Source organism: Callorhinchus milii, unplaced genomic scaffold (assembly GCF_018977255.1).
Source record: "Callorhinchus milii isolate IMCB2004 unplaced genomic scaffold, IMCB_Cmil_1.0 Scaffold10, whole genome shotgun sequence".
NCBI classification, from domain to species: Eukaryota; Metazoa; Chordata; class Chondrichthyes; order Chimaeriformes; family Callorhinchidae; genus Callorhinchus; species Callorhinchus milii.
In genome coordinates, this window is record NW_024704751.1 from 14,420,943 (window position 1) to 14,561,676 (window position 140,734).

Below are 140,734 nucleotides of genomic sequence, written 5' to 3' on the forward strand. Positions count from 1 at the left end.
TAAATAGCACCTTCCATGTTGGAAGATGCCCCAAGACGCTGGACAGGCTCATGGATTGACCTTATAACAATAATAATCCTTGCATTTGATACAGCGCCTTATCACGTCTTCTCGACGTCTTGAAACATTTCGCAGAATATACTGTAAAGTGAATTAACTGCATATTTTGTGTGCAAAACGTGGCAGCCAATCGCGCACAGCAGCAATGTCTCGCTGCGTGGAATATACATCAAAAGGGCGGAAAGAAATGGGAACGGATAAACTAGAATACCTCCGCCAATACCTCTCCCCAAAAGCCGCTGAAACCCTGGTCCGTGCCTTTGTACCTCTCGGCTGGACTACTCCAACGCCCTCCTCGCCGGCCTCCCCTCCACTGCCATCCATAAAATCCAACTCATTCAGAACTCTGCCGCCCGCAATCTCACCCGTTCCCCGATCCCCCCCAGTCCTGGCCAGACTGCACCGGCTGCCTGTCCCAGAGAGGATCGACTTCAAGACCCTCACCCTCGTATTCAAGTCCCTGTACTCCTCTGCACCCCCCGACCTCTCTGACCTCCTCTCTCCTCAGCACAGTACCCGTTGCCTCCGTTCCTCCGGGTCTGGCCTCCTCCTCGTCCCCTGAGTCCTCCGCTCCACCCTCGGCGGCAGCGCCTTCAGCCACTACGCCCCGAGGCTCTGGAACTGTCTCGCTCCCTCCTTTCCCATTTTCAGGTCTCTGCTGAAGACTTTCTTTTCGACCGCACCTTTGGTCACCTTCGCCCCCCCCCCCCCCCCCCCCTCCCTCCCCTTCCCCCCCTGGGCTCGGCCCCGGGATCCGTCACTGTAAAGCGCTCTGAGACGCCGTCCGACGTGGAGGGGGCGATATACATCCAAGTTGTTGTTGTTGTAGTTGTAATGAATGGGTGAAAAGAGGAACAGTAAAAAAAGTTTTAAAAAGTTTGCAGTGTCTTAAGCTGTCGGTCCACCCCTCCCACCTCGGGCTGAGTCAAGCGAGGAATCCTATCTGCTTTACCAGTAAATTCCTGTGAAGCAACTCGAGATATCTCGACGACGCGCAAAGGTGCCGTATCAAACGCGAGGATCATTAGGATATATTTCCAAGCCGTTAGAAAAAAAAGTAATCCTGCGTTTTAAAAGTTTTTTTATTTCTTTTTTTTAAAATGTGCACTTTCGAGAGCGAAAAAAAAAAACACAGTAATTTTTGGGGGTTTCTTTTCTTGCCGCGTCTCGCTTTTTAAACGCCACGGTTTCGCGAGGCGGAAGCAACGCACCGCGGTGAACAGCTCGCGCTCGATAGGAAAAGAGAAATTCGCGATTTCTTAATCATTTTCTTTCCTGAACCTCGTGTTAAAGCGACCGATTAAAATTTGCATTTTTTTTTTACAGTTTATTTCAAAACGACAGCACGGTTTTTATTCAGTCGCTCGTTTTTTGGGCGAGGTTTCTTCTTCCCCCACTCCCCCGAATCAAAAAATAAACGAAAAGGAGAGAGAGAGAGAGCGTGTGTAAAGAAAGAAAAACATGAGTTTTTTTTTATCTCCGTCAATGCTTTACAAGTATAATTAACAGATGACAATTTTCACTTCAGCGTGTGAGAAAGTCCTATTATTTTGTAGTATAATTCACCTGTGATGTAAAAAATCGAGATTTTTGCTTTTTTAAAAAAAAAACAACATTGGCCGGTATTAGTGTACAGCGATTAAATGCATAGGGTTTAAAGAGTTTCAACGGTGAAAAAAACACACATCCTCGGTCGGTATATTACACTGAAAGGGCATGTTGTATATTTATATTCAACTGCCAAGCCCTTAATGGAAACTCATCAAAAATATAGTGTTTGATAAACCCTTTTGCCGGTCGGTCTTTAATAAAGTTCTGCTCGTCTCTTTCCTCCGTTCCGGTCCGTTTGCCTCTGTGTGCCATCCAAACCGTGCCCGTCCAGTTCGCTGAAGCTCACTGATGCGGGCGAACTGGACCCGTTTGCCCAGCCGTAAATCGCAGCGTGCCCAGGCTGGGTGTGTGTGCGCGCGCGTGCGTGTGTGGTTGGGTGGGATGGGGGGGTAGGAGGGTGGGGGGGGGGCTCAGTCTGTGCACCTCAGGCCATTCATTTAATCCCTGACTGCCTCCCTGGTCATTTTCCAAGTGCCCCCTCCGCCTCGTTTCCTTTTATGGGGGGGGGAATCAGTCTCACTCTCGCGCTTGAGCGCTTATGGCGTCCCGTTGGTTGGCATCCCAAGGGTCAAACAGACTATTTCTTTGAGTCTGTTCATTTTTTTTTTGCATCTGCTGTCCCCATTAGTAGAGCTTGAGCTTGCGGACTGGCACGCACACGCCTGTGCGTTTGTGTGTGTGTGAGCGCGCGCGTGTGCGTGGGTGGTCAGGAGGGTCGGTGTCACCGCTGGCCATTCCTTCCCCCCACCCCACCCCTCCTCCTCTACCCCCAACCCCCCCCCCCCCCGTATTGACTCCGTTCAGCCCCAGACCACACGGCGCTATCTCGCTTCCAGGCTCTCCAGGTAGTCGAGGGCCGTGTCGTAACAAAAGCGGTATTGTTCCTGTAATAACACAAAGCGGAGGGATTATAAGTAGTGATAGTAATAATAATAATACTTGCATTTCATACAGCGCCTTATCACGTCTTCGACACGTCTCCAAGCGCTTCACACAATATACTGTAAAGTGTTTTGTGGGCGAAACACAACAGCCAATTGCGCACAGCAGTGTCCCGCAAACAGTTGCGGATTGAAGTGACCAATTTTATTATTATTATTTGTTCGAACAAATTATTATTCCCGGCAAAGCGATCCGCCAATCGACTAACGACCAGGTTCCTACTTACTGCTAGGCAAACAAGGTTTTGCCCCCTGCCCGGGAATCAAACCCGGGTCTCTTGCTTGCGAGGCAATTGCTCTAACCCCTGAGCTACACGACTCGGACATTGCTGAGACGTCGCAAAGCCGCTGTTAAAGCGGGTGCGTTCTTAGGTTAAAACTGCAGTCAATTATATCGGCGGAATGGGGGTGGACTCCGCAGTGAGTGTAGAAGCTTACACTCCTTCCGTGCTTCTCAATCAGCTGGTGTCGAGGGGGTTAAAAGGACCCGCGTGATGGCAGAGAGCTCCAGCAATATCCAGAGCACCGCAGTAGTGTGTCAACTTCACACCTTTAACAAGCTTTCTCGCACATGTTGCATTTTAGCAGATTGAATTTCCGCCAAAAGAACAGTCAGGTTTTAAAATAAATGGGCTCAGAAGTCACAGCTTCTAAGAAGAAGAGACACTCGGTTTGATGAGCTCAGAAGCTGCTGTGTGAAATATTTCTTTATTAAAAACTCTTTCTCTCTCTCACACACACACACACACACACTCACTCACTCTCTCTCACACACTCTCTTTCACACTCGTCTTCATCTTTCACTCTTTCTTTCACTCTCTCCTTTTCTCTCACTCCTTTCATTCCCTCCCTCTCTCTTTCTCCTCCTCTCTCTCCCGAAACATTCCCGACACAGGTACTGCCACCACCTCGTGTCCTCTGACGTCCGAGCCCCCACTCCGCTTTGCATCAAGAGCACAAAGGCGTTTTCTGCCGCGTCGAGCGTGAAATGGTTAAACCGTCAGGAGATTCCCCCCCCCACTCCCAAACACACACACACACACAAAAAAACCTTGATTAAAATAATCATGTTCCAGTCAAGGCCGTTGGAACATCAGCGAGGCTGAATGTCAGCATTCAGGCTCCAGTGGGTTTGTGTGGAGTTGGGGAGGACACTGATGGATGCCGCGGTAAAGGCTGCCAGACTCGTTTCAAACTCAATTGCCGTTCAAAATGTCATTAAACAGCGGGGAGAGAGGTCGCTGAGTGTGGGCGGGCTTCGCAGGCCCTCGAATTCTACCTGGCCGAAGCCTGCGTTTCATCCTGACGCTGGAGCTGGTGTTCCCGGCTTGACCAAAGCAAGCCCACCTCCCCCCACCACCACCCCCCACCCCCACCCCTCCACCCACTCACCGGGGACTCCACCATGTTTGGCTTGTTGTTGCGCAATGTCTTGACGGCGTGGAAAACGTCCACCATCTTCTGGTATCTGATCATCTCCTGGATAATGGTACAGGCACAGAGAGTCCCACTGCGGCCCCCTCCGTTCCTGAAACCAGACACGTCACGGGGGTCATCGTCACATCCCGCCTTTCATTTAGTGACGCACAGTTTCACAGACGCTTAGATTTACACAGTCATAGTCACATAGATTCTATTCCATCTACCTCCGGAGTTACTTTCGGTTTATCCCGCAGATAAACCCTTACAATAGATCCTTTTCGAGCTTCGGAGCGCCCAGTTACTCAGGAGGTGAGTTCGGATGAAGAAAGCCATTTGACCCCCATCTGATCTCATCCTTTCACTAACTACCCACCCCTGCCATTCCCCAGCTCGGGTGCCAAGCCACGAGAGAAGCGCTCTGAGACGCTACCCTGTGTGGAGGGCGCTCTGTAAGTGCAAGTCGTCGTTGTATGATCGGTATGCGCTTTGGGACGTCCTCCCGACGTGAAAGGCCGTGTAGACGTCACCGTGTGAATGTCGCCGGTGCTTCGTATTGGGCTGAGGCTGTTAGTTCACTCTCACACTCGGCCACTCACAAGCAGTGAACTATTGTCCTTCCGTCTCCGGATTCCGTCTGCCATTTCTCAACTTGCTTGAGCAGGTGCAGGAACGACTTCCTGGATTCGGGGATGTCCCTGTAGGCCGACCATCGCAGGTACTGGAAGTGCCGGACAATCAGCTGACCCTCCTGTAACTAACCAGGAAGAGACCGGGATTAGAGATTTGCAGCAGTGAGACCCGGCACATTTCCCAATGGCATTGGATTCCTCCCACTCCCCCACCCTTCGCATTGGACGTTCCACCAATTAAATCATTACTTTTCCTGCAAAATACGCAATTCACAGTAAATTTCCACAAAGCCCTTCCACAAAGACTGATGCGGAGCTGAGGATGGTTGGGGGTGGTGGTGGGGAGGTGGTTTGTCGGTCAGGAATCGGACCTTTAACGTTCAGCTGACCGGGCGGCCGGGGAGCCAAGGTTAATGCCAGGTTGGCTGGCTTCTAGCCTCTTTGGTTAGAAACAGGTGGTGGTGGTGGTCTGTGCTTTCGGATTTGTCAGGCGTGCTATAAGTAGCTGTGGCACACAAGCACTTCCTTCCCAGAAACTCCAGGTTCCCAGTCCCTCAGTGAGCGTTACAGTCAGCCAGTCACCCCGCACGTCTCACAGACACATGGCTTTGCTTGTGCCAAGTCGCCAGCCACCCACAGCTTGTGTTTATATAGCGCCCGTCATGCCAGGCGGCATCTCAGAGGGCTTGAATTTCCTTCCACCGGACAGGGCTCTCAATGTCAAGCCAAGTGGTTCTAGCTGGTTCAACTCCAGCAGTTACCCCAACGCACAGACGGGGGTCCCCGAGCCTTGGGGATGAGGTAAACAGGATGCGTCATTCCAGGAACAGGGAGCGCATTCCATTCCAACGATCTATCTCTGGAAATTCCACGTGTAGATGGGAATGCGCAGAATTCTCAGTTTGGTTTCGATACAGTGACGGGTTTCTGCGTGTGTCAGACACCCGGATGACCAAAATTTCCCAATGCAAGTATTATTATTACTTGTGACGATAAACACAGCTCAGTATTAATCTCCTGCCATGGATGTGAAATCACAATGAACTGGAAACCTGAGCTGTGCAAGATCCTCTGTTGCAACATTTGTTAATAAAGAAGGTTACGAAAAGCAACACAGGAAATTTATTTAACACCGCAGGACAGGTGTCAGGCTCGTTTGGTAATACTTTTTGGGCCAGTGGGTTGTCGCCATTAAGCCCCTGGAGTCAAGAAACTTTGAGCTGACAGTCCAGGGAGGTGTTCCGGCACAGTGCTGGGGTGTGGGGAGGAAGCTGTTAGGCGCTGTCCTTTGCACGAGTCGTTAGCCCGAGTTCCTGTTTGCGCCTGAATTATGCGGAGCTCTTGGGTCAAGAGAGTTTCTCTCTCCCGGTGTCCTGGCCAACGATCCCATCGGATAAAAATCAGTCGATTGACTTCATGGCCGTTTGCAGGAGAGGTTGCTGTGTGCAAACTGGCTGGATATTTGTTAGGTCAGGGTATTAAGGGATCCGGGGCAAGGGCGGGTCATTGGACTTGAGGTACAGATCAGCCATGATCTAAAAGATATGGTGGAACAGGCTCGAGGGGCTGAATGGCTTCCCCTTGTTTCCACATTTGTACTGCGTTCACTTCGGGACGTCCTCCTGGGCGTTGTAGAAAATACATGGATTTTTATCAACATTATTACGGTTATTCGCCAAGTCGATCCTCACCCGGGATAAATTCTGAACCCGCAGCAACCGGGTGACAATCTCCTCGTCGGCCGTGCGGGAAATCAACTCCACCTGGATGGGCCCGTGCTGCTGCAGTCCTTGTTCGGGCCAGTATTCCAAGCACGGCTGGCGAGAGGGCAGAGAGAGAGAGGGAGAGAGACACACACACACACACACACAAACGGGTTAATGTAAATAAAGCCATATATTGGCTGCAGGTCGGAACTCTATCTTGTCTCAAATTCCCACCCGGGATCTGGATGTTACTCTGTTTACATTTCGGACGGTCTCAACAGTCTCTCAACTTGGAGGTCCGCTTTTTTTTTTCTCTCTGAGGGGTACTTGGGTGAGAGACAAAGAGAGGAAACCGCTTCACATTAAGCCTGCGGTTTGGCAATTTTCTCCGAAATGAAAGAGGAAGATCGATACTGTTCTGCGAGTGTGTGTGTGCGCACGTGTGTGTGTTTGTCCGGTGAGGGGTGGAGGGCTGCGTGTGTGTAGGACGGCGCGTGTGTGTTTGTCTGGTGTGTGCGTGTGTGCGTGTGTGCGTGTGTGTGTGAGAGGTGGTGGTGGGGGGCGGCTGCGTGTTTGTGCGTGTGGTGTGTGTGTGTGTGTGTGTGTGTGTGTGTGTGTGGGCTGATGTGTGTATGAGGGAGGGGCGGTTGGGTGGGGGTGTTTGGGGGCTGTGTTATGATGTGTGTGAGGGTGTGTGTGTGTGTGTATGCGCGCGGGTGTGGTGGGGGATAACGTACCCAGGCTGAGTTCAGCTGATTGAGCTGGTTAAGCATGATTATTGATGTGCAATTATAATCATACACGAGTCTCCAGAAGTCTGTGGTTGTGTTCTGTAAAGGATGTGGGGTGACAATAAAGGTTGCTGCTCCCCTGTAGCTCTGAGGAGATTCAGAGAGAGAGAGAAAAAAAACACTTCAGTCAACAGACCTTGTTTTTTGGTACCGTAACGCGCTTCTCTCTCATAAAGTGTAGTGACTGCGTGTGTTTTGTAGGCGAACGCGGCAGCCAATTGCGCACAGCAATACCCCACAAACAGCCATGTTAAGAGTGACCAATTTTAGCTGTGGGAGGGGGAGGGGGGAAAAGGGGAGATTGTCGGCCAGGACACCAGGAGAGAGACACCTTTCTCTTTTCTGATAGCACCCTGGGATCTTTGACGTCCAGTTGAGTAGGGTACGACAGGGGAGTTTGGTTTAATGTCTCCTCCGAAGGACGGCGCCTTGGGCGATGCGGAGCTCCCCCCAGCACTCTACCGACGCTTCAGGCTTGACTGTAAGCTCAAAGTCCCCAACGTAGGGCCTGGATCCATGACCTTCTCACTCAAGAGGTGAGAAAGCTACTAAACCGAGCCAAGTTCACACCTCTTTGTAGCACAGAGACACGAAGAACCACAAAGAAGTGGATTGCGATCGTGTGAGGGGGAGAAGTAGGGGGGGTGTTGGGGAGGGGGTGGGGGTGGGAGACGTAGTGTTGATGGGCGTGGGAAGGTTGGGGAGTGCCAGTTTCCTTCCCCATTGTGTGTTTGGCGTCACTAATTGCTCCACTCAGTGGTCAGAGGAAGAACTAACCAAAACCACGTATGTCACTGCACTTTATAATAATAATCCTTGCATAATAATAATCCTTACATACAGCGCCTTGTCACGTAGTTGAGATGTCTCAAAGCGCTTCACAGGATACACTGTAAAGTGAATTGACTGTATATTTTGTGGGCGAAAGTCGGAGCCAATTGCGCACCGCAGCGTCCCCACGAACAGTCGTGGATTGAGTGACCGATTTTATCTGTGTGTGTGTGGGTGTGTGTGTGGGTGTGTGTGTGGAGAGGGTGTGTGTGTGGGTGTGTGTGGTTTGTGTGATTGTATGTTGTGGATTGTCGGTCAGGACAATCGTTAAACGTCCCGATGTCGAAGCGACGAGAACTCACGTCCATCAAGGCAGCGTTGATGTAGTTGTTGCTCTCTCCGTCCACGGTGATGAGGAAGGGGAGGCAGCGGTCGGGAGGCAACACGTCCATGCTGCGGTTCTTCTCCCGGTTGCGAGGGAGCAGAGCGATGCTGCACTCCTCGATGTCCAGGTGCGGCGTCACTGAGTTCAACGTCTGGAACGCACAACGTGGGACGAGGAGGTGAGCTAAGCGGGCGCTTTGGGGCAGCGAGGGCTGGGGAGCGTGACTGAAGGCGCGCTCGGAGAGGAGAGATTTGAGACGGCCCTTGAAGGAGGCAAGGGAGAGGGCAGGGGTGAAGGGACTGTGGGTTGGGAGTTCCATAAGGCGGGGGCAGAAAGACTGAAGGTCCGACCGCCAGTGGTGGGGTGGGCCAGGCGGGGCGGGGGTGGAGGGACATGGAGCAGAGGGAGGTCGGTACAGAACCTGTCTGTGAGAGAAAGAATAACAAATGGTGGAGTGGGGGGGGGTGGGGTGGGAAGTCTTGAACAAGTTTTTCCAGAAACTCACCTGGAATTCTTCCTTCAGTTGCGAGGAGTTGCTTTGCGGGTCTATTTTGACCATTTCCTTGTAGGTGGGCTTGAGCTCACAAGCCGGGATGGAGGTGTCCCCACACAGGCAAGCTTCCAGGATAGCGTCGTGGATGAATATGTACTGTTCCTTCAAGCCAAGAGAGAGAGAGAGAGACACTCATCAGGTTATTACCCAGCAGATGCTCCCCACACCGCCTCGCCGCCCCCCCACTTCGCTCCCTCATCCTTTCCCGCGGTGGGGAAACTACCCCCTCTCGTTCCACACCCGCCAATACCTTCCTTCTTCAATACATTTAATTCCCTCCTCACCCCCATCTTCCTCTCTCTCTCTCTCTCTCTCTCTCACTACTCTCTCTTCCTGCCTCGATTAGCCGGGACAAGCAGGCGGCTGGAGTAAGTGGAGCGGACGTGGAGGTAGTGGATCGGTGGGCGAGTAAGCAGGTCGGAGAGGTAGGGCGTAGGGAGGTGCCAGGGCGTGAAGGGTACGAAGACGAGTGCGAGTTGTTGTGTAAAATGCAAGGATTATTGTCTTCCGTCTGTGTTCCTGTCGTCACGGACGCTCAGTTTGCTTTGACATCCGCTGGGAATAAATAAGCAAGTTCCCCGAGTCTGTCGCCTTCGCCTACCTCAGTCTGAATCATGTTAATCCTCCTCGCGTACAGGGTCTTCACGCAGTTGTAAATGTCCACGACTCCCTCGCACTCCGCCATGTCCAACATCACGTCCAGCACGATGTAGCAGCCCGTCCTCCCGGCACCGGCACTAAGCGATCAAATGCAGGCTCCGAGTCAGAGAGAGCGGAACAGGCGTACACACACACCCCACCCACCACCATCACCGCCGCGCACACCGCACGCACGTCACGACGCATCCCAGTAACAACTGAGTCTCGTAGCGTAGTGGTTAGAGCGCTCGCTTTGTAAGCGAGAGAACCTGGTTATTCGGTTCCCGGACAGGGCCAAATGTTAGGCAAGTTCCCTTACTCCGCGCGTCTCTGTTTACCCAGCGGTAAGTAAGAACTTGGTTGTTAGTCGATTGGCGGATCGCTTTCCTGGGGGTAATAACCCCTCCAAGAGAGAGAAAAAAAAATTGTTCATTAAACCCAAGTGTTTGTGGGGACGCTGCTGTGCCCAATTGGCTATTGCGTTTCGCCCACAAAATACACAGTCAATCCACTTTACAGTATATTCTGTGAAGCGCTTTGAGACTTCACGAAGACGTGATAAGGCGCTGGATCAAACCAAGGATGGTTATCGTTATAAATTGTTGACAGCGGTGGTGGGGGTGGGGGAGGTGGTTGGGGGGGGGGTTCTAGTCACAAAAAGGGATCATGAACACCTTTGGGGCAGCGATTGTGAAAAAGCATTTAGTCGTCTCTTAATATGTTAATACCCCACACATTTAATTCCCGTTAAATGAACAATTCACTCTCCCACGACACTTCATTCTGTTACTGACAAACGCCTGGAGTTCTAATGCCTATAAATAAATAAAAACCTTGACTTCGGTACGTTTCAAAATATGCGGCATCTCTGGCACGTAACAGGAGCTCTGAGCTCGCAAAATGGTCTTAGCGCTGTTCACTCGCTGGCGGTGTGACAGCCTTACTGCAACGTTGGCAAGCTATGCTGTTTTACCCCCGACGCGTTCACACACCCCCCCCCCCCCCAACGCACACTCCGGGGTCACCGAAACCTGCGCCTAATACTTTCCGGAATTAGGTAAGCGCGATGTGACCCTCTCAAGGGAGAGAGGGAGAGAGAGAGAGAGAGGGAGAGAGGAGAGGAGAACGTGGGGAAGGAGATAGGGAGGGAGTGAGAGGGAAGTTTAATGATGGAAGGAGGGAGGGAGGGAGGGAGGGAGAGAGAGGGAAGGAGTCAATACTGACCTGCAGTGGACAACGACAGGGCCCGAGTCGGGGGGGTTCGAGACCTTGACGCATCGTATGAAGGCCAGGAGGCCGGTGGCGTGGTACGGCACTCCGTGTTCCGGCCAGGCCGTGAAGTGGAACTGCTGCACCTCGTGCCGGGCCGAGTAGCCTCTCTGAGCGAAGAAAAGACAACGATAAATGGGCGGTGTGGTGGGGGGTGGGGGTGGGGGTAGGCTTAAAACATGGGAGGAAAAACAGCTCTTAATAGGTTGGATTGCGGTCCGCACCTTGTGTGGGGGGTGGGTCGGGGGGGGGGGGGAGTGTGGGGGTGGGAGGTCTTACCCTTTCCAGTGAGAAGGTCCTGACGGTGTACTCCGCCAACGGCTCTGTTTTGATGAGGGTGACCTTCAGATCGCCGTAAAGCTCGGTGTCGTCGGGCCAGTATTTGCTGCATTTGACCTGTGGGCGAAGAGGTTCGGGTCATCTCACGTCAACTCCCCAACCCCCTCCCTCTCCCCCACCCCCCACTTAGTAACCCCCTTTCTCCCCTCTCTCGCCCGCCCTTACTCTCCCCCACACACCCCCCCCCACCACCACCCCGCGCACACCCACATCACCCCACCATCCCCCGCCACCACTTACCCGCCCGACCTCCACCAGCTTGGTGATCATCACGATGCTGGCGCAATGCTCCTGCCACACCATCCGCCAGAAATCATAGACCATCTCCTGCTTGGGTCCTGGGACGAGCAGAGCGAGAGAGAGAGAGAGAGAGAGAGAGGGGGGCGGGGGGGAACATTATTTTAGGAACATATGAAATCAGGGCCATCCAGCTCGTTGAGACTGCTCCATCACTGTCCATTCCGTGCCCTACATACCTCAACCTTCCCTACTCTAGCCTCCGAGCCATATACCCCACCCCACCACCCCCCAACACCCTCAGCTATCTGGCTGTCTTGCTTTTGTTGTTTCTCCTCCCCCAGATGTGTGCAGTGGAAGATGGTGAGATATTTTGGCAGGTATTGGGATTCAGGTTCGCTTTTCCTCATCCGATAAGCCGGTAGAACAGGCTGGATGGGCTGAATGGCCTCCCCCTCTTGATCCTGGCTATCTCTATCCTTCCTCGAGCCGGGTAGCAAGTGACCCAAAAAAAAACACAACAGAATAATCTTGTACCTTGAGTTGCGATGAAGTGATTGGCTTTGTGGTAACCCTGTCAGGAGAGAGAAGAAAGATAGCATTAATCAACAGGACTGTGCGTGTGTGTATGTGTGTGTGTGTGTGTGTGTGCGCGCGCGCGCAGGCTGTAAAACATGGCTCAGAGCGTGCTGAGGGATGTGAGGCATGCAGACTTAATCCACTTTAGCCTTTGGGATGGAGCTAAATTGGGGGGAGTGGGAGGAAAGTGGGGAGAACGGGGTGGGGGGGAAAGGAAAGGGGTCATTACACCACACGCAGTGGGTTGCATGTGAACTCACAGCTCCAATCGTCGGGTGGCTACATTTTAGGTTTCGATAGATAACCTTTTTTTCCCCCCCGAGGTAAGTCTCCTGTCTAACCCGGTTTTCTACTCTGCATCGTGTGAAAACAGGAGCCAGGCCAATCGTCTTGTCTCGGGCTAATTAGGAAGGGATTTGCAACACAGCTTAACTCACAGCGGTTCCAGCCTTGGACTAGGTGCGTGGGGAAAGTGGGGTGGGGAGTTGAAGAGGGAGGGTTTCACTGAACTCTATCCATTTGAGCTAATGAAAGACTTGAATCAGTGAAACGTTTGAAACGTCAATGTAATTTGTCCTGAGTGAGTTTCTGTCACGATGGAGTAGAGGAGATACTCCGCATGCACACTCCAGCCAGGCAACAGTAAGGTACAGAAATGCAGACGGCAAAACAACACCCAGATGCGGAACAGTGCTCAAGGGACTCACACGCAGGCTGCTCCCAATCGCTTCGGAATGAGTGGCAGCTCTCGCCAGCTCTCGGTGATCAATACGAGAGATTTTGGTTTGGTGCGGGAAATGTTTCACGGGATCGGAAATATTTAAACGAATGGGTGGGGAGAGGGTGAGGTGGAGGGAAGAGGGAGAGGGGGGGGGGGGTGTCCCGTTTTGGGGTTCTGTAGAACTTGGATCGCCTGCTCACGACGGGCTGACTGGTGACCAGAGGCTAGAGGCCCTGAGGTGACTTGAGATGGCTTCCCCGAATCACTGACACAAGTCCACCTTCTCGAAAGGATGGCTCAGAAGTTAGCCAATGTTCGACAGTGACATTCAGAATGATTGGCAGCAGCCTTACCATTCCCGTTACAGCCCCCGCACCACCCCAAACTCCCACCCCACCTCCACCCCCCCCCCCCCACCACGAGACCCCACGATGGAATGATATTAAACATGTGCCAATTTCCCAATTCGACATGCAACATCGATCCCAAATGCTCCCATTTGTTTCCCGAATGTGATGCTCCTGGGCAGGAGAAGAACAACGCAAACACCAAAGAACGGGCACGAGAGGGATCTTTAAGCCACGGAGACGAGGTCAGGCCAGCAGAGATGTACTTACTTCTCTGTTAATCTGTATCTACACTCCACATGAGGAAGAGTTTGTGAAAACCAACAGAGATACAAGCATGTAAGTGATAAGCAAGAGGCAGACACGAATACAGCTTACAGTAAGAAAGGTTCTTAGAAGCAACATGCCTCGAGCTGGGTGCCGAAGCTTAAGTGTCTCTCAAAGTCTTATCCCGAGAAATCTTTACGAAAAAGGGAAGCACGGACAGCGAGGCAAGGCTTAAGACCTTCCTTAAGAAGGTCTTAAGGCTTAAGAAATTCAGGCTCTGTTAGGATCGCTCGAAGCCCCAAATCAGTGTGGTTCTCTGGGCTTCCTTGCTGGTGTCTGGAATTTCTCATGGTCCAGGCTGACATTCTAGCACAGTACTGGTGGGAGGGGTGTGGGGGGAGCGCTGCATTGTTGGGGGTTCTATCTTTCAAACGTTAAACCGAGGTCCTGTCTGTGCCCCGTTCAGCGGATGTTGAGGCTCTCAAGACACTTTTCGAAAAGAGGTGGGAGTTTCTCTCTCTCGGTGTCCTGGCCGACAAACCCCAAGATAAAATTAGTCACCGACTCCGTGGCCGTTTGTGGGATGTCGCTGAGCGCAAATTAGCTCCCGCTTATAAAATACCGAGTCAACGCACTTTACAATACATCCAGTGAAGCGCTCTGAGACATTTTGACCACGACAACAACTTGCATTCGCACAGGCCCCTTCACGCGGGACAGCCCTCCCCGGAGCGCTTGATAAGGTGCTGCGTGAAATGCCAGGATCGTGACGTGTGACTATCCAGGTTTGCCGAAGGGTTATGGCGGGCATCGGGCGGGAACCTGCCACTTACATCGATGTAGCTGGCATTGACGTAATCTGAACCGGGATCTCCCAACAGCGGATGCAACTTGACCCGATGACGATCGTCTGTGGAGAGAGCATTACACGTGTGGGTTTCTGGTGTCACACAGAGTTTAAGCAGCGCTGAGACAGGCTCGTCTACCGTTAAGGCAAGGGTTGATGACGTGGGAGTGTTTGGGGTTGGAAGTTCCTAACAGGAAATGAGACTGTCCAAATTTAGAACTTCTAAATAATAAAAAAATACTCCCCTCCCTCCCTNCCACCGCACGGCCAACTTCCAGGGCGTTGGGCCACTGCTGACTTCACTTCCTTTTCGAAGTGACTTTTTGAATTTGTTGATCCCCTACCTCTCCCGCCCCTCCTCCCCCGCCCCCACGCTCTCCTCACTCACTTACAGGCGATAATGTTTTCATGCCGAGTTTTGGTCCTGTTCTCTTTTTTCTTCGACGTCTCGCGGCACGAGGTCTGGCCTTCAAAGAAACTCTGGAGGAACAGCAAAGGACGAGAGGTCAGGGCAGGACGCGAGGTGCGAGCTCCCAGCCACCGCAGTGACAAGACAGCGTGCGTTCAACTCAGACACTGCGACTATTGGGGTCTCGCGAGCTGCTTGATATCCCGCAAGGCACGCTGAGATTCCCCAGTGAGAGAGGCCGAGTGAGACGTCTCACGCGTCTCACACATCCGCCACGGCAACAGGACAAGATGGCGCAGGTTATACAGAGTTGCAGCGTGCGATGACCTGCAGCAGGACAGAAACAGGCCATTCGGCCCAACTCGTCCGTGCCAGTGTCTATGCTATACTCCACACAAAGTCCTTCCACCGATAACAAGGGGTCAAAGCTGTGGAGGGCAATTTCAGGCACGATACCCAATAAGTATGCGTTATTGCAGAGGGGAATTAATTGGCTGGAAACAGGGTTAAGAGGAGGAGTGGTCGAATCGTCAAGGGACAAGTGGGCAGGAAATGGTGTCTGAGGTGACCCGATGCCTAGGAAGTTGGCCATTTTTAGAACGCGAGACCTCCGGTCCAGTGAACGTCATCCAGGCCCTGTTTGCGTTAGGAACAAACCCACGCGGTGACGGCGACAACTGAATGGTAACAACTGGGGGGGAGGGAGAAAATTGTTTTTTTTCTCGCCATTTTCCTGTTAATCGCACCTCGTACTCCTGCTTGAAGCCGTAACCTTCCGCCGTCTTCATCTGGTTGATGTGCTGGAGGAGATCGGCCACTCGTACGGCGGGGTGCAGCTGGCCTGTCTGGTACGGAGACCCTGCTCGTCCTCGGGGGCTTCGCGAGAAACTGCCCAACAAACTGCTCGACTCGTTCATCACACTGCGCTGGTCATCTGCGGGGGATGGATGGGGAGGTGGTGGGGTGGGGGGGGTTACAAGAAAACAACAACAACAAGCAGGAAGGTCAGAGAGCAGGACAAGCAACCTTAGTGTAGTGGTTAGCGTGCTCGCCTCGCAAGCGAGGGAACCCGAGTTCGATTCCCGGATTAATTAGCAGGAAATAGGAACCTGGTTGTTAGTCGATTGGGGGATCGCTTTCCAGGGATAACAAACCCCCCGAAAAAAATTTGGTCACTCAATCCACGACTGTGCGCAATTGGCCGCCGTGTTTCGCTTACAAAATACGCAGTCAATTCGCTGTACAGTATATTCTGTAAAGCACTTTGAGACGTCGCGACCACGTGATTAGATGCTGTAACCGATCGCACGGATTATATCTCATTACGAGCGCGAACCGGAACCTCAATTGGCCCGAAATCCCAGGCCGGAGCAGCTTGGTGGAGGCGAGAAGGACGTTACCTTTGTGGGATGACTTGCACCTGGTGCTGCAGTTGTGAGGGTCTGTGAAGGTCAGGCCGTGACGCTCGTCCTCCTGCAGTGTGCTCTGGTCAGTGAAGCTCCTGTCCATCGCGTTCATTATCTGAGCTTTCTCGTGACGGGAGCTGATCACCGTCTTCTTCATCTGCGTCGGTTTCCTGAAAGCGGACATTGTAAGTCTCGTGGCTTCTCACGTGATTTTTAGCTCTATATACGCGACATGTTTTTCTGCACGTGAGGTATAGCACTGTGCGGTACTGTATGCAGGAAGGGATGGGCTGCCACTGCTTTGATATGCGTGGGTTAAACATGGTACAGCAACCTTGCCTCAATATCACCAGCCAGTACAGCACTTGTGTATTTATGTGTTATTCATATGAAATCTGACTTATACATAACTCTACATAAGTCATACATGATATGACTTGTGCATGTCTGCCGTAACTCATACTTTGCATAAGTCATATTAAATATCAACTGATACCACGTGTGCGAGTTTTACTGCATATAGGAATTGCTAGATGAAAAAACACAGACCGAGATCCATCTTGTTGGCCTTCTACCATCCTGGTAGTCGCATGCTACGGCAACGGAGATGTTGATAGCAATCAATTAATTCTGTATGGATCAGTCCGCGACAGAGTGAAAAGCTTTGGGAACCTCGGATCCAAAATTGCCTGGTTCTTTCAAGCCATATTATTACCCTTACTATAATGTCATCTTAAATTACTCATACACTGAATCCCCACAATATTATTTTCTAAAAGAAATCGATGTCATTTGCATTTGAATGAAACAACACTTTCTACTTCCACCGTCTCCCCGGGGAGCCTGTTTCATAGATTTACATAGATTTCCATATTGTAACGATTACATAAACACCCACAACGGGGATCTAACTTGCGACATTTCTTAAGAAGAAATCAGGGACTTATGCGCAGTTAGGAAATCCTTACGCCGCAGGGATTAAGACAGTAAAAGCGTCGTCACTGACCACTTACGGGTAATATGAATAGGCATAGTAGCTCCTCCTGATAAAGGAGAGAGATCCGGGACAGCGGAGGGAAGAGCAGAGATAATATCAGTGCAAAGATTCAAACACTTTGGAAAAGTTCCATTAGTCTGAAAATTCATCAAGTCAAACACAGGTGGCATTTGCTATTTTTTTTTAACCATAATCCACACTTGATCCCAGTGCTTATTTGAAAATGAAATATTCTTTTGTATTTGATACAGCGTCTTATCACGTCGCGAGGACATAATGAGTTCATGAAGTGAATGATGAATTTTATCGGCGGTGGGGGATTGTCGGTTGAGACACAATGTCCCTTTTTTTTTCCCTAATAGCATTGAACAAGGACACAGCCCGGACGAGCTCGGTCACCTCCAAAACGCAGTCACTGCACTTTACAATAAAACCACGTGCCTTGCTTTGAGATGTACCCCTTTCCTTCCACACACCCACCCCCCCCCCCACCACCACCACCACGCGAGCCCCTGTATCAAGATACATGTCCATTTTCCCCTCTGCAACGACTGACTACTCTGAATCACGGAATCTCTGCCCCTTATCAGGATCGAATCAGGAAAGGATTGCGCTAGTACGACTGTGTCTCCAAGAGTGATTGCCACTCAGCTCTCGGGTGCTGCCTCCCCTTCTGATACAGTTTGATTTCTGCTGCAAATTGCCGACAGCCGATGAAATGCCTCGACACGGTGACCTTTTCCCCTGCCAGAACAACAAATGCAAAGCTAGCAATCGAGAGAAATGTAATGGACCAGCGGGGAAAAAGAAAAGCATTTAGATTTGCAAAACACACACACGTTATGCTGTGTGCCCGTCCAGTGGGTAATGAAGCTCATTCATCAAATCTTGAATGACGTGTGATAACTGGGAAAGAGGAAAACAAAACTTCAAAGTGCATATTTCTCTCTCTCTCTCTCTCTCTCTCTCTTTCTCTGTCTCTCTTTCTTTCTCTCTGAGTGAACGAACCCATTGGGCGTTCTCCCAATCATCTGTAACTCACGGCTATGAAATAGCGAGGCACAAAATTCCTCTCCCCCCCCCACCCGATGGAAACCAATTAGTCTTAGAATTTAATTTGTGCGGAATCATGGAAAAATCCTAAATTTGGAGTGTTTGTGGTTGAACACGATAGACCCCCCCCCCCCCACCCCCAACCCTTACATTTGATACATCGCCATTCACGTCACAATAACGTCGCAAAGCGCTTCGCAGGATACGCTGTTAAGATGGACGTTAAAGATCCCACGGCACTAATGGGAAAGAGAAGGGAGTTTCTTACTCTCTCGCGGTGTCCTGGCCTGGCCAACAATCCCCCAAATAAAATTGGTCACTCACTCCACGGCTGTTTGTGGGACATTGCTGGCTCCAGCATTTCGCCCACAAAATACAGTCAATCCACTTTATAGTAAATCCTGCGAAGCGCTTTGAGATGACTCGACGATGTGAAAAGGCGCTGTATCAAGTGCAAGGATTATTATTATTATTATTAATAAAAATAACGGCATCCGGATACTAAATCGGGTCAGAGCGGCAATCTGAAGTGCCGCCATTCTGCTTTTTCACTCCTTCAGGAAGCACTTTGGAAATGGTCGCAGGTCAGATAGTGAAGCGCCAGTGTGTGAATGAGTGAGTGAGTGAGTGAGTGAGTGTGTGAAGGAGAAATTGAGTGAGTGTTGGAGCGAGCGAGTGAGTGTGTGAAGGAGAGATTGAGTGAGTGTGGGAGCGAGCGATTGAGTGAGTGTGGGAGTGAATGAGCGATTGAGTAAGTGAATGATTGAGTGATTGAGTGAGTGAGTGAGTGTACAGCGAGGCTTCTTGTTTTCTCATTTCGCGCTTTACATTTTATTGACCTGTCGTTCACGGGTTCCAAAGGAATCCTGCTCTGTGGGCTGGAGTGAAAAGGCAGGTGCTAGTTTCAATTTTCTGCTTGGAATCCCCTGAAGATTGAAGGGCGAGTGAGCGGGGGTGTGGGAACAGGGAATCTCAACGGCATTTTATATCACATAAAGATATAGGGACTTAAAAAAAAACCATATTAATAGGGTTTTATGTCAAGGTGATCAGGTGCTCAATCCCCCAGTGTGCTGAGCTGACAATCTCGGTTCCCTGCTGTGCTGAGGGGCTGAGGACCGAGTTCAAAGCGTGGTCTCTCCCCATTCTTCTCTCTGTTTAGTCGTGTCGACATAACCGAGAACATGGCAGCTCACCCGAGCCTCTGACCTCGCAGAATTGGGAGGAATTAGGAAAAGGAGGAGAACGACCAGGGGCGTGCTGCCGTGGCTCAATTTGAGCTGCCCCAACCGATGTGACGAGACGCTGTATCAAATGCAATAATAATCATTAATATTAATAATTACTAATAGTAATAATTATTATCACAAATAATATTTGATCCCCATTACAGAATGCGTGCGTTCCAGAAGCGAAAACGCAGGCGGGTGAGAGAGAATTCATACTCCCAGCAAACGGTCGTATGGATCAAACTCCACAAGCCTTGGTTTACTTGTTAGTTGATTGACGCATTGCGGAGTGACGATGTGTCAGTCTCACACACTTGGCTGCATCACATACACACAACAGTGAGTGACTCAGTTAATGCTGGAAACGCAATGGTATATCGGATCAAACCGATATAAAGTCAGTACAGTTGATACAGACAGGAGGACAAGAGCTCATCAACCCACAGTTTAGATCTAAATGAGCAAAGACATGTTTTCTAAACACTTTGTGTGTGTGTGAGGGGGGGGTGTGGGTGGTGGGGGAGAATGAGGAGTGATGGATATCTTTGCTGAGCGAGCACCCCTGGCCTTCCTGAACCTGCTCGATGCCTCGTGGTCTCAGCAACTTCTTAAACCTCAGCCAGACTTTTTTTTGTTGCTATTGGCCTCTCGAGGCTTCCGTTGGTGTGTAAGACTCTCACTGCTGGTTTGACTCTGAGCGCGTAATCGTTCGCAAGGTGCCCTGGTGCGGTTGTTGCTTGACAAGCCAGTGATCATCCTCGGGGGTGTTTGAAATGACGTCCTGTGGACGTTGACCGCAAGACGAGGTCTCGGGAGTGGCTGTCGGGCTCTTACCCTTTCTTGACGAAGACGAAGATGGCCCCGAGGATGAGGATGAGCACGGCCAAGCCTCCCGCACAGATTCCCAGGATCAGCCCCATCTCCTCGGAGCGCTGGGCTGCTTCCTGGCTCCTCTTACTCTCCTTGCAAGCAGCTGCTGGTGAGACATGGAAAAGGTGGGGAAGGGAACAGAAGGAGGAAAGGAGAGGGAGGGAGGGAAAAGCCAGGGAGAGAAAGGCGAACGAGAGAGAGAGAGAGGAAGGGAAAGAGAGAGGAGCGAAGGAGAGACAGAGTGAGGGAGGGAGAGAAAGGGGAAAGGAGAGAGGAGCGAGGGAGGGAAGGAGAGAGGGGAAAGGAAAAGGCAAAAAAAAAAAAATTAACTGTTGAAGGATTCAACCTCCAGCATCAAGGTCTGCCAACACTGAGCTGTCAGCTCAGACTGTGAGCTCAAAGTCCTTGTTGTGGGGGCTTGAACCCGCAACCCCCTGACTCAGAGGTGAGAGCGCGAACGACTGAGCCAGGCAGACACCTAATGGGGTAATTGGGGGGGTTGGGGGAGAGTTGAGGGGGAAGGGTGAGAATGGAAGGGAGGGGCGGAGAGGGTGGAAAAAGGTAGGTAAATGGGACTGAGTGGAAGGGGCTCTTCCATAGAGCCGGCATGTGGGCACGATGGGCCGAATCGGCATTTTATTGTGCTGTTAAGTTTGTCAGTTGTAAGATATAATGATAAATAATAATCCTCGCATTTGACACAGCGCCTCATCACGTCGTTGAGACGTCTCGAAGCGCTTCACAGGATAGACGCTAAAGTCGGTTGACTGTGTATTTTGTGGGGGAAACGCGGCAGACAATTTGCGCACGGCGGTGTGGGGGGGGGGTGTGTGTGGAGGGGGGGCGGTGGGATTTGTCATCCGGGACACCGGGAAAGAAAAAAAACTCCCTTCTCTTTCAAAGAACGTCGCAGGATCTTTAACGCGACCTGAACAGGGAGACGGAACCCCAGTTTAACGTTTCACCCGAAGGACACGTGGAACAGAGAGGTGGTGTGTGTGTGTGTATGTGTGTGTGTGTGTGTGTGGTGAGGGGGGTGTGTGGGGTGTGGGGGGGAACACGGAAAGGATCTCACCTTTTTTGGCAATCAGGACGCAGTTTATCTTGGTTTCCTGCGAAAACAGCCAAAATAAAGGCAGAAATAAGAACGAAACAAAGCGCTGGATGAGAAGCCGCAGTTCTTTCCCGCAGATCGTTGCAAATCTTCAAGTGAAAAATGCCGAACGGCCGTGCAATAATTCTGCGGGATTCACGCTGAGAAACAGCCACGTATTTATTGCTGAGGGGCTGCAATTCGGAGCGTGGAATGCATAATAAAATCCCCCCCCCCCCGCCATCGTTGCATAATATTAATATTCAAATTAGTGTGGAACAACCAGGCAGATATTTTTCAGGAAAGCGGTAATTTCTTTTCCTGTGGCTCGACGATGTCATTTCACAGTCTCACAATCACATGTATTTATCTTTCTTTCTTTTTTTTTATTGAACGAAATAAACACTTGTTGTTAATTACTTCATTACCTTTCTTTCGCTGAAGGGTGTGCCGCCATGAGCTCAACGCCGTCTCCGTCTCCTCCGCTGCGCGCGCACTCTAACTCGCTCTCGCGCTCGCTCGCTCACTCGCTTGAACTCACACTGTCGGTCACTCGCTCACTCACACGCACACTTGCCCATTCTAATTCACACTCACTCACTCACTCACTCACTCTCTCACACACACACACTGACACACACTCATTCACACACTAACACACTCACTCACTCACTCACACACTCATTCACACACTAACACACACACTCACTCACACACTCACTCACACACTAACTCACACACACGCTCGCAAACACTAACACACTCACTCTCTTCCCTGCGATCATGCCTCATCGACCTTGTGTAGTTTTTCCCGACGAGCGATCGGACTCCAATCCACCAGAGACCAATATATCCCTCCCGGCCAATAACATGTGCACAGCGGACAACCAGCCCAGTGATTTACAGGGCGGGGAGAGCTTACTGATTTGTGTGCGTGTGCGATCGGCGGGGCGACACAAACACATTAACTTCACAATTTACACACTCTGCTCAGTCCCCGTCTCCTCCGGGAGGAGTTTTATTTTTTGTTTTTCTATCCCCCTCTTTAGAAAATATTGTTCGTCTCCTTTTAATGACTTTATGCTCCTCTCTCGCTCGCTCGCTCACGTTTAAGCCTCTAAATCTAAACAATTTAGTGAGTATCTCCGCATACCGGCTCATCCAAGCCCCCCCCCCCATAACTCTGAGCCTCCCCTGACAGTGGCCCTCGCCACCTACTTTCTTTTCCATCCAAAACAGCTCTGGTTTCCCTAACCTCCTCCATAAGAAATCCCGTTAAGAATGATCACAAATTAGAACCCCCCCATCGACTCAAAGTCTTTTCATTGCACGTCGATGTGGATTGCATTGAGGAGTACCTGGTAAGAGATTAATTGAATTAAACTAAACTGGAGCTGTTCTGGTGGATGTTAAATATCCCGTACCACTATTTGAAAAGAAAAGAAAAGAAAAGGGAATTTCTCTTTCCCGCTCTCCCGGCCAATATTGCCCCAAATAAACTTTTACAGTGTATCCTGCGAAGTGCTTTCGGACGTCTCAACGACGTGATAAGGCACTATATCAAGTGCAAGGATTATTATTATTATTAATATTATTATGATAGTTAAGCCTGCTGCACATGACATATAGTAAGTGTAAAATGGCTTGGAAGAACCGGGCAACTTTGGATCTAAGGTTCCCAAAGCTTTCCAGTCTGTTGTAGACTAATCCACATAGAATGAATTGGTGTTAACATCTCCATTAGTGCAGAGTGCAACTGCATCGATGGTAGAAGGCGATCGAGATGGACCTTGGTCTTTTCATCATAGCAATTCCTATACTCCCCCACCCCACCCCCAACCCCCGTGGTGCCCTTTAATGATCTCCCCCCCACCTACCCCACCGCACTCCCTACCACTCACCCCTTTGAAGAAGCTCACAGCCTGAAGGTATATGTGGTAGTCTTTCTTGGGCTCCAGCGGAGCGTTCCAGTAGCCATTGTAGGTGTTGTTGTTGCCCACGGTGAAGGGCGTGGGATCGGGGAGGTCGCTCGGCTGCAGTTCGGCGCTGTAATAGTGCTGGGAGCCCTCGTCCGCCGCGCTGTCCCGGGTGAAGGCGAGAGGGAAGCACTCGTTGGTCTTCGCCGCTCGCCGGGCTCGTTGCAGCCCAGCCTCCTCCACCACCACCTGGTAAACGCTGCAACACAGGAGGGAAATCAAGACGCTTTGCTCTGCCCCAAGTTCCATCCGCCACCCACGTCTCGTTGGCCACCCTTTCCTCTCATTGTCGCTGCTTCACTGACGCTACACACTCTTCGTTCAGAGCCCAACTGGTTTGTGGGATAATTCCGGAGGGGGGCGGGGGGAGGTGTAGGGGGGAGGGGGGGCGCGGAAAGGAGAGGATAATAATAATAATGATCCCTGCATTTTGATATAGCACCTTATCACGGCGTTGAGATGTCTCAAAGCGCTTGTAAAAGTCTCAAGTGTAAAGTAAACCGACTGTGTATTTTGTGGGCGAAACGCGGCAGCCAATCACACACAGAAGCGTCCCACGAACTGCCGACCAAATTTGTGTCGTTATGTTTTTTACGGAGTGGATTATTACCCCCCGGAATGCGATCCGCCAATCGACTAACAACCGGGTTCCTGCTTACTGCTGGGTAGACCCGGCCCGGGAATCGAACCCAGGTCCTCTCGCTTGCCAGGCTCGGGCGCTAACCACCGCTCTACAGGACTCCACATATCCTGCCAGGTGTGAGTCTGAGTTCAGGGCAGGTTCATACACTGAGAAGTCTCCGACAGCTAAATTAGCTTAGCAGGAGCATTGCACTGAGCTGTCATTAGTGTTGTCTCTCAACAGCTTTTTATTGCGAATCTAAGTTAGAGCAAAGTGTCAGATCCCCTAACCTGCCACCATGTCTCACATTAATCCTCTGGTCTTGCCGTACATTTCATTTACATGTTAACTTGCTCCAACGGAATGCATCGCTCTCTTCTGCGAGCTTAATCATCTAGTCGTTGCATCAAAATTGACTCAACCTTTGCGAGTAATTGAATACATCATTTTCCCCCACTGCCTCTCTCTCTCTCTCTCTCTCTCTGTGTCTTTCTATCTCTCTCCGTCTCTCCCTTCCAGGTAACAGCTGCTAAATAAGTCTGCCATCACCATTTTTTGGACCGAGTCTTTTCAGAGCTGCGTTAGAGAATTACCCGGGGTTGGGGGGCGGGGGTGGGCAGACAGGTGATTCTCATTCCACGTTCAACTTCTAAACGCTGAGTCCTTGAGGGAGATTTCCATGCGTCGTAGGCCTGGAACTCTGGAACGTGGAACTCTGGTTTGGCTGTTCTCCCAATGACAGACGCGGAAGCCCATCATTATTGGCGGGACGATCTTTGCCCTTTGATCCTCCCTCTCCTCTCCCCTCTGCCCCCCCCCCACCCCTTCCCCCGCTGCCCTCTGTCCATCTCACCTGACTGGAGCTCCTCGGCCCTTTGCTGGCTTCAGCTGGACGGTGATGGTGGTCTCTGTTTCGTCCAGGGGAGGGAGAATCTCCCCATAATCGAAGGCGGGAGCTGTGTGGGTGGAAGAGAACATACAAGAGTATTTCACACCGAGCGTATTCATTTACAAACTCTCCTCCTAATCCATCCCCAACTCCCAACCGCAACCCAAGCCAGACTCCGGTCACTGACATACTCAATACCGCGGCTACCGTTAATTACACGTGAGGCCACTACAATGTCTGTCAGGCCCGCACAGGAACCGCACCATTGGTTCAGAAGCTTGTGGATCCAACCACCGCCCCCCCGCCCCGTTTCCCCCCCGCGCCCCCCCCCCCCCCCACACACGCACACATTGGGGTGGGTGAGGGGCAAACACCTCAGTTGCATCGCTGCCTTTGTGTCTAAGGCGGGGGATCAGTCAGTCATAACTCAGAACAAAATCTTAAGAGTGATGGAATGGATCGTGGATCGGAATATCCACCCCCTTTCACGCCCCACTGCTCCCGCCTCTCTGTCTCCCTCTTCTCCGATGTTCTCTGTGATTCCTCTCATCAGCACCGAAGATTAATTACCAATCTATCTTATTCCCTTTCCCCCCCACATCCTCTCCCTGAAACCTATCAGGCACTGACACTACAACAAGGCTCTGTCAACACTTTCTTCCCCTCTGTCTGTCTGTGCGGAGGATATTAATAAACAGATGGTGCAGATTAAAAGCAATTAGCATAAAATACTGTCGTTAAACCCCTCAGCGCTCTGCTAGCTTGGCCGCATCTGGAGAGCCAGTTGTCTCGTTCCGCAAAGATCGGGGACGGACGTGTTGGCGTTCTGAGCCATGTTTAACGGTGAATTCCTGCCCAATTCCCCCCCTGTCCATCCCTCCGACGATCAAGAGGAATGAGCAGATAGCTCTGCAGTTCTGCAGCCTCTGAGACGAGAGGCTGAGGATGAGTCAATGACATCTTCTCCAGAGGGTCGCAGGGCCAGATAAAACCTGCGGTTATTATTATAATAATAATAATCCTTGCATTTGATATAGCTCCTTATCACGTTGTTCAGACATCGCAAAGAGCGTCACAGAATATATTCTAATGTGGATTGACTGTGTATTTTGTGGCCGAAACACAGCAACCAATTGCGCACAAACAGTCGTGGATTGAGTGACCGCATTTATTTTTGGAGGTGTTATTGGGAAACCATTCACCGACTGACTAACGACTGGGTTCCTACTTACCGCTAGGTAAACAGAGGCGCGTGGCACAAAGAAACTTGCCTAACTGTTCGCCCCGCCCGGGAATCGAATACGGGTCCTCTCGCTTGCGAAGTGAGTGCTCTAATCCCTACGCAATAGGACTCCACCTTCTGACCCAGATCCGAGCCGTGCTAACCACTGAGCCAGGCTGACACCCGGCTCTGCTGTTCCGGGATTGGATACTTACCCGAGATGTTGGTAGTGATTTCCGTCTGTGCGGTCTGCCCGAATCCTTTGCCCGTGGAGGCTCTCACTGAGAAGAGGTAGGTGGTGCCGGGGTCCAGGTTAGAGAAGACATGGTAGGTCTCGTTCCTGGGTTTAGACAGCGTTCTCCGTGGGCCAGGGATCCTCAACGTGGGGTCGGACGACTCTATGCTTTGGTAGCTTATCTGTCGATGAAGAGAACATCATTAGAATGGAGTAGCGGAGAAGCCCATAGTGTGTATGTGGTGTGTGTATATGTGTGTTGCGTGTGTGTGTTGGTGTGAGTATTGGTGGGTGTGTGTTTAGGTGTGTGTGTGGGTGTGTGTGTGTGCGTCCGTAAGTGTGTGTGTGTGTGTGTGTGTGCGTGAGGGTGATGAATGTGCTGTTGGTGGTGAGGTTATTGTTATATAACTTTCAGAAAAGCGATGAAATCAATCATTGAAGAGTAAAGCGTTAATTCGGACGCAAATAACACGTTCAATAATACGAGCAAACAGATGACATCCTCGGGACTATACAACATGCATTTACACAGAGTCTCTCTCACCTCGTACTGAGTGATGACCCCGTTGGGCTCCAACGGCTCTTCCCATTTCAGAAAGATCATGTCTTCGAGGGGGGTCCCGCTAATGGACTCGGCTGGTATCCCACCGGGCACTGAAGGCGAACAGGGACAAGCCCATTAGCTCCCGAGACGAATATTAAAACAAACTCCTGTTGTCACGCACTCAATCTCAAGATACAAGTCTCAAGACTCTCGGTCTTGCTGTGCTGGCACTCCGAGCGTTCCCACACTGCTCTCTGGCTCATACAGCGGCTTTTATAACCGATCGACTGCTGGTTTCTACTGCTTGAGAGAACTTGGGACCTGGCCATTTTTAACACTAACTGGAGCTGTGTTAATAGGAGCTCGCTAGGGACGGGGATGGATTTTTGCTCGTTAGTTAGACAGATGATGTTATTGGTAAGATGGACTACCTGTGCAGCCCCGAGGGCCAGCACCACTCTGTTAGTAGTGTCATAGCTCCTCTTTGTGTTAATGCTAAGCTTCTCTACAGAAAGGATTTATTGTTGGATTTCTGTCTGTTACCTGATGCAGCTTCAAGGCTTAGTAAGTTGAGATCCGGACCTGACCGGACTTCAACTTCGATTTAAGAAGGAACTTGGTGCGGATGCAAAGGAGAAGGGAATAGAGAGAAGGGTCTAAGGTGAGGGGGTTAGGAGGGTTGGAGGCTCGTGTAGAGTACAAACTACCAGCAAGGACCGGTTTCTGTGCTGTTTCGCTCTGCGTGACTCGATCTAACTTCACCGTGGATCTGTGGTTGGCTTGACCACGTCCACTGGCTGGTTTCCCACACGCAGGAAGTGAAATCAGAGGCTACCCGATGGCCTAGAAGTTGGTCTTCGGGCTTCTCCGCGAAAGGTCGACTTCCAGGTCACCAGGTTGGTGCTGACATCACGTCCAGAGCGCCGCGCGCGCAGTGTAAATGTTTATCATAAAGTGGATAGATATTTGTTAGGTCAGGGTATTAAGGGATACGGGGCAAGGCAGGATAATTGGACTTGAGGTACTGTTACAGGACCTGCTGGGAAACATCACCTTGGCGAGTTATATCAAGGAGAACAGCTTGATAATGAACTGTCTCCATTGGCACGAGGAGTAAATTAAATCAACAGCAGTATTACCCCAGAAGACAGTGAGAGATGTACACATTGCGGGGGGGGAGTCACTCGCTCACACGACATTCAATGACCACTGTAAACCCCACAAGTCTCTGCTTATCCACAATCACACACACGGCCACGAAAACCAGCCTCAACTCCTAACATTGTACGATAATCACAGTCTTTAGCGATGTTCAAATCGTTTTGATAACAGCTCTCGTAAAAGCAAGGAAGGTCTAATTTGCGCTGTTTCTTGACGAGGTGAGTGGGAGGTGGTGGAGAAAGCGAGTGGGGGGTGGGGGTAGATGGGTGGGGGGGGCGGGGAGGGTCGCGATTTCGGGTGGGGAATAGGTAAAACGTACAAATTGTTGAAACAATCTTCAATTCTGTCTTATTTGGAAGCTGCCCTCCCCGGCCCTCGGTCAATCAACCGATCGATCCATCGACCCATCAATCAAGACGTGGTCGAAGCAGAAAGCCTGAAAGTATTTAAGAGGAAGCTTGAGGTACTCGTGAGGGAGAAGGCTGATAGAGAGTGGGGGGTGTAGGAGAGGGGAATAATCAGGGCAGAGGCTCGTGTGGAGTATAAACCCTAGCACGTCTCAAAGCGCTTCACAATATTTTACCGTGAGGTGCGGTGACTGGGTGTTCTGTCGGCAAACGCGGCCACTGGTTTGGCACACAGCAACGTCCCCGAAAACAGAAAGCTCAGGGTTACCGAGGGGCGCGGAGCTTAACACAACGGGAGCGTTTCTGTCCACCATTGGACGTGGTGGCAGAGGACTCCTCACCGAAAGAGCAGCGAGCGCAAGTGACAGCAGGAGACAGAGAGGTCTGATCTCAGCCAGGCTCTGGCCTCGGGGCGCACAGAGCCACACTGAAGTCATCAGGCAGTAGACCAGCAGGGATTACCGCATTAAACCACACAAGTCAGAGCGCAGACTGGCCAACATTAGGAGGAGAGGATAAAACTTTTAACGTTTTAAGTGTTCAGAGGTTTTCACTCGTTTAAAGAAGCTAACAAAAGAGAATTCTGTCAAGTTGAACAGTGTTGTTGCCAGTGGCTCTACACTGGCTCATGAGGTACTTCATCACTTAATGAGATACTCTATCACCTAATGTCCTGTAACAGGAGTTTAAAGGCAGAGAAAAAAATTGATGCGGGGCATTTTACTGAAGGTCACTGCCTCCAGGGGTAATGGGATCAATTCTCGGAAACCCGGAACTTTCGGTTGGAGATTTGTTTTCCGATAAGAGCTTCAGGTTTGGAAGCGAGCTTTCGTGCAACGGTGATAACTCGCGGTTCGCCTCAGAAAGAAACGCCTTGAAGCGCTTCGCAGACTATAGAAAAAACAACAACTTGTCTCAGAGCGCTCAGCAGAAGATACTGTAAAGTGGAGTGACCATGTATGTTGTGGGCCAAACGCGGCAGCCAGTGGCGCACAGCAGCGTCCCACAAACAGTCGTGGGTTGAAGTGACCAAATTACTATTGGAAACGGTCTCGGTCTCAGAGCTTCCCTCAGTCGTCCATGACCTCTAGTGTCTGCATTGATGTCTGTGGGTGGAATAAGAGCCACCTCCATAGGCAGGAAGTCCTCTTTCCTCGCTTGCTCGCTGCCCGGCCCTTTTGGTTGCTCCAAGGAGTGCTTGTCAATGAAGGCATCGTCCGGCTAAAGAGATAAAGAGGTGGTCTTGGGACTCTCTAAATCTCACGCTTTTCTCTGCCTGGAGGAGAACATGTCCTATTTGCACACTGTGACCTCGACTGAGATTGGTGTCTATGCCTGGGTGGGGGAGCAGTCATCAACACCTGAGATGGAGGACGTGAAGAGGATTTGGATTCATCGGAAACAGCAGCTTTGTTCTTCACGCTGAGTTGCTCTCTGCCTGACTCTCATATGTAATGATGCCTCTTTATTTACCGCAGACAGCTCCAGCTTGTCCTTCTGCCCCGCAGGAACCTTTTATTTCCGCTTGGGAAACACTTGCAATGGCCGGTGGCTTGAAACCGGTGCTCGGTGCCGGAGATCTCACGACTATATTAATTTACACTCTGTGACCCCTTGGACCATAATAAGTCGCAGACAGCGACGTTACCCCAGGTGTTCTGTCCGGAAAATGGGGCCGTCGCGAGTGACATACCAACTGAATGGACTGCGCTGGTACTTGGGAGGCTGACGCTGGTGAGAATGCGCTGGGGGTTTCTATCTCCCCCCAACGCCCCTAAGCCAACAACCTTTTGGGAGCCTGGAAGGGTGGTGTGAGGCGGTGGGGGTGGGGGTTGGGGGGGTGGCTGAACTACTAACAGACTGTGATTCTTTTCCCTCGCATTTCGCCCACAAAACACAGAGTCACTCCACGTTACAGTATATTCTGTGAAGCGCTTTGAGATGTCTCAACAACGTGATAGGGCACTGTATTAAATGCAAAGATTCTTCTTCTTCTTCTTCTTCTTATTATTATTATCATTGTTCCTGTTCGACTGCCTCCCTTTAGCCCTGTAAACCAAAGTCCCAACAAGTAGTGTGATCTGAGCAGCGGGACGCTTGCAAGACAGTGCTCGGAATGGGCAACCTATACATTTTTCTTTTTGGCTGGTCGAACCTCAGCAGTTTACCTAACCCCAACTAACGAACGCACATCTCTGGGACTCGTCCCCCACCCCCACACTCCGCACCAAGCCTTGGCAGGTGCCAACCTGTGCCGCATACTCTCCAGAATTAGGTGAGAAGGGTGGGTCCCCAGTCACTCTTTGCTCATCCTTTGCTTCAACCTTAAACCCGAGGAAGTCTTAACCTCCCTCTATCCTCTTGTGATGGGCGACTGGGTCACCTCCCAATGTCCATCCTCCATTGAGAAAGGGTTCGGGTTAGGGTTTCACAGCTGAAACCCAGGAAGAACAGTGCCCTCGAGGGGTGGACGCTGGTAATAATAATATAATAATAATAATGGTAATGGTTACAACTGAGCATCACTTGCCTCGGAGACTCTGCCGAATCGACTGAGTAAATTAAAGAAATTAGATATTTATATATTAAAAAAAAACAAAGCAAGGCTTTGCTCCCCGTAAGGTTAGAGAGTGATTTCTTTCAATTGAAAATTACACAGCGCAAGCAATTTTCTTTAATAAACGTAAACCTGAATAATTTTGATTTATAAGCTCATTCCACGCACTGCTTGCAGCGAGTGTTTGAAGATCAGTGGGATTTAGATCACATTGAAATAAGATAAAATTGGCGGTGAAAGAAAAGCCTGGAATGTATAATCACGACGCACCCTGTAAAGTAATTACTGCAATTTGTTTTCCAAATGCATTGTATATCGTTCGCCTGTAAAACACACGGTCACTACACTTTACAGGGAATCGTGGGAATTGCTTTGAGATGCTCGCCATAACCTTAACCTTATGAAAGGAGCTGTATCAAATGCAAAGGCTATTATCACCCTTATTAATGTGTTTTTAATTATTAATAGTAATAATTGCATTTGGTGCAGCATCTTATCAGACATCAAAATGTCTTAAAGCGCTTCACAGGGTTTAATGTAAAGTGTGGTGACTGCGGGCACTTTCCAGGTGAACGCAGCAGCCAATTTGGACAAGGCAACAAACAGTCATGAAGTGCGGGAATGATTTTATCTTGTGGCTTAGGGTTAGGACACGAGGAGAGAAACTCTCTTCTCTTTTTTAGTATTGTGCTGCTGGATCTTTAACGTCCACCTGAACGGGCAGATGGGACCCAAGTTTTAATGTCTCATCCGAAGAACGGCATCTCCGACAACATTGTGCTCCCCCCACACTGCACAGGAATGCTGTCCCTCCTTCCCCACCCTCCGGTCGTGCCTGAAGACCTTCCTCTTCGTCTGTGCATACGGTCACCTCCCCCCAACCCCCCCACCCGCCACGTACGCAGGCTCCTTCACCCTGCCTGAGGGGCTCTGAATAAATGCAAGTTGTTGTTGTTGCTATTGATATATGTGAGTCTACGTTCTTCAATAACTCTATCGCGTCACCAAACACCCAACTGACCTCAGAAATGGCTATCTGTTGTTTGCCACCACCCCACCCCCAGCCCCCAACCCCCAACACCCCTCGTTGTTTTACTCTCGACAGGAAAGGCGCTGTACAACTGTGACTTGTTGTCGTATTTGTTGTTTACGCTCGGAAAGAAATGTCTTTGGAGAAGACGGCATCGGCTCGAGCGGAGTTAAAGTGTGGGCGTGAGGGCTGTGATTGAACCGAAGCGAGAGCTGCGAGCCGCAAGCCAGCTCCCTCTTCCCCGGTTGTGACAGCAGAAAACATTTAAATTACAGTTGTGGAGTCAGTGCGCGCACAAGAAAATTGCAGCCCCCATTGTCTGGCACAAACGGGAAGGGAAGAGGCACTGAAGAGAAAACAGAGCGGAGATACAGGTGTATTTTATTTTAAAAAAAAGCTATCCGTGTTCTTAGCTGGTTGAACTCCAGCTCCAGGGGTCGAGACTTGAATTGAGGTAGACCCCCTTTATAAGTTGTCCCCATCCCCACCCCACCCCCCCTCCATCACCCCCATAACACTGGGCCCCAGCGTGTTAAGGAACGACACGGCGATATCACGTCCTGCATGGCCATTTTTTTTTTAGCTGATAAACGTGACCCCTTATAAGCCCTTTGCGAAGCCAACCTATCTCAAGAGCCCTCTGTGTGGGTGGGGGGGGAGAGGGGGCGGAGGGAGGGGCGAGCGCAAAAGCAGGTGGGAAGACAGGAGAGAAAACAAAATAGCTTCGAAAGCCAACAATGCCCTTACCGTCCTCGTCGGTTTGAAAGATGGTTTCCTTATTCTCTTTCTTTCCTTCGGGGTTGGAGAGGATGATCTTGACGTAGATGTTTTTGTACGGCAGAAGGTTCTTGATGGTGAGCTCGGAGCTCCCGACGCCTGCTTGCAGGCAATCTCTGAATGTCCCGTTGTGCCCGGGGCCAAACAGGTAACGGTAACAGACAGAGACCAAGTATGAGTGGCAACGGGTGATGTTATATCCCAGCGGCTCCCACTGCAGTGTTATCTGCCGCGGCTTGATCTCCGCAAACGTCAGCTCCTTCGGTGCTCGCATGGGCTCTGTGGATAATAATAATAATAAGAAGAAGAATTAATAACCCTTGCACTTGATACAGCGCTTTATCAAATCTTCGAGTCGTCTCAAAGCTCTTCACAGAATATACCGTCAAGTGAATTGACTGTATATTTTGTGGGCGAATCAGGGCAGACGAAGCTCGGGTCCAAACCCTCGACTGTCCGGAGCCCTTGGGACATCCTCCCAACACGAAAAGGCTCGATATCAACGAAACTTGCTATCGTTGCATTTAAACTCCCTCCACCCCCTCCACACCCGCCAACCCCACCCGCCCAGCCCCTCGCTCGATGATCCACCCCTCACCCGCTCGCGCTGCCCCATCCATCCCACAGGGAGACCCGCTCACGAGAAGGCAATTCATCCGCCATTTGAAGAGCGTCGACGAAAATAACGGGGAGGAAGAAAAAAAGGCCAAAAGAAAAAAAAAAAGCAAAAAAACATCAACAGATCTATCTGCTCGTTTCCCCGAAATGGAAACATCTGCAGAAGAGTCTCTCTGTGAACTGCGGGCAGATAATTAAAATGGCTACAAAGCCTACTGGAGCGGAACTGAAGATAGGAGCCATATTCAACAGAGAAATTCAAAACAGATTCCTGTTTTCCCTTCTCGTTTTAATTTGAAATTGCATCTGCTATCGGCGACACAAAGGGGTGGGGGTGGGGGAAACGGAGGGGAGAGACTGCGGAGCTTCCGAAAAGGCGTAGATTGCGAGGCAGAGATGAAGAGCGTCCGCTGTGGTGGCACTGTAAACTGGCAATGGGCTGTGTCTGACGAAGAGTGACTTGTCCTTGAGTACCGATACTGTTAACTTGTCGCTCTCGACGATTAAAAAGCAAAAGTGCCCGCCAAAGCGCTTCGCGTAGTTTTCCCGTCGAGTGTGGTGACTGTGCATTTTGCACGCAGCGACACCTCGCAAATATTCCTGACAGCCTGGAGCGGGGGGGGGGTAGGGCTCAGGCCTCTGACTCAGAAGGTTGTGGGGGTTCAAGCTCCCGTGTCGGGACTTGGAATCACACGGTCTAAGCTGACGCTCCAATGCAGCGCTGGGCGCGTGTCGGAGGTGCTGTCCTTCGAATGAGACGTTGAACCGAGCTCCCGTCCGCCTGTTCCGGTGGATGTTAAACACGCCATCACGCCAACTGTCCGACAATTCAGCCCCCGCTCCACACACCCCGCCCCCCACCCCCAGTATTGCACTGGAGTGTCAGTCTAGCCCAGGACCTCCATGTGAGGTTTCAAAACCCCCCAATCCTCTGACCCAACAGTTGTACTATCAAAGCCAACCACAAGAGCCAGAGGAAAGCTGGAGCGTGCAATGGTGTCTTGCGAAATTACTGGCGAACGAGAGAGGGGGAGAGAGGGAGAGCTCATTAAATCAGACACCAGCTATCGATGAGAATTACGGTAATTAATTGAACATTCACTGCTCAGCCATGCTGCGAGCAGGTTTTCCATGCCTCTGATCAAAGGCTCCGGAAGCTTCTGTCACGACGGCGATCGGGCATGTATCAGATATCCATCCATCCACGCGAGGCCCCAGATTCCACTTAGTCTTAGCCACTTGGTCTCAGAATTTGAAGTCAGGCAGAATGGTCGGAACTTCTCAAATCCGCCCTTAATTTGGAAGCTGTTTTTTTTCGCCCTCCAAACAGAATTTTCCGCCATTTTTTAAGTCTGAAGGCAAAACGGCCCCTCCCGTTAACCAATTCGCTACAGGACTCCGCACAGGACCATAATATAATAGTAATAATCCCTGCATTTGATGTAGCGCCTTATCACGTCTTTGAGACGTCTCAAAGCGCTTCACAGGATAGACTGAAAAGTGTAGTGGCTGTGTGTTTTGTGGGCGAAACTACGTAGGTGGAAAGTGCCTTGACGTGGGTGGGTGGGAGTTGAGGGGGCTTGAACCCACAACCTTCTGACTCACAGGTGGGCGTGCTAGTGACTGAGCCAAGCTGACATTCCTTGTCCTTTTGCCTTGGCTTACACAGTGAGGAGAAACTCCATTTTGAATCCAAAACACTGACGCAAATCATCGCCCAGGTGAGTTCGGTTGAGAGTACATTCTACCTCAAAGCAGCGTGTCTTTCAAGAAATAAATCAGATGTGGAGGGGGGTAAGGAGGGATAGGGCGGGGTGGTGGGAGGAACTGAGAGTGAAATTTATTCCCTGAAAGATCAACGCAAAGCGAAAAGTAGTTATTTTGTGATCAGAGGAGAAGTTGCTCTTCTTTTTCCACCAGAGAAGTAAGATGTGCGTTTTGAAAGGGCTTTGAGGCTGACAAGCCTCTGTAAGAGAGTCGTCAAGACGTGTGCAGCTGATAAAATCATCAAAGCAACTGCGAAGGTCTTTGAAACTGTCAGACGTGACTTGCGAATACGCCACAGGACTTTCAAATTGGGCTTTTAACGCTGCTTTCTTCGCAGAAAAGCTCTGGCAAATACCGAGTCGGACGTAAGGCTCCAAACCAGACACCGATATAAACGTTATGCTCCGTAATCCGTGGAGGACATAAATCCAAACCCATTCTGATGGCTGGCAACTGTGTTGGTGACCAGGGGATGAGTACACCACAAGCAATACCACAAATTACTTTTCAGTGAATTCTGCGAAACGCTTTCAGAGAAACTGGGAGAGAGAATCTCCCTTCACTTTTCCAATAGGGCCAATTGTCTTTAACGTCCAACTGAACAGGACTCAGACAGGGGAGCTCATTATAATAATAATAATAATAATAATAATAATAATAATAATAATAGTGGAAATAATCATTGCATTTGATATCCCGCTTTATCACGTCGATGAGACGTCTCAGAGCGCTTCACGGAACATATTGCAATGTGGATTTAACTGTGTATTTTGTGGGTGAAACTCGGCAGGGAATTGCACACAGCAGTGCCCCGGAAACAGTCGTGGATTCAGTGAGTGACCACATTTTTTTTTGAGGGGATTATTATCCGCCAATCGACTAACAACCGGGTTCCTACTTACCGCTCGGTAATCAGAGGCGTGTGGAGTAAGGGAACTTGACTAAGGTTTCACCCTATCCGGGAATTGAACCCGGGTCCTCTCGCTTGCGAGGCGAGTGCTCTGAACACTATTCTACGGGACTCCACGATGCTCCCTCAGACTGCGAGCCGAAGTGAATCGAGTCTGACTCATTTTTAGAAACTGGCTAATTTTTTTTAATATGTCAGATTAGCATAAAAAAATTAATTGAGTAGTAATTTTGATCGTCGGAGGTAAAGAGGGAGCCATACTGTGATATTCAAGCTCTATTGATTACGCCGACAAGACAATTAACTCTCCAGTCGTAAACCCACCTCGTAACCTAACAACACGAATGCAAACAGAGAGGGGTTAAAGACAACATCTGTACTTATCTTTATTGTGTTCACGTTTACGATGGGTTTAGGTTTGGATGAGCTATTTTAAAAGTCTTTTGTAAAAAAATCTCTCTCTCTCTCTCTCTCGTCGGTAACCTGGCCGATAAAAAGCGGTCAGAGCTGTTGGCGGGACGTTGCTGTGCGCAAACCGGCTGACCCGTTCGCCTACAAAAATACACAGTCACTACACTTGGGAGTAATGAAGCCTGCGAAGCCCCTTGAAACATCTCGTTCATGATGAATACGGTGCAAGGATTGTTATCGTTCTAGGTAATTTCATGTCATCGTTGCCCCTGCTGCCCAAGTACCAGCATCAGCGCAGACCTTGAGCTCAAAGTCCCACCCCAAAGTGGGGGGAGGAGGTGGGGAGGGTGGGGGTCAAACCCTCAACCTTCTGACATGGAGCGGGAAGTGTGGCCTAACCCTAATGCAATGGAGTAAATCTAGACCCAGATGGAAATTCTACCCGTGCATCTTAAAGTATTACCGCAGTGATCTTAACTTACTTAAGTAAATTCACGTCGCAGTATATCCTGTGAAGCGCTTCGAGGAACTGGGTCCTCCACACAGTCTCGTTCGACACCGCGGCAGTTCCAAACGGCATGGAAGGATTGCAATTCTTTCGGGTGCACCGAGACAGCAGAGCAAGAGGAACGCTGGCTTTTAGAACTGGGGTGATTTCGGAACAGGCACCAGGAGATAAGTTGCACTTCCTTCCTACCATCGGTGGCCGTGCTTTCAGCCACTGCGCCCCAGAACTCTGGAACACTCTCCCCCCCAAAATCCTCCCTCCCGATTTTTAGGTCAAGCCTCTTGAGGACCTTCCCTTGAGATCGTGCCTACCCCCACCTCGACTGTCAGTGCGGGAGGGGGTGCAGTACAATTCCAAAGTGTTTTGTTGCGATGGGTCTATACACTTGTTTGAAGCAGAGGAATTGGAAGAGTGACAGCGGATGTGGCTTGCAGCCTGGCAGGCGACGCTGCCATCACACAGGTCCTGTCATTAATGTGCCACACGCTCGGCGGGCAGATTAAAATATGCAAATTGGGTCTTCCGTTCCCACCCAAAGTTGCAATTTTTATTCAGATCCGCGTAATTAACTAATGAGGCTCACCCCTGGGAACGCAGGCAGTCACGTTTTAATAACATCTAATTGGATTACAGTCATACCAAAGGGACCCCATGTTGGCTCTGGGGTCAAATAAAAAAATATAGAGTTCCCTCCTCAAGCTCGTTCCTCACGCTCTGCACCCCCCGCCACCCACACCCTCCCCCCACCCCCAATCTCTTCACTTCGCTATTCTCCCCCACCCCCTTCAAAACCCTCTTAAAAACCTCTCCCGTCTATAAATTCCCTTAAATTTCCCCTCCTCCCTATCGTCTCTGTTAAGCACTTTGACGTGTCTATCCTACATGATCCGAGCTGTTTCAGCGAATCAGTAGTTATCGATTTAGACTCTCAGCACTGAGGGAGGCCGTTCAGCCCATCGTGCCTGTGCAAGCCGTCTATAAGAGCTCTCCATTTAGGCCCTGGGGCGAGATAAGAGTGGGGTGAGACGATGGAGAAGAGGGAGAGACTTCCAGAGTTTAGCTGATGACAAGGGAGTTATTATCTAATTAACAAACCAATATTTTTCATTGTTTGATAATTGCATGATTAAGGGACTTATTTTTGGCAGTCGCAGTGCCAAAAGGGCAGTGATTGGCACTCGATGGGGGATCTTGAAGAGAGAGCTGCCAAACCCTGGAACAGACCCAAACTGGAACGGTTCGAGACAGCCAACGATCTACGCAGATGTGTTAAAAGTGGAGAGAGGGCCATCCCTGCGATCCTAAACTGGGAACGTAAAACATGGATAAGGGGAAGCGAGGAATGAGCTGTGAGACTGTGAGACTCGCTCGCCGTACGTACACCCTCTTAACTCAAGAACCCCATCACGTCGTTGAGACGCCTCGAAGCACTTCACAGAACAATCGACTAACAAAACTGGTTCCGACTCACTGACACGTAGACAGAGATGCGTGGAGTCAGCAAACACGCCTGAGGTTTTTGTTGCTCCTCCTGGGATTCAAACCGGGGTCCTCTCGCTTGCGAGGCGAGGGCGCTAACCACTACGCTACGGGACACCGAGTAGAGTCAATGTGGTTCGCCGAGGGACTCCATTTTTTTAACCGCGTTCTATAACTGCGCGCAACTCTTGCGTGCAGTGTTAACTAAGGCACGAGCAGTTCAGGGGGAAAAAAAAAGGTCAGGCAGTCTCGCAATTAGATTGCTCAGCGGTTAGGAATTTCTTGATTCGAATCCAAGGCAGCCACATCAGCGTTCATCAGGCTTTAGCCGGGAGATTAAGATGAAGTACTGAGCTCACTACCTTATAAACCACAGGCGAGACAGGCCTCAGTGTAATAAAGGGCATTAGGAGATCATTAAACAGAGGCAAATGACTGGTGCCCCACGACCCCTGTGTTAACCTGATTGATTCTGCAGGATTGATGGGAGGCAGTTCTAATAATAATAATAATAATCCTTGCGTTTGATACAGGGCCCGCGTCAGGTCTTCGAGGCGTCGCAAAGTGCTTCACGGGATACACTGTAAAGTGCGGTGACTGCGTATTGTGTGGGCGAAAGGCGGCAGCGCAAGTCAAGCACCGATCACTTGGGACATAAAGCAGAGAAAGGGAGAGAGGGAGATCGAAAGAGAGAGAGAGAGAGAGAGAGAGAAAGAAGGAAAGAAAGAGAGAAAGAGAGAGAGAGAGAGAGAGAGAATGAGGGTGTCTGGCTGAGACAGAACACTCTTTGCGCTCAGGCTGATGCTCCTCTGACAGAACTCCTAACAGATGCAATTTAGGCTGATTTCCAGTGAGGGCAAATCACACGTTGTTGACTCACACTCGGGGGGTCACTGTTTTTGACGCTGACGCCAATCACTTTACTCATGATTGAGAGCGACGTGTCGGCGCCTTAACCTCGTCTCGCAGACAGTCACAACGCTGAGGGGAGACCCTTGCGGAGGAAAGGCATATCAGATCAACTGATCAGCTCGTAGGTGTGCGGCGGATTCTCTTAGGCTGCAGTTCGCCAGCCTGTGGCTCTCGCCTCCCAGTCAGAAGGTTGTGAGGTTCTCTGAGCTCACAGTCCAGCCTGATCCTCCAATGTAGGGTTGTGGGGGTGGGGGGTGGGGGGGAGAACCACATTGGATCTACTCAGTGTCCCGTGGTGTAGTGCTTAGCGCGCTCGCCTGGCAAGCGAGAGGACCTGGGTTCGATTCCCGGGCCGGCCGAAATCTTAGGCAAGCTTCCTTACTCCACACGCCTCCGTTTACCCAGCGGTAAATAGGCGCCCGGCTGTTAGTCGATTAGCGGATTGCTTTCCAGCCGGTAATAATCCATCCCCCCCCCCCCCACCCTCACACCCAAAAAGTAATAAATAATAAATAATAATAAAAGAGGAAACGGCAGCTGAGAATTCTGAAAGTCAATTCGGAACTGAATTGAAAGGGACATTGTGATTCTGAGAACAAAGCAATTCTTTCTTTTCTTTAATTGTTGGGAAATGTATTGGCAGCGCCCGGTAAGTGCTTTTTAATGATATCATATTTTTTTTCGTTTCCGGAGAGCGGCTGTAAATAGCCAGAATATTTGCAGCGATGCAGTATGTTGCGCTCGGCTTCACATCACAGTCGTACGGAAATAGTAGTAATAATATCATATAATAATAATCCTTGCCTTTGATATCGCGCCTTATCACGTCTTCGAGACGTCTCAAAGCGCTTCGCAGAATATACTGTAAAGTGAATTGACTGCATACTTTGTGGGCGAAACGCAGCAGCCCTTTGCGCACAGCAGCGTCCTGTAAACAGATGGATTGAGTGACCAAATTACAGTATTATTTTTTTGTTATTATTTATTTTGAAGGGATTATTACCCCCGGAAAAGCGATCTGCCAATCGATTGACAACTGGGTTCTTACTTATCGCTGGGTAAACAGGCGTGTGGAGTAAGGGAACTTGCCTAAGGTTCTGCCCTGTCCGGGAATTGAACCCGGGTCCTCTCGCCTGCGAGATGAGTGTTCTAACCACTTCATTACAGATCTCCACATAACTCACGGAAAAGAACCCCAAACTACTGCTCGGTGTTTACGTGCCGACCGGTCACAGGCCGCGAATGATCATCTCGTGAGCTGGTGAATTGTGTGTTGCTTTGCAGCTATAAAGAGGGCGATTAGTCCATTGTATCTGCGCTGGCTCGTTGAAAGAGGGATCCATTTGGTTCCATTTACTTGTCACTTTGCCCCCATTCCCCCTCCTCCCCTTGCAGGCGACTCCTTTTTCAATGCCCAACTACTCCAATCTAATCTGGTCCTACTCAGATCGTCGCACGGAGGTTGGGAACTGAAGGCTATGTGAGTGACACAGTACTCAGAAACACACGAAACCACTTACCACTTGGGTTCAACATCCGTGTACTTTAGAGCCGAATGCGGCAGCCAATTCGCGCACAGCGACATCCTGCAAACAGCCGTGAAGTGAACGGAGGTAAAAGGGGCGAGGGAGGGGGAAGGATGGAGGATGGGGCTGGGGGCGGAGGAGAGGGGAGGGGGAAAGGGGGTGGGGGTGAGGAGAGAGGAAACATTTGCTCGAATCCAAACGTTGCTGTCGTCAAGATTAATAAGCAGGTCCTAAACTAATTGAACAGTTCTGCAGATATATACCTGTCTGAGTGCTAACTGCGATACAGTCTTGTAATCCGTCATGAAAGAGAGTCTCCAAGACCGTCTTAAATTGATTAAACTTTAAAAACAAAGTGCGTGCCGTAATGAGAAGAAAGGAATAATTTCTCCCTCTCGGAGGTGATAAAAAAAAAGTGAGACTTCTTCGTACAGCGAATGCAATTAGAGTGAAAGGTGTGGTGGACAGACCGCCAAGATTAAATTACTTTACACAAATAAGTTCCCTTGGCTGATGATTTATGATTTCGGTATTAACACTTACAGCGTTATAAAGTGCTTGTAAGTAACGCTTCACTTTTGTAGATTGAGGTAGAATTATCGCAGCACCTAACTGCATTTTGCAGTGCATTGGAAACCCCAATCACATGTTTCTCTGCATGTCTAAATGTTTATGGGTGGAGATGATTAACTTTCTCCTGTCCAGTCACTTGTTTCAAGGTAGGATTCCTTTCATCCACACGCTGAATAGAACGGGCTCTCACCGTAGTATTGTTATAAGAATAAGAATAATATTAATAATAATCCTTGCATTTGGTATCAAGTCGGAAGGACGTCTCAAAGCGCTTCACGGGGTGTACTGCAAAATGGGAGTGACCGAGGGAGGAAAAGCGAGAGAGACAGAGAGAGTAGGAGAGAGAAAGAGAGAGCGAGAGAGAGAGAGAGAGTACAGATATCATTTCCAGGTACAAGAAGCTCAGTTCACGGTTAGCTGAATGGAACATACAGTGAGGACATTGGGGGGAATGCGTACTGACTGCCAGATAGATTGCACACTAATGCCCTGTGCACATTCCTTCCAATTCTCATTTAATGCTGCCTCCAGTGGCCATAAAACCAATTCCGTTTGCAACACAGTACATCCGACGCAGCCTCGCTGATCAGCGGCGTGCTGAGGGGAGGCCGTTCGGGGAGCACGAAGCTCGGCAACATCACATCTGTTTTTGCGGCTTGTGCTTTGCCTCTTCGCCAGCGAGTCTCACTGCGTGGAACACAGGAGGAATCCAACAGGATCCCAAATTAGAAAACCTCTCACATCTCACTGCAGGTCTCACAGCTGAAGACCGGATTTTTCTCTGGATTCTTAACAGGGGCTCTCAAGCAGAACTGCTGACTTGTAGGTCTCACCACACAGCTCCTTACTGTCCACTTAAAAGTCGCTCTCTGAGGAGTATGAGGGGCGCTACCTAAATGCAAGTTGTTAACTGCGGTTGTTGTTCCCCTGGGTTGGGCCGCTAACAGAGGGGATGGCTGTTAATCGCGCGTTGAGCGTGCAGAAAAAAGACTAAGCGCCAGCCACCAGCCGGCTGGTGCGTTCAGACACACAGTCACTACACCCGGCAGGAGCATTGCTGCTCTCAGGCGCCTCGAACGGCCCCGGCGAGGTGGCACGAGACACATTCCCCTGACAAAGCAGTGCTTCGAGCCAGCTCAGGTTGTCACGGCATCAAAAAAAAACCTTGGCGTGTGTGCAGTTTGCTTTCACACCGTCAGCAGATTCCCCCCTATTTCCGCCCCCCCACAACCATCCCCCCATCACCACCACCATCCCCCCCCCCCCTCTCCCCACTCCAAATTGAGCCACTGGGGGAATTTCTTAAGACCTAATATCACCATTGCTCACATCAATTGCTCGGAGACAAGAGAATTTGGGAGAAAAACACAAACACACACAGCGTTTCAGGTTTACAGAGTCACCTCAGAGGGTCTTAACTCTTGAACTTTCTTTTCCTTGAAGGAAAAAGGAAAATAATCGCACCCTGGAAAATAAAAGCCAAGGGTGGGTGTTTTGTCGCCGGCAATGTGTGTATCATGAGGTTGAACATTGATGTATGCAGGTGCCAATGCTCATTATGTTGATAGTGAGATGTATTTATTATTCCCATCGCAACGGTTTTCGAGTGTGTCTGATAGAGGTAAGTGCTGATAACAGCATCTTTTACACTTCACAGAGCTCAGAGACATTCGGTGTAAAACCGTCACTGTAAATATCATTACAGAGAAAGGTGGTGGGGGGGGGCGGTGGGGGGAAATAAGCAAGATTAATATTTGAAGGCTGCCTCTGACAGTAACCTGTCATTTACCTTGGCTCCGTTACAGCCCGGTTCCACTCTCAGTAATAAATATTAATTATTGGATATTGTGCTAACTTTATGCTTGGTTAAGCTTAAGTGAGATTGTAGATGCAGAAAATACATTTTTTATGCCAATCTATCAATTTCAGAGGAACTCAATTTAATATATATATATACATTTAGTTTCTCCAATTATAATTCCGATTTTCTCCCCCGCTGGTGTCTGCCTCTCTATTCCTGGTCTGGCCTAATCTCATTGGTGTGTGGATTCGAGTCGGCGCCTGACCTCAAAATGTTGCCTCACACACACACACTCGCACACATAATAATAATCCTTTCATTTGGTGTAGCGCCTTATCACGTCGAAAGGACGTCTCAAAGTGCTTCACAGGGTTTTACTGTGAAAGGGAGCGACTGTGTATCTGTAGGCGATTGCGCACAGCAATGTCCCACAAACAGCCATGAAGAGAATGTCCAGTTTTATTGGGGAGATTGTGTGGCCCAGGACACCGGGAGAGAGAGAGAGAGAGAAACCCCCTTCTTTTTTCGAATAGGGATCTTTAACGTCCACCTGAACAGACACAGACGGGACCTCGGTTTAGGAGGTCATTTCGGAGGAACAGGCATGCAGAGAGCGAGATAGAGACTTACGCCTAATTTCACTATGATTAAGCTGGTGGGGAGTCTGACAGCAACTGCAGTCAAATGATCAAACCAGGAGAAATCATTGTCCAAAAGATCTTTGAGGAGCCACACTCTCCAATTAGGCAGAGAGACGGAGAACGCACCCTCAAATTAGACTAATCACCCCACTCACGCATTGCCCCACACACAGGAAGCCGGGCTCTTTAATCTTTACATTCATGGCTCATTTGGATGGGACCTGCCCATCCTGAAATCCTCCCCATCCCAGTCCCACAGAAGGGTGGAAATGTATCAACAAACAATTTACTGGGATGAACTTGGCGCGGTATGAGATTTCACATCAAGTGGTTAAGCAGATAACTCACTAAACTAAACAGACCCGGCCCAGTCAAACACAGGCTTTCAGTATTCGACAACTTGCGTTTATACAGCGTCCGTCACGTAGGATAATGTCTTAAGTCGCTTTGCAGCGGTGAGGTCAGACTCCAAGCAAAGGGGGGATGGGGGAGAGGGACTGGGGGGGGGGCTTTTCAGCCTGGCTCAGTCGGTAGCATCTTGCTTCTGGGTTCGACGGTTGTGTGTTGAATAATAATAATAATCTTTGCATTTGATACAGCGGCTTATCACGTCATTGAGACGTCTCAAAGTGCGTCACAGGAGAGAGAGTAAAGTGAATTGACCGTATATTTTGTGGGGGAGAACGCCAAGCTGCCACGAAGGTACTTTGAGCTAACACACAACTGACAAAGAGAAACAAAGGCCACCGTGAAATCAATGAATGCTCATTTGCACAATCCTTTCTGCGCTGGATATTAACATTGAATGTTTCTCTTCACTCACTGGGTCGTAACAGGATCTTTTCCCAACACCGGCCAGGCTGGGGAGGCATGGATTATTTTTTTGGGGGCCATCACGTTCCCTGCTCTCTGGAAATCCCTTCACCTCGCTCATTTCCCCACCCCCATTATCTTCAAAGCCCTGTCCCTGACCTTTCTCTCTTCCCCCTCAGGGCTTTGCCCGCCTTGCTCAGTGTCTCCTGTGAGGAGCTTTGTGAGACATCGTCGATCTGAAGGGCTCCGTGTAACTACAGGTTGTTATCGTTGCTGTTATCTTCGACCTCGTTTGTGGCTTCCTGCGCTGGGATCAGCCTTGATCTGTCTGCTGAGAGGGACAAAAAACCCTCTGGGGCGGGTGGGGGGGAAAGAGTCCCTCCTTCCCATTTGAGATATCTCCTTCCCTGAAGGGACGTTCCCAGCCTCTGTCAACCATCTCTTTCTGAAGGTTTGGCTGGAATTTGGGCATTGAGTAAGTGCCAGCATCTCACTGCGTGGGAGAGGCCGGGGATACTGACCGATGCTAAACAGAGGTACTCCCTCCCCTCCCTCCCCCCCTCTCTCCATGCTATCACACACCATTAACATCTTCCTTTTCAATCTGACCTCCACCAACGTGCCTTGTCTTCTGCTTTAAGACGTCCTGAAGTTGGCCTTAACTCTCTGAGCCCCAAGGTTGATTGGAGTGGCGCGAGCGTGAGGAACGAGAATAAATGGAGGAGGACAGCAAGGTGGACACGTCTCTCTCTCTTTCTCTCTGTTTTTTTTCTGACTTCGCTGTGTCGCAGATTTTCGACCAGGATATTGGGAGAACTTCTTTCCCTTCTCCTCACGGACTGGGCTTGCGGGAGATTTTTTTTCACATCTGGCCAGCGGAGCAGGGCACAGACAGCCGGGAGCTCGGTTTAAGGTCTCATCTGAAGGACTGTGCCTCCAAATGCAATTACCCCAACACACATTTTGGCCGCCACCCCCCTTCCCCCCCCCCACCACCCAAGCCTTGTTTTTTGCCAACCTGCGCCTAATACTTTCTGGAATTCGATGAGCAGGATGCATCCCTCCAGGGAGAGAGAGAGCGTAGTCCATCCAACAATCTATCTCTGGAGTTTCCATGTGAAGGTGGGATGAATTCTCAGTTTGGTTTCGATACTGTTAAGCACGGTGATGGATTTCCACATCTATCAGATACCCAGTTGACCACCTCCACCGCCCCCCTCCGCCCCCCCGCACCCCCTCACCACCACCACAAAAAGACCCTGTTATCTATCCTTTGTCCTGTGATAAGAGGAGAGTTTCTCATCCCTGTAATCTGCTAGGATTTCTGAAATGTCTCCTAAACTGTATCCGATTGATGAAACCATAATCCCCACTTCACCCTCAGATTTACAACTGCTCACCATTACTTTGCATCATATAAATAATAATTATCAATCAATCATGCAAGGCTAAATGAGGATTTGTAGCACGCATCAAGCCTTTGTATTTAAGGAGATTGTAATTAATTTAGCTCCGGGCAAATTGGTGAAATAAACACTCTTATTGGCACTCGGCGATCTATCATCATGGTGACACGTCAATCAAAATCTTCAGCTGAGGCTTGAGGACACAATAAGATTTTGCTCGCACTCAAGAATTAATTGCTAGGAGTGGGAGTTGGAGCAGAGTCAATGAGGTGAGCGGCGGTGGGGGTTGGGGGGGTGGATATGGGTTCGGAGGGACCTAGATAAGCACAGGAAAGAGAACATTTACCAGCATTGAGCCCAACAGTCTTGGGGCATCCTCCTGATGTGAAAGGCACTGTGCAAATGTAATTTGTTGTTGTTGCTGTTGTTGGTTCTTCCCAGTAAACCACTCAGAAATACTTCCCGGTGCCCGCACTCCACCCCACCCAGTCTTAGCCTGAGATATGAATAATAATAATCTTTGCACTTGATGCAGCGCCTTATCAAGTCGTTGAGACATGTCAAAAGTGTTTCACAAAATATACTGTAAAGTGTATTTTGTGCATTTTGTGGGCGAAACGCAGCAGCCAATTGCGCACGGCAGTGTCCCACAAACATTTGTGGATTGAGTGATTGAATTAATTTTTTGGGGAGGGGAGGGAGGGACTATTACACCTGGAAAGTGATCTGCCAATTGACTACTAAATTATTATTAATGATAACTAATTATTATTTATCCAACTAAACTACACAGAGTCTTGTCACAAGCCTTTTGCAGCCAGGCGGGTAAGTGGTTAGCGCAATTGTTGTTGCAGTAAATTAGAGCCAACTCATATTGACCAGATCGCTTTCGGTCAATCCGCAATCCGATTTGTAATTAAAATGCTGGATAGTTTACAGAAGTTTACATGAGCCAGTGGCTGGGTTATTGAGACAGATAAGGCAAATATACGTTGGGAGTTTTGTAGGAAACAGACTTGAAGCACTTGAAGAGAATGAGAATACATTTACAATGTGCCGTTCACATCGTTCCCAAGTGCTCGATTGCTCGGAGTCAGGAGGCTGTGGGTTCAAGCCCCAGGTTGAGTTTTTGGACTCCTAGTCGAGGCCGATGCTCCAGTGCAGAGCTGAGGGGTGGAGTGTGGCACTGATGGATGTACCATCCTTCGGATGAGATGCTAAACTGCGCCTGTGCCTTTTCAGGTGGACCTTAGAAGATCCTGTGGCGCTATTAGAAAAGAGAAGGGAGTTTTTCTCTCCTGGTGTCCTGGGCTGACAATGCCCCAGATTAAAAAAAACCAGTCGTTCGCTTCACGGCTGTTGTGGGACATCGCTGGGTGCAAATTAGCGTTCCTACAAAATACACAGCCGCTGCACATTACAGTAAATAATAATAATCCTTGCATTTGATATAGCGCCGTATGACGTCTCAAAGCCCTTCACAAGATGTACTGTAAAGTGAATTGATTGCAGATTTTGTGAGCAAAACACGGCAGCCAATTGCGCACAGCAGCATCCCACAAACACTCGGGAGTTGAGTGACCAAATTCTTATTTATTTACCTTCAGAGGGATTATTAGTATCCCCGGCAAAACAATCTGCCAATTGACTAATCCAGCAAAATGCTTGGAGACATCCTCCTATCACGAAAGGCTGTTTGTATCAGATGTAAGGATTATTAACATAGAATTATTATACTCCGCTGTGTATTATTTTTCCAGCCGCCCTGAATATTAAACCCTCCTTAGAAAAACAGCGGTTTTGCCAACAGCCTCAAGTCTCCTCATTCCCTCTATGGTCTCATGTCGAGCTCACAAGGCGATCGATCAGACTCTGTACAAGTGGCACAATTGTTGCTCGATCAACGTAACGGTTGCAAACAAAGATGGTCTTTTTTTTCCCCCCTTATCGAAATCTGCATTTAAGAGCATGAAAAGCACGCAGCAGTTTGATTCACGCTATTATTTGCTGTGTGCTTTCCCAAAACGTCTGCTGATAGGTATTGTAATGTGCCGGAGTCCTAATTAAAGCAGGAAATGGCAAGCTACGGGGAGGTATTATGTGTATTCAGAGATTTAAATGGGCTTCCATTGCCTGGAATTGATAAAAATGCTCTCGGTGTGTGTTGAACATACAGAGCACTCTCTCGCCTCCCCTCACTCCCGTAAATTGCACCTCACAGCGCTGGTCTTCGCAGCATGTAATTGGAAGAAAACCATGGGCGTTCATTAAAGAACTCGCTAAGAAAACAGCACAAGTTAAGAGTCCAACGTTGCATTCATACTAAGTGCTTCTCTCTCTTTTCGAAAAAAACACACACACACACACAGTACTAATCCGTCCCTTATTCCTACAAATGAATCCTAATCGTTTGATCCATCCAGTTATCATCTCGGCAACAGTTTGCTAAGTATCGCCAGACTCGAACCCTTAATATTTAACCAGCCTGTCTGTGACAAATAGCTGTTTAACTCTTCAACGGCATCGGCATGAATAATGAAAACGGGTTTAATGCACAAAAAAAGGCTGGAATAAAGCTTTAATAAACTAGGAAACATTTCAGCGTGTCTGTGCGGGCTCTCTGAAAGATCTCTCTGTTTAGGCCCCCACCCCCCCTCTCCCCCACCATAATAATAACCCTTGCATTTTTGATACAGCGCCTTATCACATCTTCGAGACGTCTCAAAGCGCTTCACAGAATATACTGTAAAGTGCATCGAGTGTTTTATTTTGTGGGCGAAACATATGAATTGCTCGACAAAAGAAGACCAAGGTCCATCAGGTGCGCTAATGACCACTGAGCCTCCGACTGAACGCTCCACAGGATGTTTTGCTTTATTACAAGGTTCCCCCCTGAAAGCTGCTCAGATCTCATTGCGTTGTCTTTTGATCCCTCCCGCCGCGCTGCTTCTGTGACGAGCTGTGCGATTTGCAACGTGTCACTCCTAATTCCCCTTCCAACGGAAACGACCTTGTTACTCCGCGTTTGAACCGGACTAAAGCACGACTCTCGGCCTGCAAGCATTCCGCACAGCACCTTTCCCGTTGGGAGAGCGTCCCAAGGCGCTGGACGGGCAAGGGTGTGCACCCGAGCTGGGGGGCGGGTGTTGGGGATCAGGAGGGATGGAGGTCAGGGAGGGTGGAGGTGTAAGCTCTGCAACCAAGCAAAATATAACTGCGTTGTGACTGTATCTCTCTGTGACTGTGACTGTGTCTGTCAGTGAGTGCGAGTAGTACCTGCACATTTAGTCCTGCTGATGAGTGGAGGCCCCGCTCCGCCTGTCCCACCATCCCCGGGTCTGGTTAGCAGAACGCTGATCTGGTACTCGGTGTCGGGGTCCAGGTGCCACAGCTTGTAGGTGGGGTTGTTGACGGCGTGAACCTCCGACCACAGCCCCGATGTCATCTGGTATTCGATCTCCTTGCGAATGACAGGCCCGTCCCCGTTGATGGCGTTGGTGTTCAGCTGCACGATCAGGTAGGTGGAGCCGGCACGGACCAGGTGCGGAGGAGACCGAGGCGATGGAGGCTCTGAGGTTTGGTGGGGTGGGGAGGTGGGGGGGGGGAAAGGAAAGGGAATAAAATGATCAGGTGTCACAGCAGAGCCATTTCCTTTGGTCGACTGGGTGTCCGTCCAACACACGCGGAAACTCAACCCATCAGGAGTCTCCGAACCAAAACTGAGGGCTTCACACACAACAACAAATTACCACAACAAATCACATTTGTGCAGCGCCTTTCATGTCGGGAGGACGTCCCAAGGCGTTGGAAATTCCTGCGTTTGGGGTGGAATGTGCGATTTCTCTCTCTGTAGTTTCCCCCCCCCCCATCCACCCACCCCTTTATTTATCTGATCCTCACAGCACGAGCCAATCTAATCCCATTCCCCCAAGGTCCTAAATTCCAACTAGTCTTAGCACTGATGTTTTTTCTCTCTCTCTCTCTGTGCAGTTCTTAAAAGAAACTTACGCAGAAAACAAACACACTTCAATAATGAAGGTGTTTAAGAATTTGACAAACGGATGCTCCAGGCGATACATAAATAGAGTAGAATTTAATCCTGGGGAGAGAATTACTCCCCCATTAGTACTTCAAACGGTAAACAGCACCTCTCTCCTTGAAATGTGGGCGGATCATTCCGCTCATTCCGCTCGCATTTTACGGTGAATCTGCGGGATTTGTGTTGTGCGTGTTTGTGTGTGTGAGCGGGTGTGTGCGCGCGTGTGCGTACGTGTCCATGTGCGTGTGTGTGCGTGCGTGCGTGAGAGAGAGTGTGTGTGGGTGTGGGTGTGTGTTGTTGCGTTCGTTCGTGGACTGTTAATAGAATTTCCCAAACGTAATAATTGACTGCGAGTCGAGCTGTACTGTCTGCAGGCAATCAATTTCGCGAACCTGATAAGACTTAACGTTGCCAGGCAGAGGTGGGGGTGGGAGGGGGTGGTGGGGGGGGGGGGGGGTTGGTTGCACGGGAACCGCTCCCGTCAACCGAGGCACGGTCTGCGCCGTTTCACACGGAGACGTCCAAGTCGGGGGAAAAAAAGCAAGGAATAAGTTTTTCCGCCGCAAAACAAAATACGCAAAGATAAGCTCCCGAACTGGTGCGGGGAAGGGAGCCGTCGTTCACGTGCGTCAAGGTTGCTTAAAAATACACACCTTTGTTTTTTTTTTGCGGCGGGGGTGGGGTGGGTGTGCGGGGAGGGGGGGGGTGGGCTTGGCAATCCGTCGAAAGAGTGTGTTAAAAAAAAAAGGCAGTAGAGCACACACAGGCTCCGGCACGATATCTGAGGATGGAGTCCAACTCCTCTTCCTCTCACTTGCCTGCAGTTATGTGGGTGGACTCCCCCTCTGCCCGATCCCCCTGCCCTCGCCACTATCTCTCTTCCACCCGCCCCCCCCCCAACCCCCTCCGCTTACTCCCCATTTAAAATCTTATTCTGCCGCTGCGGCGTTTTGCCCGTGAAGTCAGTCCACTCTGCGGTTTATTCTGCGAAGCGTTTTGAGACGTCTCGAAGACGTGATGAGATTGTCTCCACACACACATCCCCCCCCCCCCCCGCCCCACTCCCCCCCCACCGGCCAGTGATCTGCTCAGCGAGATGCGATCTCGGTCGGCATGTTTACAGTCAGACCCCAAGGAAAACACACGCACACTGTAAGAGAGACAGAGACACCGGGAGAGAGAGAGAGAGGGGGGGGGAGGGAGAGAGACAGACAGAAAGGAGATAAACCGCACGTTACTTCAATGCGAAGCAAATGAAAGGCACCACAATAGACGCTTTAAGCTGTCAGCGTGTTGAGAACAACAAGGCCCTGATCCGAGGGGGTTGAAGGCTCATAACTACAGATTCCCGTCGCAAAAGCTGCCGGCAATTAGGGACGGCGATTCGACGGGAGGATTAAACGCGAGGGCGCCGGGCTGACACACGGACCCGTTCCTCCGTCTCAGGGTTTTGAGTCACACTTAGCGGCGGTGGCGCTGGGGGATTAAAACGCCGGGCTCGCCAGGGGCTGGTTCCCGCGGAGGAGAACGCGGGCGTTGGCGCGGGAACGTGGGAATGCTGGACGACAAACGACCCAGGTCCAACGAGTCGGAACCCCCCCCCCCCCGTCGTGCGGCGGTTAGCCCGCGCGCCTCGCCAGCGGGAGGGAAAACGCAGTAAAGTTTGCTTACTCCGCACGGCTCTGTTTACCGAGCAGTCAGTAGGAACCCGGTTGTCTGCGTATCGGTAGAGAAACGCGATGATGATGATAATTATAATAATAATAATGATGATGATGATGATGATGGTTTCGCCCCCCCCCACCAAAAAAAACCCCAGTCTATCCACTTTATAATATATTTACAACAAATTCTGCGAAGGGCTTTGGGTCTCAACGACTCGATAAAGTGGCTATAGCTGACCGACCACAAGGATCATTATTATTATTATGATTAATAACAGTAATAATTCTTACGTTTGATCCCTCGCCTTTCACATCGGGGAGGGGGCAAGCGCTCAACACGGCAGCCCCTGGGTCCGAGCTGAGGTGGTGGAGGGGGGAGAGCGAGAGAGTGGGGGGGGGGTGTTGTAGCGTGTCGGAGCGTTCAAGCCTGAAGGGGCGAGCGTTACCTTTGACGATCAGCTCAGCGAAGTTGGAGACACCGGCCCCTCGTCCCGACTGCGTGACGCAGCGATAAAGATCCTGATCTGGCAGCGTGACTCCGTGGAGCTGAAAGGTAGCGAGGACCCGCCGGGGGCTGGTACGCGTGACCTGTGTGGCCGGGATGCTCGCTCCCCCGCTCTGCCTCTGTGGAAACCAGACCGGGGAAACGGACGTGAGAGCGGCTTTGAGTGCTTGTGTGCGCGCGCGCGTGTATGTGTGAGCATGTGTGTGTGCGTGCATGTGTGCGTGCGTGTGTGAGTGTGTGCTCCGTGAGGGGAAGAGTGAACAGGGCGGGCGAGAGACATCACAGAACTTTACAGCACAGAAGTCGGCAACTCTCTTGGAAAGATCAATCCAATCAGTCCCACTTCTAGGTCTCCCTCCCTCTCTCTCGTGCCGAGTGAGAGCGTTGGGTCTCCTCTGTTGGGTTGGGTTGGGTGGACGGACCCACGTGGATTTGGCGGTCCAGTGCCAACACCCCCCCCACCCTCCCCCACCCGCGGCCCCCACCCCGCTCGCTCACCTGCAGAATGAGCGTCTCGGCCTCCGTGGCCCGTCCAGCCGCCACGCACTGGAAGGTGGCGTTCTGCCCCCTGTTGGTCTCCACGTCCCCCAGGCGCAGGAAGTGCGGAGCTTTGACTGCAGACAGCACGACACGGTTCACGTCAATCGCCGGCAATAACCCGAATAACCCTCGCCTTCTGACACAGCGCCTTATCGCGGGGTTGAGACGGCCCAAAACGCTTCGGGGCACACGGATGCTGTGGGCGAAACGCGGCAGCCAATTGCACAAACAGGCGCGGATTGAGTGACCAATTTTTGGTAGGGATTATTACCCCCCACCCACCGCCCCCGTTCCTACTTATCGGTCACTCACTGTGTGGCTGTTGGCGCGGACGTCACTGTGGCCAAAATTTAGCTGCCGTGTTCACCTACTGAACCCGCGGTCGCTACACTTCACGGGCGACGCCGCGAAGCCCCTTTGAGACGGTTTCCCGACGTGAAATCAGAACCCGGGGATTATCGTTGCTGTTAAGATCGAAAGCCACGTCTGCACGGTTATCCCGAATAAACCACGAGTTGGGCTGGCGAGCGGGGAGAGAGAGAGAGAGAGAGAGAGAGAGAGAGAGAGACGGCAGCTTACAGCAGGGGTAGTTGAGGATCAGCAGGTCATCGATCCCGATGTAGCCTTTTCGTTCCGCGGAGACCACGGCCTCGAAAATAACCTGTCGATTAACGGAGAGCAGGGCAAAGAGGGGGTTAAATACCATGATAATAGTCCTCGTGGGTCGGCAGACACACAGGTACACACACAGATACGTAGACAGATACGCAGAGAGATACGCAAACGTACACAACCAGATACGCAGGATACGCAGACAGTTACACAAACAGATACGGAGACAGATATGCAGACGGATACGCAAACGGATACGCAAACAAGATACACAGACAGATACGCAGACAGATACTCGGAAACACACACAGATTGCCGAACGAACCGCACAAGTCCCAGGAACGTGTGACACAAACGCAAGCCCACTTGGCCCATTTTCCTGCCTCGACGTTTGCTCCTTCATCCCAATTCCCCGCTCCCTCCCGGCCCCCCCTCTAATCCCCTTCCTCTGCACGTGCAACTCCAACTCCCCCTCAAATCCTCTCGGCCTGATCTGGAGGACCCATCTGCACGGTGATGGGTCAGACGCCCGGCTGACCAAAACCAAAAAGTTTTTCTCCGGCTGGAAAAATGGTGACTGAGCGCGGCATTAAAGGTGATTTGCTTCGTGTTCAACAGACTCCTCTTATGGAGGACTCCTTCAACAACTAAAGATGTGTGTGTGTGTGTGTGTGTGTGTTTCTGACATTTCTGAATAGATTGGTTTTGTTCATTCAAACCCTCTTTCCTTTTCATCCCCAGAATCTGCGAGGCAGCTTCTCCAGCCCTGATAACAGGGTCTTTAATTACAGCAATTATTGTATGAAATTAGATTTCAGCTTCGCACACTTGACATTTAATTATGCTTTTGTAAAAAAAAATCTTTTTTTTTTAAAAAAAAACTCTGCAATACGTCTCCTTTTATGAGCGGCTTCACTCTGCACTCATCAGACACGGTGATGGATGGTGAGAGAGAAAGAGGGAGATAGAGAAGGAAAGGGAGACAGAGAGATGGAGAGAAAGAAGAGAGACGGGGGAGAGAGAGAGAGAGAGAGAGTCCTGTGTGCGCGTGTGTGTGTGTGTGTGTGTGTGGGCACGTGGGGCTCGGGAGCGAAGCTCTGTGTACATCGCAGTGGAAAATAATAAATAGCCGATTAATTATTAAGCCCTCGACTGTGGCAATAAGGCAGCTCAGCAAACCCGAGCGCACGGCGACCGATTTCAATGGAAAACTCGGGACAACTTCGGTGGGAGAAGGAATATTACATTCAATACATCATCGGCTGGTTTGCCGGAGGGAAGATTTGGTGGAGACTGTTTATCTTGCGTACACACGCGCTGAAACATCTCTCACAGATAATTAAAAACAAGGCACCTTTTTTTGGGGGGGGATTGGTTTAAAAAAAAAACAAGAGGAGATAAATAGACAGAAAGTGTTTACTCCGATGAAAAATGATTTCGCAGCCCGGCGTGGGCGAGCTATTGCGCTGAGAGACGGGGGCCGATCGCAATGTGATAGATGCCAGTTAATTAGCAACAAATTGCTCTATAACAATGATTACTGGTGAGATGGGGTGGAGGGGGGGTCAATTTGATCCCTTTCCTTTCCTTCGCGCCTCCCCCCCCCCCCCCACCTCAACTCGTGTCCTATCCACTCAGCCAAACAACCCACGTTAGGGGTTTGGAGTTCACTTTCTAGTTGATGCTCCATTGCAGTGCTGGGGGGTGGGGGGGGGGGGTGGGCGATGTGCGTGTGTGGGTTGGTGTGTATGTGTGTGTGTGTCTGGTGATGGGGGGGGTGGGGTTGTGTGGTTGGAGGGGGGGGGGCTACTAACATGCACTAACATGCCAAGCTCGCTGTCTGTGCCTGTCCAGGTGAAAGTTGTGTGTCAGCCTGGCTCGGTGGTAAAGCTCTCGTTCGGAGTCAGGACCTCGTGGGTTCAAGCCCCACTTCGGGACACGGAATCACATCGTCTAAGCCGATGCTCGATTGCAGCGCTGGGGGGGGGGGGAGTGGGGGGAGGAAGTGGGGGGGGGGGGTTGTCGCAATGTCGGAGGTGCCGTCTCTCAGATGACATGTTAAGCCGAGGTCCTGTCAGGTGAAGGTTAAAGATCCCGTGGTGCCATTCGAAAAGAGTAAGGGGTTTCGTTCACAAAATACAGCCACTCCACTTCACAATACATCCTGTGAAGCGCTTTTTGAGACGTCACAACGATGTGTCCGAAGAGCTCGGACATTAACTGCTCAAAACCCCTGAGCACCCCCACCGCAGCCCCACCCTCACACAGACCCCGCCACCCCTCCTCCCACCCCACTCCCTCTCCGCTCCCCCCGCAGCTCAGTACCTGATACTCGTTGGGCCAGAAGGTGCTGACGGCCAGCTCCGCCTGCAGCCACTGTTTGCCAAATGACCGGGACATGTTCCAGACCGGGCTGCCGACCGGACCCCCGTTGACCCGCACGTACACTGCCAGGGACCCCGGGGCTCGGCCCTCTCTGCTGGATAGGAAGAAGCTGAACTGGATGCAGTGGGTGTCGTTCTCGCTCAGGCTCGGCAGGATGAAGTGAGCTCGCTGCCCCGCGCTGTGCTTAGAGGAGTTCACCAGCATGTAGGAGCCTGTGACAAGAGCGAGAGAGAGAGAGAGAGAGGGATGGCGGGGTGGCGAGAGGTGGGAGAGAGGGAGAGAGAGAGAGATGGGGAGGGGAGACCGAGGGGGGAGAGGTGGGGAGGGAGAGAGAGCGAGAGAGAGAGAGAGAGAGAGAGAGATAGGAAAATCAGCTTTTTTTCACCCAACGCTTTCCATTCCTGTCAGTAATACATTGAACTCCCAATAACTCGTTGCACCAAAGGAAAAAGGTATCTCAGTGACCAGTTAGGCATATGTATGAATACATCAATAAATGCGTCGGGGATATTGTCAGCACGAGGACCAAGTTATCGGAGCAGGATTGCTCGCCGGAACCCCGGAAGAAATTCCCCTTCCCTTTAAGTGCGGCGGGAACCTTGACACCCACCCTGACCGGCAGACACGTCGACAAAAGCAGTCACTACACCTGACTGCGATCGTGCGTGGCCGGGTGAAAAGCTCGCGGACTTTGCGATGCGAGTTTCACGGCCAAATTCTCCGCCAAAGTTTCCGCCGAAATGAGCTCTTTCTCTCTCTCGAAGAAGAAGAAATCCCAAGACTTAGCAAAGACATCAGTTGCCGTCCAGAGCTGAGTGTGTGTTAACAGGGGAGGAAATGAATCCAAGGCTCAGTTGTTCCCGGAGAAACGGATCCAGCTGTGGCTTTCTTGGAATATCACCTGGATTCCTCCATTCAACTCCGGCCTCGTTGCTCACTCAGCCGCGCCACGGCAAACAGTCAGTCTCACCGCGTAACCAAACGCGGTCAAATAATGGGCACAGAGAGCCACCAATCACTGCTGGTGCTGTCACTCGACTGTGGTACGTTATACATAAAAACCCTCGCACTTGATACTTGACGACGGGAGGACTTCTCAGAGCGTTCGACCGAATTTACTGTAGAGTGCAGGCACACGAGACAGCCCGTTTGTGCACAGCGACCGACCACGAGAGGCGGACACGCTACCGACTGAGCCAGGCCGCCACCTCACTACGCAAAGCATCACAGGGTTTTCGAACCAGGCTAAGGGAGGGCTCTAGCTGAAGGATGGAATAGGTGGTGGTAATAACAACAACAACAACAACAACTTGCATTTATATTGCACCCTTCGCACCGGATGGTGTCTCTTTGACAAGAGTGACAGGAGATGTGCGCCAGGGGTGGTGCAGGAGTTAACAAAATATAGCTCACGAAGTAAAACAGACAGAGATTTAAAGAGGGAAGTGACACCGATCAATAGGTAAAAGGATAGAGCCTGAGATAGAGAGATGATAAAGATAGAGATTATCACAGCTATTGATTCTGGGATGACAGAGATACTGATAAAGACATAACCATGAAAGAGAGAGAAAGAAAGTAAGAGTGAGAGATTGAGGGCAGAAAAATGCTATGTCAAGTGCGTGGATTGAAGCCCTCACAACGAGCCTGAAATCCTCACTAGCCTCGGGCTTCGTTGCGTCGTGCATTGGATGTCCGCACGGACTAAAACCAGCTACTCAAACGGGTCAGGGGTTAATGCCACGCTCATAGGGGGAGTAATTCCTTTACGTTTATTACGAGTCCTGGAGCGTAGCGGTTAGCGCGCTCGCCTCGCAAGCGAGAGGACCCGGGTTCGATTCGATTCCCGGGCCGGGCGAAACCTTTGGCAAGTTTCCTTACTTCGCGCACACACCTCTGTTCACCGAGCTGTTAGGAACCCAGTTGTTAGTCGATTGGCTTTCCAGGGGGTAATAATGAGTGAGAGCGAGCGAGCGAGAGAGCGAGAGAGTGAGAAAGAGCATTGAGACAGAGAGAGAGAAAGGGAGAGAGAGAAAGAGAATGAAAAAGAGAGCAAAGAAGGAACGAAGGAAACGTAGGAGAATGAAACAAAATCTGCAGCCAGCGTCGAAGGCAGTGTGAGCAGGTATCTCTCAAGACAAATGGGATGCAAAATTTGTTTCGCGTCGAACCAAGAGGTTTGCTTTCAAAACAACATATCTTCAATGTAAAGTATGTTTCCCGCAGGCAGCTTGGATTTGGGATCAGGACAAAGCGAGGAGATTAACGCTGACAGCACACTCTCATCGCTTTCGAAACTTCTTACTTCTTTAACTTGTTTTTTTTGGGGGGGCGCGGGGGGAGGGGGCGGGGGCGGGGGGGGGGGGGAGATTCACAGAGAAAAGCTTGAGGCAGCAGTGCTGCGATATCAACATCACAGCAAAATGATTCTCAGGAACAGACACTTTCCCCACAGCCCTTTCAGCACTGAGCTGCGTGCAGCGAGGAAAGGGGGTGGGGGGTGGGGGCAGAAGGTGGGGGAGCGTAGTGGGGAAGATGGAAGCGCTTCGAGGCAGGGTGACTGGGGAGATTTTAACTCGTCTGGAAGGTAATAACTGCGCTCCGGTATAAATAGTCAAACGTTACCTGATTCAATCACCGGAGGCGGTCATGACGTAGACAGCAAAACACTTTACCAAACCGCAAACACAGTCACTGATACTGCGTACATCATCTCCCGGTTACACTGACTGCATCCCTGGACCTCTGCTCCGTCTCTGAGACCCCCTGATCAAACTCCAGCCCTCCCCCCCCCATATTGTTTCCCTCTTCATAAATCCCCCCTCCTTCCCGTTCCCCTCACCCCCCCACCCTCCGCCCACAGGCGTAATCCTCTCAGAAGCTAATCAACGACTGGAACAAGGTTGCCAGGACAAGTGGTTGAGGCCAAGACACCGGGGACTCCATTATAAAGCGGTTTGATGCTGTGATGGGCGGGGGGGAGGGGAAACGGTTGCTGTTGTTGGATGAGATCAGACGGGCCGAAGGGACCTCTTCATCCGAACTGATCTTGTGATCGACTCGCAAAGTGCCGTGTCAAACACGAGGATATATATATTTTTTAAAATCCTGTGCTAGGGGGAAGGATAATCTGCTGCAGCGTTAGATGGACAAGGCAAAGCTCCCAGGCAGAGAAGGGAATCAGTGCTCGATCGATTCAGCGCTGATTAACCTTTCCGTCACAGCCCTCGGTCTGCTCATTGCCACGTACCGTCACCAAAAACAAAGACCCCCCCATTAAAAAGCAATCCACACGCCACGCGGAACAACAAGTGCATGAGCACTTTAATGTGCGATGATTAATTCTTGGGATATTGTCTCGTCTTCATTAGCTGTGTAAGGTTCGCTCCTCCGATCATTAGGTCATCAAAAGTCTCTCAATATAATTGCATCTCATTGCCAGATATCTATTGTCCCACATTTATTGCCTTTACACCCAGTCCACGCAGCTTCTGAGTGACGTCTCCACTAATTACCTACAAAAGAAAATCATCGCTGCTCGCTGATGGAGAGGAAGGGAAGGGGCAGAGTATCACAGCGCCGTTCGGTTCGTCTCCTGGTTGACAATTCCCCACCGCCATATAAAAATCGGTCACTCGCTTCATGGCTGTTTGCGGGGAAGTTGCTGTGCGCAAATTGGCTGCCGCGTTCGCCCACAAAAGACAGTCACTACACTGTACAGCACTTTGAGATGTCCTTACGACATGAAAGGAGCTGTACCAAAGTTAAGGATTATTATTATTATTATTATTATATTATATATTCTGATCCCATCTGGGGGCCAACAGGGGCTTTATAAGGGGATTTGATAAAATAATAATCTTTGTGTTTGATGTAGCGTCTGCAAAGCACAGACCTTTGTGCTGATTATGATATAACAATAATCCTTGCATTTTCCTCATGGTTGAGACATCTCAAAGCGCTTCACAGGTGGATTGATAAAGTGCAGTGACTGTGTATTTTGTGGGCGAAACGCGGCAGCCAATTGCGCACAGCAGCGTCCCCACAAACAGTCGTGGATCGAGTGATCATTTTTTTTTGGAGGGATTATTACTCCCCAGAAAGCGATCGCCGATTGACTAACAACCGGGGTTCCTATCTACTGTTCGGCAAAACAGAGGCATGAGGAGTAAGGAAACTTGCCTAAGCTTTGACCCCGCCCGGTAATCGAACGCGGGTCCTATCGCTTGCGAGACGAGTGAGTGCTAATCACTACGCCACGGGAATCCATGTAATTACTGTTAACTGCTGTGACCATGGATTTTGCAGGCAAACCCGGCAGTCAATTTGTGCACAGTGAGGTCCCGCAAACAGCCATGAAGTGAACAACCAATTTAAATGTGGGCCGGGACACAGGAGAGCAACTCCTTCCCCTCTTCAATTAGTGTCAGAAGATCTGACCCTGAGCTCCCAGCAAAGATAAGACCCCTGTTCTAAGGTACTGAGCCACCCACTCCCTTGCTTGGTTGAAGCTGAGATCCGCCAGTAAGAGTAATAAATCAGTACATTAGGCATATTTTAATGACAACACCTCGAGGCTATTAAGCCCTTTATCCAGTTATTTCTATTAATCAAACGCTGCCGAGACTATGGGCACTGAGGAAATGTTTCCTAAAGGATGGCCCCATAAATAGAGAGTCTATTAACTCCCAGCACTGCATTAGGGACACATTAACTGCAGTTCCGAGAGGGCGTTGTGAAATTGCTGTTATAACAGTCATGAAATACTTCCAGGGCTTCTGCAAACAGTCAGTCCACTTTATAATTGATATCTGACACCAGTATTTTACTCCAATCGCACCCTGATCCTGCCTCCCCCTCTGGCACAGTTGTAGCAGTAATCTGTCTTGTGTTTCACAGCCGTATCCATAATAGTAATAAATAATAATGCTTGTATTTGATGCAGCGCCTTATCACGTCATTGAGACGTCTCAAAGCGCTTCACAGATCATACTGTAAACTGGATTGATTGTATATTTATGGGCAAAACGTGGCAACCAGTTGCGCACGGGGGTGTCCCGCAAACAGTCCTGGATTGAGTGAACCAAACGAGTGGAGGATTTTCCATCGGGTGGATTTGCGTGTAAGTGGTGCTGACTGTTGGTTGGATGGATGGAGCCCAGATCACAAACGAGACAAAGTGTCCTGACGGAGCCCTGAAGTTTGCAGGGGGCAATGCCTCGGTGTAGCTGGCAATCTCCAAGATTATTTCACTGGGAGCTCGGGCGTGATTAACCCAGACTGATACTTTGTCAGATTCTGCCTGAAACAAGACAGAGCGCAGCACTGCTGGCGTCTAGCGAGGCCAGTACGCTTGTCACAACCGGTCCTTCTTGCCTTCCACCCAGGCTAGAGGTGACAGAAGTAGCCAGAAGCTAATCCCCTTTCTCCACCTCCGTCGCCCACAATTGATTAAACTTGACAGAAAGAAGCAGCCAAGTTGCTGCAAAGTGACTCCAGCCGAGCTTACAATTTGTTGAGCCTTTTCCTGACCTCTTTCATTCCTCCTTACAAGGCATGGCTCAAGACGCCTTCCTCTTCGACCGCGCCTTCGGTCACCCTCCTACCCTCTACCCTCCCTGCCCTCCATCCCTCCCGATCCCAACCCCCAGCTCGGATACACAGCCTCGAATGTCCAGCGCCTTGGGACTTCCTCCCGACGTAAAAGGCGCTGTGTAGATGTAATTTGTTGTTACCCCTTGAGGGGTAAGAAGCCTTCTGAAAGCTTGAGGACCTCAGGACATCCGTCTGACGTGAAATGAACGTAAAGTTGTATTTGTACTTGTGTTGGGAGAGCTCTGTGATGGCGTTCCAGAGGGTGGGGGGGCGGCTAAACTGGGAAGTTGGAATAATAATAATAATAATAATAATCCTTGCATTTGATATAGCGCTTTTCACGTCGGGAGGACGTCCCAAAGCGCTTCACAGAACACACTGCAAAGTGAATTGACTGTATATTTGTGGGCGAACGCGGCAGCCAATTGCGCACAGCAATGTCCCACAAACAGTCGTAGATTGAAAATGACCAATTTATTATTGTTTGGGGTTTTGGAGGGATTATTATTAGGCTCTGTGTGGAGTAAGGAAACTTGCCCAAGGTTTCGCCCTCTGCCTGGAATTGAACTCAGGTCTCTCGCTTGCAAAGCGAGTGCTCTAACCACTGAGCTACAGGACTCCACGTGAGCTACAGGACTCCACATCTGGAATCTTTCCAGATGCAGCTCGATAGTGTAGCGTGAGGACAGGAAGCGGTGGATTTGTTGGGAGTACGAGATCAATTGGCCAAAGATCTCTTGGCGGTTGTGCCAAGTCCCTGCCAGGTTAGATCTGCGTTCCAGCCAGCGATTCAGATAGGAGTTGAGAAATAACATAACAGCCAACAGAAGGTAACTGGAGGTCAAGCACATCCCCTGTCCCGTGATGACTCTTAAACAAGGGAGCTAGGAACCGATGAACAAACATCATTCATTCAACCCAAACAATGGGCCGTGGAGTTTAATCCCAGATTTCCTGCATTTTCAACCCCACTGAATTTCTGTCATTTTGAACAAAGGATTCTGCAAACTGAAGCAGACGCTGAGATTTCAGCCAAGAACTAACTGTGTTTGCACTCGGTAAAGCCAGGAGCAAAGTTTTTGATCAGCCACTACAACCACTACGCCCTGAAACTCTAGAAGTTTTTGCCCGCAAAAAACATGCAGTCAATTCACTTTACAGTGTAATCTGTGAAGCACTTTGGGGCGTCTTGAAGATGTGATAAGGCGCTACATCAAATGCAAGGATTATTATTATTATTATAACTCTCCCCCTTAACCCCTCCACCTTGCCCTCTCCTTCCCCATCTTCAGACCTTCCTCTTCGACCGTGCCTTCGTTCACCTCCCCCTTCCCCACCCCCACCCCCCCCCCCCCGGCTTGGTGTCGTGCTCACTCCGTCACTGTCAAGTGCCGATGCACGGACAGAAAACTGCAGTTTCTATACGAAACACATGGTTTATCACACACACAAATATACATTTACACATGGATGAGCGCGCGCACACACACACACACATGCTGACATTCGCACACGCTCACAAACACACACATACGCTCACATACACACACACACGTGCTCACATTCGCACACATACCTCTGGCGGCGCGATAGTTTTCAGAAAAGAACAGTCTTTGACGCCACAAGCCCTGATGTAGGAACAGTGGAATCAATGCTACAAACCTGATGGATATTAAACTTACCCGTGTGAGAGCTCAGAGATAGCAACACCTTGGATTTACAAGCCGTGGCTGTGGTTTTTTTTTTGCTGAATTAAAGTCCTTTTGCTCACACTGCAACTTAAGGGTCAGAAACGCAACTACTACTTATTGCTGTTACACGCTTGAGACAATTCCTGCACAGTCCAGGCTCGGAAAAGGGACAGACGACGACAACAACAACTTGCACTCACATAACCCTCTCCACACAGGGTAGCGTCTCAGAGCGCTTGAGTTTGACGATAGACTTTGGGATCCCGACGATCACTAAACCTTACCGATTAAGAACTCTGGGTTTGAGATATTTTGAGGCATTTGATACAGGGGATATCTCACCGCCCTTCCAGGGAAATCCTGTAAGGTCTAGTGATCAGGTTAATAGGCGATACGGCAAATAAAATGTTTGTAACAGCAGATCCCTGCTATAATGCGGTGTCTGAGATCACTGGACCTGGAAGAGTGTATCATAAAGGACTCGCTTCGTATAAACACTCTGACAAACACTTCAGACTCCCCGGAGAAAAGTATTTCAAAAAGTATTAGGAAATAGGAATCGAAATTCAAATACTGTTTGCCGAAATAATTAATTGGTTGCAGTAAAAGGCAGCAGTAAGTGATTATAGCAGTGCCAAGACTGCAGACTGTGTATTAGATTAGAAACCTGAATAAATATCATCCACTGGAACATTAATCAGGAAAGGTGGTCAAGGCCACTACCGAGACTTGTTTAAAATGCAATTCGATAGAGGAGATAGCGTTCTAAATCCCCGTCCTCGCTTTCAAAGCCCTCCACAGCCTTGCTCCTCCCCACCTCTGTACTCTGCTATCTCCATACTAACATGTCCACTCCCTCCACTCCATGTCCCCCGCCACACCATCAGCGATCAAGCATTCAGCCTTTCTGCCCCCACCCTTTGGAACTCCATCCCACAGTCCCTTCACCTCGCCACCTCCCTCGCCTCCTTCAAGGCCCATCTCAAGACCCTCCTCTTCAACTGCGCCTTCGGTTACCCTCCTACCCCCTCACCCTCCCTGCCCTCCACCCCTCTTGATCCCAACCCCAGCTTGGGGGTGACTCCTCGACCGTCCAGTGCCTTGGGATGTCCTCCCGACGTGAAAGGCGCTAAAGAAATGTCATTTGTTGTTCTGGTTGATAGGGGGATGGAGGGGAGGGAGTTCTGAAGGGATAGGATTGGATGCGCATTCTTTATCCAAACCAATCTCATCCCTTCAGAGGAGAGAGTGAGGATCCATTCGCATTTTCAAGATGGAGGCAGATAAGCATTCGTCGTGTCAGGGTATTAAAGGATATGGAGCAATGGAGGGTGACTGGACTTGAGGGACAGATCATCCATGATCTTATAAAATGGTGGAACAGTCTCGAGGGGCTGAATAGCCTACTCCTGATTCTACATATATGTAACTGCGTGCAGGACAGGCGACCACAGGCCCAGTATATGAGACAATCTAACCGCACAATTACACACAGGAACAGAAGTGTTTCATTACCAAGCCACCAGGGAACTAACAAACGACATAACACGACAGGTGAAAAGAGAACTGCGATGTTCTACAATATTTTTCTTTCGGGGTAAATCACCCGACATCCCCAGTACTTTCGCACGGCTTAAATAGCGGCAACGCATTACACAGTCTTCAGCTCAACACTGCGTCGCTGACCCTGCGAGACTGCAGGTGATCTTTATGACTCAAAATAAGTATCACTTCCCTCTTGTGCTCATTGTTTGGCTGCCGCAGATTGCGAGCGAGGGAACGAGCGAGCGAGAGAGAGAGAGAGAGTGAGAGAGAGAGGCGTTCGTTCCATTCAGAGGGCGAGGGGAGCACTGCATTGTGCCAGGCGCCGTCCTTCAATAAGATATCGAAGTGAGGTCCGATCTGTGGCTACTCGGGCGGACGTTATTAAAGATCAATCAAACCCCACATGAAGCTCGTTCACCTCCTTCTATCGTTCACCAGTGTGGCCGGTGTTTAGAATTACCGATTTAAAAAGCGATTTTAAATCGCTTGGCGCATTCCTCACTGCTCGCTGAAGCGGTGATTGCAGCTCAGCCGTTGCGTATAATGTGCTATTGATCTGCAGGAGATATCTTACAGGCAGTCGGGCATCCTTGGAATATTTCTCATCGATCCCGAAGCTTATTCCGATCAGTATCCCCGGTCAGGGAAGGTCCGTTTGTCATGTCTCAACACGGGTCCTCATTGACCTGTCAGCCCTAACCCAGCGAGACCCGAGCGAGTGTTCTGCGAGGCTTGAAAATTAAGTGTCATGTCAGTAAATTAATTTAAGGGCAATCACCAATCACTTGTGCATTGGGGATTGGTGGTGAGGGCGGGGGAGGGAGACGTGTGGGTGGAGGACGAGGGAGAGAGGGGGAGGCAGTGGTCAGAGGAGTGGAAACAGAAGGAAACATGTGGAGACAGAGGCAACCGTCCTTTAACACCCTGCCGACAGAGCCTCCATAAGAGTTGGTTTCTTCTGCTGCCATCTGCCCCAACCCCTCCATCCCTCCATCCCGCTCGTTGAGACATCTTCTATCGAGACTGAGGAGAAGTCTTTAGGCCGACTGTGGTCATGGCATTGCATTGTGGTGAAATAGGCTTCCTGTCCCCTCCCCTCACACACACACACACACACACGCGTGCCCAGACACACCCCCCAAAGTTTCCCGGTCAGCGCTCATCTGCCGCGGGATGTGAAGGTGCTAACCTGTCAGTTGGGTGAAGCCATCGGCAGATGGGACCTGCATGATCCGAAGCGGAAACGAAAGCCATCTGAGCCTCGACAGTGAATAGCGAACAGCCCTAAGAGCTCAGGAGCAGAGCAGAGAAACACAGCCCGAGATAGATACCGAGAGAGGGACCAGGTGCTGTTCTGCCCCCGCCTTTACCCTTGGCATGATGGTCTCCCAATCCTCCCCCCCCCCACACACTCCGCACCCAACCAAAGACATCCAGCTACTCAGATAACCTCAATCACCCGTGACTTACGCTGCGTTCCTAACTTTAAATCTGGATCTAATCCCAAGAACATCATAACTCAGCGGCTAATAATTAGCTCCTCTGGGACGCAATGAAACCAACAGAAGCAAACTTCTGTTGTGCTCTATCAGAACAGGTAGCCCGGCCATCACTAACACGCAAACCGTCTGCTGCGTTTCGCCCACAAAATACACAGTTAATCCACTTTACAGTACATCTCTGAAGCGCTTTGAGACGTATCAACGACGTGAAAGGTGCTATATCAAATGCAACTATTATTATTATTATTATTATTATTATTCATTGATTGCGCAGAGCAGAGCAGGAGACGAGGGGTGAGAGACGAGGGCGAGAGGCACGGGTGGTTTATGTCCCTGTAACCCCATCAACGTGCGAGTGTCTCACATCAGCGATCACAGGCTTATTACACGTCTGTCACAAAGTGCAGAGACTCCTAGAGCCAAGAAGTGGCTGCGGATCAATAATCAATCAAAACTGAATTTGCAAGAATGCGGAGTTCGAGATTTAACCAAAAAAGCCATGTTTGTTCCCGTCACCGCCTCGCAGCCCTTTTGGGATTCATAACCTTTGCGGCCGCAGGTTTACACTGCGCCACCAGCTGCGTTTGACTTAATGAAATAATGAAACGCTATCTGTGAACCGAGCATTCAATATTAATTTCTCTTCAACGCTCGGCTCACCGCAGTTCATTTTCAGGTTAGGGGGAGACGAGGGAAAGGACTTTGCACGTCGAACAAAAAAAAAACCCTTCTGCGATTTTCACGGACACAGAAACCTCTGTCGGTTCACTCCAACAGATTGTTCTTAATTGGCAAAAGGGAAAAAAAAGGCTTTGTTCTGTTTGAGCAAACAAACAGCGCATTCCATCTCTGCATTGTGGTTTCCCGACAAAGCTCTGCGTTGTTATTAGTGATTAATTCACCCCCACTCCGCACACACACAAATAAAATTGGTCGCTCCCTCCGTGGCTTTTTGCGAGACGTTACGAGGCGGGGGGGGGTGGTGGTGGGGGAAAGGCTTACAACAGTGCATTTGCAGATTCAATAATGCCCTTACACTCCCGGATTAAGCCCTCGCAAAGCGAAATTATTATTATTGTTGATCGTATTCGTAGTTGGTCCAACAACACCGTTTGAGGGACGTCATTAGATTTTCTCCTTTCTCCTAACGTGACGTCTCGCACCCCACAATATTATTATTAATAATAATACAATAACGATAATAGTCATCACGTTTTAATCGTCGAACCGTCTCGAAGCTCCCCGCAGGCTTTGCAGCAAAGTGTAGTGACTGTGCTTTCGCAGGCGAAAAGGCAGGGTTGCGATCCTTCAGGTGGAAAAGATACCAAAGGGCTGTCGTTCGCCCTCTTTCGCCCCTTGCACTGACATGTGATTGCTGTTAAACAACTAATTAGCTTTATTGCCATAAAATAAAGCATTCCGCCCATCCCATGCTCAAATTTTATTAGACTGTTGGCAGATATATTCCCCAAATTGCAAAGTGTATTATTGATTATTCGACTAAAGGCTGTAATGAAATAAAGATCAGTTGGCATTAAACATTCATCAACGAAGAACCTTAAGCCTGCAACAGGAGAGGGGTAATTTGATTCCTTAGTAACAAAAGCTCTTCCAGCTATGTTCACAGCTAATAATTACACTGCCAGATTTGTTCAAACCTTAGCACCTCGTAGAAAGTGACATGTAAAAGGCTTCTGAGACCCAAGATTCGTGTTAATCACAGAAACGTTAACCCAGACCCTCGAAAACTTCACGTAAATTATTATTACCAATCTCCTCGCGTTTGACACAGGCCCTTTCGCAACCCTCCAACCCCCCCCCCCCCGCACCCACCCCCTCCCCTACATGGCACTGTATCGAACGTGTCGGCCCGAGGTGCTGTGGGTTGGGGGCTCGAACCCCCAAACTTTCAGATTTCAGAAGCGAGAGCGCGACTGACTGAGCCAACCTGACGCGTGGCGGTCAAACTATACACTTACATTAGGGCTTGCAGGATGTCACTTATTAATAATAATAATAATCCTTGTATTTTGATATAGTGCCTTTCACGTTGTTGAGACGTCTCAAAGCGCTTCACAGGATACGCTGTAGAGGGATTTTTGACTGTATTTTGTGAGCGAAACATAGTTGCGCACAGCAATGCCCCACAAACAGCCATAGAGTGCGCGACCAATTTTATTTGCGGGGAATGTTGCCCAGGACACCGGGAGAGAAAAACTCCGTCTCATCCGAAGGATGGCACCTCTGACAATGCAACACCCCCCCCCTCCCCCCGCCCCCCCAGGACTGCATTGGAGCGTCGGCTTAGACTATGTGATCCCAAATCCTGACGATGGGGCTTAAAAACTCCCAACTTTCTGACTCAGAGGCGAGAGTGCTAGCACTGCGCCGGGGCTGACACAAATTGGCTGCGGCTGTTTGCCAACAACTACACAGTCGCTACGCTTGGCAGAAAACAGAAAACTGTGGCGCTTCAGCGTGACAAGGCGCAGGATCAAAGGCAAGGACGTTTCTCTCGGATTTAATCTGCAGTGAGCCCCGTGACCAGCACAGGACACGGCGGGCGACTCGCGGTCTGTATTGCCGCTGGGGGTTTTGGACCCAGTGTCAAGTGGTTGAGTCTGGTTACCTGTATCAGACAGGCATCTCGTGACTAACTCGCCGAGACCGGGCTGAAGGTTGCCATGGAGTTAGATACTGCAGGAACGGCTTTGCTCGTCTCCCTCAGGGCACCAACGGCGGATCTTTTAATCCCAATGGCACAACCAGTTCACCCTACACCTTAACACCCCTCACGCCTGAGTATCTCCAATACGGTATCCAACTTGAAAGGCGCTATATAAGTCAGTTTTGTGCGTGTGTATCTGTGTGTTTATGTATATATATCTGTTTGCGCACACGTGTCTGTGAGGAAGCATCTGTATGTGTGTGTATATACTTGTGCTGGGTGTAAGTATATGTATATATTTATGTTTGTGTGTATCGATGTGTAACTGTATATGTCTGTGTATAAAATTGCTGTTTGTGGGACACTGCAGTGCGCAAACTGGCTGCTGTGTTTCACCCACAGACTACACAGTCAATCCACTTTCAGTAAAATCTTGTGAAGCTTTTTGAGACGTCGCGATGATACATACCTGCGTGTCTGTGTGTGTGTGTGTGTATAAGGCATTGGCCGGTCTGATCGCACTCAGCGTTTGAATGAAAAGCTGCAGCAAAATCCTTCCCATTTCATTCGGAATTTATTCTCCCGCATCAGCAGTTTGAAAAAAAAACCCCACAACATCCACAGGAGTAAATCCCCAGCGAGGTTCTCCCGCCCTGTATAACTCACTAATCCAATCCACGAGCCGTGGCAGCAAAACCCACAGGAAGTATTAACAACACTAAAAAGCAATAATTTTTGAATGTCCCAAATGAAATCAAGGATTGCGCAAAGTAACTATGCAAATGTCAATCTTTGGATTCGTGGGGGGGTGGGGGGGGGGGGGGGGGGGGGCGATAACCTGCCTCCTCAGAGTCTAAAATGTCAAGGTTTTCACCTCATCACTGCGCTGGTGATCATCAGCGAGGGAGGGGGAAGTTACATAGATACATAGACATAGAAACAGGAGAAGGCCATTCAGCCCCTCAAGCCCATTCCTGTGATCTTGGCCGATCTGTATCTCAACTCCAATTACCCGCCTTTTGCCCCCCTTATCCCTTGGTCAATCGGCTGCCGTGTTTCGCCCCCCAATAAAGTACACAGAAGCTCCTCTTTATGACACATTCTGCGAAGCGCTTTGAGGTGCCGTAAACGACGCGATGAGGCGCTTGTATCAAATGCAAAGAATATCATTGTTTGTCGGCACCGCGTTCAATGGAGACCAATTCCTCTGGTCGGCAACAGCGCACGTCACGGGATTTCCCGTCGAGTGTAGTGACTGGATATTGCAGGCGGACGCAGCAGCAAATTTGCCCACAGCGGGCTGTGAACCAATCTCGCTCCCCCTCTCACCCCCACCCCATACTGCCTCCCCCCTACCCCTCACACCCCCCCTCCCCACACACACACACACACAACTCTCCGCCACGTAGCACCTATTCTAACATGATACACTGATATCGACCAGCCAGAGCAAGGCTCTGTGCATAAGAAAGATTCAGCGCACTTCCTCAGTCACTTCAGAATTTCAGCATCTTAGAGCATCAATAAGGACCGGCCACCTCCCGAGACTGTGGATTGATTTGTGTAATGTTATTCATAATCGCTAGTTTTTTTTTGGCAACAACCTGGATAATGCAACCTCATCACTGAGACCTCCCCGAGATCTCCATCAAATGCCGGCGCCCCCCCCCCCCCCCCCCACCCACCCTCGCCGCCCTCACCCCCAGTCATCCTCCCGTTCAAACCACATGATGTAGCCGCTAATTCGTGTCTATGTGAACAGCCGAGAATTGATGTCCGATAAAAAGCAACGAGACGGAGACAGGACCTCGAGCGAGAAAGAGAGACAGAGACACACACAGAGAGAGAGAGAGACAGAGAGAAACAAGATGTTGAGAGAAGAGAGAACCAAGAGAGAGAGAGAGAGACTTCCTAAATAATTGTTTCTCAATTGTTTCTGAGCGTAAATTTAAAGCAACTTTCTTTGTATTAAATGACCATAATCACTCTAACGTTCCAGGACTGTTCCCACTTGTTAGCGATTCTATTACTGACCCTGGGGCAGTGGGAATATGTAGGGACTTGTTGCCCGTATTGACAGCTTAATCAGACGATGTAAATGCAATTAAGAGGAATCCAGACACACACACGAGGGAGAAGAGGCTATAAGGGTACGGGGAGGGTGTGGGGAATGGGTTTAGACTCCTGTGGCCTGGTTGGGCTGAACGCCCTGTTTCCGCGCTGTACATTCTGTGCAAATCCATGTAAATCCCTGCATCGGGTCAGTGGCAACACTCTTGCCTCCCTCGGAGTCAGAAAATTGTGGGTTCAAGCTCCACATCGGGCCATGTAGTCTAAGCCGACGCTGCAGTGCAGTGCTAGGGGGGGGGTGTTTGCATTGTCACAAGTGCCGTCCTTTGGATGAGAAGTTAAACCGAGGTCCCGACTGCCTGTTCAAGTGGACGTTTAAAGGTCTCGCGGCGCTATTCGAAAAGAAAAGGGAGTTTCCTGGCTGACAATCCCCCCCAAATAAAATTGGTCGCTCACTCGTTTCACGGCTGTTTGTGGGACATTGCTCCGAGCAAATTTGCTGTCTCCTTTGCCTACAAGTACACTGCAATACACAGTGTTTACTATGAAGTGCTTTGAGACTTCCTACTGATGTTATAACACAAATGGATTATTATTATTATTATTATTAGGTTCAGAGCCTCAGAGTACCTCTCGGGAAGATTTAAACACAGGCTCCAATTACACTGGAGAGTGAGAGAGACATACTGTCAGTGGGAATCAACGAGAGAGAGAGGAGAGAGAGAAAATATCCACAGGACAGGTAGGTCTTTAAAGAGATTTACAGGAACTCAGTTGAACCCCCTCACTGAACAAGGGAGAGGAGGAAGAGAGGGGGAGAGGGGGAGATGACTAAAAAAAAAGCATTCAAAGGGGTGAGATTCGAAAACCACTTAATGTGCTCTGTTGTGGACGAAAAACACTGTGGCAAAGATCGAAACTAAATCGAAATGATCTTGAATTGAATGAACAGCAATATCCAGATTCCAAGGACTAAGGGAATAATAGCGTTGGTTTGGAAAAGTGCATATTTAATAAATCAGGATTACGCTAGCGATGTTTTAATGCACTGGGATTTATTTCGCTCCCGCTCTGAGTCCCCACCCCCCACCCCCCCCGCCCCGCGTTTTAAGGGTGAGGGGTTATACATTTTTAAGTGAGTGAGACAGGATTTTTTTTTGCGAATAATCTGATTTAGATAATGCGAATTTCTTTCGAAGCGATTTGGAAACCGATCTCGTAAATTCTCTGAGTAAAGCTCTGGGGCCGGTGTGTCAAACGTTAAATGCGCCACAGCCCCTGCTCTTGTCTTGCTATCACTGCGATACTCTTGCCAGTTGGTGCAGTTTATTCCACGCAGTCAGTGGGGGAACTGAAGATTTACTCAAATCGAGGAGTTTGTGGGTTCAAGCCCCCCCACTCCCCCCCATTACATTTGAGCTCACAGTCTAGACTGATGCTCCAGCCCACTGCTGGGGGGGGGGGGGGGGGGGGGGCTGGACATTGCTGTGCTTAAAATTGGTTGCCGGGTTCACCTACAAAACGCAACGCCCACAAAATACACAGTCAATCCACCTTACAAGCTTTTGTGAGGGGCTTTGAGACGTCTCAACGAGGTGATAAGCCGCGATATTAAATGCAACGATTATTATTATTATCATTATTACAGTCACTACACGTGAGACGTCCCGCAGGCGTGAAAGGCATTGTATCGAACGCGAGGATTTCATATGTATCTATCTATATTTTTTGCTGAAATGGATTTAAAAAAGACTGGACTGCAGCGCGCTACGTTTGCAACCTGTGAACTCTCAATAATTCTGGTTCTCATACGTGCTGCGGGGAAACTGTGTCCCCGGCCACAACTTTCATCCAGTAAATTATTCATCTGCTCTCGTCCCTGCTTCGAAATTGATTGCACTATTACCGAGCGATAGAAAAACAGTTTTAAAGATGCTAATAAGAGAAAATAAATAAACCTGCTATAACATCTGACTCATATATATATATCTATATATATATTATAGTCTCTGTGCTTGTATTGCTGCACTTTTGTTTTATATATGAGGCATAATTCTGTCTGCAGCTTTTTTTTTTAGCAAAACTACTTTGGAATATGAAAAGAAATCCGATTGAAATGAAGATTAATTCCACGTCATTTTTTTCAATAAAAAAAAGGATCCGATTTTTAAATCACTTCTTCGCATGAGAAATCGTGCGCTCTTGATTCCGCCCAGAAAATACACACTCAATCCACGTCGCAATATATTCCGTGGAGCGCTTCGAGACGTCTCGGCGACGTGATAAGGGCGCAATATCAAATGCAAGGATTTTATATTATTATTATTATTATGTCATGTGGGGGTGAGCGGAGGGATATGATAATATCTCCCCTTTGACAGCCAGGTGCTCTGTAACTGACCGAGCTGACAGCACATGAGACACTATCAGACCATCAGATGAATGTAGCGGGCGGTTTTACTGGACAGCTTGGCTCGCACAGAGGAATGGAATGAGCTACAGTGGACATCACTCTCTCTAATGGGCCATTCAGTCATGCCCGTCGCAAATGCTTACCGTCTGCCTGTCACGCAGTCAAAACCTCGGGGTCAACCCAACTGCGGAGTGACGCGCGCACACGCGCCCGACACACACACGCAAAGACGCACCACACACACGCACACGCGCACGCTCACGCACACCCACGCAATCACCGAATGAAAACAACCAATAATAAAATCCTCGCCACCTTTCACGTCGGGCGACGCCTGCTTTGAAGCGCAGGATTCGCTGTCTTATTTGGTTTTATGCGGAGCATAGGATTTCCTCCACCCCAACATCCCCCCCCCCCACCCAACCGTTTGCTCTCCACCCCTCTCTGACCCCCAAACCCGCAGCTCGGGGAACGAAACCCCCTCATTATCCAGCGCCTTGGGACGCTTGAAAGGCAGCTGGTTAAATCCAATTTGTTGTTGTTGTCGTTGTTGTTGTTGCTGCTGCTTTTGTAAAGTGTAGTGACCGAGCGTTTTTGCGGGAACCAAACCCCCAAAAATAAACGATCTCGAACACACGAGAGCCACGGGACGTACGATGAGACGTCTTCGCGCCAGCTTCAAAAGCTGCCCGAACGCTTTCACTTCTTCGGCTGTTCGGAGTTTCCCGCGGCTTTGATGTACGAAGCCTTTAAACTGAGCCACGTCTCGAATTTTGCTTTGGAGATGTAAGATTTCAGTTCAAACGGAAGAAGACCCACGTGAAAGGGAAGCGTCTGAGATCGAGTGGTGGGGCGCGAGCGAGCGAGCGACCTCGGGATTCAACATGAAATGCACTCACACAATTCAATTTTTACAAAATTCATTAAGTAAACTCGTCTGGTACAATTCATCAATTAGTGTCAACTACCCTTTCCTCTTGTGGGGGGATTTGAAGTTCCAGCTGTAGATGAGGCCCCTTTATTTCCATTTATTTTTGTAAATCAAAGCTTGTCTTTAACGTGGATGAGTTTGACCCTCTCTTCTCCCGCTCCCAACTTCCCCTTCCCTCCCTCCACACACACTCTCGACCACCCCCCCACCTCCCCTCCCCTCCACTCCCCTCCCCTCGGCAAAACACGACTCATTAAGGGTTCCAGCGAGGGAGCGAGCACCAGCACGGACACGATGGGAGAGAGAAAGAGAGAGAGAGAGAGAGAGAGAGAGAGAGAGAGCAGGGGATTGAACGGGAGTAGAGAGCTCCGGGGGTGTGGGGGAGCGAGCACCAGGGGAGAATGAGTTATCAATGCGAAGAACAGGATAGAAATGCAAGTTGCTGTTGTTACGGGCAGAAGATTAAGGATGTGAGAAATGTTCCTCTTAAAAAGTCCGAACCGCCGCGTTCGGCTTTGAAGCTTCCAGGTGATTCAATGAGATTACTGAGCAAAGAGCATGAAGGATAAGACAGCAGGTGTCACTTCCTCTCCAGGAACGAGCTGCTGATGAATGCCTTTTGCTCACTCGTATAAGCGCCTGAGAGAGGAATTACTCTGCTTCTAACGAGACTGATCTGTGACTGACGGACAGCTCGCCGTCACCGTTGTCCACAGTCGCCTACACCCGGCAGTCGTCGATGGGAAGAACCCTGACACGTCTCAACGAGATAAGGTGGTATCGAGATATTTTTTTTCCTTTTTTCTCTCTCTCCCACCTTCTCCCTTCACCTCCTCCCTCCATCTCTCTCTCTCTCTCTCTCTCTCTCTCTCCCCTTCCATCGCGCTCTCCCTCCTCCATCTCTCTCTCCCCCTCCATCTCTCTCTCCCCCTCCTCTATATCTCTCTCCCTTCCCATCTCTCTCTCTCTCTCGCTCTCTCTCTCTCCCCCTCCATCTCTCTCTTCCCCACCTTCTCTGTCTCTCCCACTCCTTCTCTTTCCACCTCTTCCTCTCTTTCTCTTGGTCTCTCTCTCTCTGTGTCTCTGTTAAGACACCCCATTTTAATTCCAGTGTCCACCTGAACCCTCTTTCCCCCACCCCAGAAACAACAGAGTTAACTTCCAAAATACAAACATTAGCGAGCTTTATTGTCAGCACATATTTTTATGCCCACAAACCTCAATATTATGACAGTGTCTGTTGATATCTGTGCCCTGGATGGCAGATTTCACGGTGGTAATAAGCTTCTGAAATTGGACACACAAACTCAAGAGTCCCTCTCCAGTAATAAGAGACTGAAAATGACACAAGCTGTGAACATCTGTGTTCTGGGACTTTGAGCTCACGGCGCAGGTCTCTAATAATAATAATAATTGCATTTGATGTAGCACCTTATCGCGTCTTCGAATATACTGTAAAGTAAACTGACTGCACTTTGTTGGCGAAACACGGCAGCCAATTGTGCACAGCAGCGTCCCACAAACAGACGTGTATTGAGCGACCCAATTATTATTACTATTTTTTTAAGGAATTATTATCCCCGGAAAAGCAATCCGCCAATCGACCAGCAACTGAGTTCCTACTTACTGCCAGGCAAACAGAGGCGTGTGGAGTAAGGAAATTTGCCCAACGTTTCGCCCTGCCCCGGAATCAAACCCAGGTCCTGGTGAGACCACACCTGGAATACTGTGTGCAGTTTTGGTCGGCTTATTTGGGAAGGATGTACTTGCCTTGGAGGGGGTGCAGTGTAGATTTACTGGGTTAGTGCCAGGGATGAAGGGGATGAGTTACGAGGAGACGCTGACCAATTTGGGCCTATATTCTCTAGAATATAGAAGAATTAGAGGGGATCTTATAGAAACCTATAAGATCATCAAAGGGCAATGATAGAGTAGATAGTGGGAGATTGTTTCCCCCGGTTGGAGAAACTAAAACCAGGGGTCACAACCTGAAAATCAGAGGCAGCCCTTTCGCACTGAATTGAGGAAGAACTTCTTCACTCAAAGGGCAGTGAATGTATAGAACTCACTACCCCAAAGGGCTGTTGACGGGTTGTAGATTTCTTATTGCAAAAGGGATTAAGGGAAATGGGGATAAGGCAGGGTTATGGTATTAGCTGGAGTTAGATTAGAAGATCAGCCACGATTGAATGGCGGGGCAGGCTCGAAGGGACGAGTAGCCTCCTCCTGCTCCTACATATTATGTTGTTATGTCATCTCGCTTGCGAGGCGAGTGCTCTAACCACAAAACTAAGCTACAGGCTTGACCTTCCAGTGCAGCCCTGGGGGAGGTGAAGGAGGTAGAGTGCGCTGCACTGTCAGAAGCACTTGTCCAGCTCCGAGTCTGTGCCTGTTCACGTGGACTTCAGAGATTCCCCCACGATGCTTGCAGATAAAAACTAGTCCTCCGCTACACGGTGGGTGTTTGTGAGGCCTCGCTGTGCCCCGACTGAGAAACATACAGTCACTACCCTTGACAGCAATTTCCCAGTCAAAGCACCTCGGTGGGTCGCTTTCCGTGGGGTAATAATCCCTCCAAAAGAAATCAGTGAATCAACGACCGATTGAAACACAATCAGCAGCTGTGTTTTGCCGATTGCTGTGCGCAATGGGCTGCCGCGTTTCTCCCACAAAATACACGGTCAATTCACCTTACGATATATCCTGTGAAGCGCTTTGAGAGGTCTCAACAGTGTAACAAGGCGCTATAGCGGACGCGAGGATTATATGATTATTATTATTATCATCGCCAGAATTCCTGCTGTGCAGTTAGGGAAATGTTTTGAAAGCTTTGAGCAACACAAAGTCATCGGGTTTCCGTTGCCTATTAACTTGCCTATTAGACTGCTCTTCTATCAGCTGCTGCGGAGACGCCAGAGATTACTTAGACACCTGTGCGAAGAGGACGGAACAGTGGGGAGGGAGGTTCCTGCAATCTCTCTCTAACAATAATAATACTAATAACCGTTTGCAATTGATATTACAATTGACTGACGCTGGGGTCAATGACGAAAGCAGAGCGAACCAAGTCTTCGGGAGGGAGGAGGGGGGAAACGCACCCCCCTCTCATGTTAGGAGCTCGTGCGGGGCGCGGCATCCATTAAATTGCACGCCTGATCGGGGGAGATGGGGGAAGCGTAAGAGGAACTCACCGCGGAGCAGGTCAGCGCTCTGGTGAGGTCCCCCATGAGCTCGCACCAGCTCCCAGTCGAAATCGTCATCGGTGCCTTGGACGTAGTCGCACGGTCCCGCGTCTTCGTCGAAGGTGCATTCCTCTGCGGGAGAAGAGAAGAGACACGGACGGGTTTGAGGAGCTGAAAAAAACGCACGGATTCCACGAGGTGTGTGGAGTTCGCTGGCTCAGGAGGTCAGAGACGCAGACTCTACCGGAATGTTTCGAAAGGGAGCGAGACGGAGAGAGGACCGGGGTCAGAGACAGCATTGCCCTGAAGTTTCCACGTGGTTTACACGTGGCGCGCAAGACCCTTCGGTCATGTGCCGAGGGAGCACTCCGAGCCCGAATGAGGTCACCCCGAGGCTCCCGGCTCCACGCTGACCCAATCACACAACTGCCGAGACAAGTAATTTGCTCCCCTGGCGATCGAGAGCTCTCAATCACAAGCCGCCACTGGAGAGAGGCACAGGGAGCTTCTTCAACACAATCACACACCAATCATCTCAATTGGAACCAATCCATTGACCTGCCGATCTCAGGCAGGAAAACCCAACAAATGTACGGATCGCTGATATTACAGACGCACAACAGCTCCCTGATCGACTTGTTCATGGCTGCGGGGAGTTTGCGAACAGGCAACGAAGGTGCTTGAAATCACTCACTTCACGGGTGTCTGGGGGTGGGGGGGGACACACGTCGTTGCGGTGCGCGCAAATCGTCAGCCTCTTTTTTTTGGTTTGTTCGCCCACAAAATGCACAGTCTCCGCACTTTACGGTAAATCCCGTGAAACGCTTTTGAGATGTCACCGCGGTGGGGGGGTCTTGGCTCGACGCGGGCTCGATATCGATTACAAAGATTATTATTATTAGGTAAAACGCACCAGTTAGATTTTTACTTGACTTTCCCCTTCTGTCTTTCACCGCGCTGGGCAGCCTTGCGTAGCGGAGTTGACTGGACTCCGGGAATGACAAACAGCGAGCGGTCAGCCACTGCGATAAGCAGCTGCACATCCATGGCTGGAGGCTTTTCAGTGGAGTTAATTTAATCTGAACAAGACTCTCTGCTTTGACAGTCAGCCAGGCCTCGCTGAATGCAGGTACAGTGTTATGACTTTGCACTAGCGAGATAGCAGAAACAAACCGACAGATGTACGTAACGGTTCACACTCACGATCCCAAACTCTGTCATACTCCCCGAGGAGGTTAGAGACAGAGGCAGAGACACGGGAGATAGTCGTTCTGCCTGGTCAACTCTATTCCATCACGTCAGATCTTTTAATTCCGCTTCCCTGCCTTTTCCTCTCCTCTCTCCCCCATTCACACCCCTTGACTCCCACCTTTTTCCTGTTCCTAACAACTCAGCTCAAGTGAATGGTCAATTTCACTTGGGAGGGAAGGGGTGGCTGGACTGTCAGCCGGGATATCGGAAGAAATTTCCCTTCTCTTTACGGACAGCGCTGTGCGAAGTCTGTAGCATCTGGCCGGCTGAACGGGGCACAGGCGGGAGTTTGGTTAAAGTTCTCATCCGATGGACAGTGCCTCCGACAGAGCAGTTACCCCAACACCCACTCTGGGGGTCCCCCAAGCCTTGGCTCTTGGCCCCCACACCTAATCCTCTCCGGAAGAGTGAGCGCATTCCACTCCGATAACCTATCTCTGCGATCTCCGTGTGTAAGGTGGGATGCACGGAATTCTCGGTTTGGTTTGGATGCTCTTAAGCAACAGCGATGGGTTCCCTCCCGTGTCAGACACCCGGACGAACCCCCCCATAAAAATATACAGAGAGCCAGGCAAAGAAACCCGACCCCCAGAATAGACTTCCTTCTGGCACGCAACGGAGAGAGGAGGAGAAGCTGTGAATGCGCACACAGAGGCAGTGTGGGCTGTGAGCGAGGACAGGAGATCTGGCGAGGGAGGAGAGCAGGTGACAATTACAGCCCACACCATGTGAGCTGTGCAGTATCACATCATCGTCAGCTAAATGTCAGGGTCACAGCGAGTTGACACGCGATTTCTTATCAATTAGCCATTATATTTGTTTTAACTCCCTTTTGTCATTTGTTTCCCGAGCTGCCGATGCTTCTCCTGCTGACGCGAGGCGCTGTAATTATCTGCTTCCCAGAATTTAGTTAATTGCGCCAAGACACTGCCCACTGGTTGCCGAGAGGCGGGTGGGCATGTCACGGACATCTGATGAAGCTCAAGGACGTGGGTTCCAGTTGGTGAGCTTAAAATCCTCATCCTCCCCTTTAAAATCTTCCACGGTCGTGCTCCCCGCTACTTCTGTGACCTCTTAACACCAAACCCACCTTCCTGCTCCCTCCACTCGGTGGGTACTGACCTGCTCCGTGCCCGTTCCACCATTGGCGGCCGGGCCTTCAGCTTTTCTACCTCCCCCCCCACCCTTTGGAACTCTGTCCCTGAATCCCTCCGCCTCACCCCCTCGCTCACCTCCTTCAAGGCCCATCTGAAGATCTTCCTCTCTGACCGTGCCTTCGGCCGCACTCCCCCTCTACCCTCTACCCCTCTTGATTCCGACCTCCAGCTTTGGTGCAAACCCTTAACTGTCCAGCGCCTTGGGGCGTCCTTCCGAAGTGCGAGGCGCTGAATGAATATAACTTGTTGTTGTTATTATTGTTGGATCATTCGATCGAAGGGAGAGAGGAACGTGTTGTAATCTGTCCCTCCCCTTTTCCCTCCCTCCCTCCCTCTCACCAGTTAACAGAATTCAGTCTCCGTTCGGCAAAACAGAGGATCAAAGAGCTTGTTAAACAAATTGCAAACACCACAGCTGTCTCACAACTACCCATCCAGTGAGGGAACAAAAAAAAAGGGAGGTGGGCGGGAGGGTGTCAAGCTTGAAATAAAAGCACAATTGGATGCCCGCTGCTGTGAGAGCGAGCGCCGAAACACTTTCATGCCCGTTCACAAATTTCATGTCTGAGGAATCAAACGGCTCATTCCTATCGCCTTGACACACAACAGCTCCCGACTGATTATCCTCGTGTGTTATTCTTGTCCTCGTCCCCTGTGGAGTAGGGTCCTCGCCGTTCTGCGGCACCTCCTGCGCGTCTTGTGGTGTCGGTACCAATTGGGAGCCCGTCGCGCCAGTTATCAAGCTGCGCGACGGGTTGGTCCTGTTCATCAAAAGGTACTTGACAAGAACAGCGACTTGCATTTATACAGCACCCTTTAAGCGTCTCGGGAAAGCTTAACACCAACACATACAGCCAGCGATTAGGCGATGGTACCACACCAACAACTTGCATTTACATAGCGCCCAGGGTTTGGGTGCGCTTAAGACTGGTGGAGCCTGATGCCAAGCCGGACTGGACTGGAGTGAGCCAACGGTCGAATGGACTGGGTTTCCTAGTGCTGAACGCTGGACGTCAGGGAAGTGCACAGGTAAAGGTCGTGTGAGGAAAGAGAAGAAGATTGGGGTCAACTGCATTATCTTACGCCACTCGATTTACAGGTTAACACCACCTCAGCACAAATCAGCGTCGTTACAAGAGAAAGGATGATTGAGCCGGAAAATTGACTGGCTGGAATTACAGAGTAAGTTACTAAATTAATTGACCACTCCACAAAGACACTGCTAGATTTGAATAATTCAATAAACATCTAACTGCGTTGGGGATGGGGGGGGGGGGGAGACAAAAAATACACTGACTTAGTTTTTACATCTATTTACAAGACCGCCTTCGCTAAATAATTCAACTTCGTGGAGGTGAATAATGAAATTAGTGGCTACTTTTATAAATTATTTAATGAGCCTCTCACACAGCCACATTATTCTGGAGTTCCGTAACGTAGTGATTAGAGCGAGAGGACCCGTGTTCGATTCCCGGGTGGGGCGAGACCTTGGGTAAGTTTCCTTACTCCAGACCCGGTTTCCGTGGGTATTTTATCGCCCCCCCAACCCCATCGCCCACCAAAATCCCATGGCACTACCCAAAAAGACAGGTGAGTTTCTCTTTTGTTTGTGGGACATTGCCCTATGCAAATCGGCTGCCACGTTTGCCTGCAAAATCACTGCACTTGACTGTCCGTCGCTTCGAGACGTGCTCCCGACACGAAAGGGTCGATATAAACCTATTATTATTATTACTGTTGCAGTATTCACAACGCTCCAGGTAAACCTTGGCCGTTTGCGGGGCCGATTGCTGCCGCACTCGCCTACAGCAAACACACGCAGCCACTCCCGGGAGCGTCTCGAGATGCCTCACGGATATGAAGGGCTCCGCACCAAAAGGAGGGATTATAATATAAATTGTACGGAATTATTATGATAGATTACAATAACATCGCTCGGCACTCACCAGCTAGCCTCCATCTGGGAAGCCCGTTTGTATAAATAGATTCCTGCAGCAGCGATAGATAAGGTAGAAACATCCCTGGGAAGGAGCTGAGTGGGAATGTGGGAATACCAAACAGTTGTCAGTGGGAATTTCTTTACAATCACAAACTCCTCGCAATATTTGGCTATTGTGCTCGAACCATGTAGCATGCTAATCAGCTGTCAGGTTGTTACAGGAAAAAACATGCGGCTAAAATACAATCCTATCACTGAGAAAATGTCTTTTATTAACCTCCCGCTGAGATAATTTTCTCGTGCAAATGTTACCAGCCAAAATGGCTTTAGTTAAAATATTACAACTGGGAAATCAAAGCGAGACAGTTACCTCGGGTCTCTCTCTCTCTCATTTTCTCTATCTCTCCCTTTTTTCTCTCTGTGATTCTGTCTCTCTCTCTCTCTCACACACACACACACACACACATACAAAAGGACAGACACACACACACACTTAAGCGGGCTTAGTTTCACAGCCCTCTTTGGATCTTGTTGTCGCACCACGTTCCAAAACTCACTGACTTTGTACCGTATTTTTTATATATTGCTATTACCCCCGTAAGTCGGTTGCACTCTCGCCTCGGATTTCGGAGGTCGTGGGATCGAGCCCCCGCGCTGGGGCTTTACGCTCACACAGTCTAGGCTGACACTTCAATGCAGTGCTGGGGGTAGGGGTGTTGGTGGGGGGCGGGGGGGGCGGGCGCTGCGCTGTCGGAAGTGCCGTCCTTCGGGTGAGACGTTAAACCAAGGCTCGGTCCATCTGTTCAGGCTAAAGATCACACGACGCTAGTTTCCTCTGGTGTCCTGGCCAACAATTCCCCCAGATAAAAAAAACCTTCGCTCCCTTTACGGTCATGGCTTTGTGCTTAGGATGAGCTCCTGACGTGAAAGGCCCTAAAATAAACGTGAATTGTACTGAAGGTGTTTGTTGTCCACAATTTGACTATCAAATGCATGGCTTATTGTTATTATCTGTCGTGTTCAAACCGTTGCCATTTTTCTGGCGGATCTGTGCTGAACGTCAGTTTTCAGTTTGGCCAGATGGCAGTTTGTATATTTTTTGGAATGAAGGAGGGAGAGAAGCTTGTGTGACCAAATGGCACTTGTTTGAGGGCTTTTTACATCCTGTCAAATTCATATGTCCACAGAGTACGTGCCCATGTCCATGGACAGGTTGTGGAATACAGAGAAAGACAGACACAGAGAGGAGAGAGAGAGAGAGAATACAGAGCCACAGAGAGGAGAGAGAGATAGTGATAGATACAGAGAGGAGGTAAACAGACAGACCGGTGTCAGACACAGAGCGACAGAGAGAGATGATTCTGGACATAACATGGACAGTGCGGGTTAGGAAAACATCTTTCAAACAAGGTATTTACAGAAAATGACTTCTTCGTCAGCAACAAGAATGTGACCGATGCAGAGGTGACACACGACTGAAAAGTTAATGACATTCATTTAAGTTGAAAGACTTTCACGAGGACAACGTCACGTTCCTCCCGGAAAGACCCTCAGTCGGTCAGGACAAAGACACATTCTTCTTCCAGACACGCCAAGGCCAGCGAAGCTTCCACAATTCAGATTCATAGAATCATAGAATCATTCAGCACAGAAGGAGGCCATTCGGCCCATCGTGCGTGTGCCTGCTCTTTGAAAGAGATATCCAACCACTCCTACTCCCCCGCTCCTACCGCATAGCCTCGCAAATGTATTGCTCCCAAAAGTCTCCCACTGAAACCATCTTTGTACGTTTCTTTTATTGAAAATTATACCGTCTCCCTCCCTCTACCCCTCCTTGCCCGCACTCCTCTCTCACACTCACAACCCCTTCAAGCAGAGAGATCCCGTAGAGCGCTTTGGAAACGTCTCGCCGACGTGATGAGGCGCAGTGTCGAAAGTTATTGCGGTGGTGTTGTGTTATTTTGCGGCTACGCAGGCACTGAACTCACTTACACACGGAACATACAGAGAGAACTGACCTCCGACCGAATAATTGCAGTGTCGACACTGGACATGCACTTGCCAACTTTTCTCATTTTCAACTGCAAACTGCTGTATCAGCAAAACAACTCACCTTAGGGAGTGAATACTGCTGCGTACAATACAATCCCTTCTCCATGCCCCCCCCCCCCCCACGCCCACACAAACACACACACGTGCACACACACACACACACACACACAGCCGGCAACCCTCCACACACACACACACACACACAAACACAGCCCCCACATCCTCCACACACACACACGCAGCCCACACCCGCTCCACACACGCGCGCCCCCCACCTACCCACACACACACACATACATACACACACAATTCCCTTTACTGACAGGAGGCCATGACAGTGGGAGAGATTGATAAGCGAAGGACAAACATTGCAGAGGAGAGGGCTGTTGCTTTTCACAGCCGGGTGTGAGAAGCAGTGGCCATTCTGGAGAGAGCTGCGGAGCAACGCAACACATTTGCGAGGTTCTGCCACGGCTCAAAATCAATCTTATTCAACATCAGACTCCTTGTTGTCCATCTCTGCTCGCTCAACCATACACAAAAAACTCCTGGGGTACAACTAGACACACACAGAACAGCCCCCACGCTCTCCACCCCGCCGCCCCACCCCCTCGCACGCTTCCCAGCGAGCTCTCGACTCCCCATTTAAATAAAGGAATGCGAAATAGCGTTTGTGTGAATCGTGCCTCGTCCGGAGTGGTGGGAATGGCAGGGAGAATGCAGAGGGCGCATTTCAGAGAGCCTCCTCTCACCGGCTAAGCGGCACGAGGGGAACCAGCTTGGAATTGCTTTACCTTGGCCGTTGTTCAAAAACGAGCCGCTGCAGCACATCGCATTGGATTCAGAAGGTCGTAACGAGTCGCGTGTTGCGAAGACGGCAGGAGAGGCACGCGCAGGGGCCAGGGTAACCGTGACGCTAACCGACTCTGTCCAAAGCTAACCCCGTCCAAAGCCGTGTTAAAATCCTGCACCAAGTGAATCGACTGTACGTTTTGTGGCTGAAACCGGCAGCCAATTGCGCACGACGGCAGCGTCCTCACAAATGGTCGTGGATGGAGCGATCAAACGATTTAGTTGCCTGAAGGGGTTATTACCCCCGGAAACCCCGCTCGCCTCGCAAGCGAGAGGACCAGGGTTCGATTCCCGAGCGGGGCGAAACCTCTAGCCAAATTTCCTGACTCCGCGCTCCTCAGTTTATCCAGCAATGGTAGGATCTGGTAAGCAGGAACCTGGTTGTTAGTCGAGTGGCGGATGGCGAGAATTATGATTCTACATCGACGGGCGTTTCATTATTTCACCAATGGGGCTCGGAAACATACAGGCAGTTTTTTTAAGCATTTTGTTTCATTCCAGGCTGTGGTGACTTATCACACTGTGCGATTGATCATTGCACATGGTTGGGGGGGGGGGTGGGGGAGGGAGGCAGTGGGGTAGTGGGGGGGTGGAGGGAGGAGGGTGAACGCACTCCAATGAAAACGCTTGGCAATGTCAACTGTAGTGTTGCGTAGACAAAATCCCAACCTAGAGGACAACCTGGAACATTTCTAAGCATTCTGAGCAGCCCCAAAGGCAACTGTTAGGAACGAGCCCGAGAAACCTAAACACAATGTGGATACTCTCTGCCAATTCATTCCCTCGGGGGCCGTGTGCTGTTGATATCAGCAGAACAGGAGGGTTCAATGAAGGGCAGGATACAAAGGTTATTGTACCTAGAGGTCCCTGGTGGGAAAAACACACACACACACACACAGGACACGGTGACTGTTAGCTTCAATCACTTAGAAACCTTCATTCCCGTAAATTAAACATTCACTGTTTGGGGGCAGAAATTATTATAATAATAATAATAATAATAATAATCCTTGCATTTTTTATAGCTCTTTATTAATTGGTTGAGACGTCTCAAAGCGCTGCACAGAATATACTGCAAAGTTAATTCACTGGGTATTTTGTGGGCGAAACCCTGGGTAAATAGAGGCGTGTGGAGTAAGGAAACTTGCCTACGGTTTCGCCCCGTCCGGGAATCGAACCCGGGTCCTCTCGCTTGTGAGGCGAGTGCTCTCACCACTGAGCTACACGACTCCGACCAGGTCTAGACTCACTCTATCGGAGTGAATGGGACCTGGCAAACACCGCCTTTGTTTCGTAGCCTTTTGATCCTCTTCCGTCAGTTAAAAAAAAGAGAGAAAAACGGCTTCGGGTTTCACCACCACCAACAATAACTTATATTTATATTGCGCCCTTCATCGGGGGGGGGGAGGGGGGGGGGTCGTGTCCGAGAGCCTTTGGTTCTATTTCTATTCATTCAAAATGTGGACCCTTGGAGCTACAATGGAGAGTGCAGGTGGAATATCTCTCCAGATGTGCCTTAATATTATTCTTCACTCTGGATTGATTTTCCAGTAAGTCGAGGGGGCACAGTGATTAACTACTGCCACAAAACTCAATACTCTCTAACTCGGCAGCTCCTTGTAATGCCGTTGCACAGCAGTCAATGATCTCATCGACGGCGGACAAAGGCATTGTCTGGGCAGCCGCGGCGAGCTTTACAGTCAATGGTAACGTGCCAGGGAGGAGGGGGAGGAGGACTCTTTTTTTAGCTCAAGGGGTTCATAGGATATGGAATATCTCACAGCAAAGAGCTGTCAAACCCGGCACAGTGTTTAAGTGGGAGTTGTGGCGTGCACTACTACTCCCCACCCTCCCACCCCCCCCCACCCCCAAGCTCACCACACTAGCGAGAGGACAAGGGGTTCGATTCCCGGGCAGGGCGAGACCTTAGGCAAGTTTCCTTACTCCACACGATGGGGAGAGAGAGCAGGGAACGGGATTCGCGCAGAGAGCTCTTAGTTGGGGAGCGAGCCCCAGCACGGACACGATGGGGGGAGAGAGAGAGAGAGAGAGAGAGAGAGAGGGCAGGAGAATGGGATTAAAGTAGAGAGCGCCACTTTCTTTGGACTCTGCCTCCGAGTTGGGAACTGACGGGCAAATAACAATTTTGCAAACGTGCGAGTTTAAAAAAAAAACAGTCGCGATTCGGCGAGGGAACAGCGGTGAAGATAAAAAGGCCAGTGACCGAGCGACATCTGATGGGGGGGGGGGGGTGGGGGGAGTGGGGGAAAAGACTTGGCAGAGTTTATTTTTAATTAAGAATAAATAAGTAGATGCCAAGGATCTAGACTGACATTAGAGGTGGATTACTCGAGTTTGCCTCAAATTAACTTGAGTAATTCTCAGGGCTCTTGTGTTGATCGGAATGAACGTTGGATTTAATTAAATGGAACTAGCTCCTAAATTTGCTGTCAGGCTCTTAATAAGAGCTAATGGCTTGAGGACCCAGTCTGTGCCCAGGCTTGTTCACCGTAGAGGAGTAGCGAGCTCGCTCACCTCGCAAAGCGAGAGGACCCGGGTTCGGTTCCCGGGCGGGACGAACCCGAAGGCAAGTTTCCTGACTCCACACGCCTCTGTTTACCCAGCAGGAAGCAGGAACCCGGTTGTGGATCGATTGCTTTCTGTGTATGTGTGTGTGTGTGTGTGGGGGGGGGGTGGGGGTGGGGGGATAATAACCCCTTCTAAAAAAAAATTGGTCACTCAATCCACGACACTGCTGTGCGCGATGGTATGCTCCAGCAACAGCAACAACTTGCATTTACACTGCGCCCCTCGCACCCCTGCGTATATTATAAAAAGGTGCTCCCATCCACCAAACTGATGGGACACAACTGCTTTCCCTCTCCCCACCACACCCCCCCCCCATTAAAAGAGCAACGTTGACTCTTGCGGGAATCAATGACTTGTTAATCTGTCTCCCGGACCCATTGAGCTGTTTAATCAGATTTGCCAGCCCCTGTGCTGCGGCTCGGGGATCACTTCTCCGGTCTGAATGGCCGCTGCACAAAAAGGGGATTTGCGCTGGTGCGAAAAGCCGCTGATTAAGCGGGCGTCTCGGCGACTGACGTCCTCCCGGCCACGCTTGGCTCGCTCGTGCGAATTTTTAAGCCGTCTGCCCTGGAGTCAGACAGAATTTTGTGCCAGTCAAAGCTTTCACCCCCGACCGGCAGCATTGTTTATGTACATACGGATTAGCAACGTGTTGTTCCGCTGGCTATGCTCCGTCGACCCCTGCCTGCTCGCTCAGATCTGCTCCAAGGCTTTCAGGCGAAGCCAGTGAGTAGGTCCACCCCCCTACCCATTCCCCCACCCCGTCCACACACTCCCCCCAGCCATTGAACCGAGCTCCCCCTCCCCTGTCCCGTTTAGGAGGACGTTAAAAGATCTTGCGGCGCTATTGGGAAAAGAAAAGGGGGTTTCTCTCTCCCCCTCCCTCCCTCCCTCCCTCCATCCCACCCCCTCATTCCCCCCCACCCCCCCCATTCTCCCCCCACCCCGGACCGGTGTCCTGGCCGACAGACATTCCCCCAACACGGGTTTGCCGTGCGCGTATTGGTTGCCGTCGTTCACCCTGCAACGCACACAGTCACTACACTTTGCACGGAAAAGAGCTTTGCTCCTTTGCTACCATGAACGTTGACGGCAGGATATTACGCGAGGGGTTAAGCTGATACAGTCTTCGCACAAACAACGGCACACCCAATAGAATCAAATCGTTTTTTTATCCCTTCTCAGGCCGCACAGCACGATAAACAGTTGAATAATATCTCCAAGTCTGGCTTCCCCTCTGTTCCCCCGGGAAATATCCCCTTTTCCTGACTAAAGCTTTAAAATGATGTCCTGTCTCTGCCTTTCACAGTAATAACAATAATAACAATAATAACGCGTTGCGTCGGACACAGCGCCTTATCACATCATCGAGCGCTTCACGGGATACACTGTCAAGCGCAGTGGCTGTGTGTTGTGTGGGCGAAACACGGCGACTAATTTGGGCGGAGAAAAGTCCCGCAAACACAAGTGGAGTCTAAGTTTAGGTTGGTTTAACGTCTCATCTGAAGGACGGCACCTCCTACAACGCAACACCCCCCCCCCACCCCCCACACCCCCTCACTCGCCTCCCCCGCACCCCTCACCCCAGCCCTGCTTTGGATGGTCAGCTTAGACTAGGTAAGGCTCGGCGAGACTTCTGCACATCACTGAGCCAGGCTGCTACGTGAAATCAATCAAACCAAAACAAATACATCCAGCAAAAAGAATAAGGTGGGAGGGGGGGGGGGTGTATGTGTGTGTGTGGAAGGGGGCAGGAGACCGGGGAGTTGAGAAACTGTGAAGATGAACAAGGAATTTATATGAGTTCAGCACAGGAGCAACAAAAATAGCTGTCAATGTAAGCAGAGGAAATGTAAGAGGGGGAAAAGGGAATTGAAGCTGTGGAAGTCACTAAATCAGGCACTGTAACAGTCTGACAGTCCCGGCAGGACAAAAATTATATTTTAACTCAATAGCTGCTCCGAACCAGTCCAGAAACACTGAACCCAGACCAGCGAGAGACGGATGACAGGACCCGTCAGTAAAGCAGGGCCCCAGCTGTGCTGGAGGAGTGGGGGGTGGGATGGGGTGGGGTGGGGGGGGTTGGTCAGTCGCTCACTCAACTTGGCTTCTATGTGAGACGCTGGACAACGTAGGGTGGGAATCAAGAGGGGCGGAGGGTGTGGGTGTTGGGGTGGGGGTTAAACGAAATGTTACACCGAGCTCCCCATTCGATGGGGGAAGATTCCTTCCCCCTCCTCCGCTCCCCCATGCCCCCCTGCGCCCCCTGCCCCCGCCACCCCTAACACCCCCCCGCCCCCACCATCACCAGATAAATTCACTTGAGGGCTGTTGGCTGGGACATCGCCGGCTGCCGCATTTGCCTCCAACACACGCAAGCAAGTCACTTCTTCAGCGAATCCCGTGAAACCCTTTGGGACGCTGACAGCAGTGCGATGGGGCGTGATATCAAATGCAAGGATTATGATTATCTTCCGGAGATGCATATCTGCGGTGGAGAATACAACGCACGCACTTGTTCCCCCGATCGTGCAGAGCAACCCAAGTGGAGACAATTATTCTTTCTGTTGCACAGTATCTATCTCAATTACGGGCAGAGGAAGAGCAGAGCACGGAAGGGATAGAGCTCTCTCGCAGACTGAACTCGAAGGAAATCAGCCCTAATCACACGCGCGCGCACACACGCACACAGACTGAGCTTGGCCTGGTGCGAGCGCACAGGACATGGAGATGAGAGAGAGAGAGAGAAAGAGCGTGAGAGAGTGTGTAACCGTACGCCTTCGTGTTTCACATTATGCGAGGACTGCACGGTTGAGATAACAGCGGGACTTTGCATTGCTCGCTCGCCTCTACATATTGAGGAGCGAAGCCAAGTTCGCGGGCAGCAGCGTTGCAGACCAACACAATGGCCAATTTAAGCTTCGTCTGTGTCTTAGCGACCGGCCCTCCCCCCCCAACCCCCATTCCCGCCGTGATTGTACACTCGATATTAATCGGCCGCACACAACCGGCGCTCGTTAAGATGCAAAACGAGCTGGTTTCCCCCAAACGCGCCGAGCTCATCAAAGTTCGTGGCAAAGGTGGATCGAGGGAGAGTGTTCCAGAGCTTTACAGCGTAGCGCCTTGGGACGTCCTCCCGACGTGAAAGGGGCTACACAAATGTAACCTTGTTGTTGCTGTTGTTGTTGTGGCTGAAAAGCGCAGCCACCGCTACTGGTATGGAGGGTACGGGGGGGGGGGGGTGACACACGGGAGGCCGGAGCCATCCGAGCGGAGGCCACAGGTAGTGGGGTAGCTGGTCGGCAGGTCGGAGAGGTAGGGAGATGCCAAGGGCACGGATGGATTATGATCATAACAATTTCAGCGGGCAGTTAAGTGCCCAAACTTAGCTCCTGTCAGCCTAGCGATATGTACAGTATTGTTACAGTACAATTTGCCCATAAAACAGGCAGTCAGTCAACTTTACAGTACATGCTCCGAAAGGCTTTGGGCATCCTGCTGACGTGAAAGGCGCTTTAGTAAATGTAAGGCTTAGTGCAAGAGTTTCTCCATAATCCATTGTCAGGCTGCAGGTTGGGGACCTGTGACTATAGTAAGGCGAGGTGGAGCACTTCCTCACATTCATGTCCAATTTACACTGAACAGCATCACTGCCTTTAACCCTGAGCCCACTTTCCTTCAATACCGCCAATGTTCCTCTTGCCGTGCCCTTTCCTTCTCGCCTCACCCCTTCCTCCCTTTCACTGTTGACTTACTCCCTCCTGCTTTTCTTCTCTGCTCTCCGCTCAGCCGTCAATCTCCTCTCCACGCGTTTTTGCTAACACTAAGGAATAAAAGAATACGGTCCTCGAGTTTTGATACGCACGGTCACTACACTTCCCGGTAAAGTCCTGTGAGGATGGTACGAAGGATTTTACTGTGAGGTGTAGTGTGGTGACCGTGTGCATCAAACTCGAAACGTCCTCCAGATGCGAAAGGCACTGAATCAAATCAGTCTTAAAAGTGCTTTACAGGGTTAACTGTCAAGTGTAGTGACTGGGTATTTTTGTAGGTGAACGAGGCAGCCAATTTGCGCACAGCGATGTCCCCACAAAGAGCCGCGATGTGAATAATCACCTTTAGCTGCAGGGGCGATCGATCCTGTGACCTTTGACGTTTGACATCTGAACAGGCAGACGGGACCTCAGTTTGACGTCCCAACCGAAGGACGGCACATCCGACAATACCGTGCTCTGCCCCTTCCCCACCCCCCCCCACTCGCTGAGATCTGAATCGGAGCGTCAGTCTGGACCTTGTTAGTTGAAAGTGCCCAACGTGGGCGGAGGAAGGGGGAAGGGGGAGGTAAGAGAGAGGAGGGCTCGAACCCACGACCCTCTGACTCAAGTGCAGTCCTGTCTTGCGAGGATTATGAAATGGACGACGGCCGCAGTCAGTGGCCAACGTGAGATGAGACCCTGCTGTTCAGCGACACCAGCCTAGTCTGTCTGAGCTGGGAGATGACACTCACTCACTCACTCATTCGCGCACAACAACACACACAACACACACACACACACACACAGTCTGCAGTGACTCTAAGTTGGCTGCCAGCCAGGACCTGGAACAGCTGGCGATTGGCGCTGCAGGTGTAACTGTTGAAAGCCCCGTTGGGAAACGTTCCGTTGCCGCAGATTTCATTCCAACGCAGCGGAGCAGATTAGCCCACGCGCTCAGCCCCGGATCAGGAGAGCAACGGCGAGGTTATGAGGACGCGAATCCCCAAGTCATCCCAACGTCTCCGTCAGCGCCACCCGACTCCCGAGGATAAAAAAAACACACACACACGCGGCGATGCAAAAGAGAAACACAGGAAAGCCGGGAATCAAACTGGGAAACGAAGGCAGAAAAACGCAACAGGGAAAGGCAGGCAATGTCTCGGAAGTGCTTCTGCGTCACAAGGAGTTGTTGGATGAGAGATTTAGGAAAGTTTAATAATAATAATAATAATCCTTGTATTTGATACAGCGCTTTTCACGTCTTTGAGACGTCTCAAAGCGCTTCACAGACTATAACTGTAAAGTGAATTGACTGTATATTTGTGAGCGAAACGCGGCAGGCAATTGCGCACAGCAGCGTCCCCACAAACAGCCGTGGATTGAGTCACCGGATTATATATTTTTCGAAGGGATTATTACCCCCAGAAAAGCCATCCACCAGTCGACTAACAACCGGGCTCCTACTCGCTGCCAGGTAAACAGAGGCGTGTGGATGGAGTAAGGAAACCTGCCCAAGGTTTCGCCCCGCCAGGAATCGAACCCAGGTCCCTCGCTTGCAAAGCGAGCGCTCTAACCACTGAGCTACAGGACCCCATGCCAATGCTAGTAGGGTAGCGACTGGGGAGGATCGATTGTCCCCAAGGCTACATATAAGGAGCATCAGATACGACCCACCGTGTTGATATCTCCTACTTCGACTTTCGTTGCGAATCACGGCCATTGAGAAGAAAAGGCCACACCGTCTGTTACAGTGAACGACTCGGCTTGGCTTTAAAAGCAACCAACAACAAACAGCTAACTAATTGCAATTAAACTGCTCATAGTCAATTGGTCTGTGGATGGCTGCCCAGCCTTATATTTTTTTGATCTCCCGAGTCAAAGGAGGCCTGCTGATTCCAAGCTAATTAGACTTTTACACACATTCCTCTCACAGGTATCAGGAGAGCACCGCGCATTTTTTTTTAAAGAGGGTGGAAAAAAAATGCTGATGTCTAAAGGTTTCACGAGGGCACAGATGATTTTGAAAGGAGCGATTTCTTTTCGCCTGAATAATGCATCACCTTAACACATTCAACAACAACAACAAATTACATTTACACAGCGCCTTTCACGTCAGGAGGACGTCCCAAGGCGCTGGTGGTTGGGATCAGGAGGGGTGGAGGCCGGGTAGTGGGTATCTGGGTGACCGAGCACGGGGGGAAGAGGGGGGATCTTGAGACGAGTCTTGAAGGAGGAGTGTGTATTTATCCGCCTTCAGGTCTGGTCTCAGACGCTGTTCACTGTGGTGTCCACCCAATGGCAGAACAAAGGTATATTTTAGGCCGAGGGTTAAACAGAGCAGAGGAACTTGTCTTCTTTGAGAGCTGCTGAAACCCGGCTTCCGAACTCAAGGTTGAACCGAAGCATTTTCTCCCCACCGTCCTGAACGTTTCAGGCAATAAAATGGCCGGGCTCGCGGGCTCGGACCAGGTGGAATTTGGGGTCTCTGGACAGATTCGGTCAGCCCTCCGTTACTCCGCCTTTTGCTCGCGACTGCGGCGAGTCCGACAGGTAACGGAAGCAGAGACCAGCCGCACAGAGAGAGAGAGGGAGAGAGGGAGGGAGGGAAGGAGGGAGGGAGGGAGGGAGAGCAAGAGATGTGCTGCCCTTTTCCTGATGTCAAATCAAGTACAGCCGAGGATTAAAAGGCTGGCATCAGCACCTTGGGATGTGCTTCCAATGTGAAAGGCACTATATAAATGTAGTTTTGTTGTTGTTGTTGGGGTGAGAAGGGACCCTCTACAGCTGGACAGGGCTCAAGACCAACCCCCCCCTCCCACCACCCCTCACCCGCCCAGGATTGAGACCTCAACGGGAACGGCATCTCCTCCACGTCTCCGACAAGGGTTTCTGGGCTCGGTGCTTTTTTTTTGTTCGCTCGGAAAGGGCTTCTGAGAAGCAAGGAAGTAAGGAGGCGTTGCAATCATCAAGAGCAAGGCGTTAAAGCTGTCTGGCTGGAGTTCAGAGAGCTCTCAGTAACTCTCGCTAAACAGCATGGGTCAGGACCTGCAAGAGTGGGCGTGCGAGCGGGCGGGCGGGCAGGCGGGCGAACGAAATTGCCGAGCGAGGTTCTGTTCGAGATTAAGTGTTGTCGTGAGCGAGAGAGAGAAATAAAGAGAGAGAGAGAGAGAGCATCTCTTGCCAGAGAGCACGGAGTGCATCGACCCCAGACAGGACAAGAACGAGGCAGTAGATTAAGGCCAGCGAGCGCACTGCACTCCACGTCTGTGCAGGGTCACAGACAGCACCCGAGCTACTCATTTCACAGACTACTCTCTTACCAGCGAGTTTCTCATTCAATCCTCCTGTTTATTGAACATAAACGGAAAGCAGGTTACATTAGGTATCTTCAGTGAGAACTCGTATCGTCTCCGTGCCTTCAACATGTCGAGCGAGCTCACAGCGCTAACCTACTCTAATCCCACCGTCCTGCTCCTTGCCCCAGTCCTAGCTCCCTCATTGGGTTGTCGTTGAGACGTCTCAAAGAACTCCGCAGAATACACTGTCAAGTTAATTGACTGTATATTTTGTGGGCGAAACGCAGCAGCCAATTACGCCCAGGGATCGAACACGGGCGAGTCAGGGCGAAACCTTAGGCAGGTTTTGGTTCTCGCTCGCTTGCGAGGCGAGAGCTCTAACCACACTACCCTACGGGACTCCACCATTGTCTCGGTTCATCCTAAAGCTTCCGCTCGATAGCGCTGCGTGGTTCACCTCGGTCACAAGCTCTCTCGTGCAAAGTTACTTTGACCCTTGCGTCCTACCAGCGACTGCGAACTGCAAACTCAGCATATTTAATGGGCCTCGCTATCGGACTAATCTACCAACTAAACGAGCGCAATCTTGTGACACGGGTGCGTTGAGTTGATCGTGGTTGCACGTTATTAAGGAAAGCAATAGACAAAAGTGCTGGCTGAAATCACCGCCTAATAAACTGAACTCCAGTTAGAGTTAATTGGACTGAATTGTCCCAATATCCTTCACAAAGAAGCCATCAATAAGGCTCCTGAGGCCCACATTAAAAAAGAAAGACCTTGAAAGATATTCAGTTGGCAAACAATTGTCAAAGGCATTTTTATACATTTTATATTTATATATAAATACTTATTATTGTTCGTTAATAGTGACGGGACGGCCTAACTGCGAGACACAAATCAACAACAAAACAAGGGGGGAAAGCAGAACGTTACTCCAGAACACAGTCACTTTAAACTAATCGTTAATAAAGGACTGAACTGACCAGAAATCGTAATTTGTTTGAAAGTAACGATCGCTCAATGTCGTTCTGAATTTCGGCCCAGGAGACAAACGCTACAACAGTTCCGGGAGAGAGGGAGCGCGAGAGAGAAAGAGGGGAGAGGCGGATAGAGGGACAGAGACGTTTTAAAAGGATTGGGAATGCGGAATGCCCCGCCAATAAGGTGGTGGACGCAAAGTCCATTGTGGGTTTCAAACGGGGATATGAAAGGTAGAGGCATGAAGGATTATAGTGTAGGGCAGGGCAGTGGGATTGAACGGACAGCTTGCTCTAAAAATCCTTTATTAGACTCCTGGGCACAGTAAGGTACAACACAGTACAGTACTAAGGCTAAATCCTTCTGCTCCTGAAACCAGACTGCGATTTTATTACCGTGATCGGTTCCAACAATCTGTAGCTCGAGTGATAATTAACAGCTATTAAATGATGGTTGCGGTGGTGAAAAATGATTTGATTTTAGCCGCGTTACTCGTTGAGAAGCAGATGGCTCTTGTGTGGGTGACTCTCGAGCAGAGAGCGAGCGATGTCCTCAGCTACAGGACTCCAGGAACCGTAGCGCAGTGGTTAGCACGCTCGCCTCGCGAGCGAGATGACCCGGGTTCGATTCCCGGGCGCGGCATAACCTGAAGCAAATTTCCTCACTCCGCCCGCCTCTGTTTATCAATAAGCAGTAAGTAGAAAGCCGGTCGTTGGTCGATTTGCTGATTGCATTCCGGGGGTAATAATCCCTCACCCCCAAAACCAAAACATTCGGTCACCGAATCCACGGCTGTTCGTGGGACACCGCTGTGCGCCATTGGCTCCCGCGTTTCGCCCACTAAATCCACTCGACAGTGTATCCCGCGCAGAGCTTTGAGACGTCTCAACGACGTGATAAGGCACTGTATCAAATGCAAGGATTATTACTACGCTTAAGAGCCGAACCTTTAAGTAATCCACACTCTACGCAGACGGGGGTCAGTGCTCCAATGAGAGGCTCTGAGAAGCCTCTCCTCTCTGAGAAGCTGTTTTATATGCAAAGGCCATTCTGATCCTTGCTTTAAAAGGGTCTCAAAGCTCTGTCCTGACTCCAGCACCACCATTATGCAGAGCTGAGCACAATCGGTACTGTACACAGGATGGATTAGTCACGGATTAGCTGTGTGTGCATTTGGGCGGAGGGATTACATTTTTTTTTACATTGATTAGTCCTTTGTGAACCTGGAGAGACTATGGCATTGATACCAGGGAGAGAGAAAGAGAGAGAGAAAGAGTGTGCGGGGGAGAACAAGAAAGAGGGTCTGTGTGACAGAGAGGAAGATAAGAGGGAGAGAGAGCGAGAGAGACGACTAGAAAGAGTGTGTAAGAGAGAGAGAGAGAGAGAGAGAGAATGAGAGAAAGGGGATGTGTGAGACAGAATGTGAGAAAAGCGATAGAAAGAGTGTAAGGGAGGGAGAGAGAGTGAGAGAAGAATGAGAGAAAGAGAGAGGAGGGAGAGGATGTGAAAGAAAGAGAGAGAAAGAGTGTGCGAGAGAGAGAGAGAGAGAGAGAGAGAGAGAGAGGAGAGAGAGAGAGATAAGTGAGAAAAGGGAGAATTATTACAAAGTTAAGTCTGTAAGTGACAGTTTTGTTTACGCGAGGTTTCCAACAATGTTTAACTGGTCCTGTTTGAACCTCAGCCGTGACAGGCGGTTGTCAGCAAACAAGAGACAATTAGCCCAAAACGCTTCCACAGACAAGCGCTCTGCACAGCTCACTGACAGGTCGGAAATTGGGGTGAGGTGGGGGTTGTTGGAGGAAACATCCGAGCAGAAAGAGATGTGGCGTGTTGTGGTTAGAGCGCTCACCTCGCAAGCGAGAGGACCTGGGTTCGGTTCCTGGGTGGGGTGAAAGCTTAGGCATCCAATTACGCACAGCAGCGTCCACAAACAGTCGTGAATGCAATGACCGCATTTTTTTTAATAAGGGATTATTACCGGATTACTACCCAAATGGGTTTAGTCTTAGCCTTCGGGGCAGCAACGACGACAAACAACAGCTCGGATTTACACATCGCCCCCTTCGTGTAGGGTAATATCTCATAGGGATGATCAAGGAGGTGGTGGAATGGCTGAGATCCCGTGACCTCAAAGTCCCCGACGTGGGTGTGGGGGGTGTGTGGGGCGGTGGGGGTTGAACCCATGACCACTGACCCAGAGGCGAGAGCGTTAGCGACTGAGCCAGGACATTCAAAGTTGCCACTCGGCCCATTTGATCCACCGAGATCTACCCACACGCGGACACCGAGAACGCAAAGACAAAGCAAGAGAGTGACTAAGCTTCTCAAACCTCCGCACCAGTCACGGGAGAGTTTGGAAGCCGGGAGCTGATGGCGTCGTTAATTACAGGGCAGAGGGAAGGTTGCTCATATTTACCAAATAAGGTGTTGCAGACAGATTACTGTGGAACACACGCAATTTTCATAATTAGTGGTTACACCGAGACAAGCCAATTATTTGCATTGCGCCACCTTTAACACAGCGGCCAAAGAAAACGGAATCGCACTTAAATAATAATCCTTACACTTGGTACAGCGCCTTTCATGTCAGAAGGATGTGCCAGAGAGCTCGAACGGATGTAGTGCAAAGCGGTGCGCGATTGTTTCGTGGGCGAATGTGGGAGCCAATTTGCACACAGCAGTCGCCCCCCCCGCAAACAGCCATGAATTGAATGACCAGTAAAGGGCATCGCTCTCTCCACCGGTGTTTGTCAAACAATTACTCATTCTGGAAGATCTAACAAAGATTGCCCTGTGTCACCCCCCCCCGTCGTAACACAAGGAGGTGGGCGGAGGAGGAGGGGAGGTGGAGTTTGAGGAGATAAAAGGGGATGGCAGGGAGTGGATGGATTTGCAGGACTTACTTTGACATCGATAATAATAATAATAATAATAATCCTCCTTATATTTGACATAGCGCCTTATCACATCATTGAGATGTCTCAAAGCACTTCAAAGCATACACTGCAAAGTGGAGTGACTGTATTTTGTGGGAGAAAAGCAGCAGCAGAATCACACAAACAGCCACGGAGTGTGTGACCGACTTTATTTGGGGGGGGGGGGGGATTGTTGGCCAGAACACTGGGAGAGAGAAACTACCTTCTCTTTTCGAATAGGACTTTAAAGTCCACCTGAACGGGCTGACGTGACATCTCATCCGAAGGGTGGCACCTCCAGCAATGCAACACCCCCCCCCACCCACCCTCCCCAGCACTGCATTGGAGCATCAGCTTAGACTATGCGCTGGGAGATGCCCAGACCAAATTCTTTCCTTTCAGACAGAGAGGAAAAGTTGGCAGGATTTCGTTTGCATAGAAAAACGACGGCTTGAAGCTTAATATGAGGTCTGTTACCGGCGAGACAATGCAGTTACAATGCAGCAGCAAATCCAATCCAATCCTGTTACCGACCAGTGTCTAAAGAGCGAGAAACAGACAATAAAAGCTTCTCTCTCGGCCTTCAAACCTGATTAACTGTAAAGGAAATGTTTCACAATTCAATTTCCTTACGCACAATGTGCTTTGCTCCAGCTCCACTATGTGACGGCTTCTCGTGTCAGGTGATTAAAATCCGTTCCCAAGTCAAACCCTGTGCAGAAAGGAAGGCTCTTTGACTCATTTAGTAATAATAATCCTCGCATTTGATTATAGCACGTTATCACGTCCATATAAATGCAACTTGTTGTTGTGGCGGTGGTGGTATGAATGGCCCTGTATCAAATGTGAGGCTACCGGACGATTTATGTCCCACCAAACCCACTCCCTCCATCCTCCCACAACGGGACGTGCTCGCGTACGGTGACTCGCGTAAACCGCTCACACGCGAGCTGCTGAGCAAAAAACACCTGCCCTTCACAGACACGCAAAATAACTATTTACCGCTCGATAAGGGAAAGGCTTCCGTCCCTGACTGACACTGACAGATGAGGCTGAGCCTGCACGATGTGCGATTTCACTCAGACATGTAACCATGTGATTATATCTGTTTGCCTGCTGACAGACTGCAAGGCTGGAGGGTGCAGAAGTGTTTGTGGTGACACACACACACGCACACACACCCACACGCACAGGCAAACAGCACACGGACACACGCGCGCACATGAATCCGCACGTGCGCAGACGGGCCTGTGCGCACGCGCGCGCACACGCTCACCCGCGCGCGCTCACACGCGCACACATCCACAGACACGGACTGACCTGCACACATACCTACACACTCGCGCACACATACGCACGCAGACACACACACGCACAAAGGTACCAAATAACAACTAAGCCTCTGTCCAGGGCATTGATGGTCAAGCCGTTCAGGCACCGTGTTCTCCCTCTGGAACTCTCTCCCTCAATCCCTCCGGCTGACTTCCTTTCTCCTTCCCCCTCCTTCAAATCCTGTCTAATTCCCCCCACCCCCCCTTCTCTGTCTGTCCGCATCTTTGACCACCTCCCTCCAAACCCCTGGTTGCTTATCCAACTCAAAACAGCAGTAAAGCTTTCTTTTATTTCTTAAAAAAATAATTACTTGATATATTTATCGCCAAATTTTCCCGACGTTCACCGTCAGATTATTAATGCGGGTCCAGTGATGGTGAAAGGCCATTAGACAACTCTCGTTTCTCTCAGTTAATGAAGCCTCTTGCACAGGAAAGTCGCAGTGTGCTGCCACCGCAATCTTATTTATTGGGAGCGAGAGGACACTGAACGACACAGATTAAATCGCTGTTAAATGTACCCTCTTCAACAACGGCCAATGAGCCAGTGGAAAGCATCTGCATTCCTCCTGCTTTAATTGGGATTAATTTTACGCACAAATTGATGTCCGTTACTCCTCCATCAACACCTCCACCATTCCCCCCTCCCCCTCATCCCCTCTCCGCCCGCCCCCATTTTCTTTTCTCCCTCCCTCCCAAACACCCTGGGGAAAAAAAAATAAGAATTTTGTCAGCTGGGCGTCTGATACATGCGGAAATACATCACCATGCGTCCCACCTACACATGGAAATTCCACAAATAATTATTTGTATGGAATGCGCGCCCTCTCTCTCTCACTCTCTCTCTCTCTCTCTTCCCCTGGAAGGACACAACCTGCTTATCTAATTCGGGGAAGTATTAGGCGCAGGTTGGCGAGAGCCAAGGCTTTGGGGGACCCTAGAGTGTGCATTGGGGGGGGGGGGGGGTGAAGGGGGGTAACTGCTGGAATCTAACCAGCTAAAACCACGTAGATTGCCAGAAAATATCCCTCCAGAGAGAAACCAAGACCACTACAACACTATCTGGCATTTATCAACCTCCTAGTCTGCCTTAGAAGGAATTAGAGGGAGAAAATTGGCGAGAGAGAGAGTGAGAGAAAAAAATTGAAGGTTGATATTTTTTAAGGTCGTTTTCTTTCCCACCAGGACAAATAGGATTTTTTTCTCTCTCTCTCTCTCTCTCCCTCTCCTCGAGATACTGTATTACGATAAAGGGATTCATTCCCATGCAGTGACAGGTTAGACAACTTTCACGTACACACGTTCGGGCTCAGAGGAAGTGAGATATTCATCTCTTTAATAGTCTCTCCGTCCGCGCTATCATCAGTGTCTCAGCCTTCAGTAATTCCATCCCTCCACCCCTTCCTGAACCTCTGACACCCCCTCTCTATCTTTAAACCTCCACCTGAAAGAGAGATGGGCAGAGAGAGGGAATAGAGGGTGGTGGGGGGGGGGGGGGCGGAGGGAGAAAGAGAAAGGGAAGGAGAGAGGGGGTAAAGCGAGAGACGGAAAGAGAGAGAGTGGGGGGAGAGAAAGGGAGAAGAGGAAGAGAGAAAGATAGAGGGAGACAGAGACAGAGGGACAAGGGGTAAAACAAGCTTTAAAAAGATGACAAGTGATCGATGATCATTTCGGACCCACATCTAAAATCCGAATTTCTATGATTTATTTCACTGCGGGAGCCACTTCAGTTTGTTCACCCGAGATCAGCGTAATCTGTCACATCAGAGCTTGGAGAGAAACTCGTGGCGTTTCAATCAATATCCTGCCTGATTGATGGCCAATCACCCACACGTTCCTCATTCTATTCAACGTAAAGTGAAAAATAATATTAACTGAAGGGCAAAGACTCCCCACTTGCCCCCTCCTTCCCCCTCACACAACACCGGGAATAATGCGATAGGCCAGAGGCTGTTTATAACGTTTCGATGAGCAAGTGGTCAGGCCTGAAGGCTGGTCCAGTGCCCATCTTGCCCGACGGCTAGACCCCACACGTCCAAAGTCAAAGACGTCGAATTCCACTCCTTCAAAGAACACGTTGGACTTTCTCATACAGGCTCCGTCACGGTGATATCGTTCTCTTTGCCAACCTTTCCCGAAGAGGTTCCAATTCCTTTTTTTTTCCTTCAACCAGGGTACGGGTTGAAAGGAACCTGGCCATTTTTGGTGCAAGAACGGGGAAGGAAGGGAGTTTGGTGGAGGAGTTTGCTGGTCAGCCGGGTGTCTGACACTTGCGGAAACCCATCACCTTTGCTTAAGAGTATCCAAACCAAACTGAGTATCCCCGTCCATCCCACCTACACATGGAAATCCCAGAGAGAGATTATTGAAATGGAATGCCCTCTCTCCCACCCTCTCTCTCTCTCTCCTAATTCCGGCAAGTTAGCAGGATGCGTGGTGTGGGTGAGGGGTGGGCGGTTGGGGGGGGGGGTGGTAGAGAAGTTAGAGACGGCCCCAAACCTCTCCTAATTTAACCCCCCACACCACCCCCCCCCAGGCGATGGGGCCTGCGGTCACATTGGCTGAGAGAAATTGGCTCAAGAGAGAGCGAGGATTGAACTCGCATCTCTTTGTATGAACTCCCTCAGCCACATGGGAGCCAGTGGCGATTGTGCAGTAACTCATGTCCGGGCTAAATATTTGTGTTCCGGGCAAAATACATTTGCAAAACAACTGTGGCTTGTCTGAGGAACGCACGCCAGTAATTTAATTACTGAGGTTATGGCTTATAAATTATAGCAGCTTCACAACCATCATTGCTTGGCTGATTTTAAGTTAATTAAATCGACTTGAAATCGAGAAGCTTGAGCTCGTAGAAGAGAGAGAGAGAGACGCCGAGAGCTTAATCCTCACCACCGGCCGTAAACGGACACACCTACGCTCCCACATACACACACACACACACGCCCGCGGACGCACACTCGGGACACACCCCGGTCACACGCAGTCATCATCGAAACAGCTCAAAGCAATTTCCAGCCACCTGCCGTCCTGTGCAGTGAAGTAAGTGACTGAGTATTTTGTTGGCAGATGCAGCGGCCAATTCGCACCTCGCGGCCGTCGGCGGGGGCTGAGAGGGACGGACGCTTTGAACGCATCTTAGTCGAGATTCACTCTTCAAATCGACTTGAAACAGGTCCCAACCTCTCAGCCCAGGACAAGTGACCGGACACAAGTTCCCGAGCGCAGGCTGGAGGTCACTGCAAAGAACTCTTGCCAAACCGCAGAGCGGGGGGTGGGGCCAAGGCGATTACTCAAGAGAAAGCAAATTAATTTGTCTTTTTTTTTACGTCGCCCGAGTAACTTCAAGCACACAGTAATTAATATCTGCCCTCAACCATTCTGTGCGCAGCAAAGACACACACACAGACACAGACACACACAGACACCCGCACAGCCACGAGAGGAACGACTGTTTTACCTGGAGGGGGATTGTCAGTCAGGGAGTCGGGAGGGAGAAACTCTCCTCTCTTTTCAACTAGCGCCGCGGGATCTTTAACGTCCACCTGCAACACCTCCTCCCCAAGTGCTTCATTGGAGCATCAGTGAGCTCAAAGCCCACTGAGAGTGCACCGGCTGACACCGGCTTCCTCAGAGAGGAGGCGGCTGACTGAATGAAGACATCCATCATTGAGCGAACGTAAAGAGCAGCGCTGTAGCCAAACCGCGCTCAACTCATCGGCCCTCGTCCCGCTGGGTCTCGTCTCTCTGTTAATAAGGCAATAAAGACACCCAGACAAGTTTTGCTACTCTAATTATTAATACTAATCGAAGGCAAGGAAAAATTAGCACAGGCATTCGTCAGATAATCCATATATTAAGATCTATTTGAGCACTTGATAGCTCCGCCAGGCAGCGTAATTAGGGTCTGAATCATGTATTAAATAATGCTGAAACCAAGTGTGAAATAGGTCAGTTATCAACTTCATTCAGTGGAATAAGAACCGAGGTGTAAAATAATGATAATAATCCTTGCATTTTATACAGCGCTTTTTATGTCATTGGCAGGACATTTCAAAGCGCTTTGATTTACTATTAAGTGTAGTGGCTGTGGGGGAGGAAGAGATTGACGGCCAGGGAATCCCTCGTCTGTTTGGACAGAGCCAACAGGGATCTCGAACATCCACCTGAAGGCACGGACGGGAGCTCGGTGTAACATCTCATCCGAAGGACGATGCCTCAGACAACGCAGGACTCCCTCCCTCCCCCCCCCAGCACTGCGACGGAGCGTCAATCTGGACTGCGTGACAACGTCCACGACTTGGGGCTCAAACCCACAACCTTCCACTGAGACGCTAGCAGTCGAGCCACTGGGCGGGTGGACATTGGACGAGGGCAGAATTGCTATGACGTCTCCGCGCACACTCACACCTCTCCGGGTCAAACACCAACTTTGGCACTCAGGAGGGACGATCACACGTGAGCCGCTGACCACTTGGGGTGAGAACCCAGGGGGCTGGTCGGGGCCAAGAGGGTGTGTGGGGGTGGGGGGGGGGGGGGGGGCGGAGAGCTTGGGAAACGTACCTCAGTTAAATGAAACAAGCTATTAATAATAATAATAATCCTTGCATTTGCTATAGCGCCTTATCACAGCTTCGATTTGTCTCTGAGTGCTCTTGATTAAAAGAGGGTGAGGAGAGTTGGCAGTGAGCAGTCATGTTAGCCTCTGAAATTGCAATACAACAGCCTTTCAGTGTCCTAACATTGACTCAGTCAATTAGTGTCAGCGGGAGAATATTACCGGGCAAACAAACCAGTGTTTGAGAAACTCCAGCGTTCTGAATGGCAAACGACTGTATTTCTTTCCTTCTCCTTCTTTTCTCTCTCTCTCTCTCTCTCTCTCTCTCTGTCTCTCTCTCTCTATCTCTCGCAGATTTAACAATCTCTGTAACTTTGCTCTGGCCTCTCGTGACAGGATTACAGAAATCATTTCGCAAGAGAAAGTCATCGCAGGTCACCCCTAGCAATGGCCTGGAAAGGCATCAGCCGTTCTGTTCCACTCCCGTTCTGGGGTGGGGGGTGGGGGGGGGGGGTTGGTGGAGGGTGGAGGGGTGGGGGTCTAACACGTCTAATCCTTTGAAATGGAACAGCGTGAAGCTCCCGACCAGCACCGGGAGCCGGAGACGATTCCGGCCGGCGCTGGTGACAATTTGAGCCGCGGTTTTCCGCGGGAACCGTTGAAACAAAATGATCGGTTTAGCCACCACTGCGCAGTAATCTACGAGGACAAACTGGGCACCTAATACGCGAAACAATCACCGGTTATTTGTCATGGTTTAATGGGGAGGATTGATTTAATTAGGTCGGGGTTTGTTGATCATCTGTGCCTTTCGGCACCTCCCCCTCGGCTTCTTGAAACGGATTCTCGCACGGCTTTCTACCAACGCAAAGTTGGCAACGTGCTTCATTGCCTGGCCCCGGCCTGTGTTTTGGGGAAGAGGGCGTGTGCGCGCGTGTGGGGTGCGTACGTGCGTGCGTGCGCGCGCGGAAACAGCAATGCACTGTCAGAGGTGTCGTCCTTTGACACGAGACGTTAAACCCGTCATTGTTAACCATCCCATGGCACCGTTCGAAAAGACAAGAGGATCTCTCTGGAAGTCGCTGTGGGTTCGCGTAAGGCAAGGGTGGGGGTGAGGGTGGGAGTAGGTGGGGGTGGGGGGGGTGGTAGGTGTCCATTTGCACTACCTCAGTCTAAGGAATACACAGTCACTACACTTCACAGTAATGTGATAAAGAAACAGTGGTTGTCGGTTGCCTCGCAGTTTGGGTTTTCCTCTGGGAAGCACATAGCAGCCCTTTTCTCTCCCTCTCTAACCCCACCACCCCTCCCCTGCTGTTTTCCAGCCTGACTCTGGAACGAGCGACAGATCTCTCAGCTCATCTCTGCTTTGAAACGCACTCATTAGCTCCGTTTGCACTTTGGGAATGTAACAGCGCATTACAGATAGTAATGGCTCGTACAGAATGAATAAGACACTAATTTAATCGGAGATCAAATGACATTCGTAAACCACTCGAGCTTTGCTCGTCGAGATGACATTATCGGCGTCCTTCAATTAAAAACATTTCCTTTATTGGTCAACCCCCTAATTATAATCCCACACCAGGCTCCCAAGAACTCCTCAAGGCTGAGAAATTCCACCTCACTTTACAACAACAACAACAACATGCATTGCTACGCAGCGCCCTTCACGCAGGATAGAGTCTCGGAGCGCTGACTAGCGTGGGGAGTTGGATGCTGATTGACAGAGAACAGTTGGCCTATTGAGGTATTTCCATGATCGCATCGCTTCTACTCAGGCATTTTCCTACAATTCCGCAAACGCCTGCCTTGAAAATTACAGACAAAGTGGCCCATCTTCTGCTCTTCCCTCATTTCGAGCCTGAGAGAGGATTTAAGTCAGACAAGGTTGGGGCCGGATGGAACGACAAGTCAAGGTCTTCTGGATCAATATTGAATTATTACTCCGAGGTATCCCGAGTACACACAGACCAGACCTAATTCTCTGCTACGTGTTCAGAATCCTCAGTCTCTCGCTGCCCACTTTACCCACCGAGCAGCAAATTTGCAGAAGTAGGAGCACTGTGTGTGTCTGTGGTGTGTGTGGGGGGTATATGTGCGTTCTCTCTGACCGAGTCTAGCCGAACAGTGTAATAATAATAATCCTTGCATTTGATATAGCGCCTTATCACACCTTCGAAAAGTCTCAAGTAATAATATGTGTTTCTCTCCCAAGACCCAGCCTGACCATTTTAACTGGCTCACCAACTCCTAGAGAGATAACAAGCTCACACTCTTCTCTCCTTCCTTCAAGACAAATTGGACGCAATGGGATATGGTGCCTTCAATTTCCTTCCTCCACACGCTGTTTACATCTCAGTAAGTAGAAACCCGGCTGTTATTCGATTGGCGGATCGCTTTCCGCGATAATAATCTCTTCTCCTCCCCCCAACCCCACTCCCCCACTTCCCCCCCAAAATAATAATAATAATAATGTGGTTACTCAATCCACGACTGTTTGCGGGACACTGCTGTGTGCAATTGCAACTGCCGTTTCACCCACAAAATATAGTCAATCCACTTTACACAATATTCTGTGAAGCGCTTCTGAGATGTCTCAACCATATGATGAGGCGCTATATCACATGCAAAGATTATTATTATTACACGGCTTGGCTAGACTTGGGCAGAAAGGAGACAATGAGTGTTTTAGCGCCGTCAAGATGGAACGGTGTCTGAAGATATCCCTCTTCGAGCTCACAGCGCGAGGATGAATGAACGCATTAAGCTCTACAGCTCTAGGTTCTCTCTGCCATTTCATCAGGGGAGTTGATGTTCACTGCTTCTTGCGATAAAAGGATGGGGCGAGATGCTGAGAGATGGGGGGGGGGCGAGGGTGCGTGTGTGGAAGCGAGAGAAAGAGTTTGGGGTGGGGGGGTACGTTGCGTCAAAGAGCTGAATTTCCATTTGACAATGGACAATATCTGCCCCAACCCAAGGCAGTCCAACAAGCCAAGGTTAGCGTGTTTTACAGCCCTGTTGCCAGCCCATCAGGAGCTTTACATCAATGTAATGGAATGAATGCAGCGTGAAAGCAGAATTGTATAAATGGTGCTTCCTTTCAGCGCTTATCCCTGGAATATTTATGTTTGTTATTTTAACCGAGTAATGGGCTTTTATTTTTCTTCCAGGAGTTGAGCGATGAGAGTGTGGCTTCTGTGACTGTCCATTTATCACCCAGCGACATTGGGCTAAGATGAAGCAAACAGAAATACAGGCAAAACACGGTTTATCTGTTCAACACCACCTGCCCGCATATCCGCATTGGGCCACCACACACACAGACAATACACTTCCAAATAATATAATGATAATTGGGACGTCTAGAAGACGTGAAAAGCGCTCTATTATTATTATAATAATCCTTGCATTTGATGTAGCGCCTCATGAAGAATGTAAAGAATAATTCACAAACCATTGAGACGTCTCAAAGCCCTTCACGGAATATACTGTAAAGTGAATTGACTGTATATTTTGGGGGTGAAACGCGGCAGCCGATTGCGCACAGCAGCGTCCCCGCAAACAGTTGTGGGGTGAGCGGCTGGAATTTTTTTTAAAAAAGAACCATTCCCCTCGTAAAAGCGATCCGCCAATCAACTAACAACCGGCTTCTTACGTACTGCTCGGTGATCAGAGGCGTGTGGAATTAAGGAAATTTGCGTAAGGTTTCGCCCTGCCCGGGAATCGAACCGTGGTCCTCTTGTGAGATGAGCGCTCCAATCAATACATTACGGGACTCCAATTATACATGTACACATATACAGTACACACACACACACACACACACGCACATCAACAGGGATTGACCCCATTAAATGCCAATAACAGGCATCCTGATTTGCTGTAAACACCTGCATCTGGATCAGGAACCGAAGGGAGGAAAACAAACCGGGTTTCTCACTGTCATGGAATAAAAAACCGCAAAACGTGGCCTGACGACATGGGCGTGCTGAGAGTCAACCTCACCCGCAGTAACTCCATCCACTTTCCACTGGGGGAGGAACTGAGGACCTGACAGCTTTATTATCCCAGTGCACGAGAGGCATTTGAAGGGCCTGTGCCGTACTTGTGCGTGAGATGACAGGAAGCCTGGAGCCAGCCCTGCCCCGTGCTGGGAAGTTGAGAGGCGATTAGCTGGAGTGGGTGAAGTGCCTCGAGGAAAATATTACGCCTCGGTCACGGTTGTGAATTAGTCATTATACAGTTTTCGGATTAAAACCTTATTTACAAAAGCTGCTCAACTTCTAAAGCCTCTCCCCCAAAACAAGGCTAAGCTCACTGCTATCTCGGTCTCCCCTACCCGCCCGCCTCACCTCAGTTGGTAGCACTCTCGCCTTTCAGGTCAGCCTCACATCACCGAGGCTGGAGCTCACAGTCTAGGGGTGAAACTTTCTCCGTTGGGCTGCCTCGTCCGAGACTAACCCCCCACAACCCCCTCCCCGCCCGAAGTCCCGCTTGCCCGTTCAGACGATGTTTAAAGACCCCCCTCGTTCAAGAAGAGTGATTCTCTCCCAGTGCCCCGGCCGACAATCTCCCCAGAAATTAATGACCGAGAGAGGTTTGCAGGGCCAAAGCGGCACAAAAGTACACAGGCACTACACCAGACGGTATGTGTTTTCGCGCTCTCCTTCACCTCGATCCAAGACCCGTCTCAAGAACTTTTTGTCCGGGTTTACGTTCATCTTTCCCCTCTCCCCCCGGCTCCCACCCCCTGCTCAGGTACCAGCATTGCTAAGCGCCTCCAGGACATCCTCTCTCTCTGACGAAAGGTTATTGACCTGAAACGTTGACTCACTTTTTCTCTCTCTCTCTCTCCATAGGTGCTGCCTGACCTGCTGAGTGTTCCCAGCGACTTCTGCTTTTATTTCGGATTTCCAGCTTCTGCAGTATTTTGCCTTTTTGCATATAAACATCAATTTGTGCTCTATTGTAACCGAATGCAAGTTAGGCGCTATAAATTCAAGACGTTTCTAGATTATCTTTCTTGCTGGGAGCTCAGTGGATTGAGCGAGAGGGATTTATGTATTGTATACTATATATAATATATATCCGGAGAGATAGCGGGCTTCAGCAGCGATGACAGATGTCTCATGAAACCTGCAGTACGGCAAACTGAGAACCGCAAGCGCCACGGTAAAATCGCAAGTGCAGCTCAAGGAATTCATAAAAATGTCATCTTAAAAAAGGCTGGGAATTCCTGGCACCTGCTTATAACAAGCCATAAGTGCAGGTGTCCAGGGAAGGAGGGTTGAGTCTTATATCACATTATATTATATTATAAGTCGGGAAGTTGGGAATGCACTGAAAAAGTGCTGGAGTGATGAAGTTTGACCTGCAAGATAATAATAATAATAATCCTTGCATTTGATATAGCGCTTTTCACGTCAGGAGGACGTCCCAAAGCGCTTCACAGAACACACTGTAAAGTGAATTGACTGTATATTTGTGGGCGAACGCGGCAGCCAATTGCGCACAGCAATGTCCCACAAACAGTCGTAGATTGAAAATGACCAATTTAATTATTGTTTTGGGTTTTTTGGAGGGATTATTATTAGGCTCTGTGTGGAGTAAGGAAACTTGCCCAAGGTTTCGCCCTCTGCCTGGAATTGAACTCAGATCTCTCACTTGCAAAGCGAGTGCTCTAACCACTGAGCTACAGGACTCCACAATAGAAGGACTCCAGATAGAAGGCTGAGCAACTGCTTACTCCGTTGCCAGGGTGGGTGTTTGGGGTCTTTAGGGGGTGAGATCGTAATAAACGAGGCGATGAGTTCCAGAACGTTACTGTGAGGTTGGAGTGCGGGGCGGGGTGGGTGAGGTGGGGTGGGGGAGGAAAAGAGGAATGCAGATTTCTCGAGGCTCTAGATGTTCTCCAATTATTTCGCCGACAGAGCGCACAGTCGATTCACTTTACAGTGTATCCTGTGAAGCGCTTTCAGATGCCTCGAAGACGTGATAAGGCGCTGTATCAAATGCAAGGATTATTATTATTGCTGTTATTATTATTTACATCAGTTGGGTTTTTCACATCACAATGCCTCGCCCATCTACAAGCAAAACATTTGACAGTGGGATGTCTCGGGAGCGTCCGAGCTGCCACCCTCGGCTCCCTCTTTCATCGCCGGCACCCTGACCTGCTTTTGCAGCGAAGTTAAAACAAAGCGTTTCCCCCCCGGGGCCGCGATTCATTGCTCCTCGTTCCCGTTCCACGTTCAGTCCCAATCTCAGAGCCGCCGTTCATCGCTCATCGCTCACGCTGAATTCCCTTACCCCCCCAAAAAAAATTGCGCGGCCAAACATGGCAGCCAATTGAAACGAGGCAGTGCACCGCAAACAGTCGTGGATTGAGTGAAAACATTTAAGGAGTGATTGATACTGGGTTCCTACTTACAGAGGGTTATGACGTAAGGAAACTTGCCTAAGATTTTGCCCCACCCGGGAATCGAACCCGATTCCACAACATCAAACTATCTCGAAGTGCTTCACAGGTAACAGCCAGCTACCAAGCTATATGGGGTTAGCTGGTTAGGCTCCAGCAGTTACCCCCCCAAAACACACTCTCGGATCATGTTTCCGTTCCCCCCCCCCAACCCTCCCCAAACCTCGGCGCTCGCCAACCTGCGCCAAATATGCTCTGGGATTGGGTAAACAGGGAGTGCCCTCGGAAGGCGGAAAGAGAGAGGAGAGTAAACATTTTGTTCCAGGAAAGATAAAAGGTGGGACAGAACCCGCCCATGTTACACACACACACACACACACACAGAACAAACACATACAGACACACAACACACACACACACACACAGAACAAACACATACAGACACACAACACACACACACACACACACAATCAGAAGCCCTACAACATACACACACACACAGACCATTGTGAAGAACAATAGTAGCCGATTCTCGCTGCTTGTGGGCAGCCAAACATTACCTTTGGAATAGATTTACTGCCGGGGCGGCGGGGGGGGGGGGGGATGGGGGGGGAAATCCAGAGGGAGATTACACGGTGGGCTTGCTGCTCCGGGTCAGCAGCCAGCCTCAGTCGGACCTCTTTTTCCCCCCCCCCCAGCCCACCCCATAAATTAAGATCAAAACAAAAGAAAAAGCTCATGGAAAATTAATCTTGCATTCCAACAGGTGCTGCCAAAAGCAAATTAATGAGAGAAGTGCTCCGGTTCAGTGGAACAGCTGGTTCAGTGATTTTTATTACGGGAGCCTTGCAGAGGTTAATCACTAACAAGTACAAGCAAGGTAGCCCGCTGGAAGCACAGGGGGACGCACAGACTTCACCCCCTACCCCCACATTCCTTACTCCGCAAGCCTCCGTTGACCCAGCAGTAAGAATAACCACAAAATTAAACTCGTGCCGCGCTTTTCACGTCGGGAGGGGACGTCCCAAAGTGCTGGAGAATCAGTGCTTCGGCCCCCGGTTGTTAATCGATTAGCGGATCACTTTCCCGGGGTAATAATCCCTCAAAACTTGGGTCACTCAACCCACGACTGTTCGAGGGACACTGCTGTGTGCAATTTGGCTCAATAATTCAGGGAGGGATTGCTCTCAGCAGTCGTGGATTGAGTGACCAATTTTTTTTTTGGGGTGGAGGGACTGAGGGGGAGGGAAGAGAAAGATAAAATAAAAATATAACCTAATAAAACAGCAATTATGTGGGAATTCCACAAACGTTAAAGAAACGGGAAGCAACTGAGTGTAACTAACGAGGCTCGAGGCAGACAGTAAACTGGAGCGTTTGAGAAGTCTGTGTGTCTATTTATTCCCATTTACCAAAAGCACCACCTAATGAATTCCCCCAGGTCCCACCTGTAATAGCGCGGAATGTTAATTAAAGGCTCCATCTCAGTGTTTCGGGTCCTACGCTGTAAATAAATCAATCCATTTGTAAGTGATCGTTAGTTCGTGTGTTAGGCACTCGGAAAAGCAAAAGCGCTTGAAAGATCTGTTGCTTATTTTAACAAAACGAAAAGGGGTGTGTTCGCATATCTGTCCGGTTCCCGGGTACCGTCCGAAACAGGATCTAATCGAGCGCGAGCTGGCTTCAGATCCAGATGTTTCGCTCGCTCCGGATGCGCTACGGCATCAAGTCTCTGAAATCCAGCTGCCGATTCCGAAACACGTGTCAGCCAGGCTCAGTCGGCCTCTAAATTGGGACTGAGAGTTCAAGCCTCAAGTCAAGTCAAGTCAAGTCCCAGGTTAATCTGAGCACAATGCACTACAACGCTGTTTACATGTATCCCCAGAGCCTTTCACGTCAAGAGGACGTTTTAAAGCGTACAACCAGTGCCAGCTTGGCACCCGAGCTGGAGAGCCATTGATTCAATAGAAGGCTTGTATGCCAGTTCACGTAGCAGGTCAATAACCAAAGGGTTAGGTGTTCCCAACAAGATTTTCTCCCTCTCTTCTTTTCCCCTTAATCTCCCCGCAGGTGCAGCTCTGTGAGGGGCAGCCAACCACCTGCCCAGGCCTCTGGTCACATCAAAGGGCGAGCGGGAGAGAGGTACTGGAGTCTGGAGTGAACGCCACTTACAAAGTGTTCACCAAAGTTACTGCAACGCGGTCAGCCAAGTAAATCCTGTTTACTTGAGTCTGTCCGTCAGCGAAACAAACAGTTGCACGGCTCAGGTAACAGAATGTCACGTCTCCAAAAACCCCCCACGCCCTCCCGCACCGCCCCCCCCCCCCCCCCCACACACACACATACGTGCACGAAAACAAAGGGGAAAGGTAACCTTTTTATGGTCAACCTTCGATAGAAAAATCATTGGAAAAAGTTTAATTATATGCAACTGGCATCGCAGAGAGGGCCCTGCTTGTATGTGACTTGGCGAACGGACAAGAATTATGTCACTAAGCAAATAGTTACAGACAGATCACATGCATTTCAGGCCAGACTTGTTGCCTCATGCGCAAGGTGTTCAGCTCTCCCACCGAGTGGCCCGGCCCACAATCTCCCAGACAAAATCAGTCATTCATTTTGTGGTTGTTTGCTCTGTGTGTGTGTGTGTTTGTAGGGGGTGGGGGTGGGGGGGGGAAGAAACATCGCTGTGCAAAAATTGGGCTGCCATCTTTCGTCTACAAAGCACAGTCACTACACTTTGCTGCGGATCCCATATGGGCGCTTTGAGACGTGGTCCTGACCCAAAAGGCACAGTAAGCACTTTGGGAACGTCCTCCCGGCGTGAAAGGCGCTCTATAAATGTCATTTTTGTTGTTGCTGTTGTTGTAATCAATCGCGAGGAGTGTTACTAAACAGTTGGACAACACACAACGCAATTTATATTTACACGGTGGCTTTCATGTCAGGAGCTTGTCTCAAAGCACTTAACAAGAGCTGTGCTCAAATGCCAATGACAAATGCATTCAATCTTCCTTGGCTCTTAATCTGGTCTCAGTGAAGTCTGCCCCCCCCACCCCCCACATGCGCGCCCCCCCACCCACTCCGGAGAACATTAACATTTTGTTACTTTAAATGATTCCCAAATTCAGGAGATCACCGAGCAAAGGTTAATGGACTCAAAATACCATCGTTTGAGGGGAAATAAATAATTGATGTATTTTTGGTAGGTTTTGGCTGTATATCACACATGTACCAACCGACAGCCCGTTGGCAGATAATGACCCAAATGGGAAGAGTTTAAATGGTTTGAAGGGTCTATCGGGCCGAGCAATCAAATCATGGTAACATCCAGGGTATTAATAAAACCACAGTTAATTATTGGAAGCAATGTGTGTGTGTGAGAGAGAGAGAGAAAGAGAGAAAAACAAAAGGGAAGGGCAAGAGACGAAGGGATGAGATGGGAGGGAGATAGGGAGGAAAGAGGAACATAGAGGGGGCGGGGGAGAGAAAGAAAGCGGAGGAGAGTGAAAGAGAGGGGGGGGGAGAGAGAAAGAGATGGGGGAAGAGAGGAGAGAGGAGAGGGGGGGAGAGAAAGAAGGGGAGGGGGAGGAGGGAGAGAGAAAGAGAGGTGCATAGAAAGAGAGGCAGGGAGAGAGAAAGAAAGAGTGGGGGATAAAGAAAAAGAGGGGGAGGGCTGGGAGAGAGAAAGGGTGACTGAGAGGCCAATTTGGGTGTTTAAAGGGAAATACATTTTTGAACAATAGGGTTAAGAGATCAAACAAACAAAACAGTGGCGCTCGATGGGATAAACTGCCTCCTGTTTCTGTAGCACTCCATCGAGACTGGACTAGAGTTAAAGACTAGAGTATAAAACTGGTGAGAAGTAGGTTGGGGGGGGGGGGGGGAGAAAGGGAACCACTGTTCTGTGTTTATTGGGGTTTTTTTATTGGTTAATGTGCAGTGAGGCCCCCGGTAAATCTGTTAGAAGCCCCAAATTCCACCTAACCTTAGAATTAAGACTGAACTTTAACTTTTAACTTTCAAACAATATCTTCCGCCAAACCCCCCAATCCCTCATCACCTCCTCTCCACCCCCCCCACCCACCCCATTGACTGACGTGACAGCTTCACAACAACCTGCACCCCCCCCCCCCGCCCCACCAACCGGATCACATTATATAAAAACTTTCTGTGAACATTTAAGACTTGTTTGCGCAAAGCACACATTCCGTTTGTAACTTGCTTCCCTCTACGTTGATAGAAGGCGGAATTTTTACCCCTCTCTCCCTCCCACCCCCCCCCCCCACCTTTCTTTCTTTCCCTTCCTGTAGGTTTGGTATTAAGCGACACAAAGGCTGGGTCATCACTTAATACATAAACTAGAAATCAAAGCCAGTTCCTTAACCACCCCCACCAACCCCCTCAGTGCCTTCAACCACTGATCCATGCAAGGTTTCCATAGCAGCTCTATTCAGTTCCTGGTTAACCTGCTGCATTTTGCAAACACCAGACTGGTGGCCTCTAACAGCCGACACGGAGGCAGTCAGCCCTCATGTCATGTCCCGCTCTGCACCCTGTCACTTGCTACAGCGTTCGGTTCCTCCCAAAAGTATTGTCTGAGGGCGCAGGTTAATTGGTCCCGTTTGTGTTGAGCTAATACGATCTGACATGCAAGCGTTTGGCGAAATAAAGAGAGGGAAGGAGATGACTTCACTGCCAAAGGAGTAGAGTAGAGTACCGACCCGGGCTGAGATAGAGGGCGAGAAAGAAAAAAAGAGGGCCACATTTCGCCCACAGAATACACAGTCAACTCACTTGGCAGTATATTCTGTGTAGCGCTGCGAGATGTCTCACAACGTGATGAGGCGCTAGGTCAAACGCAAGGATTATTATTCATTTATTATTATTATACTTTTATTCAACTTGGTCTTTGACAATCACGTCCAGTTCTCAACACTTGTCAGACACCTGGGGGAAAAAATTCAGGCTCAGAGTTCGGTGCAAATCCAATTTCTTTGCTCAACTGATTTGGGAGAGATCTGGAAAACTCAATCGCTTGGCAAGTGTTGTCCCAGTAAAGCTGGGGTCAACGCCGCTTTGACAAATTTACCCCCTCCCCACTCCTCGCACACAGATTTCCCGACTGCTCTGTTCTCCAGCTGAAAGATAACTGGATGGTTGGCAGCAGTTTCACACGTCAAAAGACATTCACAGTCTCTACATCCAATTACAGACCGCAAACTTCAGAGCTCGAAGCAGGTTGTGATGCTTGAGTTACTGTGAACAGTGTGACAGGTTTTAAACACGTCTTACAGCCTGTGCTAGTGATATACGCTCCTCAGCGGTGAGCACACCCTCCTCCTTGACCAGACCTTCGGTCATCCTCCCGCTCCACCCCTACCCTCCACCCCTTCCGATCCCAACCCCCAGCTCGGGTCCAAATGCTGGATGTCCTGCTGTGAAAGACGCTGTGTAAATTTAATTGGTATGTTGTTGTCGAGCTTCCGTCTGACTTCTTTGTTCCCACAGAACCTCTTGAGCAACTTGCCCCAACCGTGAGCTTTTCACGTCTTTCACCCGGTTATTGCAGCAATAAACAATCCTTACATTTGGCACGATATGCCCCTCACATCATGTCAGGACGACATCTCAAAGCCATTTACTGTGAGGTCCGAGTGACTGTGGTTTTGTGGGCGAATGCAGCAGACAACTTGCGCACAGCAACATTCTGTAAACAGCTGTGACACCGGGAGCGATGCTTGATTACAAGGGAAAACACGATTTGTTCGGGGAATTTTTACTGTTCTGGGAAATGCACCAATAAACTGTCACCTGGAGTGCACTCCCCAAACTCTCCGGACAATAGGAATTTCCAGTTGAAGTCGCTGGGCTGGAACAAAACGCAGGGAACGCCAAGAGAATTGAAAGAGTTCGACTGGGAAGCGATAAGGAACAAGGAGGGGGTGCGCGTGTGAGAGAAAGAGAGAGAAAGAAAAAGAAAAGTGTGTTGGTGGGAGGGCGTGGAAGAGAGAAGGGAAAGAGCGGTGCTGGAGGGTTTCATGAGGTATCTAAAATAACACCCGCAGAACAAGCGCTCAGCCAGTGACCAGCCATGGGGTTAAACGTCTCAAACAACACTGTGCAGAGATTGAGCGAGAGGCTGATCAGAGCGGGAGTCGAGAGGAGGGACTAAATGTAAAAAAAAAACGACTGAAAGTGCCGTCAAAGAGGTCATTTTCAAGACCGGTTTTGAAAGTGGGTTGGTGTGGGGGGGGGGGGGGAGGAACTTGCATGCGAGGTGGGGAGTTATTTGGGGGCGAGAGCTCCAGGAAGTGGTGGGGGAAGGGGGTTGGTGGGGTTGGGGGGGGGGGTAAGGTGGCTGTAAAGCTCCCCTGTGGCTGCTGCAATAATGGACATGGGCTGCGGTTAGCAAACTGCATCTGCGTCTCTCTCTCTCTGGGCAGCAGCTCAAGAGGTTACCTTGGTTACTGCGCCAATAATTGTCTGCAATTAACAAACCTGAGGGTAGGGTATGGAATGCTTTTGTTGTAGTCGCAGCGCAGGAGGGATGAAGAGGGAGAGAATTCTCCAGCCCCTTTTTTTTCCCCCTCCCCCAAAGATAGACGACTTCTCCCCACCCCACCCCCCCTCTCTCTCTCGCTCTCTCTCTATCCGGTTCAAACTTTGGACCCAGACTCTTCCAAGACGCAACGACAGCTTGCACTTACACCGGGCACTCGGTCGCTTGACACCGTCTTCCCCAACCCTCTCTGCTGGAGTCTAACCAGCATTAAGAGAGAGAGAGAGAGAGAGCGCGTTCGATGCTAACCGCGGGGAAATGTCCACGTGAAGGTGACGTACATATGTGGAACTCCTGTCCGGTTTGGATGCCCTTCAGCACGGCGACGGGTCTCTGCACGCGTCAAGACATCCAGTCGATCAGAACGCACGCAAGATCCCTGGACCAGCTCCATCTGGGGCCGTTTGAAAATAGCTAATGGCCCAGATCAAACGAAAAGTGGAATGAACGAATGGATTGGAAAATTCCACCCCGGATAAAATAAGCTTTTTTTTCAAAAATCGTTACAAAAAAAAAAAGGAGCGGAGTTAAAACAAAAGTTCTTGGCAGCGAGCAGGAGGTTTGGCAGCTGGTACCCGGATTTCAAGTTGCCCTTTTTTTAAAAAAAACTGCTTAATAGATTCCAGCAGTTTCTCCCCCAGACCGCACCCTTCACCAGCACACACTCTGAGCTCCACCCCAAGCCTTAGCTCTTGCCAACTCATTCCCAACGCCCTCCAGAATTAGGCAAGCGGGATGCGTCTCTCCAGGCTGGAGGTAGGGGAAAGGGAGAGACGAGAGAGAGAAAAAAAATATTCCATTCCAGACAGACACGGGGACATTTCCATGTGTAGTTGGCAAACATGGGACTCCCAGTCTGGTTTGGATGCTCTTCAGCACAGTGATGGGCTTCCACATGGCTTAGACATCTGGCTGATCAGAATAAATTGTTAATATCCCTTCATTTGCTGCAAATTTGGTGTCACTCTTCCTCAGTCGGTCGTGCCCTTTCCAAGTCAGAAGGTTATGGGTTTGAGTTGCAGGTCGGGATTTTGAGCTCACAGTGCAGGCTGACACTTTAGTGCTAGCAGGTGCCGTCCTTTGGATGAGACATTAATCCGAGATTAATCTATGCCCTGTTGGGGGTTGAACGTTAAAGATCCCGTGGCACTATAGGAAAAGAGGAGGGAGTTTTCTCTCTCCCTGGCCAACAAGCCAGATAAAAATCAGTCATTCTCCTCACGGCTGTTTGTGGGATGGTGACATGTGCAAATGAGCTGCCACGTCTGCCTGTAAATACACAGTCACTTCACCTTAAATCCTGTGAAGCGCTTTGAGGCAGCTCAATGACATGATGAGGCGCGGTTGCAAACGCAAGGATCGTAATCATTTTGTTAAACGTTCCTCTGTGCCCTCCTGCAGTAAAATTGTTCCTGGTGGGTGAGTGCACTGCGTAAACTGGACAACATCTTGACATTGTGTAACTCGGTGACCCATTAATCAGCGATAATAACAACCAAACTATAACATTTAATAAGTGTGAGCTACCTGCTAAATCACACTAACCCGATGCCTCACTAACTGAGCGATTGGCCTGTAAATAGGCTGTGGTTTCTAACAAGATTCCTTCATCCCAGGAACTTGAGTCAGGGGCTCCTTCTGGTAACAGTAACCAAAACAGGGAATTACCGTAAAAATAATAATTCTCACGTTTGATAGCTTCCCCTGTGAAGTCACGTCATCTCAAAGCCCTTCACAGCTAATTGCTGTCAAGTGTAGTGACTGTGAATTGCAGTGAAGAACATCCACACGTCACATCAACAGGCAGACGGGGTGGCGTGAGGCAATTCTGGTTTCCTTATTAAGAAATCCCTTTAGAAACCCTTGTATTTTAGACTCCAGTTAATAATAATAATAATAATCATCATCCTTGCAGTCGATACAGCACCTTATCACGTCGTTGAGACGTCTCAAAGCGCTTCACAGGATACACCGTAAAGAAAAACGACTATTTTGTGGGCGCAATACGGCAGCCAATTGCGCACTGCAGTATCCCACAAACAGTCGGGGATATATATAAATATATATATAAAAAATATAATACTGTATATATAAATATAAAATCAAACAAGCTGCTGGTTTGAAAGCTTAGAAACGTTCCAAAAAATAGGAGAGAGAGCGAAGGGTTAGAGGGGAGTCTTTGACAAGCCTTTACATTTCTTGAATCTATAATTTATCACAAGAAACATGTAACAACTCCTCCGGGGTCACTTGAAAGGAATGATTGTGGATTTTTAAAGACTGAAGCTCGCACAGGCAATGGTGGGGTGGGTGAGGGCTCGGTAAACAGAGGCTCGGACTGTGCTTGAGCAGGGCTGCGGGAATGACGCAGTGTGCGGGGGGTGGGGGTGGGAATTCTTGGCATTATCGGGTCTCTATTTCCCGCCTCCCCTGGGTTCACAGAGCAGTAAAATAACAGCTGGAACTGGACTACCAAGGATGGTAGCCAACGAACCAACCAATCAATCACCCCCCCCCCCCCCCCCACCCCGCCAACATATCTCAAATATTAAAGTTTAGAGCTGCGTTCTACTTCACACACATACAAAAAAAGATTCTTTGCTGTTCAAAGAGGCGACGTGAGACGAGGCAGGTAAGGAACATAACCAGAGTGTCTGTGAGTCTAACCTTCCAGTTAAGGAGATCAACTCCCACCCACACCCCCTCTCTTTTCTCCTTCAATATCCCTCTCTCTCTTTCTCTCTCTCTCTCCCCCACCCCATCCACCCCCTTCCTCTCTTTTTAGTTCTCTAATGAACCGAGATATTTGTAAGCATTAAGAGAAATCATCTCATTCCCAGGAATCCTGTGGGAAGCAGCTACGGCTTTCATTAGAGGCCGAATGATCTGTTTATGCAGAGAGTAAAATTAAGGATTTTTTTTTTTAAAAAAAGGAAATCGATGAAAAAGCAGCAGAGAAGACATTAAGCCGTGGAAGTGTTGCTCGTCTTGAGACGAGGAGGATTAGGGAGAAAGCGAGAGAGGGTGTGTGATTTGGGCTGTAGGATGGAACTGTTAAAATACAGGGTGTGTTGGGGGGGTGTGGGTGTGTGTGTGTGTGTGTGTGGGGGGGGGGGAGATGGGGGAGAAAGTCCAGGAGATATCAACACTGAACCTTCCAGATATACCCCCCCACCCCTCCCTTGACCTGCGGAGCAGCGTTGACTTTCCCCAAGTTGCCCTCTTCCATCTCTCCGCGACATTCCATACCTCAGCACACGGATTGATCCGTGCAAACACGCGCCCCGACACTGCGGAGGTGTCAGCGCTCAAAGCCAATACACAGTAGACTCAGGTCTCGACTCCAGCTTAACTTGTCACTGCCACTTAAGTCATCCCACCACTCAATATCCCGTCCGCACCTCTTTAATCCTTGTGCCTAACTCGCCCCTCCAGATAACTTGCCACTGTGGGCCCTCTTGTAATAATCCTTGCAGTTGATGCGGCTCCTTATCACGTCTTCGAGATGTCTCAAAGCGCTTCACAGAATATACTGTAAAGGGAATTAACTTTAGGATTCTCTTGGGAGTGACGAGTTATCGGGTGTTTTCGTGCTCTCTCTCTTTCCCACCTCTCCCTAACACACATCCCTCGACGGGATGTTAAAGGGACACGACCCACACATAATAAAACACGCGCACATACACGTACATACGGCCAATCATTACCACACGGGAATGTAAAACATTAACAGTGTTAAACTGAGCCAAGTGTTTGTTACTGCAGCATTCCTTCTGGGTCACCCAGACAGATGGAAAACAGCTCACGTGCTTCTTTCCACCTGTCCCGTTCGCAGCAATAAGCGTTTTTTTTTTAAAATAACAACGTTTAAGCCCAAAAAAACAAGAACGCAAACGAGGGAGAGAGAGGGAAAGAGAGAGAGGGAGAGAGAGAACTGATGTAATTTACTAGAAAACGACTTTACAGTCAGTGTAGCGACTTACTGTCAAATATCGACATAGATGTGGACTCCGAGTCTTCACTGAATGTCCTCCCTGTAACATAGAACACAAAACATGGTTTCGGTGAGTTTTACCAAGAGCCGGACTGGGGGGCGGTTTTTTTGGGGGGGGAGTGGGGGGCGGGCGGGGTTGGAGAGAAAGAGAAAGGCGTGGTTTTACTACAAAACACAGTCACTACACTTCACAGTAAAATCCTGGGAAGTGGCTTTGAGACTCCCTCCCGACCTGAAAGACGCTGTATCGCACAGAAGGCTTCTTATTACAGCCAAAGGAACTTAAAACCGGCGCACTGCTCATCTGCGACATTAAATCCATTAAATCTTATAGACAAGAGACAGAATCTCGGGAGACACAGCAGAGTTGCACTTTGATGATACGTTTGTAAAAAAAAACCATGTAATTGCAATATCTAGTAAAGAAACAACAAGAATAATGATAGAAGAGAGTCCGTCTACAATAGAAAGAGAGACTATGGAAGCTTTACATCTCCCCCGGTTTTACAATATTCCCAATATACAACGGCAGAAAAATGAATTTGAGTAAAGTTACACAGTGAAAGACTCATCCTGCAAAGGAACAGAGAGAATAGGCGATTAAGAAGGGTGAAGTCTTTGCCAGTGTCCAGCATGGACCAGTTGGGCCAAATGGCCTGGTCAGTCCTGTAGATTCTATGCAATCTTTTACTCTAGCGATGTGAGAAGACAGGCGGTTTGATTCTGTATCAGTCAACTCTCCGTGGAACCAGGTAGGAATTACGGACTCCCCTCTCGTATCCCGCTCTTTCGGAGGTGAACTGGGGCAAAAAAATCACAGTGCACAGGATCACAGAGAGAGGTCGGGGGAATACACAGCACCATCGCCTTCCACACCCTCACCTGACAGGACCTCTCTCCAAACCTTTTTAACCTCCAACACTCTCATAGCATAGTGGTTAGTCCATTCGCCTCGCAAGTTCAATTCCTAGGCAGGTTGAAACCTTAGCCTAGTTTCCTTACTCCACATGCCTCTGTGTACCTGGCAGTACGTAGGAAACCGGTTGAGAGTCGATTGGCGGATCGCTTTCCAGGCGGAAAAAAATCCCTTTTTAAAAAAAATTATAATTACAATAACAGGATGGGGCGCTGTGCGCAGGCAAGTCTTTCACACCCGACTGTTTAACAAAAATGTTTAACAAAAAAATTCCTCACCTATCCCCCTCCCACGGGGAACAATTAAAAGGCCATTTACATTTTTAATATCAATCAATATCACCACTCTCGGGTATAATTACTGGACTGCTAATGAAAAGTGAGCCGACCAGTTTAGTTTCCCCCCCCCGCCCCTCACCTCTCCTAACTAATTTGACAGGAAAATTACTTTATTGATCGGAGAAATGAGTTGGGTTTTAAGTCTTTTTTATATGTTTTTGTAGAGAAAAAAAATTGGGATTTCAGCTGCAGGTCTGCGTGAAGCAAATGGATGAATGGAATGAGCTTCTTTCGACGGTGGCGGAGAGCAGAAAGAAACAGGTTCCCAAGACAGGTTCAAGGCTTCAGGAATGTTCTCAAGTTGAAAGCTCGCTAACCTGACAGCTAAAGAACTGAAACAAGTAGATAATAGGAAGTCGAAAAAAAAGACACACACACGCTGGAGTCTGCCCACTTCATTATCGAGCTGCACCGGCAAATCAATGCAAGTTCTTGCTAATTGCCTCGCCCACTCGCCGCCGAACATTCTTCAAAACCTTCTCAGCCAGTTCCCTTTGTAAGACGTTTACATTTTTTTTTAAGGGAGGGAAAAAAAAAGAAATCTCTCAACGACACGATAAATGGTGTGGGCCCCAGATTCCAAACCCGTTCGGCCTTTAAAACTTTGGTTTTGTTTTGCTTTTTCCGAGTGGGACCGAATTGCGTGGAAATTCTTGAGTTTAGCCTCAATTTGAAAAACTGAAACCGCTTCCAAGTTCAATAATAACACTCGCGTTTCACGTAGTGGCCTCATCATCGTTATTGAGACGTCTCAAAGCGCTTCATCGGATATACTGAATTTTGTGGGCAAAATTTAAGACTGCGTTGAGGAATTTTCTGGAAATCTGAGCCATCTAAATTGATGCGGGCGGGGGGGGGAAACCACAAAGTTTCTCAGGCTGAGGCTAAGGGGAATTTGGTCCTCCGAACACTTTAAATGAAGCACGCTTTAAGACGTGGTAAGGAATGTAAGTTTCAACATGAAATTGCTCTTATAATGAATTCCTCTGGGACTGGGCGGTCTTCAGAGATGCAAGGATTATTATTATTATTATTTAATGACAGGCGAACAAGTAGTCTGCGCTGCCTATGGGAGGTCTGAACCAGCCAATTGTTGCTGCGAGTGCGGCCGAGGAAATGCAACAGGTCGCAACTTGCACGGATTTTGTGCGGAGTCAAATTCCAGACTGATACCGAGACTTTGTCGTGCTGTTCAGCGCGTGACCTGGGGCGTTGGGGGAGGGAAATGTCCTCATCAGCGCACCACACTTTGAGCAAAGTTAGGGCAAAAGGGGTGGGGGGGAAATTGAGGAAGCCAGTCAACAAAAATTGGCCCCATCTCCCTCAGAGGTGTAGAGAAGGGCGCAGAGGCATTTGAAGGACTTTTTTGGGGGTCAGTTGAGTGTCTGACACATACGGAAACCCATCAACGCACTTAAGAGTATCGAAACCAAGAGAATTCCACACCTCTCACCTACACACGGAAAATCCACAGATGGATTATTGGAATGGAATGCGCTCTCTCTCTCTCTCGGGGGAGGGGAAGAGAGAAAAAAACAAGGAGCTGGAAGAGAATTAGAAGGGTGCGGGGTGGGGGGGGGGTAGTTTGGTAACAGGGCTGGAGAGTAGCTTATAATGAACAGGAAGAGTTCTTAAGGATCCCAACGGAATCCTGTTGGAAGACGTCTCTATAGCCACAGCACGAGAGGTCGAGTTAAACCCCCTGATGGGGGGGTGGGGGGTGGGGGTCAATGAAGAATGCTGACAAGACAGCATTTTGATAATCGGAAGCGGCAGGAGACCCAGTTACCTGCCTCCAGCGGCTTCGGCTCTAAGCCAAGGTGGCATTTAGCACAAAGGGAGATCAAGGCCCCCTTTTTTTTTACGCGTATAAATCTCCAAAATAATAACGCAAGTTCCCTTGCGCCGAGGGCGAGATGATCTGCAGTAAACCGGTTGCCGAGCGAGATGGTAACGCAAGAGTGCCTGGTTCTGGGCAGATTGTAAATACACCACCAGGACAGTGGAGGGGTTGGAGGGGGGTTTGGGGGAAGGTAAAGAAAGGGTTACGCTAGGGAGATTGACATGCACCTGATTACAGGATTCTGGCTGATTTCGCCAAGTCCCACATACACACACACACACACACACACACGAGGTCAGCTAACCAGAGACTGGACTCTAATTGACACAGACAGGTTTCTGTCTCCCTCCACTTAGCACTCTGCAAAGTACAGAACAATGAGCATCCTTATATCCTTACAGCGTCAACCACATCCAAACCGTCCCGACTCTAGGATCTGCAGTCAACAACAGCCTCAGAGAACAGCTATCGAGTGTAGTAACTATGCGTTCAATCTCCACGTAGAACTGCCTCGGAGTTGAAATCTCCCTCAAAAGGCCAAGGAAATTAACTCGGTTTAATAAAGGTTCGTGTTTTACAAGTGAAAGCTGCCGTCTAAGTGAGGACTGGTGCCAATAAACAGCTTTTGATGGATAATGGAATAGACTTGATAGGAGGTGTGGTCGTAATCAGCGAATGAATGGTCCTTTGTATGACCGGGTTGAAGGCCAGATTTCATTTTGCTCAGTGTAATAATACAGGACTATACCGCATCAATTCTAATCAAGCCAGCCATCCTTCCATCAGACTCCGCATTACACTCACAGAAGCCTGACAGAGGTCAAGTGGATGCGATTCCAAACGAGGTGCTTAACATTAGGAAGTGGAGAGCGAGGATTTCAACACACAGTTAAACTCCAAGCCCCGCTCTCGTGCGCTCTTGCCTCAAGTCTAAAGGTTGTGTGTTCAAGTCCTCACGTTGGGACTTTAAACTCAACAGTCCCAGCTGATGCTTTATTGCAGTGCTGGGCAGTGGGGGAGGGGGAATTATATCAGCGGAGGTGTTGTCCTTTGGATGAGACAACAAAAAATAACAACAAATTGCATTTATACAGCGCCTTTCAGGTCGGGAGGACGTCCCGAGGTACTTTGACTGAGGTCCCGTCTGCCTGTTCAGGCGGACGTTAAGATGGAGTGATGTTTTCAGAAAGCGAACAGAGATTCTCCCGGCGTTCCGGGCGGGGAAAACTAGTCGCTCACTTCTTTGGGACGTTGCTGTGCGCACATCAGCCGCTGTATTCAAAATACACAGTCACTGGACTTGGCAGAAGGCTGTACAGCACCACACAGAGAAGATTGGCGCTGAGCAACAAGGAATGCTGTGGTGAAGGGCGTCTATTTAAATAGTTGCTGGAGACAATAAGCAGCGCAAATTAGATTCGAGTGCAAAGCCACGTGGCACTTGGGAGTCGCCCAAGATCATTTAAGGTAAAAAAAAAATTGCAAAAGGTTACAGCAGCTTTGCTCCAGGGGAACCGGTTTGCAAATCATGTGTCATGTTAGCAGACACGTGTGTGTTTTTGCTAATCTGAATCACACGTCAGAGATTAAATCAGCCCCCCCCCCACACGCACACCTGGCTACCTCCCCCACCCACAAAAAATCTTGCCAATCGATTGTACATGGTTATTTTTAACGTAGCTTTAGCTTAAGGAGGTGTGTGGGGTGGGAGGGTGGGAGGGTGGAGAAAGATTTCCCCCAGATTTCCACTTTGTTTCCTAGCCCTGCCACGTTTCACCCACAAATCCACAGTCACTACACTTTACGGTATATCCTGTGAAGCGCTTTGAGACGTCTCAAAAGCGCGATAAGGCGCCGTATCAAATGCAAGGATTATTATTATCAGCAATGAGCATAGTGACTTCCTCTCAACTCCTCCCAGGAAGCAGCAGACAATTTTATCCACCCCCATCACGCCCCCCCCGCCCTTTAAAAACCTTTCCCACCCCTGACGTCCTCCTCTCCCCCCACCTCCCCCCCCCCCCAAGCTGACACACACACAGCCGTGAATCGATTAATGAATAACTCCCACTGTTTGATGATAGTTGCTCAAGGTTTATACAGTGACAAGCAGAAGACCTCTGGTAGTTTAGCCTGACGTGAACTACTGCGGGCGAGAGAGAAAGAAACCAGAGTAGGGGTGGAGGGCGGAGGGGGAGGGGAAAGACTGGACACTTTCCAGACACGATCTCAACAGAGGCTGGTATAGAAGGAGTTAAACCGCGCTCACTCTGTTGGTGTAAAGGCCAAACACAAGTGGAGAGGACCAAGAGGCAAACAGAAAGCTAATTTGTTCTTTTATGCTGTAACAAGCCCGACACAATTAGAGGCCTCCCTCTCGCCAGCCTGCACAGCAAGAGACCAGAGAGGCGTGGAGAGCTCGCACCATCTCTTCCGGCACAGTGAAGGACAAACTCATTGACGGGAGCTCCCCAGCCCTTTCCCCCCCCAACCCCCCTTCCCCTCTCACTGTCCCTCCCCTCCACAGGGGTGAGCTCAGCATCGACCAAAGCCAAGAGATCTTTTTACCCAGCAGTAAAGCAGGGAACCCGGCTGTTGGCTGATCACCGGGCGGATCGCTTTCCGGAGGTAATAATCCTTCCCACACAAACAAATTCGCTCACTTAATCCACAGCTGTTTGTGGGGACGCTGCTGTGCCCAATTGGCTGCTGTGTTTCGCCCACAAAATATACAGTCGATTCACTGTACTGGATATTCTGTGAAGCGTTTTGAGACGTTTAGAAGACGTGAAAAGCGCTGTATCAAATGCAAGGATCATTATTATTCTGTGAAGCACTTTGAGACATCTCAACTCCTCCCTCCATAGGCTGCAGGTCATCCAGAATTCTGCAGCCCGTGTCCTCTCCTGCAGAAGGCTCTGTGACCCCATCACTCCCATCCTCCACTGGCTTCCCATCACATCACACAGAGGATACAGTTCAAGATCCTGGTCCTCACCCTCTATGCCCTTGATCCCCCCTACCTCTGTGATCTCCAAACCCCCCCCCTGCCAACCTGCCCTCTCCCTCCACTCAGTGGGCTCCGACCTGCTTCACATAGCCCTGCCTCGTCTGTCCCACCATTGGTGGGCGGGCCTTCAGCCACCCTGTCTCCACCTTCTGGAACTCCATCCCGCAGTCCCTCCGTCTCGCCCACTCCCGTGCCTCCTTCAAGACCCTCCTCTTCGACTGTGTCTTCGGTCACCCTCCTTCCCTCCCTCCCCCCCACCCTCCACTTCCTGACCCCCAGCTCGGGTCCGAAACACTGATTGTCTAGCGCTTTGGGACGTCCTCCCGACGTGAAAGACACTATACACATGTAATTTTGTCGTTGTCTCAACGATGTGATAAGGCACCATAACAAACGCAAGTATTATTATATATTACAAAACTTCCAGCCCCCCCCCTCCTCCGAACACGTGGCTTGTAAGCTATTGAATCAGCACCATTCACACTAGCTCACAGCCCGTGGGTGGGAGGTGGGCTGCTCACAACGTGACATGGTGGTGAGATTCCCAGGCCTGGCAGAGGATCAAGCAAAGGGAGCCACGCCACACAGAGCACTCTGAGACACTAATGAGCAACACTTTTGCCCACGTTCACTCCCCAGTTAGGTCTTGATCTTCTGTCCCCCAACCCACCTAAAGTTTCCTTTGTCTTTCTCTCCCCGCCAGCCTTCTCTGCTTTCCCTAGAATCTGCTCCCTTCTAAAAAACCCCAGTTCTGACACGAGGCCATCGACCTGAAATGTTAACTCATTTTCCTCTCTCCATAGATACTGCCTGACCTGCTGTGTGTTCCCAGCGACTTCTGTTTTGGTCCAGTAAAGACCACCCTACCCATCAGGGCTTTGGCTTATAGGGTTAACAGGAGCTAAGTGGGAAGGATCCCTGCCCCCAGTGACTGGGCTACCCTTCCAAGTCCTGCTGATGAATTTCAGGGCGGGTGGTGGTGGGGGCAGGGGGGTGGGGGGAGAAACTGGGAGGGAACCACGGATCAAAAGGTTGATCCCTGTAACAAGGGGATGAAGGTTGAAACCTTGAACCCTGTACAAGCCCAGAGTACAAGGGAGGGGGGTGTGGGAAAAAAAACAGACCCAATCTATTTGCCTGGTTTTGTAATCTGATTTGCTCTTTAACAAACAGTGGCATTATCTTGAGTTCCTCAATATTAAATTCCACTTGAGATTGATCTCAAGTGGAATTTGTGGAGTCCTGTAGCTCAGTGGTTAGAGCACTCGCTTTGCAAGTGAGAGACCTGAGTTCAATTCCAAGGCAGAGGGCGAAACCTTGGACAAGTTTCCTTACTCCACACAGAGCCTAATAATAATCCCTCCAATACCAAAAACAATAATAAATTGGTCATTTTCAATCCACGACTGTGTGTGGGACATTGCTGTGCGCAATTGGCTGCCGCGTTCGCCCACAAATATACAGTCAATTCACTTTACAGTGTGTTCTGTGAAGCGCTTTGGGACGTCCTCCCGACGTGCAAAGCGCTATATCAAATGCAAGGATTATTATTATTATTATTATCTGCCCAGTCACCACGTATTGGTAGAACTGTCACTTAAGACTTGTGTCTGGCACATCTCACTTCTCTGCGAAACACTGTACTTAAAGAGTCTGTATTGTCATGTAGTAAAGTCATTGGTTGGGGGTGGGTAGAAGAGGGGGAAATCGGAAGAAATATTGAACATTTTTCGGTGTCAAATGGCTTTGAATTCACCTCAACCCTTGGAACATAGAAATAGGCCATTCAGGCTCTTTTGATTCGCAAATTAAGCCCAACACTTTTCTGGAACTCCACGCTTATCTTGACATTTTAAGCTAAGATGCCCTCGTAGGCTGAAACCCTGGGGAAATTTCATGGAGACGAAATATCCAAACAAATTAATCCAATCCCCTAACTCATATGTTCCGAAGTCTGTTCGAGGCCTTCTCTGTGCTCTGCTTCACCATCTCGATCTCTCTGTGTATAAGGATAATAATCCTTGCATTTGGTGCAGTGCCTTATCACATCGGAAAGATATCTGAAAGCGCTTCAAAAGGATTTACTGTGGATTGAAATGACTGTATAATTACAAACAGCAATGCCCCACAAACAGGCGTGAAATGAGTGACCAAATCTTTTTTATTTGGGGGATTATTGGCCAGGAGAGAGAAACTCCCTTCTCTTTCGAATAGCCCCACGGGATATTTAATGTCCACCTAAGCAGGCAGACCGGGGTTTAACGTCTCACTCGAAGGATGGCTCCTCTGACCATGCCACACAAACCCTCAGTACTGCATTGGAGCGTCAACTTAGACGATACGATTCCAAGTCCCGACGTGGGGCTTGAACGCACAATCTTCTGACTCAGAGGCTAGAGCCAAGCTCAGCACTTGCACACCAAAATCTTTGCATGTAATGTACAGCACGCCCACATGACTCACAGGTGGATCTGTAGGCAAACGCAGCAGCTAATTTTCCTACCGGGGCACATCCACAAACAGCCAGGAGGCAAATGAGTAATTAATCATCGGCCAGGACACCAGGAGAACCAGGATCACGGGGGCTTTAAACCTCCAGCTGAACAGGCGGGAGAGTGCCTGAAATCTAAGGCCTCATTCCCCAAGTTAGTGTCGTCATCAATTCGCCCACAAATAACACAGTCACTCCATTTTACAGTATACCCCGTGAAGCGCTTTGGGACGTCTCAACGACACGAGAAGGCGCTCTATCAAACACAAGGATTATTATTATTCCCACCACCGTGCAGAGCTGTATAAATCCAAGCTGTTGATCCCACATCGGACACACGCACTAAGCGTGAAGCCTGCAGATAATTAGATCAGTGCTAAGCAAAAAGGTAAGAAGGGGCACGTTCCAGACGGGCATCCAGTGGTGCAAGGCAGAGAGGACATCACGTGGACGCCTGCCCACCCACTACTCGGCTGGTCTCCGGAATAGACTTGACAAGAGTCAGACATGGTTGAGAAGCCAAGTGTTGAATGGCATGAACAGATGAGTGGGAGGCAGCCCAACAGAAGGAAGATGCAATAGGACAGAAGGTGCACATTTTTCTTTGGTGGGGATTGGCAGGGGGGGGAGAGAGAGAGAGAGAGAGAGAGAGAGGGGAAGAAAGAGAAATTAGCATTCATACAGCAATGAAAAGGCAGGCAGGTGATTTGCAGCCCAGCGTGGCCTTCGAAGCAATGCAAAAGCAGCAGGTAAAGGCATTTTGCAATCTTCTCAGCATTTTCTTACCCCGAAAGATTAACATGCTTGGAGCTCACTTAACTAAAGCCACTTTACTAGCTGTATGTTTTATTCCCTTGTACGTTTTCTACCCGCTGAGGTAATTGATTCACAGTGTCTGCGATTGGTCCCATTATTACAAAGTCCCACGTGCGATAAGTCAGGAGGACGTCTCAAAGCGCTCCACGGGATTGACTGTGGAGTGTAGGCACGGCATATCCTGTAGGCGAATGCAGCAGCTAATTTGCACACAGCAATTTCCCCGCAAACAACCAAGAGTGACCAACTTTCGTCCACAATGCTGGACAACCTCAAAATGAATTGTGTGCGAGTGTGTGGGTGCGTGTGTGTGGGGGGCGGGGGGGGTAGGGGAAGAAAAAAAAATCAGAGATCTCTTGAAATGCCTGAAAAAAAAATGTACTTCGCAAATAAAAGGTTTTTTCATTTTTCGCCCCCTCCCCAAAGGGGCTTCTGTGTTATGAAAGGGGATGTTTGGTTGCACAGGAAAAAGTTGGGAACTTTCCTGAAATGTTTCCGGGCATTGTGTTCATTGTTTTGTCAACTGAGAGCTCGGGAAAAAAAAGTTTGGGGAAAAAAACACTGACCAGCGGCGTATATTAAAATAAAATCAGCACCGATGGTGTGGAAGGAACTATCGTGGCCGATTCCGCGCAGTCGGAGTTAATTCAAACGCCACCTTACATTGAAGGGCACTATATAAACGCGAGTTCTTGCTGTTGTAGTTTATTGACCAGGACACGGGCAGAAACTCCCTTTGATGGGACTAATAACACTTTTGTGCTGCAAAACAGTTGGATTCCAGAGACAGAGATAGAGAGAGAAAAAAACAATCTATCATCTTCCTCTCCCTGTGACAGCTGATGGTAGTATAAAGCAGATTCTGTTAGACTTTAGTTGTAAAAGACGTCTCAAACTCCTAAGCGTCGGAAACCGTTCAGACGCCATGGCGGGGATGCGATTCCTTTGATAAATAGTCAGCCTCCCGTAAAAGCAATATCCTAAGCAGTATAAATAACCGTTTTCGGATGGGTTTCTGGCAATGTCCCATGATTAGCTCAGTCCTTGAATTTGCTCCAATTCAGATGTTTAAAACCCCTCAGGAGAGACCGAGACACTGAGGAGCACGAGCGACGGCGCGATATATTGATGCAAAAGTTTTTTTTAAAGATTTTTTAAAAAAAAAACAACTTTCCCGTCTACTTCCTCCATCGCACCATCACACCCGGTCACCTGGGTCACAGATTCTGTCCATAATAATGGTAATAATCCTTGCATTTGATACAGAGCCTTATCAAGTCTTCGAGACGTCTCAAAACACTTCACAGGATATATTGTGAAGTGAATCGACTTATACTCCATAGCCCCAATTCATCCTTGAACCATGGAGCCTAACATGTGGGTTGGGTTAACAGTTTTAGGTGAATTACACAATCACATTGGCCTTTTTTGCGAATCACATTGCGGACATCTGCAATTCCCTCCAATGGACGTGGTTTAGCCGACCGGCAAACTTTGCGCACGGGATGTTACCCCAACCCACATATTCGGCCTCCCATTCGGTGCAATTTCACGTGGAAAATTTGTTTGAAGAATACCAGGCACAGACATGATGGGCCGAATGGCCTCCTTCTGCACTGTATAATTCTATGAAATCAGATGGTGTTATTTTCCGGATTTCAAGCAACACAGTTAAGGAAAAAAAATTGTAAAGGGTCTTACAATCAGCAGATGCTTTGGGAAGGTACATAATTTGTGGTGGACAAGACAAGAAAGGAAACAGCAAAGCCCAGTGCCCCAACTCTATCCTATTTCTCTTTTTTTTTGGGGTGGGGGTGGGCTTCGTTTAATTCGTTCTATTTGATGATTCCCACTGGCAGTCACTAAACAATGCACGTCCAAGGCCGAGAACTCTTCAATGGAAGGGAAAACAAATCAGCGGGAGAGAGGGAGGGAGAAGATCCCAGCAAATACTACTCCCACTTTATTCACGCTTTGCCACTTTCACAGCAATTTAACAAACCACATCATTCACTGACGTCGCTCCTCAATTGGCTTTACACATGGATAGCCCACACAAGGGGCACTTAACACGAGGCCAACGACAATAGGCATCTCACAAAAGGCGACAGAGCTGCCAAATTTAGAGACGATGAGACATCGGGTGCGAAGGCTCAGATACAAAGCAGGGTCACAAGCCCCCAACAATGATAAGTGGTGAAATCATTACCAATTGACTACTCATAGCTCCTTCTAAAAAAGAATCCGTCCCACTCCATCTCAACCCCACGTTGGACAACTACTTGGTCTAACGCTGCAAGAGCCATCTCAACCCAATGATCACTAGACCACCAGTGAATGCCTTCCCACACACGTTTCCAACAGGGTCCAAGGGGGTAAGGGATCCAAGTTATAATAATAATCCTTGCATTTGATTCAGCGTCTTATCACGTCGCTGAGACATCTCAACGCGCTTCACGGAATATACGGTATAATGGACTGACTGTATATTTTGTGGGCAAAACGCAGCAGCCAATTGCTCATAGCAACATCCCACAAACAGTCTCTCTCCCCCCCCCCCACCGTAGTAATGTCCCTCGCCCCCCAGCACTGCACTGGAATAACAACCTGGAACACAAATTTCCAACACAGGGCTTGAACTGACAACCTTCTGACTCAGGGGTGAGAGCGCTACCAACTGAGCCAGACTGGATCGCGCTGGAGTGGGGTTTCAGTGGGTTGGCATGCCAACTTTGGTTCCCTTACTACGCAACGCTATTCAAAGATCGCTGTTCATTAGGGCTCACTCTAGCATACAGGACATAATTGATTAAACAAACTTAATTTCCTGAAGAACGCAATTAACGAAGGCTTCATTTTGACCTCAGTTCACAACCCAGAGGTTGAAATTGCAAGTCTGCTACCGGGCAAGGCTTTTGGTAGCAAACCCCTGCCAATGTATTAATTATACAGCATTACCCAGGCAGCACAAAAGCAGCTCTATTTGTCCCTTTTTGTTGCTGCTGAAGCATTCCGTCAAGTGCACATACACACACACACACACACAAAAAAAAACATTACATCGCAATGTCTTTCATTCGGGCATTAGGCTATGATACAATGCAGTCCGAAGGCAGACAGAATCCATGTTAACTGTTACTGCACAAACCAAAACATTACACGTTCCCCCCCCCCACAAAAAGAGCCCATCGCATCCGTTTTTAAATAAAAAATCCCCAACACCTAGACGGAAGTGCACAGCGATGTCTGCCCGTAACACTTCAAGTTATCGAAGTTATTGAAATAATGCGCTTGGCTGCGTTTTGCCTTAGCTTAGATGACGCCACAGAGGCGTCAAAGGGTTAACTAACAGCACAGGAGTCCTTTACAATCTCTTTCGTCTGTTTGTTTTGCATCGGGCAGTCTTAACACTGGAGATAAGGACAGATAAAAATAACCGTTTCAGTGGGAATGGAAATGTCGGCATGCATATTTGAAGGGGAGTCTTGTTTGAACTTGGCCCTCTGGAACTGCAGCCAACGACAGGAGAGGCCAGGAGTCCATCTGGCTTTAGTGTGCGAGATCGTTTGGTCAAAAATGATCTACTGCTAGTGCGAACCACTATATTACGTGGAGCACCTCGTAAGCGAGACAACCCGTGTTTGATTCCCAGGCGCGGCAAAACCTTAGGCAAGTTTCCTTCCTCCACGCACCTATGTTTACCTGGCGGTAAGAAGGTACCCAGTTGTTAGTCGATTGGCAGATCGTTTTCCGGGGGTAATAATCTCTTCAAAAAAATAATAATAATAATTTGGTCACTTAATCCACAACTGGTTGTGGGACACTGCTATGCACAATTGGCTGCCATGTTTGCAAGCCCGAGGCCCTCCTGATTGGCTTGTGCCAGCGCCTCCGCACCTCAGGTGCTGGCAGTGTCAGCCTCCATGGCTGCGCGCTCCACCTCACAAAGCCAGTCAGGAAACTGAACTGTCCTTTCTCCCCCACATCCGCGCCACGACCACCACCTCCGCAACATTGCCCGACTCCGCCACTGCCTCACCCCTCAGGCCGCCGAAACCCTCACCCACTCATTCGTCACCTCAAGGCTCGATCACGAGAACTCCCTCCTCATCGGCCTTCCCAACTCTTCCCTTCACACGCTGCAGATCATCCAAAACTCTGCAGCTCGTGTACTCTCACGCACCAGACTCCGCGACCCCATCACTCCCGCCCTCGCCCGACTCCACTGGCTCCCCATCCCCCAGAGGATCGAGTTAAAGATCCTCGTCCTCACCTTTAAGGCCATCCATGGCCTCGCCCCCTCCTACCTCTCTGTCCTGCTGACTCCCTACCAACCTGCCCGCTCCCTCCGTTCGTCAGGCTCTGCCCTGCTCCATGTCTCCTGCCCGACCCGCCCTACCATCGGTGGCCGGGCTTTCAGCCTCTCTGCCCCCACACTCTGGAACTCCATCCCACAGTCCCTTGGCCTCGCTTCCTCCATTGCCTCCTTCAAGACTGGTCTCAAGACTCTTCTCTTCGATCATCCCTTTGGTCTCCCTCCCACCTCTCTGCCTTCTCTCACCCCTACACCACCCCTCTCCCATACTCGGGCCCCGACACCTGACTGTTCAGCGCTTTCGGACGTCCTCCCGACGTGAAAGGCGCTCTATAAGTGTAATTTTGTTGTTGTTGTTATTGTTGATGTTTCGCTCACTAAAATATACAGTCAATTCACTTCACAGTGTAATCTGTGAAGTGCTTTGAGATGTCTCAACGACGTGATAAGTCTCTGTATCAAATCAAGTTCCTCCTAAACTTCCTCTTATACATGTGCCCCTTCACCTGCTACTCCAACAAGTCAATTATCATCCACGTTAGAATTTCTATCAGGTCCGCTCTGAATACTCCACCCCGTCGGCCTAATGTTTCTCATCAGCTGTATTCACTCATCCCTGGTAACATCCAAGTAACCCTCCGCCGCACTCACTCTCTCCAATGCAGCAAAACCTGAAGATGACTGGGACTCCGTCCAAGGGTTTGTGTCATGTTGTGTAGAGTTGGAAGACAAACGGCTGAACACTTTGTCTTGTGGCTTTGGATGTCATTTAAAAGCACTCAAATGGCTCGCTGCCTCCCATCACACTCCCCGTCTCTGCCGTACCTAATTTATAGTGATACACTGGCCACTTCATTTGCTACGGAGAATGAATCCTAATAAGAAACAGCCAAGCTCACGACTTCTACGAAGAGCAGCCAGTGGCATACACAGAGCCAGCGTCACTCTAGAGATGAAGAGCCAAGATGAAGAGTTCTGCAGAGTGAAACCCTAATGATACAACACCAAACCACATCTGAACCTTTGTGCAGTTAGCAGTCCAAACTCTCTCAAAAGTGGCAGCAACCTCAAAGGGGGTGGGTGACATTTTTTGTGGGGAGTGGGGTTGACCCAAGCCACATTTTCCTTGTACATCCGGACCGCACTTCAGTGGAGTCCTGTAGGATAGCGGTTTGTGTTCTCGCCTCGCAAGCGAGAGGACCTGGGTTCGATTCCCGGGCAGGGCAAAGGCTAGTTTCCTTACTCCTCACGCCACTGTTTACCTAGTAGTTAGTAGGAACCCGGTGGTTCGTTATTTGGCAGATGGATCACTTTCCGGGGATAATAACCCCTCAAAAAATAAATAATTATGGTCACTCAATTCACAACTGTTTGTGGGACGCTGCTGTGTGCAATTGCCCACCACGTTTCGCCCACAAAGTACATAGTCACTCCACTTTACAAGAGCTTTAAGACGTCTCAACGACGTGATGAGGCACTATATCAAATGCAAGTATTATCATTATTTCCATTATTATACACTTCCAACACCGGTCTCGTTGAGGAGGGCAGTGTGGAGCACAAAAGCAAATAACAAGCAAAATGCCGATTCCCTCCGCTGAGAAATTATCGGGATTGATTCAATCAGATTCTGCCCATTTTCTGCGCACACCACATTCTGGAATAGAATCCAAGCTGTCAGCCACACGGTTGGAAAGGGGGAAAAAGAAAAACATACATTACCACACTCTCCTCTGGCATTCACAGAACCTGCTCCATTACTCAGCTTTCTCCTTATACAGGTCACCGTTAAGTAGATGCCATTCCCCCCTCTCTCTCTCACTCTCTCTCTCTCTTCCACTAAGATGCTCTGGTCAGAAAGTAAAGCTCCCCTGTGTAATAACTACTCGTTCTGCCAAGCTCCCACATGTGCCATTTGTCCATCAACCCAGCTGGAGTAATGCAGCAAGCGATAGGTAATGAGAATCCTCACATGAGAATTACAACCCAGCACTTGCCAACATCCAGGTTGAAAAACGTAAAGGATTCTCGAGCGCATCAAGAGAGCACTTTTACAGGTCAATGGGTCAAGAGAAATCTGCTTAGAACTGATTGAAATGAGAGCATTGCAGTAGGAGGAAAGTGTGTGTGTGTGTGGAGGTTGGTGGTGGGGGGGGGAGAGGAATGAGTACTCTCGGTGCGAAGTACTTATTTGTTTTGTCTCCCACAGGCTTCAAATCACTCTACAAAGCTTGGCTACACAGGGAAGCTCCTGCATTAATACTAGTTTTCGAGCGCACAGGGAGCTCTGCAGAAGGACTCATGTGCTCAAGCTGACAGCCCAATGGCAGCATCAACAACAACAACAACAGCATCATTTATATAGCGTCCTTCGACCCAGGGTAGAGTTTCGGAGCGCATCACAGTGGGAAGGTGACCGTAAGCGCAGTCAAAGCGGATGGTGGTCTTCAGGAGTGATCTGAATGTGGGAGAGAAGGGGGCAAGGCGGAGGGGTTGAGGGAGATGAGTTCCTGGTGGAGAGGTGGGGACGAGGGCCAAAGCAGGAGGCCGGAGCTGGCCGGCCGATCAGAGGCGGCGGGCGATGGAGTGGGGAGAAGGCAGGTCAGCGAGGTAGGGAGGTGCCAGAGCGTGAAAAGATTTGTAGACCTGCGTGAGGATTTTGAAGTCAGTCTGTACTGTGATAGGGAGCCAGTGGAGCCTGGCAAGGGAGGACTGGTGTGATGGGGGTACAGGGGAGTTTAGAACAGGGGAGTAAAACCACAACAAATTATATTTATATTACGCTTTTCACATCCGGAGGAGGTCTGAACAGTCCTGAGAGACAAAGGGATCTTTTAATACAGGACAAGTGTTTTTTGTTTAAAAAATGCTTACACTCTTGCCTCCGAGCCCAAAAGCTGAGGCTTCACAGGATTTTTGAGATGACTCAACGACATAAGGCGCTAAAACAACAACTTGCATTTTATAATAGCGGCCTCTCCCACAGGGAACGCTATATCAAATGCAAGGATTATTACTATTATTATTATTATTATTATTTAAGGGTAAAGTGGATTTTGAAGGCAAACGACAATCGAGACAATGCCAAAAAGAGGTTTCAAAAACACGATTTTACTGTTATTTCGTTGCAGTCCCGGATTCAGCCTCAATACGCAGAAGATCAATCGAGGGCCGAATTACTTTTAAGTTCTCGGCCGTCCGTCACCACCGCTGTGTCACCACAGGGTCTCTCTCTCTCTCTCTCTTCCTCTCACATAAGTGCCTCACGGGACAATTACGGTCAAGTGTAGTGACTGTTTGAGGCATCCGCACACAGCAAGCTCCCACAAACACCCACCGGGTGAACAAACTATTTATCTGGAGACACAGAATGGAGAGGAGCTCCCTCCTCTTTCCAAATAGTAAGATGGGGCACATAATAATCCTTGGGTTTCAAATAGGGTCTTCTCACATCTTAAGAGACGTCTCAAGGACCCTTCGCAGGAATGTAAGGTAAAGTGGATTGACTGTGTATTTTGTGGGCGAAACTCGAGAGCCAGTCGTGCACAGCAGTGTCCCTCGAACGCAATGGGAAAGGCAACAGTTGGGACTATCGGAAATATTACTGTTTAATTAACTGTTGAAAATTAACCATCTCTTTTCTCTCCCGACACATGCCTGCCATCGGATCGCTTAAAATTCCCACCCCCTAACCCCCTCCTTTCCTTCTCTCCTCTTCTGCCCCCTATCCTCCCACAAAAAAAAGGGATGGGTGACAGATATTCCCCTCGATCAATATTTAAATTCAAATTGATAAATGGTAACAAGATCCGATCAGCGACAAGACGGCTTTTTAAAACCTTCAAAAAAAATTGAGTATATTTAATAACATCGGATTAATGCGGTTAACCCTTGAGCTGCTGCGCTGGCTGAAATGATTGGTCGAATTACACTGAAATGAACAAAATGATGCTGAAATAAATACATAATATAGTAATCCTTGCATTTGATATAACACCTTATCACGTCTTCGAGACGTCTCCAAGCGCTTCACAGAATATACTGTCAAGTGAATTGGCTGTGTATTTCGTGGGCGAAACGCGACAGCCAATTGCCCACAGCAGCGTCCCACAAACGGTCGTGGATTGAGTGATCAAATTATTGCCATTATTAATTTTTTTTGAAGGAATTATTTATATAACGCGTAGCGAAGTGATGTGAGCTACGACAGTGTCAGCAGAGATGCACCGGCTCTCATTTCTCACTGTGCAATCCTATTATACTCTCCAGCGAGGCACACGCCCCGGTGATAGAAATGAACGAGACCAACGCACACAAGACCTGCTACACTGCACTCCTGGACATCGAGCTGGATTTAAAACTAGGATTAAGATGCATTTAAGCGGAGTTGTGTGGCCCGTGCCGAATCCGAACGCTCAACAGTAACCGTGAGATTCTTAACAGGCACCGTCTTGTTCTCGTTCGCACCCGCGGCTCATTCCCTCAACGCGTTTTAACGTTCGCGACAGAGACGACTCGGAGGGAAACGGGGAACTCAAATGAATCCGCAGGAAGCATTCGCGTGCAATAACACGACGGTGGTGGGATTCCATACCTTGGCTGTGAACCTCAAAAAGGGAATTCATGCAACATTGCTTTAGCGTGCAACTTAAATAAATAAAAGGAAAGGCAGGGGGTAAAATCTATTTTTTTTAAAAAGAATTTATTAAACTTAAATGCTAATTTATTGAACTTAATTGCTAATTTATTGAACTAAATGCTAATTTATTGAACTCAAACACTAACACAGTGTTGCATTATCAAGACATACAAATAGTCTCTCTCTCTCTCTCTCTTTTTCTCTCTCCCCTTGAATATTTTTTTTAACACTGTGCAGATGAAGTGTACTGGCAAACGGCTGTTTGGAAACAAGACAGAGACTTGCATAGACAGGAAAGAAATTGTAAAACGATTCCCCTCTTCCACACACACACACACACAGACACACACACACAAGCCAGTTATTTTGGATTAAAAAAAAACTGAAGCTGTAGATATTGTGTTACCAGTGGCAAAGGCAGATATATATACATATATATTTATATATACACACACACATACACTGGTTTGAGGTTAGATGATAGGGTGACACACACACAAATACATACACACAGAGACAGACTTGTACACATATCTGGGAATTGTCCAGACAGACAAGAGAGACTATTGCAACCCTCTGAAATCTGCATTATCTTAACGTCGCCCCTGAGGGCTTTGCACCGAATAATCCAAACCCTCATTGCCAGTCACCGACCCAACACTAAACCTAAAACATCCTTCTATTTCAGAGGCTTTGATGGCCCCAAACAAACCCAAATAAACCTCCTTTTCATCCTTTCTCTGTGTGTGTGTGTGTGTGTCTCTCCTCTCTCACACACACACACACTCTCTTCCCATCTCCAATTCCCAATCCTGTCTGCAAAAGGTTGAATATTCCCTGGACAGGTGTTGTCTATCTCCTGTCCTACTCTGGCAAGAGATTATTATAAATATTAATAATAATAGCTCCTGAAAGAGATTTGCCTGCAATTTAAATAAACTAAACAGTGATGTGTTTAGAGTAGAGATTAAAGCTCTCTCTCTCTGCCCACATACACCACAGAACAAACTTTTATCCCCCACCACCACCCCCCCCACCCCCCACCACCCCTCCAAAACAAAATCTAAGGGGATTAATGGTAAATTTTAATGGGAAACTACAGCAAAGGCAAACACATTGCTCTCTCTTTCTTTCTCTCTGTCTCTGTCTCTCTCTCTCTCTGTGTGTGTGAGCCCTGAAGGTGTTGTGGATGGGTTCAGATGAGATACAAAAAAGAAATGGCATTTTTGTGTGTGTGCGTTGGAACTGTTGAGTGAGAAGCGAACCCCAGTGTGTGTGTGTGGGGGGGTGGGGGTGTGTGGGTGGTTGGTGGTGTGTGGGGGGTTGTGTGTGGGGGTGTGTGTGGGGGTGTGTGGGGGGTTGAGTGTGGGGGTGTGGGGGGGTTGTGTGTGTGGGTGTGGGTGGGTGTGGGTGTGTGT

General features: G+C 49.6%; 1 protein-coding gene across 7 annotated transcripts; it reads right to left on the reverse strand.

The window, feature by feature from the left end:
- Positions 1–1,506: 1,506 nt before the first annotated feature.
- Positions 1,507–121,005, reverse strand: ptprub (protein tyrosine phosphatase receptor type Ub). 7 transcript variants are annotated; one of them, XM_042338626.1, is made up of 33 exons: positions 120,938–121,005; positions 77,308–77,430; positions 55,642–55,913; positions 53,284–53,365; positions 52,663–52,778; positions 52,106–52,283; positions 49,233–49,526; positions 32,562–32,870; positions 26,660–26,769; positions 26,096–26,297; positions 24,623–24,725; positions 23,073–23,346; positions 21,154–21,190; positions 20,043–20,181; positions 16,943–16,972; positions 16,757–16,759; positions 15,924–16,099; positions 15,270–15,457; positions 14,507–14,594; positions 14,101–14,177; positions 13,271–13,288; positions 11,891–11,927; positions 11,357–11,454; positions 11,057–11,173; positions 10,733–10,887; positions 9,471–9,606; positions 8,822–8,971; positions 8,294–8,467; positions 7,107–7,247; positions 6,355–6,480; positions 4,631–4,788; positions 4,005–4,140; positions 1,507–2,555 (listed from the first exon to the last, which is right to left on the reverse strand). In XM_042338626.1, the coding sequence occupies exons 1-33, from the start codon at positions 120,951–120,953 to the stop codon at positions 2,493–2,495; spliced, it is 4,326 nt and encodes a 1,441-aa protein (XP_042194560.1). In that variant the 5' UTR covers positions 120,954–121,005; the 3' UTR covers positions 1,507–2,492. The 7 variants fall into 7 exon arrangements, with proteins under 7 accessions (XP_042194560.1, XP_042194562.1, XP_042194557.1 ...); XM_042338628.1 differs by lacking the exons at positions 16,757–16,759; positions 16,943–16,972 and having other exon boundaries at positions 4,631–4,782; XM_042338623.1 differs by lacking the exons at positions 16,757–16,759; positions 16,943–16,972.
- Positions 121,006–140,734: the final 19,729 nt, after the last annotated feature.

What these genes read in the sequence shown, in the direction of transcription:
- ptprub (XM_042338626.1), bottom strand. An exon ending in GGGTCATCACTCAGTACGAG is followed by an intron (nt 26,298 to 26,659) that starts GTGAGAGAGACT and finishes CTTCATCGACAG; the next exon opens with ATAAGCTACCAAAGCATAGA. An exon ending in TTAACATGATTCAGACTGAG is followed by an intron (nt 8,972 to 9,470) that starts GTAGGCGAAGGC and finishes CTTGGCTTGAAG; the next exon opens with GAACAGTACATATTCATCCA.